The sequence below is a fragment of the Peromyscus maniculatus genome, chromosome 9, assembly GCF_049852395.1.
Source record: "Peromyscus maniculatus bairdii isolate BWxNUB_F1_BW_parent chromosome 9, HU_Pman_BW_mat_3.1, whole genome shotgun sequence".
Classification (NCBI taxonomy): domain Eukaryota; kingdom Metazoa; phylum Chordata; class Mammalia; order Rodentia; family Cricetidae; genus Peromyscus; species Peromyscus maniculatus.
In genome coordinates this window covers 61523689-61645584 of record NC_134860.1, presented here as the reverse complement: position 1 = coordinate 61645584, position 121896 = coordinate 61523689, and the positions used below count along the sequence as shown (strand labels likewise).

The window sequence follows — 121896 nt, the reverse complement described above, 5'->3', positions numbered from 1 at the left end:
GCTGAAGGAACCACTGCTAAATGAGCGGCCAAAGATGTCACCAAACTTGCTACAAACAAATCTGTTAGAGCTTCTAAGTTCTTGAGGCAGTTCATCCTTCTCCAAGTCTGTTCGTCTGTCCAGAGACAAGACGCCCACCAGGATCACCACCACTGGGCTGATGCGTACTGCCAGAGCTGGGTTTACAGGGCACTGGGCAAGTGCTGGCAGCCAGGACAGGCGTGGGTTCTGGAAGCATAGGTCACTAAGGCACAGAAAGATCTCTCCAGTTTTGTGAACGGCTCCATGAAAGTGGTCCCAGTGACCCTGAGTGGTGTCATCTGGGGGACAGGAAGAGAACATAAAGAACAACTAAACAGAGTGACTGCCATCCAAGGTGGCTTGGATCAGCACACCAGTCACTACTGCCCCACTGTCACCATGGACAGAGTGGGACATGTGCCCAAAGTTGAACAGTTTTGAAGTGCATCAATGCACACTCCAGGTAGCCAGATATCTCTGCCGTGAACTGGGAGATGATCAGCATCACTTTCTCCAGCCTCATCCAGCTGTCTGGCTCATCGTGCCTGGGGAACTTGGACTTTGGGTACCAGAGCCAATCTTTCTACTTAATAGTTTGAAGTAGTTATCAAGGAGTTGTCTGAACCCCCCACTCAGGTGACTTACATGGAGTTTCTGCTGTTTTGTGTGTGTGTGTGTGTGTGTGTGTGTGTGTGTGTGTGTGTGTGTGTGTGTCTTCAGGACATTTATGTGTCTGGGTGCTAAGTATTAGAGCTCAGGTCTTCAGAGGAACTTGTGGCATAAGAAACTTCCAACAGAGTTCTGAGTTGCTGGAGAGAGGCAATCAGGTGGACAGCAGACCAAAAGGTCTGCATCCATCCATCCTTTCAAGGTGGACGCCCACTTCTACACACACACACACACACACACACACACACACACACACACACACACACACACCTTGTAAATTTTTAATCTCGACAGATTACTTCAGCTGGAGATTTCACACTTGGTCCATGGAGAAAAGCATCAAGATGTGGGTTATTCCAACAAACTGTAAAATCTGACAGTCAAAGATGCCGAGGAAACCAGTAAACCTATTGGCTTTGCCAAATGGATGGAATGCCCATACAAATATATTCCTTGTTTCCCCAGCAGAGGGCACCTTATGATTGCCTAACTGTGATGGGTGGCAGACCGGCAGTCTGAAAGCCATTTGTTGGCAGATTTGTTTCCTCAGACCTTCTCTGCTGTTGTTTGAGCAAGAAACATGAGGAGGTGGGAAGCCAGAGTGAAGAGCCGGGGAAGAAGCCAGGAGACTCCAGCTCATCGCTGGCTCCACACTGGCTGACTGCTGACAGGCCAGTGGTATTATTGGTTCTCAATCCGGTAATGACTATGAGTTATGCCCCAACTGCCACTTTAGAGCCCGCTCTGGTGCTGACAGCATCCATTGCCATGATGGCTATGTCCCAGAAAACCGGTGGAATCAATGGAAGGCCATGGTTTTACATGCTGTAACTCCAAGCCCCAGAGAGACTCACTGTCTTCTAGAAATAAAAGTAGTCATCATCTTTTAAACAGAAACGTCGTTTGCTTAAAAGAAATCCATTTGTGTCCCCTAGATGCCCTGGCACCTTTTTATGGTGGTGGCCTCAGCTTCTTCTCTGGGAGACCAGCGGGTGAGGAGATCAGGGTAGTTGTGATCAGGGAGGCCAGAGTACAGGAGGAGATACTGTGAGTGCCACTGGGCCCCCTGAAGAGCAGGGTGGGAGGAGACAACATGCTGTGGGCTGGGGTAAAGGGATGGGTAGTGGCTGAGGGCATTTCTGACTGAAGCTGGGGTGTGGCCTCATAGGGACAGCAGGAGATAGAGAAGCCTCTCTAATTGGTGGAGCCTGTAGGCCTGGGGGTCTCCTGCTACAGCGGGGTCTGCTATCTACTCCACCCCCCCCTTGAGCCTCAAACTCAGAAGTGTGATTTCTAGGCCCTGTTCTTAGGATTGACCAGACCGTTGTTTACAGGAGGGTGGGGAGGTGAGGAGGTAGGAAAGCCTAGTTCATGGTCTGAGATTTGGGGCCAATTTGTATCATCAGAAGGCTCCCGCCCCCCTGCCTTTTGCGTTTTCTTGCTCCTGTCCTTTGCCCCCCCTCCCCCACATTATGTCCCTTCTCACCTCTCCCTATCTTGTGTTTTCTGGGGCTTAGCTCTGAGTAGAAGGGCAGGAACTGTGCCTTTTCCTGGGAGACCGACAGTCATGCAGGCACCTCCTGCTGTGGCCAAACAGAATGCCCCTGAGCCATCTCCCAGAACAGTGCTGGCTCCTGTACCATCTCCCAGAAGAACACAGCCTTGGCTCCCATCCCATCAAGCACAGCCAAGGACCACAGCAGGCACAGCACCATGTCTGCAGACAAAGGCTGGCTGCATGCTTGTTTGATTTTGTGTCTTTCAGCCAAACGGTTTGTGTGCCCTCCCGATTCAGGTACCAAGTAATGAGCAGCTGTGCGGATGCCATGCACATTTAAATTTTGTGGAAGAAGTTAACACCAGCTGGAGTTGCGATCTTTCTTCCCACACTCAACCACATTGTCCTGCTGCCTGCCAGGGGCTGACATGGCACATCCTCTCACTAAAGAGTCTTTGTGGCTGCAGCGGATGGAAGATTCTGGGTCTGATCCCAGGCTGAGGGCCCATCTGTAACCACTTGGATGCTCATGGCTGTGGCTTGGTTACCTATGTACTTCATCAACCCTCTGAGGTCATGTTTGGCCCTAAGTCTTGTTTTGGCCAAATACGTGTGAAAAGTGGACAGCTAAAGGGCCAGCAGTGGGAGCCAGGAAGAAAGGCCAGAGAGGAGAAGCAGACGTACTGCTTTGGGTGATCTGATGTTCTAGTTTCTTTCTGTTGCTCTGATAAAACACCCTGACCACAAGCAATTCCGAGGAGGAAGGGTTCATCTGGCTTATAATTCCGGGTCACAGTCTATCATTTTGTGATACCAAACAGGAAGGGAAGGGAGAGATTGCCTGGAGCCACCGCCAGGACAAGGAAGATATAAGGTACCGATAAGCCATGAGCCACATGGCCAAGTATAGATTAATAAAAATGGGCTAAATATAAGAGTAAGAGCTAGACAATGATAGCCTGAGCTAATGACCAAGCAGTTTAAATAATGTAAGGGTCTGTGTGTTTATTTTATAAGTGGGCTCCAAAACTGGTGGGACTTGGGGGGAGCTGGAGAGAAATTCTCCAGCTACAGAAGCCAAGGCAGGAACTCAAGCAACTGACCACATCGTATCACAGTCAAGAGCAGAGAGGAGAATGTGCCCATGCTATCTGCTTTCCATGTTAACTTCCTACTGTCCATATGGCTAGAGCCGGAATAGCACCTCTCATATTGAGCTTGTCTTCCTACACCAATACACAGTCAAGACTCCCCTCCTATAGACATGGCCATAGACCAACCAGATAAAACAATGACTCAATGAGGTTCTCAGCTGAGTCCAGGTTGAGAGTTACCACTAACCACCACAGTGGTTAGCGCAAATACCTCAGAGTGGGTGGCTCACACAGTAATTTCTGTTGTCATGATTCCGAAAATCAGAAGTCCAAGTGTGAGCAGGGCCCTCCCGAGGCCTCCCTCCTGCGCTTTCAATGGCCATCTTATCTCCATGTCCTCACATGGCCTCCCTCTGTGTGTCCAAATCACCTTTTTAAAAATAAAGACACCGGCTGGGCGGTGGTGGCGCACGCCTTTAATCCCAGCACTCGGGAGGCAGAGCCAGGCGGATCTCTGTGAGTTCGAGGCCAGCCTGGACTACCAAGTGAGTCCCAGGAAAGGCGCAAAGCTACACAGAGAAACCCTGTCTCGAAAAACAAAAAAAAAAAAAAAATAAAGACACCTATACCTATGACTTCATTTTAATCTATTACCCCCATAAAGGCCTCATATCCAGATACATCTAGTCTGAGGTCCTCCATTGCAACATTTGAACTTGGGAGACTGAAGTCCAGTTTGTGACACCTAGCATAAGCCATTGTTTCCCAGTGGCCACAGCAGGCCCAGGACAGACACAAGGTGGAGTCTAGCCATGGCTCCCGAGGAACTAATGGAATGAATCCAGACCCAGCTACCCAGTAGGAGACCCCCAAGCCAATGAGCTTCATCAGCCAGAAAGGCCTGCTTATCACATGCTGTCCCGGTGAGGCCACACCCACGTGAGGGGAGCTCTGGGAATCACTTCTGCTGGCAATCTCCCCTGAATCCCCTGCCCAGTTCTTCTTATGGTTCCAAAAGCCCTCAATTCTCCCATCCCCTACCCTTCCCCTTCCTAGAAGTCCCGGAGTAGCTTCCATTTTCCCAGCCAAGGGCTTGATCCCATCTAGGCCCTGTAAGGAGAAGTGGATGTGGCCCAGGCAGCGTGGGACCTTCTGTCTAACACATGGCTTCTTGAGAGGCTGAGCCTCCAGAGTCTTGCTGCCATCCTGATAGAAACCACTTGTGGGCATGTGGGATGACCACTTCCGGTGCCTTTATAATCCTCGGAGGCTTCCCTTCCTCCAGGATCTCCGTGTAGGCTGGGCTCTGTGGTTGTTTGCCTTGTGCTTAGGAACAGGGTATTTAAACAATAGCCATATCTGTAGCCCTCTATCTGAGCAGCTCCCATGAGATAGGGCCTGGGGACCAGGTCTGTCTGCACAGCCATTTTCCTCAGGGTCGTGCAGCTCAGCCTTTCCCTCCCAGCCAGCACAACCACAGACAACAGGGTTCTGAGGTGGAGAAAGAACAAGAGGGGAATCCTCTGTATTCACCAAGAAGCAGGAAAGAGCTGTAGAGTCATCAGTCCACATTCCCCTGTATCCAGATGGCCAGTGAGACTCAGGATCTGGGGTGTGGAGGCTGCAGGTTGGGCTGGCCACAAAGCCCCCAGAGCACACGCAGGCAGTTGGCCCAGCATAATGCAGCCGCCGCTGGGCTTCTGAGCAAAGGGCTACATCACTTCCGAGAGATCACATTCATGTCCCTGAGTCTGGTCAGTACCTGCGAGCATCTCTGTTCCTCCACTGCCCTGTGTAGTTCAGCTGGCTTGATCTCCAAAATCCACATCAGGGATTACGCCCAACCTCCCACATGTGACCTTCCACAGGACTGCTCTGTCCAGGTCGCCATCTTCTCATTGCTCTTCTGAGCTTCATTTCTGCGCCTCATCCCTTCTACTTTCTTGTGTGGGCATGTACATGTATGCAGGTGTGCATGTGTGTATGCATGTCCAGGGTGGAGGCCTCTGCATAGTTCCCAAGGTGCCACCCGCCTTGCTTTTTGAGACTGGGACCTAGACCTTGCCAATTAGGCTAGGCTAGCTGGCCAGTGAGCCCCAGGGCTGGACCTGTCTCTGCCTCCCCAGTGCTGGAGTGATAGGCACATACTACCATGCCTGCCTTTTTTAGTTGGGTCCTGGGGGGGTTAGACTCAGGTTCTCACTCTTGCAAAGCAGGCACTTGATTGACTAAGCCATTCCCACCCCTTGACTCTGCTTTCTATCAGTCAAGTACCTTCTTAGACTTTGATAAGGCTTACCTCGGATCTTCTGTCACTCAAAAACCTCAAAACACTTCCTATATAACCCAAACTTGGACTCCTGAGGCCCAAGAGGCTGGTGAGAGCTGCCTCAGCTCCTGTAGCCCACTAGGCAACCTGGCCTCACTATCCCATATCTCTCCGAGAACACATCCTTCCTTCAGTCTGTGACCTTGCCTCTCTGTCGCCAGCCTTTTGCCCTGCTCTGGTCACGGCCATTACTCCATTGTAACACCAACTGCTCTGGGAATCATACACGTGGAGATTTTACCAGTTAGAGCTGTCTCTCCACACAGGACACACGGCCTCGTGTGTGTGTGTGTGTGTGTGTGTGTGTGTGTGTGTGTGTGTGTGTGTGTGTGACACACGGACTTACATGTACATGTGAAGGCTAAAGGTCAACAGCTGGTGTCTTCCACCTTATTTATTGAAGCAGGGTCCCTCACTGAACCTGGAGTTTACAGATTCAGTAGACTAGCCAGCAAATTTATTGCAATTTCCTTTTTTTTTTCTTCCTTTTTTGTTTGTTTATTTTTTTCGAGACAGGGTGTCTCTGTGTAGCTTTGGTGCCTGTCCTGGATCAAGCTCTGCCCTTATATTTACTGTAGTCATTTAAAGCCCATGTCAGCTTTCTTTGTGTTGAAGAAGTAGACATGCATCCTGGGCACTGGGGTGAAAGAGTCTATGATTTCTCTGTGTCCTTTGAGTCACATGGCCATTATGGTGGTAGATTTTTCTTTTTTCTTTCTTTCTTTTTTTTTAAATTTGAGGTAGGGTCTCACTCTGTAGCACTAGCTGCTCTGGAATTCACTAAATAGACCCCACTGGCCTCAAACTTATGGAGATATACCTGACTCTGCCTCCTGGGCTCTGGGATTAAATGCATGTACCAACATGCCCAACTTTAGGAATAGATGTCTGAGTACTTCCCTGTACTCCCTCATAGCCACAGGTTACATTATCTGTTCTCAACCTTTGGGGGTGGAGGCAAAGGATCCTTTCACAAGGGTTGCCCAAGACCATCGGAAAACACAGATATTTATGTTATGATTCATATAGTAGCAAAATCACAGTTATGAAGTAGCAACAAAGATAATTTTATAGTTGGGGGGTCACCACAACACGAGGAACTGTATTAAAGGGTCGGAGCATTAGGAAGGTTGAGAACCACTGGGCTGCATGCTATATGTGTTTTTTGAGAGAGCCTAGTCACACCCGCTCAATCTTCTGGAGTTGCCGATAGGTGTTTCACATAATGGAATTCCTGACCCACCTTGACCTCTGATATGGCCTTCCTAAGGTTACGAAGTCAGGACTATTTCAAGACCCTCCCTACCCTGGTACCCTTGACCCTCTGGGGCATGTGAAAGAGCAGATCTGAGGAACCACACAGCCAGAATCTAAGTCTCCAGAGTGTGCTTTCAGGGACATCTCCATAGCTCTCCTGTATACTGATTTCAGGTTTAAGAGTGAGGGGCTGAAATGTTCTGAAGCTCAAGCCTTCCCCAGAGCACAATGATAACATCACCTAGTAGAATCAGCTTGGACAGACTACCACAGGAAGGAAAGGATTGCTTCTCGTATGGCTTTGGTCAAATGCAGGCATGATGGCTACATGAACTGTGCTCACATGGCCTGTAGGATGAAGTCCATGGTGACCCTCCAAGTGGCCCTTCTTGGAGGAACGTCCTAGAGAATCTTTTTCTCCCTCCTACATCTTCATCTAATTGTTTAAATAATCCATCCATCCATCCATCCATCCATCCATCCATCCATCCATCTATCCATCCATCCATCCAATTATGGCCCTGGTCTTGTATATGTTGTAACTGTGACAAACAAAAAGGAAAAAAATGTCTCTATTTGGATATCTTCTTTTGAAATATTTTTATTTCACTTTTTTTCTAACAGTAATATAGAAACAAATAATCATAAAAATAAAATTGTAAATTGTCCATTGATTATGTAATAGCACTTGGTATTGCTACAGGGGTAGATCTTGGATGAGGCCAGGTTATGGCCAGGCCTGTCCAGGTCCTCTAGGCTCTGTGATTGCTACTGAGCCCACAGAGGCATTGGACATGACCTTGTGGCAGCACAGTGGATATTTCGTGTCTCATGGGCTGGGGGGGGGGCGCGGGGGGGGCGGGGGGGGCGGGGGAGAGACTCCGGGGGGGACATGGAGATGGTTAATGATGAAATAGCAAACAGGACTGTGTACATATGGTCAGCCAGGGGACTGGCTGTGGAAGGCTACTAATGTCACCACTGACCTACAGACATCTCTGCATGGATCCTACAAGCAGAATGAACAGTTCATGGTTTGTGCTCACCATGAGAGACAGGGAGCTAACAGATACTAGCTGCACATAAGAAAACAAAGTGGCTCCCCTCTACTTTTGTGACACCCCCCAACCCCCACCTTCCCTCTTCATCCCCAGATGGGATGAACTTGGGATGAACTTGAGATGAACAACTTAAGCTGAAGCATCTACCCTATTCAGATCCATGCCTGGGGCACAGTTTCCTCAGAGAACAGAAGTAGGAAGAAGATGGTAGGGTTAGCTGAACACAAACTGCTCCGTCACATATTTTGTTACTGTCCACATCCAATTCGATCCCTCTGCTTTGCTTTAAGCTAAGGGTGTCAGTTTCTGTAATGACTGGTGGTGTCTTTTCCCTTTTTATGTTTTTGAGACATGGTCTCATGGAGCCTAGGCTGGCCTGGAGAACTTACTGTGTATCATAGGCTAGTCTTGAACACCTGATCCTCCTCCTCCAACTCCTGAGCACTGGGATTAAAGACGTGCACTCCCGTGACTGGCTAACGATTAATTTCTTCCAACCAGTTTGGCATTATTTTTAGGACATGGGATGGGCCTTCTTTCGTGTGTTTTCTGTGACATGGTATGTGAGTGTCAGCCGGCAGGTGACTGGAGGCGAGAGGTGATGAGGCCTCTTGGGACTTGGCAGTGTTTTGTGTAGTCTCTAAGGGAGGGACTGGGGTCAAGGCCTCTGGACTTCAAGGCTTTTAAGAAATATTGGCTACCTTGTTCTACGTTTTCAAAAAGAAACACAAACTGCCTGGCTCTTTGAAATCACAAGGAAGAGACCATTCAGTTATATGCTCCCATTCCAGCCTCTCCCTGGGTGTGTTGTGGCATGTGTGGACCTAACCCATGGGGATTACCAGGAGGAAGAAACATTATATACAGAGAACAGTCAGCATAGAGTTCGGGACTATGACAGATGGTAAGGGCCAAGGGTCCACCATCTGGGCTTCATGCTCCTCCCTCCCAATACTTTGGATTGCAAAGTGGGGAGAATGGGTGGAGCCTGAACGGGAAGGAGAGAGAGTTGGCAACTTATGGGTTTGGCAGAACATCAGGCCATCTTTTGGAGTTCAAGTTCATTGACAGGAGATCTGTCTAGGCCTGATTCACAGTAATTTCTCACCTTAATTATTCCATAGCCACTAAACAGCCAGGTGACTTGAGGGAAGCCAGTCTCTTTCCTGGCCTCACTTAGCCCTCTCTGCTAATGAGCAGACCTCACTAGACACACCCAATGCCTGAGAAACTTGTGTTAACAGGATTACACGTGGCCCGATATGCTGTACCAGGTCTTTCCTGGACCGATCCGCTTAATATTCTGCTGATCTCAAGCCTGCTGCTAGGGGAAAAAAACCTCTCAAAACTGAACCCCAAATTCTTCTTGGCTTACTCAACCGGTTCTCCACATGGACAAGAACCAGACGGGTATTAACGAGTTAGCAACGCATCAGGTAACGGTCATGGTCAATTAAAATTCATTGTTTAGGTCAGGCATGGTCTTGAGAGGCTCAGTATGGGCTTCTGGACTCCCTGGGGTCTTTGGTGCTGAGGAGAAGGTGATGTGGTGACACCATCAGGTCCCACCAGAAAGGTCTCTGTCCTGCCTCCTGCAGCAGGATTCACTTGGGGGGACATCTGCTTCCTGTCTGCCTGGTTTGGTCACCAGTGGCCTGTGGGTACTCTCCTGGGGTTGTCAGGGGCAGCAAAATAACTGAAGTGGTTGTAACCGGAGCTAGGGGGACACCAGGGCATCTGGGTTCCTCTACCAAAGCTATACAAGGTACATGTGTCACGGAGCAGGCTGGACATAGCATGGTCTTGTAGCATCAAGGATGAAGTTCCAAGTAGGAGGGCAGAGTTCCTTCCCAGGGATGCTGGTGGCCATCAACAAGAAACCTGCGTTCCCATGTGTCACCGTGCTATTCCTTTGGGTTTTCCTGTCCTAGCACATCCCTACCCAGGTTGCTGAGTCACCTCCTTTGGGGCAATTAGAGCTAGGATGGAGAGGGTGTTGACGCTACGTGAGGGGTGAGTGTGTGCCTTACACATCTAATCTTCCCAGCTTCCCTAGAGCTGAGCTTTCTGTAAGAACAAGCTTTGTGGGTGGGGAGGTCCCCTTTGGGATCCAACATCATAGCACCAGTGAATCTAGGACACAGGAAAGGAGGCCACTGAGGGGGGCAGGCCACAGGAATCCTGCTGAGACCCTGTCTTCCATAGCGCCTGCAGACTCTCTGAGTATTGAACATGAAGACCCAAGGATGCAAAGCTGAGGCCCTGCCACGCTACCACCCAGTCCTGAGACCTTCCATTTCCCAGCATGGCCTCAGGGAGACCCACTTTGGGTAACTTGGTCTGAGCTGCCTCTCTCTTGCCCTTAGCTCTGGTCCCCCCACCCCCCACCCCTTCCATCCCAAGGCTTCTCAGCAGAGAGAGAACCTTCTGGAGTTGATGTTCATCTTGGTGACGCCGATGAGCTTGAGTGGTGTGGAAAGGCTGAAAGAGGATGCCAGAGGGGAGTCACAGAAGAGGTCAGACAGCTCATCTCGCTCCTCCAGCTCATAGGCGGCATCATTGAGCATCCTCCTGTGCAGGCGGCAGGTCTGCTCAATCTTCAGCTTGTTGATATCTCCACGAAGGCGCATGAGCTGCCTGGCCAGCTGCTGGTCCTGGAGCCGCATCTCTGCCTGGAGAGGAAAGGCCAGACATGTGTCAGCAGGGGTGTGGAGGCTGCAGTTCTGTGAGCTCTGCTGAGGAGACTCATTAGTAGGACTCCTGACTGGTGTCATGGATCACTGACAGGTCCATCTGGCAGCAGGCGTACTTTCTGGGTCAGAGAGGTGAAAGGACACTATGGTGTCATGGGAAGGTGTCATTGCCCGCTTTGTGCCAGGATAACAACTATGCCTAAATCCTTCTCCATGCCAGTCCTCGCTTAAATTCACCCCCAGTTCATTCCTGTTCTTTGGTGTTCAAGTGGATGTTCGGGCGGAATGAGATTGCAAAGAGTAACAGGCACCAAATTCGGCGGCACAGCTCCTGGGTGGGGCGAAGGGCTGTGATGGGCAGGACAGTGAGAGCTTTCTACTGGGACAGTCCCGATTAGGTCACATGTGTGGGGGCTGGCATAACGTGCTTTGTTATTTGTCAGTTCTTACATTTTACACTGTATTTTCATCACATCCACCTACTACTACCATCCGCTTATTTTCCCAAGTGCCCTCCCATTCTAACTTTCAAATTCATGTCCTCCTTTAAAAAAAAAAAAGTGTAAGTAATAACTCAGAGTCCACTTAGTGCTACCCACATGCACATGGGTGTGGGTCATCTACGGGGGCGTAGGGCCCTACCAGTGGTCATGTGACCGCCCCCCCTCATTCTGCAGCCTGCTAGTTTTTCTTTCATCGGACATCTTGCAATGACTTATTGATATATATCTTAATAAATAAAGGTTCCTAAGAGCCGATCATAAAAAGCAAGCTGACATTTACTATGAACCAGAGTTAATCCTCATGGTAGCCTGCAGAGTAAGATTCTTACTATGCCACAAGTCACAGATGGGGAAGTTGAAGTCAGCTGTCAAAAGGCCTTCAGTGATAAAGCTGGGGTAGGGGCTCAGACTGTGGGTAACCAGGAGACTGACAACTCAGTCAGTTCTGCCTCTTAGGTAGAGTGGAGGGGCCTAAGGTACAGAGCTGACCAAAGCTGGGAGACCCTCCAGAGGGGTTCTGATGTGTTTTTTGTACCTCTGTTTCCTGTTAGGAAAGGGGTGTACTGAGAACTCTCAGCAACACTTTACAAAATCCATCTGCACCCCAAACCCTGCGGCACCTCCCAGCCTCCCCGAGGGACCTGCGCCTAAGTTCCATATTTCACTGGAGGGTCCTGGAACTCCAAGGCTTTAAGGTGTGTCTCAGCTTCACTGCTGTGGCTTGGCAGAGATGGAATGCAGCTGTGATCTCACTGGGCTTTGCGGGCAGTGGTGTCCCATTAGCAAAGCTTTGTCACTAAGACAGGCCACCAGCTGTTCCTGCTGGACCTGAGACCCAGTTCCATCCTGCCATTGACTTTGCTTACGACTCCAAGTGTTTCAGTACGTCTTCCGTCCTCAGACTGAGTTCCGTGGCCTACCAGGTGCTTGGACCCAAATGAGCCCTGAGATTCAGGAAGGACCCGCCCTGTGGCTATGCAAATGAATGCAAATTTCTCGCTTTCTCCATGGGGTTTGGAATACCTACCCACTGCCATGAAGAAAATTAGTGACTTCACTAGTGAGCATTCAGTGTTCTCTCTCCCTCCCTCTTACACACACACACACACACACACACACACACACACACACACACACACGCACACACACACTACATACATAAACAATAAATCTTCTTTCTTAAATGTGGAGGACCCACACAGAATTTGAAAAAAAAAAAATAGAATCTATACAACATAAAATGTATCCTCTTGATCATTTTGAAGCACACAGTCCAGTAGTGTCAAAGACATGCATTGCTGTACAGACATGGCCACCACCCAACGCCAGAATTTCCCCATATTTCTCAACTAAAAGAGGTGCTCATTAAAAAAAAAAAAAAAAATCCCCATCCCCTTCCTCCAGCCCCTGACAACCCCAGTCCACTGCCCTTCATCTCTATGAACTAGATGGCTCTAGAAACCCCCCCCCAGCCCCCCAGCCCCACCCCGTGAGGAGGATCCTACAGTGTTTGTGCTTATGTAGCTGGCTTATTTCATGCCTCATCATGCTCTCCAGGTTCACAGGTTTTTAAAATTAAATTTCCTTAGCCATGTCTAAAGGTCACAGGTCACTGTGGGTAACATGAATGACAAGATCTGTACCCCCACCCCTGGCTCCCTGGCTCTTCCCCACTCCAGGCCAGAGGCATCACATTTATCTGTCTTACAGACAAGGAAACTAACTCAGGCCCAGCCCTCCTGGGAATGGTGGCACTCAGATCCCTCTGGGTCAAGCAGTGGCCTTCCCGGGGCCTGGAGGCGATGACGGACTTCTGGGGGAGACCCTGTTGCAAGCCCCCACCCCACCCCCGCCCTCAGCGCTAGCTGAACAAGTCACTAATGCGGAAATCCTACCTACCCTTCTCCAAGAAGGGGCTGAGGAGGGCTCCAGACCAGACAAGAAGCTGTGCCTAGTAACCCTAGGGCAGTAGCTAACAGTGGCCAAATACTTCCCTTCCAGCCAGGAAGGGACCCACAGGAGCACCTAGGCTGGTGCACTGGTCCTAAGACTCAGCCTAGGGGACTCAACATCAATCAAATACTGTCCTCCAAAGCTCAGTGTAGGATGTCCTTATTTTCCACCCCACATCCCCAGGGCGGCCTGCCCTCCCTCTGGGGAGGCAGGCACAGGCTGGAGTTAGAGCCGTGGTTCGTTTGTTCCAGAGATCCCACAATCAGGGCACAGCCCCTGGTGAAAGAGGATTGGGTGGGGGGGATGCCATTGGTGAGGGGTTAGGGGGCTGGTAGGGAGAGGGTCTCCAGAGGCCTGGGGGAGTGGAGATAGCCTTTCTGAGAGGACCACCCCTGTCCTTCAGACTCCTCTGCGGCCTGTGGACACTGGTGGTTTTGAGACAAATGAGAAGCCTCTTAGGAGACTCGGCCTGTTTCTTCAGGTAGAAGGTGAACTCCCAAGGGCAGGATTAGCTAACTAAACAGTAATTACAGGGCTCGGCAAGAGCAGAGATTTCCCGACTTCCCAGCTCGCTGTGGGGTGAAGAGAGGCGATGGAGACAAGGAGGGATGAAAGGTTGGGAGAAGAGTCCGCTGAGAGCCTCCAGAACAGAAAGCTCTCAGGTGAATGCGTCTCTGCTTACTGGGGAGAGATCACCACACCAAGTACTTTCCTGAGGAGAAAAGAGAAGCTCGGGCCTGCTCTGGGCTGGGGCAATGAAAATGAAGGCGGTGGACATCCTCGGGATGTCCTGAATAAGTTCAGTGGGTACCATATATGTGACCACGGGTTCCACCCTAAACAACTGGAGGCAAGGACTCCCAGAGACCTGTGCCCCAAGTTCACAGCGGTACACCCCAACTGCAAAATAGATGAGCACAGCCGATCCACGCTCTGGATGTTATCCAGTCTTAGCAAGGAGGAGATTCAGACACATGTCACAGCCTGGATTTGGGGGGCATTATGCTAAGTGACATTAGGGTTTGCCAGGGTGTTGGGGTTGGGAATAAGTGTTTAACAGTTCCTGTGGACACTATCTCAGCCTGAGAGCCTCCATTTGTCTCCGATAGGAGTGGTGTGAGGGCAGGAACTATCTCAGCACGTGTGACGGAAGGGGCAGAATGCATTCCATTTCCACATGGTTGGACAACAGAGACCTAATTCTTGAGGTTTACAAACACTCTTTGTATTCTGCTCTGGTGTTTGTCTAGCTTCACCCAAAGGTCAGCCATTGTTATAATCAGACATGTATAATGTCAGGCATTGTTACAATCAGTATTGTGTTGGAGTCCGCCTAGAACCAGGACAATGCAGGACACTTTAACCTTAGTCTGACCCCTGTGAATGCCGTACTGATGAGGGTGGAAGGACCAGGTGGTATAAGGTAAGGTGTCTTGTTCAATGGAAACTTGAGTTTCTGGGAACCTCTAGAAGGAAAAACTCAAAGGTTCCCAGAAGCCAGCTCTACATTGTGAATGGGTTTCCAGGAGAGTTATGGACTCAGGTAGAAGTGGAAGTATGCGCCATGGAGAAGTTGTTTCTAAGAGAGGAGGCGGCTGGGCCACATAGGTGGGACTGACCTCTCCTGACAGTGGGGAGGCCTTTTGATCTGTAGCCCTGGCCTGGGCTGTGGGTGAGAGAGCTGGCGGGCTCCCTGGCTCCCGTCCCCTGGGCCTGTTCAGTAGGAAGGAGGGAGCTGGTTATATTGCTTGCTCTGTCTGGGCCTAGTCTATTTCCTCTGAGTCGGGCCTGTATTGAGTGGGAAGGCCAGACTAGAGTCCAGGGCTAACAGAGCTTGGGGCCCTTCAAGGCCTCCTGGGGAATTCCTGGCTCTACACAAGTGTGAAGCTCTAAAGATGTGATAAGGTTTTCAACTTTTCATACTTGGAAAGTCCCCAAACTGTTACCTTCTCTATGAGAGGCTGGACTTTCAGAGCTACCAGGGGCTCTGGCTTCCAGCCCCCAAACAGCCCTTTCTAGGTGAACATTCCTGGGCAAGTGTGAACCCCTGGAAGAAAAGGGGAAAGGATGGCTGCCCCCCACCCCCACCCCCATCCCTACTGCTTCAGACAGTGCTGGGGTGTGAAGGAGGGAGGTGTGCCTGGAAGGGGCACATAACAGAGAGAAGCTGGAGAGGTGAAGTGAGGGTGGTGGGGACCTGAGTTGACACTTCTCAAAAGAAGACAATTTGGTAGCAGGCAAATTATGGCAAAGGTGTCCAACATCTCGAATCACTGGGGAAATGCAAATCAGAAGTACAATGAAGCTGGGTGTGAGGGCGTACCCCTGTGATTCTAGCACTTGGGAGGCTGTGCCGGGCAGATCATGAGTTCAAGGCTGACCTGGGCTATGTTATAAGTTCTAGGCTAGCTGGATGCAGATGCAGAGTGAGACCCTGTTTCAAACAATAAACAAACAAACACCCACAGCAAGATACCACCTCACCTCAGTTATCATGGCTACTATCAAAGAGACAGGAAATAGAAATGCTGGTAAAGATATGACAGACACACAGACACACACACACAGACACACACAGACACACACACACACACACACACACACACACACACACACACACACACGCGCACATGCATCACTATAAACAGAACTACTTACCTTGACTACCTGAGAAGTTTTAACGTACTCCCATGTTTATTGAAGGACAGTCTACCACAGTCATTATCTTAAGTGAAATAAGCCACACACAGAAAGACAAATAGCACATGTTCTCACTCATTTGTGAAAGCTGAAAAAAAGTTGAACTCTAGAGGTCACTGGAGGCTGGGACGGTGATGGGGAAATACAGAAAGACTGGGTAGTGGGAAATCCATTCCAATATTCTTTTGGTAGTACTGGGGATTGAACCTAGGGCTTCATGAATGGGAGGCAAGCACTCTAACACTTCACTACGGCCCTAACTCAGTTCTACTAGTCTAATCATACCCAGATAAATAGTCTACAACAATTTAGTATATATTTCAGAATAACTCAAGGAGAATTTGAATGTTCCCACCACAAAAAAGGGATGGTACTTGAAAAAGTGGAAATGTTAATTTTGATTTGACCAACACACAACATATCTAATTATTCTACCATACCCCACAATAGATCCACATATGTTGATTAAATATATATATATGACTATATATATTAAATATCTATGTGACTATATATATAGTCAGAAAGGGATTATCCAGCCTACAGACATGCTTCAGACTGAACCAACTCCTTCGATACTTTTTGTTTGTTTGTTTTGAGACAGGGTTTCTCTGTGTAGCTTTGCACCTTTTCCTGGATCTCGCTCTGTAGCCCAGGCTAGCCTCAAACTCACAGAGATCCGCCTGCCTCTGCCTCCCAAGTGCTGGGATTAAAGGCGTGTGCCACCACCTCCCGGCCCCCTTTGATACTTGAGACCACCATGGCTGGCCTCTGTGTTAGCATAAGACACCTCCTCATGCAGAGTGGAAGAATTAAATTCTTGGAAAGAGGGAAAAACGGAGTTAACTTTGGAGACTAACACAACAAAGGGCCAGGAGTTGAGAGGCTGTGTTGAGGAAGCAGAAGGCACCTTCATGCTCACTGACTGAAGGAGCAGTGGTACAGCGTAGCCATTCGGAGCATGGGCTCTGAGGCTGGGCAGGTCTGGTTTCACACACACACACCCCACCCCCATGCTGATAATCAGTTCCCTCATCTGTAAAGGGGGGGTGCTAATACTATCAGTGGCCCCCACCTTGAAAGGTGGCTGTGAGCATCAAGTGTTGTGATTGGAGTAAACACACACAGTACTGATCCTGGCCTTGGTCCCTCCTCTCTATTCTCCTTTACCAACACCCCCACAGGCAGGTATTTGTCACCTCCATTTTACAGGGAAGGATTAGGTCAACTGCACGTGGGATACAGCAGAACTGGAAGTCTAATCTAATTGCAGATGGGTGCTTTTCCCACCCCCACCCATGACCAGTGACTGGGCCAGCTGCTTTACAGTTGCCTGTGGGTACTCAATAACTTCCCAGACTACTCCAGATTTGCAGCATGGACTTCCGCAGAGACCAGGAGGGATCCATCCTAAACAAACACCCTGGGTGCCCTCCCCTCTCCAAAGCAGGACTCCACCTGCAGGTCCCTAGGTGATATTGTCTTCTCTTGAGAGAGACTCTCTGGAACACAAGACCCCATCCCACCTACCTCAGCTCCACACCCCAGCCACCCAAGGACTCCTCATCTTACTACAGGGGGGATGTGGTGGGATGAGAAAATCCCCTCTTGCCCCCTGTGGCTCTTGGGTTGCCCTGAACTGCTTCTCTGCTGAGCTGTGGTCCACGGACTCCTTTGTTCCCTTCTCAACCCTGCAGTGAAGAAGGGGGACTGTGGGCGGGGCCTTGGGAGGGGGTCAGCTTCGGCCTATTGGCCACAGTCCCTATAGCTCTTAGGTCCCAGAGACGTGTCTGGGGATGGAAGGCCTGAGTTCTCTCCTTCTAGGAGACTCTTTTCTGCAGGGCCAGGCACGAATTCCAATTACAGTGGCAAGACAAAAGAACCCAACACTTTTCTCCCTCTGACCTTTGATTTTTAATAACCCCTTTCTCCTTGATTATATATGGTGTTTCTATTTTAGAAATTTCTGGAAACTACAGAAAAGTAGAAATAACAGCATTACCAAGAAGAGAAGAATATCGTCACCGCTCTGACACCTTTCATCTCCTGAGCCTTTGTCTATAAGTTCTCCTTCAAAATTTATTTATTTATTTTGAGACGTGGTCTTGCTACGCAACCCTGGCTGACCTGGCACTCTCTGTGGAGCTCAAGTTGGATTTAATACAAAAATTGTCATAAACCCTACAAAGTCAGTATCTTCTCAGACAAATAAACTTGGGTGTTTATGAGTAGAAGAGACAAGCCCTGGGCAGACAGATGCCTGGGCTTCTTGTGTGTCAAGGCCCACACCCCCAGTCTCCTGCTGGCTGCCTCTCCATAGCTCATCATCTTCCCCTGAGACACAATGGTCCCAGTGACATGTTCTGGGGCATGGCATGCAACCCTGTGGGGCCTTCTAGGAGCATCCTCTTCTGAAACCATCAGGGTTTTTTGAAGGTGGGCCTTGGAGAGCATGTGGCCCATGACATGAACATGTGACAGCTCTCTGAAAGAAGGAAGAGTCCTGGATCCTGAGTCAGATGGGCGCCATCCTAACAGGCTTAGCCACAGCCTTGGCTGTGTTACTTAAACCCTCTGTCCTAAGACTTCCGGTCTTTCTGAGTCTCTGTCTTCTCCTTTGTAAAATGGGAAGAGCCAATAGCCTCAAGCTTCCGGGAGCACCTCTGGGACCTTAGAGTCCTCTCTCCTGCCATCCATCATCAAGCATCTCCATCCCACACGGTGACTGTGACCTGTCATCTGGCTGGGTATCCAGCAGAAAAGGTAACGGGAGCTGGTGCCATACATGCCAGAGCCATGTGCTTGCCTAGATGTGCCACTGAGAACTCGGGCTGGCGATGAAACTGAGGCCACAGGCACCACCAGAACCTGGGTCTCCAGCTCTGACACACAGGTCCTGCCTGGTTAGTACCCACCAGGTTTCCGATTCTGTTTCTAACAGCTATAAACACCTTCTGCCTGCAGGGATCAGACACCTGCAGGAAACTAACAGACAGAGGAGGTGCTACGGGTTCTCAGGTTCTCACCACAGAGTGCATTGGGGACCAGGGAGGCTTTTACTTTTGTCTGTCCCTGACAGAGCAGATGTTCTGGCTCCTGTTTCTTATCTCCTTATCTGTCAAGGTCACTTCTGAGCAAGACCATAGAAACAAGACAGACTGCTGGTGGCTCATTCCAGGCCCAGGCCTGAAGCTGCTTCCCTGACCAAAAGGAGCTAGCTACTAGGCAACTGGAATTCCACACTCAGCTGGAAGAAGCTGACAGACTCCTGCCGCCCAGGGCCATGGCTTTCCCATGCAGGACTGCCACCACCTCATCCCAGACCGCCCATTAGGCTGTCTTCACTGCAGGCACATAGCTGGGGGCTGTGACCTGGTAACCAGAGCAGTCTAGAATCAGCAAAGGAACAAGATGGTTATTTTCGAGGACCCTGAGAACAGTGAGGTCGGATCTTAGCTTGGGGATGTCAGGTGGCCCCAAATCACCAAGGATAGAAGCTGCTCTGCCTGCCACAGTTGGGTGGTGACATGGTCTCTTGATCTAGTTGGAGCAGAGATGCCAGGACTTAGTTGGATGTCATATGATATTTATGGTGTGAGAATCAATGAATGAGTGGAGACCAGGAAAGGACCAAGGGAGCAAGAAGGGATACCAGATGGGAAATGAGGGAGGTCCCTAAGCTTAAGTTGTCTGCCCTGTTTCTGCAAAGGGGTCAGAGTGCTGGAGCTCAGGCCAGCAGTCCAGGAACCACACTTCTTAGAGATGGCCTCATGACCCTTGAGGGTTGGCTTCCCAAGATCCCTGGTACATTAGCCGAAGGGGAAGCCACTCTGCTTTGGGTTGACAGGGATGTTGGCAGAAACACCCCATATCTTGGGGGTGAAAGCCAGGAAGGAATGTCAGGAGGGGTCCCCCAGCCCCTTCTTTGCTTTGGAAACCTGTCCAGATCCGGAAACTCCTCTCTGCTAGCCCCAGAGGAGGCAGCGAAGGGTAGACAACGCTTCCTGTTCCTGCATAGCCTGCCTTTGAATGAGGGCATGTTGACAACCGTCTCCCTGGCTGTTTTAGCAGCTCCCAGGAGGACCACCAGACAGACAGGAGGCACACTACGGGTTGCCCTCTGCTAGGACCAAAACTTCCATTAAAACCAGGGTCTGGTGGCAGAGGCCTAAAATTGCATCTACTTCTGAAGCTGAGGCAGGGGGGATTTGCAAGTTCAAGGCCTGTCTGGGCTATAGAGTGAGTTCAAGGCCAGCCTGTGCAACTGAGAAAGACCTTACCTCAAAAAGCATATTAGAAGGAGGGCTGGCTGGGGATACATGGAAGGGCACTTGCCTAGCATGGGAAGGAAGGTCTTTAAATTCAATCCCCAGGACTACAGACAAACTTCTGCTGAGTTGGGTGTTCGGCAGTATGGAGGGGGAAAACCCACATACTGACTGGAATTAGAGTCTCCGTCTGTTCCTCAGACACGTAGGGGGAAGGATAAATTTGCACATGAGTCTAACAAATACACAGGGAGGGCAGGGGTGCCCAGGAGCAGAGAAAGTTTGATTCTGAAGTTAAATAAAGACAGCATAATAGAGGTTATGCAAACTACTTCCACTGGGGCCTTAAAAATGAGCGGATTTTAGAGGCACCTTGAGGGTGAACATAAGATACATTAGAAAAGTAGCATGAAGCTTTGTTTTAACTGAGACGGAGAGAAGAAAACATTCTAACCCAGCCACTTCCAGCTAAGTGTTTGACAAGCTGCCTTTGCTGGTGTCTGATTTCTGGCAGGGCAGAATTGGGCACGGGGGTCCTGAGATCAGCGCCGGAGCTGCTGCTAGCCCCTGGGGGGCCATCTCTAAGCAGGTGGGGTTCCTGCCTCATTGGGTGCATGGGGATGCTTAAGTGAGGAGTCCTTCACTAAGACCCCTTTGCTGTCTGAACTTGGCTTTGTGGGACAGTTGAGGCAGGGGCAGGATGTGGAGCTCAAGCTTGGGGGCTCCTGGATCTGCCCTCTGAAGTCTTTTCAGGGTCCCTTGGGCCTCTTTCCACCCTTGGTACTCTAGGTGTGGTATGGCATTTAGTGTCCCTTGGAACATATTGGAAATTCCAAATCACAGAGCCCCATCTCAGACCCACAGAACAGAATATTCATCCTTACAAGAGACTGGGTGGGGGGGGGGGGCTCTGGATGCACACTGGAGGTCGGAGGCCAAATGGTTTTTCAGCATGTTCAGCTGAGCCTTCCCCAATCAGGCCAACTCACCAGACTCACTCCCGCATTTCCCAAAAGTGAAGGGTGAGCCCTGGCTTTGGCACTTCCTAGCTAAGTTCACTGACTCCCAGGAGCTTCAGAGAATTCGTCCACACGATGAGAACAAAGACAACAAGTACCCAGGACCTTTGTAGGATGGAATGGCATGCAGGGATTATTCTCACTCAACCTTGTTTTTCTCTCTGCCTCCAACCCACACACTCTGTTGACTGCCGACACCCGTGTGAACTTGGTTTTAGGAAAACTGCCCGCGGCCAATGGAGGATGTTGTGTTTTGTGGCAGCAGCTAAAACTAGCATTATTAGCACAGTGACCTGATGGCCCAGGGTTCAAATGCCAGCTTTCTTATTCCCAGCTGCATTCCTCTCTGAGTCTTTTTGGTCTTCTTGAAAAGGGGAGTTTGGAAAGGCAAGGTCACATGACAACGAGACGTGAGTAACGCAAGTGACGTACCTGGCATACACTGAGCACTGTGACACATCTGTCATCACCATCACCATGATTACCCACCCCTGGTCATCCAGGAGAACGGAAGATGTTGTGCAGATAGAAGGCATGTTACTAATGCACATATTTCTTGTGCCCACGTCAGACAGCCCTTGGCAACCAAATTAGTCCTGACTATGACTGCCCTGCCCTGGGATCCTACAGTCTGAGTTACCCTAAATGTGGCTGGTCTGCTCCTCTTAGCCAGCACACTCTGGGTGGGGCACCTTGCCATGCTTGTTTTTGATGTCCTGGCAGTGAGACTAAGCATGCCGCACAGATCTCAGACAATGTTCTCAGCTAGGCTGGGTGCTGCTTGAACCAACCTTCAAAGTCTCTAGATGTTCAGCATCATGCCCTAGGTGTTCCTTTCAATGGCCTGAGGTGTGGCTGAGGCTTTGGGGGTCTTTCCAGAGCTCCCCATGGTATTTTTCCATCTAAGGGATGACGGGGGTGTCTAGGAAGTTGAAAGGAAGCCCCTACTGTTTTCCATTCGCTCAGAGGAAACACGGAGTTTCTCTACTCCCCCACTCCAAAGGGAAGCCCACAAGGAATGTGAACTTATTTAGACAGTAAACAACTCTGCTCCTAGAAGCAATAAACTCTCAAATGAACCCCAAACCAACAAATTGCATCCTTGGCTAATGGGAGTATTTTTTGTTCCTCTGTGAAAAATAGATCAAAGCAGGATGGCCTTAGGAAGTCAGGGTGTAGCTTTCAGGGTCTGTCTCTGGCCCTGCATGCTCACCTCTCCGCCTCCTGTGCTCCTGTGAGCACGCTGTGGTCATGAAGCAAGAATCCACAGGTACCCTGTCTTCAGCGAAAGCTAATAGCAAGCATACCCATGCTCGACACTAACAGCATACACAATGGGATAGTGTGTTCTGAGCAGACTCAATGTCAACTAAAGAGGTTCCTAATTAATTAGATGCTCAACCTCCCGAGCTGCTACCACCCTGAACCCCAATGATCTATTTCAGCCCACGAGAAATTCCAGGCTCCAGTGGAGAGATGTCTTGCAGGACTCAACAAAAACAAACGCAGCCAGCCTCTGCTTTCCTATTACCACCGGTTCTTGGAAGGCAGCTGGCCCTGACTGCTGGCTCCCTGGAGTCAGATGGCCCTGCAGGTGATTCAGGGAAGCAGCTAAGCTTAAGGCGAGGCTTTGTTCCAGGTCTGGGTCTGCTAAGAAGCTGCTGTTATAGAGGGACCTAGGGGTTTTTCCTGGGGCAGGATGGGAAAATGCTCCACCTCCTTTCCCAGAATTGTCATGGTGGTGAGAGGTTCCTGATGGGAATCCCTGTGGGCAGTAATAGGATCCAGGTGGGTGCTGTACCCCTCAGTCTTCTGTCTTTGCTCACTCATCCCATCCGGAAAGTCTGACCCACCCTGACTTCTGGGCAGACTCAACATCCTTTGCCAAAGCCTTCACTCAAAGCGTGATCAGTCATGTGCCCCCTTCTGGCAGCTCTTGAACACCCTGAATTATTAAACAGCACTTCCCATGCTGAGTCCCAGTACTTACAACTATGACCCCCAGACTGAGAGTCCTTCCCAAAGTCTCTCACCCAGGGAGACCCACCACCTAGCTAGTGTCAACTCCCAGCTCCGGGAAGGAGGACGCTTGCTCACTGAGTGAGTGGTGGTCCCCAACCTGTAGACAACTGTGGCAGGTGGGGAGAGGGTTTCTTAGAGAAGTCAGTACAGGCAAACTCTGAGAATCCCCTGGCTTTCCAGGAATAAGAGTAGGTGGGAAAAGGGTAGGGGCACCCTAATGTGGGCTCAGATCCTTGCGGGTAACACTTGCTTCCTCCATATCTTTGATTAGGAGATGACTGACTCAGGCCCCCATGTATCCACTGAGAAATGAGATCTACCCTTTGCCTAGTCGGAAGACAGATGTGCAAATAGGAAACAGGCAGAGACGGAAGGACAAACATCATGCAGGAGCACAGACAAGGTCAGACAGAAGGATGGAGATAGGGAACAAGCACAGCAGACTTTCTGCACGGGGCGGCCACTCACCAGTTCCTTTCTGAGCCACGTTATAGCTTCATCGATACTCCGGAAGCCTTCCAGCTTGCCCGTGGTCAGTGGCCTGTCACCCTGGCTGGCACTCCTGGCAGGTGGAAGAAGCTCTCTGGACTCCCTTAGAGGTATCGAAGGCTCTCCACCTCCACATGCTCCCTGCTCCAAGGGGGGCTCTTGCTGGGCAGCTGACCTTGGGAAAGGCCACGTCTGCTCCTCTAGCCTGGCCTGCCATTCCAGGTAGGAGGGTCTTCGGGTCTCTAGCCTCAGTTTCTCAGTGAGGGCCTTCAGGCTGAGGAGGTGGTCATCGGGAGGTGCGGCGGCGGCCCCTGCTGGCCTGTCTTTCTCACCCACTTCTTCCACTTGGATCCGGGGCACAGACATTCTCTAGTCTGCCCTGGTAGCCAGACATGGGAGGTGTTGGAGGCCACTCGGGAGACTTGCTGGGTGGCAAGGTCAAGTCCTGCTCTGCAAAGACCTCATAGAGCGGTGGCCCTGGCTCCTGAAGGCATTGTTGGGACAGTAGTGCGTCTCAAGGCTTGGCAGCACCTGGAGCCAAGCGAGGCTGTCAAGTGTGCCTCTGAGCAGGTGTGGCTCAGGGTCTATGATTTGTCCCATAATCCTGTGGGGGCCATGCTTCACAGAAGGCAGGATCAGACAAGCATCAGCAGGACTCTCTGAGGCAGCCTCCTCCGAGATCTATCTATGCTGGCGAGGTGTGCAGGTCGGAGATGATAGGAATGTCCTCTTTGAGGGTGAAGTGAGCCTGCAGGAAGGAAAAGAATCATATCAGCCCTGGTCTCACTCCCTAAGATAGGAAACTGAGGTCCAGGGACAGGGTTTCTACTTGCCAGTTCTTGGCCAGAAGGGAGGCACTTTCACAGATTCCATGCAGAGCAATTGATAGAACCAGAGCTTTACTGTCTGTAAAATCATTCTACCTCTCTGAGACCACGGAAGTTCTTGCAGCAAGTTTAGAGGCTTGAACCTGAGTCTCCAAGAGGCCAAGCGACTCACCAAGATAGATCACTCAGCAAGAAAGTGGGGGACAAAGCCAGCTGGTCTGAACCTCAGGACATAGGTCTCTCCTCTGGGCAGGTCCTCAGAGCCAGCTGGGATTCTGCACAGACTCAGGACAGGTGTCTCCTGCCCCTTAGCTACCTTCACCCACCACAGCCCCACCTTCCATCCACACTCAGCTTCCGGCTCCAACAACAACACCTGACCTCACCTCTTCAACAACTGACCTCACCTCTAGCCGGCAGCCTGGGCAGGAGAGAAGCTGGCGGCTGGAGCTGGGCTGGGAAACGGAAGGAGACTCATGACTCACTCTTTTGGAAAGATGTTTCTCACGTTTACCTGGAGTGCCCATAGGGCAGCACTACCTTGCGACGGATCCAGCAGTGCTCTGAGCTGACCACCTTGGCTCTAGTGAAAGGTGTAAACCAAGACTCTTAGCCCCGTCACACCAAAGCATAGGTAGAGGAGTAGCTGAGTGAGAAACAGACCCGAGACTCCCAGCCTTAGCATCTCATGTCCAAGGAGATCTGGGCAAGGGCAGATCGGAGTAGGAGGCACATGACTTGAACTTGGGTTTGAAACACATCTCTGCTGAGCTCTAAACATGAACTGAGGTGGAACCGTATCCAAGATAGGGCTCAGATGAAAAGCTATAGGCTCAGCCTCTTGGAGCACACGCTGCCCTTGTGTGGAAATAGAAAGCAGATCATCATCAGGGACCAGTGCGGTGGGCATACTGCCTGTGTAAAGGCAGCGTGACCAGTTTGCGTCCCCATGAAGTCAGGGGTTTTCAAAGATGCAAAGTCAATAAGCATCTCATTGTTTCCCTCCTTTTCCACATTTGCTTCCTGAGAATGCTCCATCATTACACCGTACAGGCTCAGCCTTCTTGCGGTTAGTATAGTACACTTGAGATGTGGCTGTGTTTATCAGTATTTCATTCTGCTTTCTTAGTGAATGGATAGAATACAGTTTGTCTCTCCACCTGTTGAAATGTATGAAACTTTCTGCATTTTAGTGATTATGAATAAAATCAGTATAAGAAATAAAAATATATATGTATATATATATATCTGCTCAAAGAAAAATTCAAGTGCTATCTTATTGTAATGGCAGGAACTGGGTAGACAGAGACGAGGATTTAAGATGGAGACAGTGTGGGAGCAACCTGGCAGGCTGGGCCATTGAGTGGGGAGGGTCCTCCTGGCAAGCCTAAGCTATGGGGAGAGCTGACCAGAGCACCAGGGGCTGCCCTCCCCAGGCTCTGAGCCGACCCTCCCCAGGGCATCACTAGGGAATGAGAATATTCCACTCCACAGATAGCAGAGAAACCCAGTCTCATTTCTTGCCTTCTCTGGGCAGGAAAATGGTACCTTGACTCCTCCCAGTGATTCTAAGCCCACTATGTGGGCCCCGGGGCTCCCTCAGAAGCCACTGAGCTTCCCGAAAGCTCCAAGCATGTAGCTGGAAACCCTTTAGGGACGCTGACCCTAGCGCCAGGCTGTCGGGCTAGCTGAGCTTCAGCCTGGCGTTCTGTAAAGAGGGCTGGCTGATACTACCCACCTCCTCACGTGTGCTCCCTGACTGTTGGCATGCTGGGAGGACACAGCAACTCTTGACATTCTGCCTTTCCAGTTCCTCATGATCGCCTTCTCCAGATCTCTCAACGTGGAAACTTGGGAGTGGCTTCCTGGGGCCTCTCCCAGGCGCCTGCTGTCTGCTTTTTGTGCTGAGGTGCCAGCCTTCGTTCTGAGTACACCTGGGGGCGGCTAAACTCTAGAAAGCGTCCTTCCCCAGACCTGGGAGCTCTATTACACCCAGCAGGGCTTTTTGGTGGAAGTCCAATTTAGACAGGCTGAGGAGCAGCACCCTCTACTCAGCAAGTCCTGGGAAGGGACAACACAGGTGGGAAGCACTTCCTACTCCTACGTGCTTCTCTGTGGTGGATGGCACTCTGCAGGGTCTCCTCTCGGGTGGCACGGTGTGGCTTTGTTTTAATTACTGTTTCTGGATAGACTCAGAGGAGGCCTGAACAAGACAGCTCAGTGAAATGACTCAGCCTAGGGGCGGCCTTTCATCCACTACCTTCACGGTGCCTGTGAGGTACTGGGTATGCTCTGGCCCCCTCCAGCCTCGGCGTCATCCAAACACAAAGCAAGAGAACAGGAACTACAAAGTGGGGAACACAGTGATGGAAAGGTGAGGTGCTTTCATGAGCTGGTTATAGGCAGCTGCCAGTCGAGACCTGGGCACCCAGTTTCTTTCTACCCAGCTCAGAGCTGGAAGGCAGCTGTGAGATCTGTGCTCTGGGTCTGTAGCTTCAAGACCACCTCGAGCCTCTCCCATCCTCTTCTAAGAGGTTGGTACAGCCAGAACTTGCATAATCTGCAGACTGGGCTCAGTGTAAAATGCAAAAAGTTCCTAAGAATGTCAGGATGCTGGCTGCAGAGTATTAATAAAGTGAAGGTCTGTGTTAAACGTACAGGTTACTGAGGGGATCCGAGGCTAAACAAGGTAAAAGCCATTAACACTGTACCTAGCATGTAGGAGGCCTAGATAAGACTACATTTTAAAAGGTGTCGAAGTGGATGGAGCATATTGATAATTCCAGTCCCATTACCCACCACCGCACTGGGCTGTCAGCGGTGGGTCCTTGACCTCTTGGTGACCTGAATCATCTCTGCTCTTTCCCATCTCTCCTTGGAAACCAAAATGACCCCAGAATCTGAAGAGGCCCAGAGAGTTTCTTCCTTCCTCTATAACTGGGTGTAGGAGTTGGCCTGGAATGTTACCCACACAGGCCTGGGGAAATGCCAGGAGAAAGAGTCACCATCGACTGCCCACTTAGTAGGCACTAAGCTGACTTTGTCCTGAGCTGGTGGCAAGGTGCCGAATGGGTGTTTGCAACAGGTGCCATATCCCTGGGGCAGCTTTTTGGGCGGACAGATGGCAGCTGGGCCCTTCTGTCCTTCTTGATATACTAGGCTATACCAGGCTATTCTGACATGCTGGGCCACAGGCTTTTCACCTAACCTAGATTCTCCTGGAGGGGCAAGCACAGAGCACAGCAGAAAGGCAAAAGACATCCTCAGACCTGGGGCCCAGGGCATCAGGAGAAAGAAGACAATCCCAGAGTCCCACCAGGCTCAGGGATGCCCCACATGGCAGACACCCCATTAACAGCCAGGGCAAGCCTTGCAGGTGGGCCAGCCTTCCTGAAGAAATGATGTGTGGGCCTAGGGACCTGCTTTGCATACATGGCTGCTGTTCAAACATGCTCCCTGGCTTCCAGGACAGCACAGGATGCTTCGCCAGCTGTGAGCTAATTCCTAGGCTGCTGGAGGAGGTGGGCAGGTACAGCTCCATCCATCAGCCAACACCTTGTCTCATTATGAGCTAATTTGTTCATCTGGAAGGCCTTCAAGCCCACTTCCCCAAAGGGCTCCTGGGTAGAGGAAGGCTAGGGGTCTGTTGACTAATGCCCTCCCCACTCCTTCCACTGGAACCCATCATTTCCTCTTCAGGAGATACAATCTAACACACACACACACATACACTCCACACCCCCCACCGCCTCTCCTGCCCCCTTAAATCCCATGGCTTTGTACAGCTGTTTCTTCCTCCTCCCTTCTCTACCTCAGTTCTCAAGGATTTGAGGCCTTTCTCCTTGCGGAAGATTTCTTTAATCTTTGCTGGCTGAGTGGTGTGGTCTGGTGAGGACAGTACACGGGAAAACAATGATGTCACCACCCGATGAGCTAAGACTTACTAAGAGTAACCGTAGCTGGAGTCATTCTAGCAACCTAGCCTGTCCTGACCCAGGAATGCACCTATTAATCCAGTCCCCGGTGTACAGATGGGGAGACTGAGGGCCCAGATAGGTGTGGTCACTTGCCTAAGGTCACAGAGCTAGCCAGCAGTGAATTTGGCACTCCAGCCCTCTGTGTCTGAGTCTAGGCATCACATTTATACCAGGCTCTCCTTTTTATAAGACTTACTTGTATTTTATGAGTATGGATGCTTTGTCTGCATGTAGTTCTGGGCACCACATGTGTGCAGTGCCCGAAGAAGCCAGAAGAGGTTGTTGTGTCTCCAGGAAGTGGAGCTACAGACGGCCATTAGCAACCATGCAGGTGCTGGGAGTCGAACTTGGATCTTCTGGAAGAGCAGCCAGTGTTCCTAACCGCTGAGCCATCTCTCCACCCCCTACCAGGGTCTCGTGACGGTCTCCTCTACCACACTGTGATGTTCACAATGTGAACCAGTACTTTGGTCCCGGATCCAGAACTCAGCACAGCGTTGCCCTCTGTAGTCAACCCGGAATGAATGGGCACAGAGCGCAGCCCCCTGTCTCTGCAGCCTGTGCTTGCTCATATGTTTGCCAGTTGAATGGGCTCAGAGGAGCAGAGGCGCCGCTCCTGGGCTTCCTATGGACACCTATCTGTCCTCAGGAGATGCCACACCTACCCCTTCCCTGCCCTGACTGGCAAGTGCCCGAACAAGAGTATGTCTGTACACCTGGGCGCCTGGGTGCAGGTGGACAGGCTCCCCGACCCTTCCCTAGGCAAATCAGGAACAGACTCGGCTGGTGCCATGTCCTGAGACTTTGAACTGAAGCAGAGAGGACCTCCTTGGTGCTCAGCATTGCATGGGGTCATTTCCACTTGGTACCTCTCCTGCCTTCTGTCCTGCAGAAAGACCATTCCACTTTGCTTTGAGGAAGCTGACCCCTCCGTTCCTAGGGCACTGACATTCCCTCCCACTTCAGATACGGTCACATGACTTTAACCGAGTGAATCAGAGCACTACTTACCCAAAGCTGGCTTTATTCCCAGCAGCCTGGGGTTACTAGGGGCCTCTTGCTGTCATAGGGGAAGCATTTACTAGGGTATAACCCCAAGAATGCACAACAGTTTAAGGCCCCCAATTAGACCCTGTTAGGAGGCTGACGGTTGTGGAACACAGTTTAGGGCATGACAGGAAGACTGTTGTCCTCTTGAACTCTTAGTAACTAAAATTACCCACAGAAGACCCATACACAACTGGGGTTATTAAAATTCCATCATGGGAGGAAGGAGTTCATGGGGCCCCACTTTTCCTGAAGCAATATAAGCAGTTAACAGTTGCTAGGGGGAGGCGGGCATCTTCTTCCGTGGTGTAGAAGGAGCCCATGTTCCTACAGGTAACTCCCATTGTTACCTAACTCCATTGGTTCACGACGATAGACTTGGGTACACCATCTCTTTGGTCTGTCATTGGTCCCTCACCTGAGATGAACAGATATTTGTTCAGTTACCCAGGACCTATAACCTAGGCTTTGATGATACAGCCCTTCAGATTCTCCTCTGGGACCTAAGCCACTTCCGGCTAGATTCCCGGCAGTTCTAACTGGCTAAGCGTTAGGGAAAGGAAGTACAAGAAGATGGCAAATGCTTGCTGGTATTTGGCTTTGGTTTGCCTCTATGCCCACAACTGACCCCCTCCTTCGCTGTCCGCAGGGAGCTCCCATGTTGCGTGGAACCAGAAGCAGGCCACGCACCCTCCGTGTTCATTCTCTGGGATCACAGGGCCAGCCCGAGGGCCCCTTCTTCTGCCGAGGCCCTGACTTACTAGATTGAGAATTTGACCTGAGCTTGACCAATGAGAGGCTCAGGCCTGGGCTCTGAATTTGGAGTGTATGAGACCCAGATGAAGAGCCAAGGAGAATTCACATGTGGCCCCCGAGGTGCCGGCCAGTCCCAAGACAGCTGTGAAATGCAGAGGTCTCTCAGCGGATGGTCTCTGCTAAATAACCAGGGGGCTGGCTCTGACTGCTGGTTGGGCCCTGGAGCTGCCCGCTCCCTTCCTTGGCCTTCGGCTCCTCTCACTTCCTATGGTTGCCCGATATCCCTGCCACCAGGTCGCTCTCTGTCGCCTACACGCAGCAGCCCTGGCTAGAGTGAGGGCCGCAGAGCTCATTTGCATGGGCCACAGCTACACCCGACACCCGAGAGCCAAACCATGGCAGGAAATGTGGTGACCCCTAAGACTCTCCTCTCCCACATCTCCATGTGTCTCTTAGAGAGACACGCAGTTGGGAACCAACAGGGTGAGTTACCACCTTCTTGTTAGTAATTTTTACACTCACAGTTGTTTCCTAATTTACAGTCAGCTGCAAACAGCACTTGGTGAGGGCACTGGTGACTGTTGGCCACATGTGGCTTTTGACACTTCTTCTGCTCCCTCTAGCAGAAATGCCACCCAGGGGTCATTGTGAGGAAGAGGACATGCTCTGGGCTTTCCCTGATGCACAGCAGCGGGACGCTCAAGTGGAGCAAACATCTGTATGTCCGCTCAGCCTGGACAGCAGTTTGGAGATGTGCCTCTCTAGGCCACCTCAGCAAGGTGACAAGCCCCATAGCAAGACTTGCCCAGGAGTGGCCCTGCTGTTACAGTTCACATCCTGTAGCTGGTCGACATGGATCTGAGCTTCCTGCAGCCCCACACTAGAAGGGTAATTCTCAATATTAACTCCTGATGTCACCTGGAGACCTTTTCTGCTACCTGAAAGAGGTATAATATCTCTAGTGCTTTGGGTTGATTTTATAGGTTGGAAACAAGGATAAAAACCTGTGTCACATAAAAACCTGTGTCACAAAACCCCAGCCCAGAAACACTGGCAAGGGGCTGTGATCACCACCCAGGAAAAGAGGCACGTTATTTAGCACACAGGAACAGATAGGTGCCCCAGACTCTGCACAAGCAGAACATCAAAGATTATAGTTCCCAGAGGACTTTAACACATTTGAGCCTCAATTGTTCTGAGTTTACAAGGTTCCCCAAGGCTGAAACAGCTGGTTCTTGGGAGCAGGGTCCTGCTGGGGAAAGCTGGGAGGTCTCTATCTTCTGTCAACTTCCCACTGATGGCTACCTTACCCCGACACTCCTCACCCACTGATGCCTACCATACCCCGACACTCCTCACCCACTGATGCCTACCATACCCCGACACTCCTCACCCACTGATGCCTACCATACCCCGACACTCCTCACCCACTGATGCCTACCATACCCCGACACTCCTCACCCACTGATGCCTACCATACCCCGACACTCCTCACCCACTGATGCCTACCATACCCCGACACTCCTCACCCACTGATGCCTACCATACCCCAATACTCCTCACCCACTGATCACTACCATACCCCGACACTCCTCACCCATTGATGCCTACCATACCCCGACACTCCTCACCCACTGATCACTACCATACCCCGACACTCCTCACCCACTGATGGCTACCATACCCCAATACTCCTCACCCACTGATGGCTACCATACCCCAGTGATGCCATGGTATTCATAAACATTACTTAGTGATCAACCTTGGATGATGAACGTGCTGCCCCTCTTCACTACCTCGTGGTCTTGGATGCTGGTACAGATCAGTGCAGAGCTCTCCAGAGAACAGCGCTGGACCATGCCTCAATCCCTATTTCCTATACTGTGAGTTTCCTGTATTGTGAGTTAAGCCCCTCCCCCCAAATTCCTATAATCATTAAGCTATTTCTGTGGATTGGTAGCAATTTAATCACATTATCCCAACACTCATCATCCACTGGTGCCTTCCATACCCTGACACTCCTCACCCACTGATGGCTACCATACCCTAACAGTCCTCACCCACTGATGCCTACCATACCCTGACAGTCCTCACCCACTGATGGCTACCATACCCTAACAGTCCTCACCCACTGATGCCTACCATACCCTGACACTCCTCACCCACTGATGCCTACCATACCCTGACAGTCCTCACCCACTGATGGCTACCATACCCTGATACTCCTCACCCACTGATGGCTACCATACCCTGACAGTCCTCACCCACTGATGGCTACCATACCCTGACAGTCCTCACCCACTGATGGCTACCATACCCCGACACTCCTCACCCACTGATGCCTACCATACCCTGGCACTCCTCACTCACTGATGCCTACCATACCCTGACAGTCCTCACCTACTGATGGCTACCATACCCTGACACTCCTCACCTTAGGCCTACGACCAGGTATACAGATGCCATCTCTTCTCAGTGGCCCCTTTCTTTGTGCCCTTGGACACTTCTCTGGGACTCCACTAGTTGTGAGCCTTTATCTTCCACAGTACATCTTAGATTCTGCCCTAGCAATCACGTTTCTAGGTACTATTTATTAACACTGCCAGGCTTCCAGGCACTCTGCAGAAAGAACATTTTGTGACTGCATGGTGTGATCATCCCATTCTAGGAGTAAACTGAGGCACAGAGATCAGAAAGAACTAGCAGGTCATGGTTTGGTACTGGGTAGTTGTGGAGAGGACAATACCAGCAGGGTAACAAGGCTGAGCTTGGAGCTAAGGGCTGGGCTCTCTCCCTTGTTATAGCTCCACAGGACAGGGCTCATATATCCGCTGGCAGACGACTGTCCTGGATATAGCTAGCTTTGTCCCAGCTCTGTCCCAGCTCTGTGCTATCCAGTGATGCTATCCCCACCTGGAGGACCACCTTGACTGTGACTACAGGCCACCCGTATATGACAAGGAAGGTCAGTCAGATCCTCTAGAGTACACAGCTGGGCAAAGTGAGTTGGGGACTGAGTGACCCATTTAAGGCATAGGCTACCTTGGTGACAGCCCACAGCCTGGGGCTGCTGTGCTGTTTTCTAGGACATACTATCTGGACAGGGCTGGCTCTTTCCTGAGTCCCACCCATACAGAGAACTTTCCCTCAGCAAGTGTTACTTAGTGATTTTAGAGAAGCTTCTGGAACGAAGAACTGGCCACCACCATGGATCAAGCTCCCTTGGGATCTGACTTCTCTTAGCAAGGCAGGTATAAGGAATGTCTTCAACGAGTCTGGCTTTCACACCCCAACATTGTCTGGCTGCCCAATACTCTCCTGCTGCTGCCAGGCCAAGCTTGGTCAGTGGTCAGAGGCCCACGTTGTACACAAGGAAGTCAGTGTTCCTCTGCTGAGTGTGCCTGCATGTCACAGTGGCAAACTCCATCAGAAAGTTGTGACCTAACGACAGTGTCTTTGGCCGCCTAATCAACCTGCTAGGGCAGCCCGCCCTCCCAGCAACCCCTGCTTCCAGCCATAGGCTGTGCTCTGAGGGGGTCTCCAAGGCTGACGAGTGCAGGACAAGGCGTACTCAGGTGACGGCCTGCACGCACCTTCTTGTCTCTTATTCAGGTTTGGGCTCCTTCTCTGAAGACGGAGCTGCCATAGAATCACGGGGTGAATGAGATGAGGAAGTAAAAGGCACTCAGTGGGCGCTACAGTTTTCTCAGGTGGCGGAAGAGTCCTAGGTCTGGGCAGGCAGGCTTATCTGTGCAGGCTTAATCATAAACCCGATGCTTATCTCACATGGGGGGGTGGGGCGCCCCTACCCAACTCACCCAGCCTGGAAGGTGTGGTCTGTAATGTGACCATCGATGCTTGGTAGATGTGCCTCAGCCCTGCGGAGCTGGGGATGAGGGGAGGAGACACAGTCCCCCTCCCACACCCCCCCCCACCCCCAGCTGATGACACAAGCTGGGCACTGCCCAGAGCCCTTTTCCTCCTCCTCTGAGTTGCCATGGTGACTGAAGCAGGAGGGACACCCGCTGATCTGGCCCTCTGCCAGTCATCTTCCCCCCTTCCCAGGCCCATTTTTATTCCAGCTCCTAGTCAGTGTTGTTGGGAGCACCTGAAAGGGGGTGTCCCTGGCTACAGGGGCAGGGAGGGAGCTAACTGTGCTGGTGTGTGTGTGTGTTTGTGTGTGTGTGTGTGTGTGTGTGTGTGTGAATATCTTGATGGATGCATATGTATGATAGTGATAAAATGGTTGTCTTGTTCTTTCTTCTCTCTCTCTCTCTCTCTCTCTCTCTCTCTCTCTCTCTCTCTCTCTCTCTCTCTCTCTGTGTGTGTGTGTGTGTGTGTGTGTGTGTTATGGTGGTTGATAGTTGTCTTACTGGATGTGTGTGCATGGGAGTGAACAAGTTGTTCACCAGTGTTCACCAGGGTAGCTGATGGCATCTGGGTGCTGCCTCGATAGTTCCTTCCTGCAACAAAGCACCATGATAATCCACCCCTTCCTTCTAAAGAGGCTGGAGTGTGTCTCGAGTCTAGGGTCCTCCTCTGCAAACAGGCATTGCTGTGCGGACACTTGAGCTTTTAAGGATGGTTCTGCCACCCCCGCATGCCACCCCTGGACAAGCCACATGACTCTTGGAACTTGTGTGGTGTAGGAACTGACTTCTGCCCATGTAGAAGTAGGGGACTGACCAAGAGGCAGTCCTGATGTTAGGCCTGAGTCCTCCAGTGTGGGAGGACAAGAAGATGGCTCTGTGTCCAGCATAAGTCATGGGAGAGGTGGGGCCCCAGTGGCAGCATGGGTGTATTCTCCCCTTGGGGTCCCACCACTTCTGAGGGAGATGGAAATAAGAACTCTTGGGGGCAGGCTCAGCCTGGGGATGCGGGGAAAGGCATTAGCTCCAAGCCTATATACCTGGAGAGACATGGCCCAAGAGCTGATACTGAGCTGTCAGTGAACACAGTGACATTGGCCTCTGCTTCCTTCCGGGACAGTTTCTCAAGTTAGAGCAGCCAGCGGGAGCCACGGGCAACAGAACCTACTTACCTGTATTCTCTCGAGGACCTTCATGCAGAAAGGCTTTGTTTGCTGTGTCCTGTGCTAATGGTTGCCTCTCCACCCAGGATTCAGTGCTTCTATCTGCATACCTGAAATGAGATCGTCCACAAACATTTTCAAACCACGCCGCCGTTTATAAACTTTTCCTGTGGCCTGGGCTGGAGAAGCCTTCCCAAGTGTTAGACCTCACAGAAACCCCAGACCGGAGATGTCATGAGACTGGCCCTGGGTCACATGGCTCCATTAGAGGCGCTGACTAGACCTGGACTTGAACCTTTGGGCTCTCAACAGAGTCCTGCTTCCATTGTCTCCGAAAGGGGAAGCCTTGTTTTGTCAAACTGAGACACTATGAGGGAAGAATCTATAAAAATACTTATAAAGATCTTCGCAAATGCAAAGTGCTAGGTCAGTGCTGAATAATTAATAGGCCTGGCTCCACAGGCCTCCTGCGAGACGCCTGGGAGTTGGCTTTCTTTGGCCAGGTGGAAAAAGTTGCAGAGAAAACTGCTAAGAAAGATGCGTGCTTCCCTACGGGTCCGGGAGGGGCCATGGCTCCCAGGAGCCATACAGCTCATTTACATCCTCCCTGAATGGAGGGCAGAAAGCCTGGGGCTGCTGCAAGGAGGAGGCGGGTCTATGAGGAGACCCAGACTCCTCATTATGTCCCCTCTGTCGCCCTGGGTTAGGGCTTCTCTGGCAAGTGTGGAGGAAGATTCCTGAGAGGTAGAATAATGGGGTGGAATGGAGCCTTGAGAAATGAAGGGAAGGAAGGGGGCCCTCCTTCCAAGGAGGACCCTTGATAAGTCAGTCTGTCACTGTCCCAGCCACCTGCCCCACGTGACCACAGAACTCTCTCCAAAGACCACAGTGGCTCCAAGGAATCAGACTGTAGCCTCTAGAACAGTTTGTGGCTATAAAAGCACAAGGCAGTTGGGGTGTGTATTCTAGCTACAGGAGCAGCACACGCTTCCCAGGAAACTCAGTTCACAGTTAAGTGAAAACACTTTACAGGGAAGGACATAGTGGCCCACTGGAAAACGTCCCAAGGGGCATTTGTCGGGGGGGGGGGGGGGGGGGGGGACAAGGAAGGCAGTTAGGCCTATTCAAATCCATGATAATAGGCTCCAACTTCAAATAAGCAACTTCAAATAAGTCTGGTTCAAGTGGGAATGTGTTCGATTTGTTTTCTGTTTCAGTCTGCAAGCTTCCAAGGCCCAACCATTTTGCAAGGATTTCTTAAGAGGATTCCTGGTACACAGACAGTTGTGTCTGCTTGAGGACCACACCTCTACTTCTATCTGGCTATGCTGTCCCCAGTGGTGAGGGGGTCTTAGGCTATTTTTTTGTTTGAGTTTGGATGGAACACAGTGAAGGGTACAGTGGGGTCATAGCTGCTCTAAGTCAAGCTGGGACTGTCCAGGGTGGCCTGCAGCTGCCTGCGGGAACATGCTGTGCCCACACTGGGGTATAGAGAGAATCTTTGTCCTGAGTGACTGAAGGCAGAAGAGAAAGTGGGTTGTGTGACCTTGTCCTCTATTGTATCAGCAGAAGATGGGCCACATCAGGAGAGAATCTGGTGCTTCAGAGAGATTCAAGACAGTGAAGGATGGGGCAGACAGAGATGGGGGAGCCCGGCCACCAACTACCTCTGTTATGGTAGATGATCAACCTAACGCCTCAGGCTTTAGGGTCATAAGATGGGTTCATAGGAGAACCAACCTGATCAAATGAGATAAAGTGGGTGTTACTAGACACCTCAAACTGGATCGCCACCCTCTGCCCTTGACGGGGCCTGGCTGGTGTTCTCCTTGGCCTGTCCCCTGGGAAAGCAACTTCCCAAACACTACCACCCAGCAAAGTGTCTGTATGTTCTAAGATGGGCAGAGCACCAACTTAATGTCACCCTTTACGCTTTGCAAATTGCATTTACTCCTCAGCAGCCTTGACCAGATTCTTTGCTCCTTGAGGGTAAGGCCACCTTTGCAAGGATCCTCCGCATGATCCTAAAAGGCTTTGAAGATAAAGAGAGGCTAGGTGTTCTGGGTGGTTTCGCCAGGCTAGCTGGCCCCAAGTGCATTCAAATGGAGACTCCCTCCTTCCACGGCTGGCTGAGTGGGAAATCCCCACCCCTTCCAGAGGCAGCAGCACAGGTGTGCTGTTGTCCTCTGCAGCAGCGCCAGCATCCGGCAATCAGCAGAGCAAACACGTTCTTTTGCTCATCTCTTTGGAAGACAGAGGTATTCCAGAGGGGTGGGCTGATGGATGAATCTGGGGGACAGATGGCCTTGCAAGGTGAAAGCATCTAGAGAGTACTCCAAGGAGGGCTGGTTATGGGTGCCAAGGGGCAGATGGCTGGGATGTCAGAAAGCCTCCAGGACAGGCTCCCAGGATCGGAGGTAAACACATCAAAAGAAGCCTCCATGTGGGCAGAACTTGCTGTCAGACTTGCTTTTACTCAAACTGGCTCACGGGCTTGCAGGCACCTTCGGCCATGTTTTCAGCAGCTGCTACCCAGGCAATCAAGAAGACAGAGGAGGGGCAGCACAGCCATCCCTGAGCCTGGAGCAGCTGCCTCTCTGCCTACTTGGCTTGGTCAGGCTCAGGACTGTCTTGTGTCCCCAGGGTTCTGCACCTGTGCATGCTCAGAGGCTAGGCTTTTGATGTCCCTTCTGACTTGGTAGGAGATAAGGCAAAGCCAGGCTCCCAGGTGTGGTCTCCTGGTCATACAGGTCTTCATCAAGACTTTCTCAAGGTTTCTATGGCCACCTTCCTACCCCAGGTCCTTCCAGCTGCCATTGGTCTGTCCCCAGGCACTGCCCCGAGGCTCTGCTGACTTCTTGGAATGAGGAAAAACAGGCCAGCCTTTAAGAACAGGGACAGTGGCCACTGCATAGGCCACAGCCTGGACTCATGCAAGTCTTGCCCTTCAACCTGGAAAATGAGATTTGACCCAGGTTTGCCCTACAGGTCCCACGTAACACACTCAGGAAGGCAGCTCTGGGGATCCACCACCAACCCACTCCCACATTTGTAGCCCCAGTGAAGAAGGAAGGCTCAGTCTACCACTCTGAGGTGAGAAATGGAAGAACTACCCGTTGGATGGTACTCTGGAAATGCCTCCACGAACGGAGTTACCATAGGCCAGGGGCTTCCTGGAGAGGCTGAGGTGTGAAGAGGGCCTAATGCAGGAGGGCCTTAGAGAACAGGGCCCTTCCCCTGATGCCCATGGGACTCAGGGCTACTATCCACAGAGCTGATCTGGCACGGTGGCATGGTAGAAGGAGACAGGCTGGGGACAGGATAGGAAGGGTGGTGATGTCGTAGTACAACATCCGACCCCTGGTGTCCTCTCTCTCCTTTCCTTTGCTTTCTGCTCAAGAGAGTAGTGGTAGCTGTTACTCGGGAGAGAAATGGTCCTTAAGGGGCAGGATTCCTGACCCAGGTCCCCAGATCCTGTCAACTCAGCCTTTATGGATGCTCAGAGGCTACAGGGGAAGAATTAGCAAGGCTCACCTGCCACTTCCTGTTAAAGTCTAGCTCATTTGCCTATCCTTCTTGTTTCCTAGGAGCTCAGCCAGGCTCATCCTTCTAGGTCTCCTTCATAATGGGTCTGTCTTCCTTCCTCCTCACTGACCCTGACCCAAAGTGCACTTGAATATGATATTCCTGTTGCTTCTTTTTCTTCTCCCCCCCCTCTCTCCCCCCACTCTTTTTTTTTTTTTTTTTGAGATTTGGTCTCGTGTAGTCCAAGCTGGCCTTAAACTTGCTAGGTAGCCAGGATGATCTTGAACTTCCGATCCTCTTGCCTGGAACTTCCAGGTGCTAGGATTACTGGCATGGGCTACCAAGCCCAGTTTATGCAGTGCTCGGTAACAAGTCAGGTCTTTTATGTATGCTGGGGACTTTCTCAGGCCATAAGACAAGCCCCTCGTGACTGTGATTTCATGTGGGTGTGAACAGTTTCTTCCTGTCTCTGGGCCATGGTGGATTCCCTAGCCTCCCGAGGAAATCTTCCTCTACCAGTGTTTCCGGAGGGCAGGGAGTTAGGCACGTGGATGTCTCTGCACCTTCCAAAACCACACAAACTGCTCCAAGTTTCTTAGCCTCTCGGACTCCAAACCCTGCACACGGAGACTCACACTGTCTCCTCAAAGGGTAATTGTAAGGTTCAAATGACCAAGAATGTGATGGGTTCTCAGCAGTGAGATCAGTAGCGGCGCTGGGGAAAGAGGCACTGCCACTTTTTATTGCTTGAAGTACAGCATGTGGCTTTGCCAAGCTCTTGAAAACCACTCTGGCAGGGTCCCCAGATCCGAGGATGAGGACAGACTAACAGGTACCTTAGTTACCTTGGCTTTGCCAGGACTTTGACCAGTGAGTCCCAAGCCTGGTCGAATAGGGGGGAGAGAGAGAGAGAGAGAGAGAGAGAGAGAGAGAGAGAGAGAGAGAGAGAGAGAGAGAGAGAGAGAGAGAAGAGAGAAGAGAGAAGAGAGAAGAGAGAAGAGAGAAGAGAGAAGAGAGAAGAGAGAAGAGAGAAGAAGAGAGAAGAGAGAAGAGAGAAGAGAGAGAGAGAAAGAGAAGGGTAGGAGAGAAGAAAGAGGAGAGAGGAGAGGACTGGAAGAAGGCAGGAGAGGACTCTGGGGTAGGGAAGGGAAGCTACTTTCGGAGCCATATCTACTGAGCACTCCGCACAAGGACCGGTTCTCACCCAGGATTCTCCAGGAATGATAGTCTGATGGTGGTAGGGATGGTGATAGACAGAACCTGCTGTGAGTGTCAGACAGAAACCGGGGACGCCAGCCCAGAGCCAATCCATTTTTCAGATGTTCCCAGGAGGGCTTACCCATAACAGAACTGATGCATACAGAAACCACGTCTGAGAGGACGCTGTCCCCCCTCCCTCGCCCATCTCGGCCCCTTGTTCTTTCCAGCCATCCAGGTATCCATCCAGCTTCATGGCTGACCTGCTCATTCCCAGAGAAACATTTGGGTATGCAGTCCCCTCGAGTCTCCCTGGCTTCACTCTTGGGGTACCTGGGTCACTTCAGAGTAGTTGGGGATTGAACCCTTGAGGCCAGAACTCTCATCTCCCTTAGAAGTGTAGGTGTGGGGTCACCAGCCAAGATGAGTAGACCTGGACCAGAGTCCCAAGGGGTTCCTCCCTCTCAGATTATAGACTCTCAGATCCCCATCGGAAATCAAAGCCCTGGAAGGGTCAACAGAGAGCTAGGGCCCGAGGCATGGAGTCCACACTTGGCTCCTCCACGCCTTCCAAAGAGGCCTGAGACCCCAGGAGCAAATGGGAAGGGACCACGCTGTCTTATGGCGCTGTCTCCACTCCAGGGTTGTGGGATCCAGAGCCCCCACACTGCCTGCCCTGAAGACCTGGGCGCCTGAGCGCCCGGCTAACCCGCACCGCCGCGAACCCACCTCTTGCGCCCCAGCCGCGTCGCCGGAGCTGTTGCGGTCCTTGCAGCCAGCCCGCGCCTGCCCTAGGCGCTCTCGGCTCCCGCCTCCCGAGCTCCGGAACACTGCGAATTCTCCGCACGGTTCTTTTTTGAAGGGACGTTCTTTTGCATTGCGTCAGGGCGGTTGCCTGGCGACCACAGAGCTATTCCGCCGCCAGCCTCTCGGCGCCGCCGCCCGCCTCCCATTCAAGCCGCGGCAGGTTGGCCTCCCGGCACCGCTGGCCCCAGCGTGCCGGGTCCTAAAGACCCCCTATTTTCTCTCCCCATGCAGGGCCCAGCCCAGCCAGGCGCTCTCGGAAAGCCTCAGACGAAATCAAACCCAAACGTTCATTTTTTTCCCATCAAGACCAAAGCCAAAAGAGTTGTGTCCCGTCCTGTCTACACCCTCAACCCCAGCCCCCAAGCATGGCAACGTGGCTTTGCCGCTGTCAGCAGTTCGCTGCGGGAATGGGCAGGGAAAGCCGGCTGGCTGCACTCCACCCAGGAAAGGCTTGGGTTCTGGATCCCAGCAGCAGCCACCAAGCCAGGCCAACTGCCACCAGCCCGAGCCTGTCACACCATCACAGGATTCTAGCTGGGTGGGCATTTGTGGGCAGCTCTGGCTTAGCTCGCAAATGGGGAAACCGAGACTCTGGGATGTTAAAGAGGAAAGAATTGGTAGTGCCCGTGGGTCTGACGGGCGCCTCTTGCCTCATTAACCACCTGTGCCTCGGTCTGTCTCTTGAGTCGTTGGTGTGGTTTTAAGAGGATGAACCTTGCCCTTTCCTGCTGGCTACAGAAGTACTTGAGGTGCCCTTCAATGCCCGACATCCCCCTCCCCATTCACCACTGTGTCTGAGTGGACAGGGTTATGAGTGTGCTGGGTGCCACATCTGCCACATCTGCCATCGGAGTGCTCCTTGTATGTCAGCTAATGTGATGGTGGAGAGGAGGGGCTTTAGGGGATTTGTTTGAGCTCAGTACCTGCTGAGAACCTCATGGAAAGACGTGTCATAGGAGGTCTGTAGCATATTCCAGAGAGTGAGTGTGCACTCGAGCGCGTGTGCCTCTCTCTCTCTCTCTCTCTCTCTCTCTCTCTCTCTCTCTCTCTCTCTCTCTCTCTCTCTCTCTCTCTCTGTGTGTGTGTGTGTGTGTAGAAGACAAAGGATGCTGCACACAGAGACCAGGAAGATAAAAGTCACCGCCCCGGGGGATAAAGATGGGACTAGAAGCCAGTCTTGACTGACCCATCACAAATCACTTGTGTCATACGGGAATGTCACTAGAGGCTCTGCACACCTGTCAGAAGCCAGAAGCCTCTCCTCTGTGACTTGTACATGACCCTGGGGTAGAATTAGGCCCCTCCTACAACAAACAAGCAGGCCCTGCAAGGTTGAAGATAGAGCCTTAACTCCCCCACGGCTACCTTTGAGGATCAACCATTCATACCAGTCATTTGCCTCTATAGTGAGGTAACAGGAGAAACCCCACCCTTTACTTTTGAGGTTTTAAAATTGAAGCACAAAATGCCCCGTCTTGCATCATTCCTGGATTGGCTTTCCACACCTCCAATAAAGACCTATTAATATCCTATAAATACCAGTGCCTGCCTTTGGCTCATGAGGACCACCTTAAATAAAAGACCTTGACCTTCTTAGGCTACTGAGGTGGATGGTGATACTCCTCTCCTCTCCAGAGAGCAATTAGGATGCCAAGCCCTGGGCCAGAGTCTGTCAGCTTCTGCAAGCTGCTCCTGGAAGAGACTTTCCCCACCAATGGCTTTCAAGAGGGAACCAGGAGGTGGTTGTCATTGGTGCATTTTCCTCCTTATCTCTCAGAGAGATCCATTCAGCAACAAGACAGGCTCCCATCCTGTAGGGAGCCCATCAGGTCCACTTAGGGGCCAGTAATCCTAGGCATGGTGCACACAACTTGTTACTAGGGAGATAATTGACCAAACATTCACTTGGTTGCTGGGGTCAGGAAAGGGGCAGATGCCTTCCAGGCCCAGGTAAAGAGGTAAAGAGGTGGATGGGTGTGGGCTAAGGGAGACGTTGGGGAGTGTTGGGGGTGGAAAGAACTGGAGAGAAAGAGAAGGACCTAATTACACACAGAAGTCCAAGTTGACTGAGGTCAGGGCATAGGTGTCGGGGCTGGGCTGTGGCACAGTCCCCAAGACAGTGGGGCTAAGAAAAGAACATCACAGCTTACCTGTTTTAGGAAAGCTGGCTGAGGAGTGAAGCAGGAGGCCTGTGATCAGGTGATTTTCTCTTTGAAGGAGGAAGGAAGCAAAGGACATACAAGGTTCTTTGTATTTCGTTGGTTGAGGATGCCAAGGGGGGTAGCAGAGAAGAAGGACTCAACAGGGCTTCAGGAGTTAGGAGGACCAGGGTCAAGTCTTGGCCCTGCTGGTATTTGGTGTATGGGTCACTGAGGTCCTTTGAGGTGCAGTGACTTTGGGGGTGAATGAAAATGATTCCTTGATGTTGATGCGTGGGTCAGAGGACTCCTAGGATGCACGTGGTAGCTCTACCTTGAGCCTGCTCCAGATCAAGGGGCTGCAGGGCTCAGGAGGTGTCTCACAGTCCCCACCCCCCTTTGGCTCTAACTCTCTGGGTAGCAGGGCCCAGGAAGTTCCTGGGGAAATAGCTGTGTTGGTTGGGGCTGGAGAGATGGCTCAGTCTGTAACGCGCTTGCCTTGTAAGAAGGAGCTCCTGGGTTCACTCTCCAAAACCTGTAAAAAAAAAAAAAAAAAAAAAAAAAACCAACAACAAAAACGTGTGTGGTCACGTGTGCCCACGCACACATGTGTGCAAACACACACGAAATAGTCTTGTTTGGCTATCCCCTTCGTGGCCTCTTCTTTGGTCTATAAAGACTCAGATGGAGGCTGGACAGCCAAATTGGGGGGGTCCTTTGCTCCGTTAAAGTCCCCAGGGCTTCATTTCCTCTGCTCCTCTGAATTCCCTAGTCCACGACTAAACGGACCCTACAAGATGTGAAATCAGAGCCTGGCCTTTGAGGGTCTGCTAAATGTGTATTTGTCAAGGCAGAACGGAAGAACAAACCTTAATTTTGAAGTTTATTAGTTTGATTTATAATGTTCAAATATTTAGACACATGGCGCGTGGGCCTGCTTCATTGCTTTTGCTTTGGGCCTCTCAAATGTCAGAGATGTGGGCATGATTCCAGCCTGGGGTGCCGGTTTGTTTAAGGAACAGATGACAGGGCACCCTGTGCATAAGCCAGGGCTGTCACTGTCCTCCCATCTCCACGGTGGCCTCCGCGAGCTTTTCCTCTCTCCTGTGAACACATGTAAGAAACGGAAATGGAGAAAGTGGTTCCAGGTCTGGTACCGGCAACCGCACAGAGATCTCCCCAGCACGTGTACCATGAGAAAGAGATCAGCAGTCACCGTTACCACCCACCGGTGGTGTCCAGATTCCAGTCTCAACGCTGTCGTTAATCAGATTAGCCCTTTTGCATCTGGAACAATTGATTTCTTTTCTGGCCTCCTCTGACCCTGGTTCTGTGATACTCGGCACCCACTGCCTAGGATCCATCGCCTTGGCAATGGCAGGAGGTGGATGCTGAAAACCCACACAGCAGGATGCTTTTTGGTGGACAGTGCAAATCTGGACCAACAAGAGGCCAAGGAGGTTTGAGGAGAGGAAACAGTGCAGCGAGGCCCACATGAGCATTTGATTTGAGACACTACTGAGCAAGGCGGCAGGTAGGAGCGGGGAAAGCCTGCTTATGGTAGTTACTATCTTCACCTCGGTGACCGAATCTCAACAGAACATCAGGGAGGAAGGATTTATCTGGACTTGTGGTTCAGAGAATTGCAGTCCATCATGATGGAAAAGCATAGCACCCAGAGCGGGCCAGTCTGCTTGTGGTAGCAAAAGCTTACACAGTAACTTCTCTAGTGATGGGGACAAGGAAGTCAAGAGCTTAGACCTGAAATGGAGCTGGGTTATTGTGGCGGGCCATGCGAGGGGACCAACAGGCAGCATTGGAACTCACGGAACATGGCTGGGTGGTTGGCAAAGCCACACCTGAGTGAGCCTTGGAGAGGCAAAGCCCCGAGGACCTCATGCTGTTACTGAGCATACTCTGATGGCCTTCACGGTCACCACATCCCCCATAATCTATGGGTTGTATGAAAACTCTCAGGGGGGTTTAACCCCTCACTGGGCAATTAGTGGTACTTACAATAGTAATGATTGACTTTTTCCAAGCATTGCTTCGGAAGCAGATTAATGATTCAACCACCATCATTAGAAAGAATTTAGACATGTAGGTTGTTAGTAAAGATAGATTAAGATGTTTTTGTTAACGGCTTTGAGTAGAAAATCTTGGGGAACAAATTAAAGTTTAGAAAGGCACATAGTTGAGTGAAGGACTCGTTGAGATCAAGAAACAAGGACAATGATAGCCTGGCTATTGCTGGCTAATGTACTTTTCTTGCTGGGATGGGTTGGTGATCACGGGTGATAACTAATTCCTTGTACCCATTTCTGCCCTCAGCTTCCTGATATAAAAGACTGCTGATGAGTGGGTATGCACTCTGAGAATTTAAAGTAGAGCTGACTGATTGTTTTTCATGTGTAAAAGTTTAGATTTGTGATTCTTTTAAGACTTCTTCTAAGATGACCTTTTGAGATAAATAATGAAGTGATTGATGTAGCTGAAGTTTTCCCCAGTCTTGCCCAGCCCCACGGACCCTACTGCCGCTTATAAAATAATCACTCAGAAGCTTATATTAATTAAAACTGCTTGGCCATTAGCTCAGACTTTCCATTGACTAGCTCTTACATTTAAACTCAGCCCATTTCTGTTAATCTATATGTTGCCACCTTTTCCGTGGCTTTACCTGTGTAGCACTACATGCTGCTCCCTGGACTGCGAGCTGGCGTCTCCTGACTCAGCCTTCTTCTTCCCAGAATTCTCCTTGTTTGTTTATCCTGCCTATACTTCCTGCCTGGCTACTGGCCAATCAGCATTTTATTTATCAACTAATCAGAGCAACAGATTCACAACATACAGAGCAACATCATCCACTTTGTAACTGCAAAATGCAGCCTGCCAGTAAAAGAACTGACTGAGAAAAATACCTTGCTTGCTTCCATTCTGTTAATCTATAACAAGCCGCTTAGGTATGAATGCATGTGGGTTCTTGGGACAACTTGTTTTTCACCCGAAATATACAAAATGTTTAATCAGGTAAGGGATACGGAAAAGATGCTGTTTTTTTTTTTTTACTTGTATTCATTGTAATCATTCACTTAAAAAATAGAATGTAACCACATTGTAATTTTTATACTGCTTGAAAGATTCTACTGAGGTATGTAAGCTGTAAGAGGAAAAACAAAAGAAATGAGAAAAGAAAAACACTGAGAAAGATGGAAAAGGAGAGTTAGATGGAAGACATCAAGATTGGAACCAGCAGGGTAGGAGAACAGAACAGAAAAAGAACAGAGTAGAACAAGCAACAGAAAGAATAAAAAATGAAGAACTAAGCTTTGGCTCTCAGTCTGTCTGTCCAGTAGTTAGCCAGCTCTCTATCTCCTTTTCAGTTTCTCTGTCCTGCTGAAGGCTTGCTATTCATCAGCACCCTAGGTGAGATCCTGACATGTTGGTAATGTGTGTGTGTGTGTGTGTGTGTGTGTGTGTGTGTGTGTGTGTGTGTGTGTGCCTGGTGTTCCACTTTTTTTGTTGGACCTAGAGAGTTAGGTTTTGCCCCCTCATCAGCCCCAGAGAATTAAGTTTTACTCCCTCAGATAGAAAAGTCAAGTTGAGTGATTAGTTCCCCAACTCTGTGGATCCCCCTCAATCTCTGAGCTGCTGGAGGCTGGTCCTTACAGCAGCAATAGGTTATTATTCTCAAACCTGTCCATAGCAGCCTAGCTCCAAAAGCCATCCAAATATCCAACCTCCCCAAACAGTGCCACCATCTGGGGACGAGGGGTTTAAACACATGGTCCCATGCTGGACAATTCACATTCAAACCCAAATATTGCTTGCCCAGTGCCACACTAAACTCACAATCAGATGACCCTACACAAGCAAGAAGACATCTAGAGCCTACGGTAGAGCACTGCCTCTATGCAAGCCAGGCCAGGGAGGCCCAGTGACTTCTCAGCTCCACTGCCTTCCTCACACAGAGCCAGCAGCTGATCAGTGCTGACATATACAGGCCTGATGAACCGACTCCATCACTCAACCCCCAATAATAGATGTGAGGTGGATGAGGGGAGAAATTGTTGCTTGATATGATGGATCAACCTAATCATTCTGTCAGCAAGAAAATCTAGACATACATCAGCAGGGGATTCAGAGCTGGGGGGGAGGCCAGATGGTAAGAGATGTGGAGTATTTGCCCATATTGTCTAGCGAGCAGGAGAGAGCTGGGGGAAGGGTTCTGGGCACCTTCATCTTCACCTGAGTTTTTTGGGGGGAGGGTGTCCTGGTGGTTCTGGTCCTGCCTATGGAGATAGCTACCCTGCTCTGCCTCTGCCTCTTGCAAATGGGCTGCTTTGGGCAAATCCGTCAACCTTTAAGCCTCAGTTTCCATGTCTAAACACCGAGGCTGCCTGTCTCCCATTAATCATGGGGTGTGAGGGTTAGAATCACTGGTTATAAATGCCTAGTGTATTGGTTGGCTGGACACAGGCACACACTAATAGTGTTCCTTATCTTGTCTGCCATGGAGGCCACCTGAGAAGGGGTGTGGCTTTTTCCCAGTTAATGTCTAACAAGCAAATACTCCCTTAGCTGGCAGAGTGGAGAACGTCTTAGCTGCCTTCTTTGTCCAGGCCTGAGTTTGGCCTGTTTGGAATCTGACACCAGAAAGACAGAACAGTATAGAATGGGGTGTCAACAGCCATGCCACAGTGTTGGGGCACAAGATCATGGAGTTCTTCTTGGCTAAGAATGCAGCAGACCATCTAGCAAGGGCCAGCAGCCATTTCACTGACTCACAGTAAGGAATTTGCCTTTGTTTCTGCTTCACAGAGAACTGAAGTCATAAAAGCAGGATCAAGGGAGCCAGACCCACAGGGCTGGGCTTGCTTATCGTACTGGAGACTATAGAGAAACTGAGGAGCACAGAGAGAAGGCACCTTGGTAGGGGCCTTCAAGAGACGCCTCCAGCTAGTGTTTTTCAGTTCAGCACACAGTCAGCCTTCCTTCCAGATGGCCCTTCTGGAAGGGTTCGAGAAAGTGAGGAAGAGGAGGAAGGAAAGGGGGAAGGGTTGGGGAAGACCCCCTTCTACAGTGTCTGTCCTGTAAGATCTCACTGTTCGCCCCCATCCTGACCTCAGTTTCTCCAGCCACTTTTGTGGACATCTCTGCACCCTTTAAACATATGCTCATGGTATGGAAGGGGTTGGATTGTCTTTGAAGCTTTCTAAGAATGAGAAAGCAACCTGTTGGCGGTGCCTCAGTGTGATGGTAAACACTCCGCTCAGCCTCTACTCTCCCCCAAAACAGTTGCCCCAGCCCTGGAGCCCAGCCATGTCAAGTACTCAGGTCTATGAGAGTTCAGAGCCTGAAATATTAGACTAGGCCAAACGCTAACACAAAAACAAGAAACAGGCAGAGGGTGAGATTAAAATACATGTTCTGAGGCTGGAGAGGTGGCTGAGCCACTAAGAGTGTGTACTGCTCTTACAGAGGACCTGTCTTGAGTTCCCACCATTGATGCAGGGAGGCTTATGACCTCTGGGGACTCTGATGCCGTCTTATGGCCTCTGTAGGTATCTGACTCTTGCACACACCACCACCACCACCACACATATACACATACATACACACAACAAAATAACAAAGGTAAAATTCTTCAAAACTCTTGTTTTGAACCTCCTTCTCCAAAAGGCTCCTGGTCCTTATTTGTACATCCCACTCACAACCAGACATGCTCACGTGAATGTATCCATAACCAGCTGTGTGACTGACTGGACTTTACAAATCTGGTCAGATATTCATTCCTATTTGCAGATACTAGAATGCATGCTTTCTCTATTCTACACACATATGTGTACACACACACACACACACACACACACACACACACACACACACACACACACACATTGCTGCCCCTGGAGGACCTGTTTTTCCTATCACCCAGGACAAGTTGATAATGTGTCATACCCCTATGGTCATTCTTCTCTCCTCTGCCTTCTTTGGATAATTCAAGTTCTGTGAGTTTTGGGATGGCTGTGCATTCATTTGTGTTCTGGAATGTTCCTGGGGCCCAGTACAGGGTTGGAATGTAAAAGATGCTGTGTAGGTGAACTGGTGCATGAATAGTATACATCCTTTTTTGTTGTTTAGTTGGTTTTTTTTTGTTTGATTGTTTGTTTGTTTTTCCAGACAGGGTTTCTCTCTGTAGCTTTGGAACCTGTCCTAGAACTCACTTTGTAGACCAGGCTGGCCTTGAACTCACAGAGATCCACCTGGCTCTGCCTCCCGAGTGCTGGGATTAACAGCACATACCACCACTGCCCGGCGAATAGTATGCATTCTTATCACCTGTGTCTATTTTCCTCCATTAAAGAAGGCATGGTGGACTCTCTGCTCCTCTCTATTCCAGAAACATCCACATCTTTTCATGAAGTACCAGCCTCATGCCTGACACATGATGGTGAAGGTCAGGGTGCACAGATTCGGCTGTATTGGGCACCTGGTTATCAGGGCTTCCTTCAACTCTGGAAAAGCGGATATTGTCATCACTTAGCCCTTCATTGACCTCAATCACATAGTCTACATGTTCCAATGTGACTCCACCCAGGGCAAGTTCAACAGCACAGTCAAGGCTGAGAATATGAAGCTTGTCATCAATGGGGAGGCATCCTCACCTTCCAGGAGTGAGATCCCACCAACATCAAAAGGGCTGATGCTGGTGCCAAGTATGTTGTGGAGTCTACTGGTATCTTCACTATGGATAAGGCTGGGGCCCACTTGAAGGGTAGGGACAAAAGGGTCAACACCTCTGCCCCTTCTGCTAATGCTCCCATGTTTGTGATGGGTGTGAACCACAAGAAGTAGGACAGTTCACCTAAGACTGTCAGCAATGTTCCCTGTACCACCAACTGCTTAGTGTCCCTGACCAACGTCATCCATGACAACTTTAGGATTGCAGAGGGACTCATGTCCATAGCCCATGTTATCACCCAGAAGACTGTGGATAGCCCCTCCAGGAAGTTGTGGCACAATGGCCATGAGACTGCCCAGAACATCATCCCTGCACCCACCACCAGCATCCCTGGTGCTGCCAAGGGTGTGGGCAAGGTCATCCCAGAGCTGAACTGGAAGCTCACTGGTGTGGCCTTCCCTGTTCCTACCCCCAGTGTGTCCGCTGTGGATCTGCCATGCTACCTGGAAAAATCTGCCAAGTATGATGACATCAAGAAAGTGGTGAAGCAGGCATTGAGGACCCTCTAAAGGGCATCCTGGGCTACACTGAGGACCTGGTTGTCTCTTGCAACTTTAAATATGACGCCCATTCTTCCGCCTTTGATGCTGGAGCTGGTATTCTTGGCTCTCAATGACAACTTTGTAAAGATCATTTCCTGGTATGACTGAATACGGCTATAGCAACAGGATGGCAGACCTCATGGCCTCTATGGCCTCCACAAAGTAAGAAGTCTTGGACCACCCACCCCAGCATGAATATGAGAGCAAGAAAGAGGCCCTCAGCTGCTGAGGAGTTTGTCTTAGTTAGGGTTTTTCATTGCTGTGAAGAGACACCATGACCACAGCAACTCCTATAGAGAAGACATTTAAGTGGGGAAGCTGGCTCTCAGTTCCAGAGGTTCAGTCCATTATTATCAGGACAAGGAGCATGGCAGCGTGCAGGCAGACATAGTGCTTGAGCTGAGAGTGCTACCTACACCTTGCAGGCAACAGGAAGTTGACTGACTGCCACACTGAGGGAAGCTTGAGCAAAAGAGACCGCAAAACCCATCCCCACCGTGGCACACTTCCTCCAACAAGGCCACACCTCCTAATAGTGCCACTCCCTTTGGGGGCCATTTTTTTTTTCAAACCACCAGAGTCTCTGTCCCAACTCAGCCCCCAACACTAAGCATCCCCCCCCATAGACTTCCGGAAGAAGGGGAGGGGCTTAGGGATCCCTACTCTCTTGACCATCATCAATAAAGTTCACTGCTCCCCACTCCCCAAATAAAAGGCATGGAGGGAGATGGGCTGACCCACTGATGCAAGAATGTTCTGGAAGAGCATTTACTAATGAGGTGGGTAGAGGGTAAACTGGGCTTTTTGTCTTCTCTACTAGGAGTGAAATGGGTGAGAAGAGGGGCCCAGGGAAGCAGTGAGAAGCTTCCTGGGCTATCTTATTCATCTCTCCTGTGGGATGGAAGCTGGATGCCCCCGCCCCTGAACTGACTTATAGCCAACCGGAGACAGATGTCTCCCCTCTCCTTCATGGGCCTTTATGACCTCTCCTCTTTTCTAAGGCTGGAAAGGGAGCTGTGGATTATGTTGCCTCATTTTCAGGAGGTCAGGAAGGGGTAAACTGTGACACAGCCATAGAAGGAACTCAGGCTAGCGAAGTTCCTCCTCATCAGTACTTTCGGCCTCAGCCTGGCCTGGAAGCCACCCATGCACCTCACTGTGCCCTCCACTTCCCAGCATGCAGCAGCCTGGGTCCCCACCTGGGTTGACTTGTCCCTCTCCTGTATTCTTCCCTGGCTTTAAGCTCACTCAGACTCAGGCAAGAGGCTAAGGAGTGTTTCTGCTCTGTGGTTACGACTTGGAAAAATACCTCTCGCTCCCTGTTCCTCCCGGTTTAGGCTGAGGAGTTCTTCGCACCCGGCTCTGGAACCCTGTGAGGTAAACCAGGCTGAGGAAGGAAACACAGGGCCAGTGAATGTACTTCCTGGACCTGACATCATCGCTCATGGGCCAGTGCTTTTGCCTGAGGGAAGGAGACTTGAGGTACTCTCTGGCTCAGGAACCCCACTTGGACCTGGGTCACACGCTCCATGAGCTTGTGTGGGAAACTTCAGCTTTGGGCTGAAGTGTGAGGTGAGGCCAGGGTTCATAGAAAAGATACAGGGGTATGGGAAGGGAGGGACCTCTGAAGACAAAGGGGATTTCCAGATCCATGGAAAGCTGAATGTAGAGCAACCAAGGGCCCAAAACCAGACAGCCTAACTCAGGACATAAAGAAAACTGCACAACGTGCAAACTCTAGGCCCAGTCTGTGTCTCCACGGAGCCTGTTTCCCAAGGCAGGCAAGGGACAAAAGGTGCCTGCCCAGGGAGCTGAAAGGGCTGGGCTGGCCGTCCTTCAGCCCGGGTGAGCAGGCAGCAGAGTGTCTGTGGCTGAGGAGAAGCATTAGGCCCAGGTAGGAAGAATGGCGTGGGATGAGGCTCCCTGCTTCCCTCTGGTCCCTCTCTGAAGGGGACATCCTCAGCCATTCCTCTGTCTGGCACCATGCCGGGAACCCCTAGAGTCCTTTGCCCCTCACCCCTGCTTTGCTAGACCCTTCCAGAACATTCTTTTTTAAAGAAAAGGATCCTTTACCTTACTAGGTCTAACTGGGGGACTCCAGAGTGTAGGTAGGTCCCCCACACACACCCCTAACAACTGTGGCTAACAACTGTGATTGGCACACAACAACTACCCATGCTTGGTTTGTGTCGCTCTGCCGGTTTCAAGCACTCAGATTTTGAACTTGGAACATGTGATTTTCATTTTGATTTTTTTTTTCTGTTTGATGTGGAAAATTTTAAAACATGAAACCAGGTGTCCCTGCTCCAGATGTAATAATCATTCACATTCCCTACCATCCATAGCGAACTGTCATTTGTGTTTTGGTACTTTTTTTCCCCATGTTTTTCCCTAATGAATACAGTTTTTAAAAGCATGCTATGGGCTGGAGAGATGGTTACATGTTTAAGAGCACATATTGTTTTTTTCCAAGAGACCTGAGTTCGATTCCTGGCACTTGCATTGGGCAGCTCACAACTGTCTGTAACTTCAGCTCCAGGGGAGTCTCATGCCTCTGGCCTCTCTGTAGGCACCTGCACTCATATCCACACACTCCACCTCCTCCCCTTACATACACATAATTCAAAATTAGAATAAAGTCTTTGAAAGCTTGATATAGACTGGAGAAATAATTCAACAGTTAAGTGGGTGGACTGCTTTTCCAGAGGACCAGAGTTTGGGTCTGTGTGATTCATAATCACCCATATGCATATGTAACTATAGCTCCAAAGAATTTGAATCCCTCTTCTGGCCTACATGGGCATCTGCATTCATGTGTGTACACAGACATACACAGACACACAGACACACACAGACACACACAGAATTTTCTTAGCAACTCTGTGAGATGTGACTTGAGAGCCGCCTGGAAAAGTACATTGTGGTCATGCTGAGACAACTGAGATTCTTCTTTTGGAAGCCTGTATCCATTCTTTCCCTGAGCACTTTTGTATTTTTTAAATAAATTCCCAAGTTGCTTCTCACTGGCTCTTCCAGAAAGTCTTTTCTGCATTAAAGCCGAAGAGCCAGCTTGGCCCCAGTCCAGGTGCCTAAAACAGGAAGACAATGCCTCTGTGGATGACAGTGTGGCGCTTGGTACCTAAATCCCGGCTGCTGTTGACCACACACAGATGTTATTCCACAATGTGTCTTTCCCTGACATAGGAACTTGCCACTGCTTTGCGCAGATCTGACCTTCCCTTCCTGATGGGCATTCCAGGTGTTCCAGCTTCTCCACGCTGTGGTCTCATCCAGCCTCCCTGCACTTCTCCAATACAACTTCCCTCCCGGTAGGGATGAACCAACCACACATCCTACTGTAGGACCAAGTTGTCCTGATTGTCTGTCTAGAAAGAGATGGTGGAACCCCAATGATACTTTAGTTTCTCTGGTTACCACCAAGGCTCAATGTAGTTGGCTGTTTTTTGCTCTCTTGACTCTTTTGTTCTTTTGCTCTTTGGGGGCCCACCACCCAGCTCCCAGATAAATCACACACAGAGGCTTATTCTTATGTATGAATGCCTGGCCTTGTTTCTAGCCAGCTTTTCTTAACCAATTATCAGTCTATCTTTTGCCTCTGGACTTTAACCTTTCTCTGTTTCTGTTTGCCTTTCTTTACTTCTTACTCCATGGCTTGCTGTCTACCTGGGTGGCTGGCCCCTGGTCTTCCTGTCTTTCTCCTTTTCTTGCTCCTCCTTGATCTCTTCTTCCCAAATGTCTCCTCCTATTTATTCTCTCTTCCTGCCGGCTCCGCTTTTTTCTCTCTCCTGCCTTGCTATTGGCCATTCAGCTCTTCATTAGACCAATCAGGTATTTTAAGCAGGCAAAGTAGCACAGCTTCACAGAATTAAACAAATGCAACATAAAAGAATGCAACACACCTTTGCATCAGTAAAACAAGCATTCCACAGCATAAACAAATGTAACACATCTTAAAATAATATTCCACAACAGCTCAACATAAAAATGTCCCAGTCCCTCAACATCCTTTTCAGAGTCATTTTTCCTTTTTCCACTAATTCAAAATGCCAATGTTTTGTTTTCTGGGTTTTCGTTTTGTTTTGTTTTTGTTTTTTTGAGACAGGGTTTCTCTGTGTAACTTTGGAGCCTTTCCTGGAACTCACTCTTTAGCCCAGGCTGACCTCAGATTCACAGAGATCCACCTGCCTCTGCCTCCTGAGTGCTGGGATTAAAGGTGTGTGCCACCACCACCTGGCTTTAAAATGCCAACATTTAAACTTATTTTAGTATAAGTGTGGATCATTCTACTCAGTTCTATCAGTCTGGCTATTTCTAAGTTAGTCGGTGCCACATTATTTAAACTAACTTCATAACCTATCAACAGCCACACATTTGGCCAAGCATGGTGGCAATTTTGTTTGCTTTTTATGGATGGGAAAACTGAATCCCAGAGTTAAAATGATTTGCCCACAGCCTGCCTCACCAAAGCAGAAAGGGTCTTTACACAGGGCCACACCTTCTCTTGTCTGCTCTTATCTTCTCCACATGCCCTCAGTCCCTGATACCCCACATCATGCAGTTATGCATCATGCAGTTATGATGTGCTAGGGAATGGCCAAGGAGCCTTGTGCCTCAGCCTTGCCATCAGGATTGGAGAGGCTGTGTCTACAGTGTCTCCAGCAAGGAAAACCCTCTGGGCACTTGGAAACACTGGGTGGATGATCATGTTGTCTCAGCCCTAGGAGAACTAGGTCTCGGAAGGTACTGATATGACTTTGTCTTCCAGACGCTTATTTCTCAGGCCCTGTACTCTCTACTCTGGGCTCTAAAAGATCCAGAGCCAGGGCGGGACGGGGCGGGGAGGGGGGGTCCCCTGGGAGAACAGAGAAGTTTTCCAGGAGGCTGTCGCTTGTTGCCCTTCTCTTCCACACTTCTTAATCTTTTCACTCTTATTTCCCCTTTTGACTTGTTCCCTCAGCTTCATCTTTTTTAGAATCGAGTTCTTTGGTGGTTTTGCAGGGAAGTTTGTTAAGGAACAAAGCAACAATGAGACACACGGATGAGAGGCGAAGGTGAAGCATTCCGACGGATCTGAAAGGATCTAGAGCCCAAGCAGGTATCAGTGGGTACCAGTTGCTGCCGGGGCATCCTGGAGTCCTGCCTTTAACGAAGAAGTGGCCTCTTCTTCCCTAGAGAGAACCCACCAATGCCAACTCTTGAAGTCACTGTGCTTGCCCAGCCCAGTCCCTGATCGGGCCCATTCCTTTATGTCCTTAGTGTCCTGTGCAGTGAGCCTGACTCACTACCAGCGTCTACTGATGCTGTGGGAAGACTTCCTGGACATTGAGGTCTGTGAGGGCTGGCAGTGACCACAGCCTGCCAGGGTAGACCCTGCAGCTAGGGTGTCCCCTGGGGTCTCAGGGGGGCTTGCAGTGGCTGAACTGTAAAGGCCTCTGACCTTTGAGTCACTAAGAAAGCTTAGTTTGTGGCAGGCTGCTCAGTTTTCGGGGTTGGAAGCTCCCCACACCACTGCTCTAAAGCCCGTCATTAGTGGGATTGTGGAATGGAGGTCTGGGAAGGATTTTCCAAGAAGCACAGGTTGGAGAGAAAAGAGGAATGGACTGCAGATGGGGAAGCCTGGGATTGGGTCTCTTGCAGCTACTCCCTGGCTTTTAATGTGAAGCAAAAGCGGAGTCCCCTTTTGAACCCTGTAAAATGGGATGATGAGACCCAGATATAATGACTCCTTCAGTCATCCAGCAATCGTGACTGTCGGGGGCTACTACAGGTATGGTGGCAGGAAAGACAGCACCATCCCCTCTCGTGGGTCTTACCCTTTGTTCCAGTGTGTGAAGACAGGCAGCAGCAATGGAATAAGCCGATGAGCAAAGGCTCTTTACAAGTCCCTCAAGGGGCTGTCAAGTACCATCGAGAAAAAAAAAACGGTGGTCACGCGAGAGGAGGAGAGCATGAGAACCGGTCAGAGGTGACTGTCTAGACCACCAGTGCCCTGACCTGCGGGGCTAGCCATGGAGATGGGCAGAAGAGGGCCTACAAATATCCTGCTGGAGAGGGACCCGTGGGATCTGATGCCTAGGGGAAGGGGTGGAGAGAACTCACACTCTTCACATCTTCAGATGCTATGGTTGTCCTTCAGGATATAGGCTGGTTCACCCAAGTGAGGTTGGTGATGGAGCCTGAAGTCTGGAGTATTATATACCCAGGAAAATTCCCTGGGAAGGCTTGAGGTAAGGTAAGGGGACCAAAAATGGATTCGAAGATCTTGACTACTCAGAGTTTCACCTCTGTCCCAGAGCTGGGATTCTGTGCGAGTATAGACAGTTGTCCTGGCCGGGAAGAGCCTCAGCTTGGTGACAGTTGGCAGCTGGAAGTGAGCAGACTGACAGTCCTCTGCAAGAGCCACAGACAGATGGGACCCAGATGAGAGTCACCTCTGACGTACATTGAGGGGACACCATGATAGGGACATTTTAAGGCAAGGAAATGTGCTTCAAGCAGGCTAGGCAGCTCCAAGCTATGAGCCACCAAGAAACCCTAAGGTCTTGTGTGCAAGGACTTGTGATACTTAAAAGAATAATTAATACACATTTTCTGGGTACATTTGAGGACCAGCTACTTAATAGACCTGTTGTCACAAGAACCCCAAGAGCTGGGGTTTGCTGTCTTAATTCTAAAGATGAGGAGATTGAGGTTCAGACAGTTGGAGGACCCAGTGGGACTCTCACAGCTGGCCAGTTTATGAACTGGGACCTCAGCTTTACCCCGCATGCCGCGGAGGCCTGCTGCCTCCCCTGGTGGAGTCAGCAGCCTCCTGTGTTTAGAAACTCCTTTACAGAAATTCCACACAGGCATGGAGTTTTTGCTCCATGGTGCCTGAGGCTTGAGAAGTACTGAAAACCGACTTCATTTAGGAAATGAAATAGAGGTGGGATGATGTCGGCAAGATAGCGGTCTGGGAGTCCCTATCCTTTGTTTATCAACAAAAACAATGATTTCACAACAGCCACAGAGGAAAATAGGTCCTGGAGAGCTCTGCAGTACAGTTAGAAAGCTACAGTCCCTTGGTGGAGCACGTGACTTGAGACTGGCTTGCAAGCAGAGCACAGAGACCATTTTGGATGCATTGTCCCAACCTCAGGCCAGTGTAGCAACTCAATGCCAAGAGCTTTCTCCTTGGCCATGACTTTCTTCTGTGGTTGAAAAAGGAGGTCCTGGGATCCACTGAGGATCCCAAGCACCTTTGCTAAAGTCGAGGTTACTCACAGCTTTTGCCACTGAAGGCCAATGTTAACCCCCAGCTGATCGGGCTACCCAGAACCTACCCCACTTCTGGGACAGAAGGCTATCACATGCAAGGAAACCCCATGATGCTATAAGCGTGTTTCTTAGTAAAACCTTAGCAGCCTAGGAGACTGAAACAGTCAAAGGACCAAGCAAGACCATCAAATACTTCAAACTGAAGGATTATTTATAGGCTTGAATGAAGGAATAGAAATGGAAAAAAAAATATTCCAGGCAAGAGGTAACCAAGAGAAAGCAGTAGCTTTCTAGGTTTCCAGTTTTCACTCATAGCCTCCCAGTTTAGTTTTGGTAATTCACAGCTTCAGAAATCCCCTCTATTATTTATTATTTTTTATAGTACCAGGAGTCAAACCCAGGGCCTGTGCGTGCTTGGAAAATTCTTTAACCACTGAGCTATATCCCCAGCCTACTTATTTTTTGTTTATTATTTACTTGTTGTCATTTCCACTTCTCTGTTGAGAGCACCTGTTTTCTGACTCATCTCAACGTGAGAAGTAACAGTTTACATCTATGAGGCTATCTCCTTTAATCCCCTCAACTATAGGAACTGCTGTGGAGTCTCCTTAGGCCTTCTTCATGGCTTCCCCTTCTTTTGGTTATTTTCTGTTTGGTTTGGTTGGTTTGGTTTTTCTCGTGTCTGGTAACTTTTGTTGAAAACTGCTCACTGCACCACAATGATGCTGGTTTTGTTGGAGTCTCCTGCAGTTATGGCGTTTGGTGGTAGGAGCTTATCTGGACTTGGTTTACAAAATGAGCCCCCAACACGGTGCCCTGCCCCTACCATCTCTGCACAGTGTAGTGTCAGCAGTTCCTTCAGTTTTTCCATGATTAATTTTGATTGTTTTCAATTATTTGTATGTGTGACTGTGTGTATGTGTACATGTGTGCAGGTGCCCGTGGTGGCCAGAAGTCTTGGATCCCCCTGGAGCTGTTGTTAGAGGCAGTTGTGAGCTGCCTGCCGGGCGTGGGTGCTGGGAACTGAACTCAGGTCCTCTGCAGGAGCAGCTAGTACACTTAGCCACTGAGCCGTCTCTCCAGCCCCTTTACTTTAGTTTGTAGTCTGGATTCCCCCAAGGGTCTGGTCACGTTCTGCATTGCAAGATAATCACTTGAACAGAGAGCATGTTCAGACATCTTGAACAAGAGGCCCTCCACACTCCGCTGCCCAAGCTGGGTGCGGTTGGAGAAACAGCTGTGCATCAAGCCCTCCCATGTCCCCTTGATGTCACTTCCAGCTGTACTCTCTTGAGTCTCCCCCCACCCACCACCTCACCCAAGCTTGTGTTAGCAATCCACCGGGTGTATAGAGAGATTGTACTATCTTGACTTCTTCATGGCCATCTTGCCTGAAGGATCTTCCCATTGTGACTGAGTTTCTTTCCACCCTGGACCAAAGCTATAACCTTAACCCAAGAAAGTTGTAGTTTCCCCCACTTCTTGTAACTGTTTATTACAACTGAATAAATAATCTTTAACCCAAAAACTGCAGATTTTCTTCTCCACCCCCCAGACCAAACCTGCTCCCACTACCTGCTACAGCTGCTGGTTTATATTAGCCTTTGGACCAAGCCCACCACAGGTACCAGAAAATCTCTGATTTTCCTCACCCAAGATAGCACACTGCAGGATGGGCAGCACAATAAGGCCACAGACTAGTGGCCATCCTGGTACAACAGAAGCTCTTAATGATGGGTCATTTTCCAGTGATCTGGATGTCTGTTCTTTGTACTTGCTTCATTGACAATTTTATCTGATATTATACTTGTTGCCATTAAAAGGGGACTATCTAATGTCTCACGCCACCACCTTGGAAGTGAATCTTGGGTTAGATTACTGTAACGTTTTTCCACTTGACGATTCTTTTGCTCACATCTTTTGGTTTTAATTAGAGATGAGCTGCTGCTACCAGGAGGTTGGTGTAGAGTCATGGAAAGAGAGCCCTGAGTTTTGCATAAGGCACCTCAAATGCACAAAAATAAATGGGGGAAAGTGATGGAGGGAGGCAGTCAGGCTGAACACAGAGCTGGGTGAGTCAGAGTTGGGTCTGGTCTCAGTCCTGTCCTGAAAAGACCTCTCTGAGGCTCCTTGACTTTCTACAATGTCTGACAACGGATACCCCGTCTAACCTGACATTCTTTACCATCTCTCCCAAGGATCCTCTCCCCACCAGGTTTCTGAGGGGCCCTGTGGCTTTGAGAGCGTGAAAATGGCTGAAGTCGGTTTTCACTTCTGCTCAGATGTCTGAAGCCAGCAGCAACATCATTCCCTTATTCTTTTCTGAGTGGCTGCTGGAGTGTGTGTGTGTGTGTGTGTGTGTGTGTGTGTGTGTGTGTGTGTGTGTGTGATATCTCCAACCTCTATTTGTGGCAGACAGAAGGGTAGCTTTTTCTCAGGCTAAATCAAGGCAAAATAATAATCTACAGCTAGCAAATTGGAATCTTCTAAGCAAGCCCTCCCATCTCTCCCACTCTGTCTCTGGGTAGATGAGTCGGCGGAGGAAGCTGGATCCCTGACTTCCCTTTGTATTGTCCTAGCCTCAGGTTCAAGTGCATAAAAGCTGTCCAAACATTCTCTGCTCAAGGGGGACAGTTCATTTGGTAAAGTGCTTTCTTTGCAGGCAGAAGAAGCCGAGTTCCAGGCCTCAGAACCCACTTTCCAACAAAAGCTGGTGTGTGCTTATGATCCCAGCCAGGGAGAAAGCGGAGACAGGAGGATTCCCGAGGCTCAGTGGCCAGCCATCTTATCCTATTTGTCAAGTTTAAAGCCAATGGAAAAAAATGCCTTGGAAAAAAAAATGACACCTGAGAAATAATTTCTGGGCTGTTCCCTTGCTTTCCACACACATGTGCCTGTTTGTTGTAGCTGAACACTCCAGCTGCTTACTCTGTCCTAACTGCTGTGATAGGAACATTTAGACCTGAATCCAGCTTTTCCCCCGACTCAAACCTTTGGGGACAAGCAACAGCACTTAGAACCCAGAACTCTGAGCCCTGCTGCAAAGGACTTGTGATAGCTCTTTCCTACACTTGCAGTGAACACTGTCTTAGCTCTAAACTCCCAGGAAGGAAGCGCCATACGGAAACAGACTATGGGCTGTAGTACAGAAGCTAGCAGATGGATGACACATTCCATCAAGGCTCCCAGACCATAGAGAGAAAGGCAGATCTGCCCACTGGCTCCCTTAGATGCCTGGATGAGCAGGTGATCAGTGGCCCATGGTGTCTGCTGGGCTAGCCGGTCCTCTTAGCAGTTTTCGTGATCCCGTTTGCCCCTTGACTGATGTGGGGGAGGATATGGCTAACTGTGGTGTTACAGCTCTTCCCCTGTAACCTCACTCTCTCTTCTCTGAGTGTTCATTGCCAAACAGAGTGGTTGGTTATAGAACCTCTGAGGTCAGAATCATGCAGTGGCTGCAGTACTATCCAATATGGAGGATTTGTACTTACGGAGCATCAGCTCCACATACCCTAGTCACACCCATTCTGCCACTGAATGGTCACAACATCCTGTGACCTCACTAATATTAGCATCGTTTAACAGCAAAGCAAAGCCAACGGACTGAGAAGACACTGCCCTACTTCCCACAGGTGGCCCAGACAGAGCCCACTGAAAAATACTTCCTAGAGTTAGTTGGAGGTGTGTTAACCCTGCTGAACCAGCTGAGGGAAAACATCAGCCACAGAGTGAAACCAAAGCCTGTGAGAAAGCTTTGGGGTGATCAGCAGGGCTGAAAGCTGGGTGCTCAGGGAGCCTCCTCAGGAGCACCTGTAGGGCTGAGGAACCAGAAGTCCCCAGAAGACTTAGCTGGAGGGTGGAGCTCACACTGAGCTGCTCCTTAGGGCAGCCGATGGAGGTCTGATCACAGCAGCAGGCACACACACACACACACACACACACACACACACACACACACACACCCCTCTGTGTGCTGCTGGCAGGAAGCCACGAGCAACCAAAGCTGACTGAGATGAGAAGACTCCCTCTGGGGATGGGATTGATTTTTCTTAACTGGGTCCAGAGCTCCTGGTTACTGCTAGAAGGTTCTTCAATCACATGCAGCCAGGAATCTGAAGAGCTATGGTGAGAAGCTGTTGAAGCCCTGAGAGGTAGGTCTGTCAGCTGGGTTCTGGGCAGTTCGTCTCTCTACAGGACGTGAACAGTGCTCTGAGGCCTCTGGGGTGGATGAGTGGGCAGAGACATTGCCTTGGGTGTTACATGTGGAGCTCATGTGCTCTGTGCTGTGGCTGTGGCTAAGACTCCCCACTGTTTGCTCCCTGAGGAGTCTTTGGATTTATGAAAGTTCATCCATCCAGGGGGGATTGATGTCTGAGGCTCCAAGATGGGAAGGGTAGTGAAGGTCCCACAGAGGGTCTGGGCTGTGGGAGAAAATGGATGGGGACATGCTGACCAGCTGTGGGGCTAGCGGAAAGTTCCCCAGCCTCCCAGAAAGGAAGGCAGCTGGAGCACTGAAGAGCCCAGTGAGGTTGGCAGTTACATGTGCACCATCCGGCTTAAGGTCAGTGTCTGGTTATTGCTTTCTCTTACTTTGTTTTTGAGTGGAATTGTCTGGCTTTTCAGGTACTCAGGGGATGATGAAAAGATAGAACTGGTTTCATAATCATCTTTTTGGCCAAGATATGTTTTATTAGAAAAAAAATAAATAGTTGATAGATAACATGCTTTTTTTTTTTTTTGCTTTTGTTTTGTTTTGTTTTGTTTTGTTTTTCGAGACAGAGTTTCTTTGTGTAGCTTTGCGCCTTTCCTAGAACTCGCTTTGTAGACCAGGCTGGCCTCAAACTCACAGAGATCCGCCTGCCTCTGCCTCCCGAGTGCTGGGATTAATGGCATGCGCCACCAACGAAAGGATTTTTCTTTGTTTTTGTTTGATTTTTGGTTTTTCAAGAAGGGTGTCTCTATGTAGCCCTGGCTGTCCTGGAACTCACTTTGTAGACTGTGCTGGTTTTGAGCTCAGAGATCTGCCTACCTCTGCCTCCTGAGTGCTGGGATTAAAAGCCCATGCCACTACATCAGGCTTTCTTGAAAGGATTTTTTAAAGTATCTTGGACTTGGGCTAGGTTGCTAGCTCAATCAGTAAAGAGCTTGCTTTGGAAGTGTAAAGACAACCTGATTCCCTGACATACATGGAAAAAACCTGGGCATGGTGGCACACACTTGTAATCTCAGTCCTGGGAAGGTGGAGACAGAGGGATCCCTGAGGATCATTGGTCAGGCAGGCTCTCCTACTCTACAATCTTTTCCCCAGTGAGAGATTCTATCTGAACAAACAAACAAGCAAACCAAAAAGCCTGCAAGGTGGATAGCCCCTGAGGAACAACACCCATACACGTGCCCACACATACACACAATTTAAAAAACTTTCAAAGCGTCTCTATTCGCTTTGTGATCGGTCATTGTAGTCATCCTCATTGGCCCACACCAGCACACAGCCAGTGTTACCACGAGCTCGAACTGTGTGTGTGTGGGGGATTCTCTTGACATGCCTGACCTTCGGGGGCACTGGGTCTAGAGTACGAGAGACAGAAACAGCCGCTGGACAGGGTAACTTTACAGACGGCCACTTAGCTGAGTTACCAAGATCACCCACACCAGGGAGAAGACATGTTGTTGCTGTGAGCTTCTGCCACCATGCACTGCCTTCCCCAACGCTGCCAAGACCACAGAGGTCCAGACTGAGGGGCGTTCTCCAACGTATTAACCTTCAAGACCGACAGGGTCCCCAAATCAAGCGGAGCTGGTAAAGTTACAGATCAGTGTCCCTGGTACCACTCCACTGGCATTAGTATCTTAGTTCTGGCGACTGCCATTTTCCCACAACCCTTGAATTTTTCCAAAATAAAAAGTTCAAAAAAAATAAATAAATAAATAAAAATTCATACTCATCTCGCCTCAAAGCAGAAGTGGTCACATGATGAGCACTCCTGGGGAAACTTGTCTTTGAGCCTTCTGGAACCCAGGAGGCCTTTGCCGCTCACTCCGATCCTCCATCGACTTCAGGGCCACATTGTGGTTCCTGCTCCGCACTGTATTTTTCTTCTATTTTTTGTTGGATTTACGTTTCGGGGCTCTCCCTTGTGTCAGGGGCTGTGGGCTGACATCAGCCTGCCCGTCTCTGCAGCGCTCACTGTCTGGTGTGGACTCAGCCTCCCAAGCTCAACTGTTCTTCAAGAAGAAGGCGAGGGGGTACCCAGGCCTGCCTAGGGTGCCTCTCACCCAAATGGAGCCAGCCATCCTTTGGGCTCCACTATCCCTCAGGAGTCCACGGCTGGCCTAGCAACTTCGGTCTGTGCTTGAAAATGCTTCCCTCTGAGGGTGTGGTGGGTGGGATGGAGGATGGGGACCAGAGGCTGATACCGGCACTCAGTGGCCTGCTGTAAGGTTCAGGTGTGTGGAGAGGAGCTGTAGGACCGGGCTGCCAGCTTTTCCTCAGCAGGCCTGCCAGAGCAGACGCACTTTCCTCAAAAGTGATGCCTCTGCCAGATTAGCAACACCTCAGAACCTAGAGAGGAAGAGGAAGACTGATAACGTTTCAGGAAGATGATGCTTAGATGTGAATCACAGCCCTGAGATGAAAATCAAAACAGAGAGCAGCGGTTATGACCTAGACTCAGGACGTTTCCCACCAGCATGGTTTATGTTTTGCTGAGCTGTGCTGTGCTGTGCTATGTTATCCTGGAGTCCCCTCCTATCTTCTCATGAAGAACCTCTTCTCTTCTCTCCTCTCCTCTCCTCTCCTCTCCTCCCCTCCCCTCCCCTCCCCTTCCCTCCCCTTCCCTTCCCTCCCCTTCCCTTCTCTTTTCTTCTCTTCTCCTCTTTTCTCTTTTCTCCCTAACTTGAGATTGAACCTAAGGTCACAAGCTTGCTAGAAAAGTGTTGTGCCACTGAGATAACCCAGCCCCCCCTTTTTCCTCCCCTTTCATTCTTTCATTCTGAGACAGAGTTTCACTGGGTTCCAGGCTGTCCTTTATCTCGCTCTGTAGCTCAGACAGACATGGAACTTTCAGTACTCCATCCTCCACCTCCCGAGTGGCTAGGGTCCGAGGCCTGAGCTACCAGGCTTGAGGACCATTTTTGGGTGAAAGAAGCAACAATGAAATACTGAGTGTGAGGGAAGGTTAGGATATGAGGAGGAAAGCTGGGGGAGGAAGGGCCAAGCTCCAATTGTCACTGTTGACCATGGTGAACTCCAGGATGGCCTCCATGGCCTGAGCTATGGGCTCTGAAGCAGCACATTCAGGGAAAGGGGCATCCCTAAATTCTGGGACATTCTGCTTCCCTTGAGGTGGTGTGGGACAGAGGTCTGAAGGGGACATGGCTCTGGAACCTGCCAGCTGAGGGACAGTGAGCCAGTGGCCTGATTGCTCTGTGTTCTGCTTCCTCGCCATGCCAATCAATCCACAGCTTCTCCGAGCAGAGATCCAGGTGCTAGACAGAGCCACAAGATGGAACACAGGTTCTACTGCAGAACAGTCTCCCACAAGGCGACAGTGGGTCTCCCAGCCCTCCTTCACCAAAAGGACGCTAATTCCCTAATCCTACAGCAAGGAGTTCTTGGGAGACCTTGTCATCTCCACCCTGTTGGCCTCTGTACACCTGACACCTGGGATGTTGCCCCAGGACCAATAGCAGAAAAACACGACACATCTGGCCTGCACAACAAATGTAGGGGATGCTTATGTCCACAAATCCGCTGTGCTATCCACATGGGCTTTAGATGTCCTGACTTCCCAGGTCAAATCACTTCTGACCTTCAAGACCAGGGCTCCTGACGTGTTTACTGGAGCCACTGAGTGCTCTGAGCCTGTGGCCATTGACTAGAGGCTGCCAACAAATGGTGAAGGAAAAGGCCTTCAAGGAAAGAGGAGAGAGGCCTCTAGGAGCTGGTGTCATCTACAGTACAGTGCGCACACTCTTGCGTAGAGAGCCCTAGGGTTTGCACCGTCTTCCCTTAGGCAGCAAGGTTTGGGCTGCTGACACGATCTGGGAATGGATGACTTCCGCTTAATTCCTGTGGGCAGGGTGCAGCTCTGCCCCTTGTCCCTGGGTCGGAGGGAGACTTTTCCTAGCTCTGTCGTGCACTAGTCATGTTGTCGAAGACCTCCTCTGCAAAGGTCTTTGTTCACCATGCCAGGGAGGCAGGAGGCAGGATGGGTTTCTGGCATGGCATGGCTCTGCTGGAAGGGAGAAGACGTCGTTTACCTCTGAGATGGGCAGAGACACTTGCTCTCTGGAGCCTAGGCCTGGCAATCCCATTCCTATGTGCAGGCTTGGAATGGGGGCCTGATGGGATGAAGGAGATGGGCAGACTGGAGGAGGGATAACTGATAAGATGCTCTGAGCTGGAGGATAGATAGAAGATTTTTAAAAGGTGAAAGCAGTTAGACATAGCAGTACATGTCTTTAACACCAGCGCTCAGGAGGCAGAGGAAGGCAGAGCTCCATGAGCTCTTGTCTGGTCTAAATAATGAATTCCATGCCAGCCAAGGATATATAGTAAGGCTCTATCTCAAAAGAGATAAAGATAGAGAGATTAGATAGGTGGATATAGATAGATAGATAGATAGATAGATAGATAGATAGATAGATAGATAGATAGATAGATCTGTGGCATTTAGCTGGGTGCTGTGAGGGTGTTGAGGTACAGATGGGTGCTGATGGATATTGTTGAGTGCAGGGCCTGTTACTGTCATTGGGAAGGGCAGATGTGGTTGCCAGGGTTGCCGGTAAAGGCACCACCTCACTTCAGGTGGGATTTCTAGAGGAAATCAGCGTTCTAAAGAAGGCATGTTCAGCCTGTTGCCAGCTACGAATACAGCCCCAGTGCAAGATCATGAATGTAATTAAAGCTTTATGAAGTGAGGTTTGCGATTTATTTATTTATTTTGTAACTTCATTGCTCAGTTCTGGAGCATGAATTTTGTAGGTGACCAAATCGTGTTCCAATGTCAGAAGCTGGGCAAAGGTTTAAGGTAAGGGGACTCTGAAGGCGAGAGGCCCAGTGGCCCCACTGGAATACAAGGCTCAGATGAGAGGCAGCTGAGTACTTGCAAGTTGGGCTCTTTCTAGAAGCTGGCCTGAGAGGCGGGAGGAGGGAGTTTCAAAGTCCATGTTGATGTAGAGCAGAGCCACAGCCTAGGATCACCAAACAAAGGGTGCTGATGGTATGGACAGGACAAGATGGTGACCTGGGGTTAAGAGGGGAGGAAAAGCCAGAAGCTGATAGAGTGCTGGAGGTGGACGGTGCCCCGCCGGGCTCATTTGTCTCTGAGACTGTACTTCTAGACTGGAGCCTTGGCCCCGTGCCTTGGCTGGGCGCCATCCTCTTTCTGATTTTCTGTGATTTTTCATATGGGGGTGGGGGGGGAGGTTAAGCTACCTCTCAGACCCCTCATCAGACCTTGATGGCTCTGTAGATACAGCATGCCCTCAGGTCACACAGTGAAGAGTGGTTAGGACTCAGGCACCTAGAAATCTACCCGGAAGCTCTACCAGACAGCCCTGCGTTGGCAGCAGGAACCTGCCCAGGGGCCCAGAGCTGGGTAGGAGCAGGACTGAGATGCGCAAGCTCAGGCGCCTGTCCTTGGGATTGGTCTGAACAAACACTAGTCAGAACCTTAGCACCCAAGCAAGGCTAGCGGGTGAGGGTGGGGGGATGGGAGTTGGGGAGGAGGGGGGTAGATGGTTATGGAGGTGAAGACTGAGATCAGGCTGCAGTATGACCTATACACAGACTGAGAGGTCAGGGGCGGGGATGTGATGAGCTCTAAACTATGCTCCTGGAAGACACAGGCCGGTACCTACAACCTCTGGCTGAGGCCGTTTCTACCCCCAGGAGACTCTGGCGCCTGCTTGCCTAGGGACATGCTCCTGCTAAGCCTGTTTCTATGCCCCGTGGGCTGTTAGTGTGGTAACCGTCCCTTGTTCCTCTAGGGAAGATCTTTCCCACACGGTTGGTCCCTCCCTACCATCCTGCTGCCTTTGGGGTGACGTTCTCCTCACATCCCTCTGCCTCTTTGGCTCTCAACTCTGCAACTGTCTGTCACCCCTCAGCTGTTACACGGTGGGTTAGTCAGAGATCGAGACCCTGAGTCGAGCCTGTGGAGCTCAGGAGTGAGAGTGGTCATGAAAGGCAGCCTTGCATGTCAATCATTCATCCCCACAGTCCAATGAGTGGACTGTGGAACCGTCCCCACAGCCCTTCAGAAGGCTTTGATCCAGCAGCTAAAGGAAACCAGGTCATTTGTGTGTCCAGACTGGAAAGAGCACTGTGGTCAGGGAGCAGGAGGGGCCCCTTAGGTTCTTGCTCACTTCCCCTAGCCTCATGAAAGGCAGGCCATGAAAGACTCTCTAGGGAGCCCGGCTGGAGGAGTTCATCAGGGCTCTGCGGGCAGACCTGTAGGCAGTTCACTTGGATCTGACCTTGACCCCTCATCAGTGTTTGGAGCCTCTCCATGTTGGAACTGTCTCTTTCCCTCAGATTCGGCCGTAGGAACCTATCCACGGTCTTCTCGGTAGCTGCGTGGGAGTAGCTGACTTCATGCTCTCATGGGAGTACCATGAGGATCGCAGATGCCAGGCGGAAGCTGAGCCAGGCCAGGGTCTTGGCAGCCGAGGGACTGTACTGTTTCTCACCACTAATTGGTCACCACAGACAAGCCATTTACATCTGACTCCAAACGTCAGTCTGTTTGTGAACGATATGAATGTGAACATCAGTCTCTAATGGCATGCACAAACAAGACGACATGTCTGTTCCACAAACCCCATGAATTTAAACATAGAGCCCCCTCCCCCACTACACACACACACACACACACACACACACACACACACACACACACACACACACACACCCTTGTTTACAGAAGCCGATCTCTTCTGAGGATAGAAACGAGGAGGGTCTGAAGGGAACCAGGACAGATGCTGGAAACTCTGATGGTGTCTTTCCTGCTCTTTCTAATGCCAGACTTGGGGTTTGTGGTCGTCTGAGTCTGGGGGTTCTGCTAGCTCTGCCCTGGTCCTACACCCCCCAAAGTCAGTCACAAGGGAAGCCACAGAACAAGTGGGCTGCTGAGACCAGGGAGGGAGATCCACTGGGAGGGTAGGCTAATTTAATACAGATGTATCATTTGTCTCCTGACTTCAAATCTGTAAAAATTATGTAACCCCAAAGGTAATGCTGAAAACAGACATGAACTCTGATCCGGCTGGCTTTGCTTACGCTGGTCCTAAGACCTGCTCACTTTGGTTTATCCTGGGCATAGTTTATCACGGATGGGTGGGACATTACTTTGGTTCTGCTTTTTCCTTCTCTTTCTGTCCTAACGTAAGCATCTTCCCATGACTCTATGGCACAATGGTCATCCCCAAGACTGCATAAATACTGGACTTTTAGTTTGCTTTTATTTATTTTTTTTAATGATTTCATAGAGAGCTGTGCTTCAAAAAAAAAAAATAGCACACAGGCAAAGCTATTCTGAGCTGCATCATGTAACCGAAGGCTGTCTTTTTCTAATCCCTCCAAGGAATGGCAATTAATTGGGAACACAAGATGCTTATTTGGGGGGCAGAATAGGGTTGGCATCGAGGCACATTATAAGTGATGACGATGGTGGCTGAGAGTTTTATCCTCTGTCATCTGGCTCCCTGACAACCATAGTTGCTGGCCAGTGCTGTGATGTGGTCTTTGGCCGGAGAACAGACTTTCCTGCCTGGGAAATGAAGTGACTCATAAGGAAACAATCCCCTGAGCTTTGGGCTAGTTTGTTCTTAATCAGAAGTCTGCGAATCTGTTGTAGACTGCCAGGAAAAGGGATCCTGAAAGTGGGTGCCAAATTAATTCAGCATACAAAAACTCCCCCCCCATCTTTCTCTCTCTGTGGGGTGGGGTGTGTGTGTGCCATGTGTGTGCCCTTGGAGGCCAGAAGAGGGCATCAGACCAGAGCTGGAGTTCCAGAAAGTTATGAGCTGCCATATGGATGCTGGGAACTGAACTCAAGTTCTCTCCAAGAGCAGCAAGTAGTCATAACCACTAAGCCATCTTTCCTGTCCCTAAATTTCTATTTTTTTGTTGTTGTTGCTTTTGTTTTTCGAGACAGGTTTTCTCTTTGTAGCCCTGGCTGTCCTGGAACTCACCCTGTAGACCAGGCTGGCCTCGAATTCAGTTATCTGCCTGCCTCTGCCTCCCGAGTGCTGGGACTAAAGGTGTTCCCCACCACAACCAGCTCTAAATTTCTATTTTTAAAAAATGTTTTTATATTCTAATTTTAATAGTAGTAAAAGTAGTCTCTCTTACTATATTTCAAAAATAAAAAGCAGCTACTTTTTAGAACTGGCATGTTTATGGTAAGCATATTTTCTGGGGACAATATTTTCAATTTCATCATAGTCATTAAGGAGACTGTGAAACCCGAAATACTTTTTGGAGACAGTCTCAAGCAGCTCAGGCTGGCTAAAACTTGCTATGAGGTTAAGGATGACCTTGAACTCCTGATCCTCTAGCTCCTGGGTGCTGGGGTTACAGGTATATACCACCATACCTAGTTTATGAGATGCTGAGGATCAAACCCAGGGCTTTGTGTATGCTGGTAGGGCTTTCAGGTCTGCCACCTGAACTACACCCACAGCTCCATGTGTAGGGTTCCTAGTCAAAGGAAACATTTTGGTGTTTTTAGACCAGGTGGATTCCACCAACTTCATTCTCATTTCCCTCCCGAGAGTCAGAACAGCTTGCCGGTGCTTGTCGATGATTGTTCTTCCCACTGCCAGTGAGCTGTATGCAGCCACCTTATTAACTATGGCTGAAAGGACCTTTTGAAATGCAAGAGAGCAAATGCTCTCAACCGCCTGTGGAAGATGTCAGCCTGCTAGTCTGTTGGCTCCCTGAAGACAGTTAAGGTCCTTCCAAATAATTGTTTTTATTAACAATGAACTCTCCTGTCCTACTCCGTGGCTGAGTGACCTTTTTTGTTTGCAACCACGAAGAGATGAGAACCCTCACGTCCAGTGACTTCTTAACGATGTCTTTGTACCTTTGTAAGTTGAAGTGTACATTCTGTGAGGCAGTAGGGCGTTTGAGAGGTGAAGAAGTGTCCATTTTTTATGCTTTGGTTTTCCTGGATTGACCAATCGATTGATTGATTCGCTCATCCGTTCAAAAAAGAGAAAGATGTGCTGTGTGAACTGTGTTCCCAGCACGAAGGGGTCTGAGAGGCAAAGGTGAGAACAGAAACCAGTTGTCTCTTGGACTCAATGGGAGGCTGGTTCTTTGCCTTATCTTAGGATGCACGAGTCCAAATCTACCTTTAAGGTCTTTGGGGCAACATAATATGATTGTTTTTTAAAAACATCACTTAAGCAACAAAGACTAGGCCAAGATTCTCTTGAATTCTACAAACTTGACAAAATATTTCCTCTTGCCATTTTATCCTCATGCCCCACCCTTCTCTTCCACACAGTGTCTCCGGTGTGTGCTCTGGGGCTCTCTGGTGTTGAGTCTTGGTAGAGCATACCCAGGTTCCAGCCTCATCTTCAGTGTGTCCCTCATTGTTTAGGAGGAGGCTGATGATCACACTGTCATTAGTCCAGGAATGGGACCCCTAAACTTTAGAGGTACAGGGTTGTTTTACCCCATGTGTCTGCAGGTCTGAGCAAAGGTCTAGGTTCTCCCTAGGCCCTACTGCTCCTCAGCACCTCCATAAACCTGCAGTAGACTCATGGGACTGCTAACTATGGGGTTGGTGCTACTTGGGGGTCATCTGGCAAAGTCATTGTTATGCTGATAAAGAGACAAAGTCCCAAGGTGAAGTGGCTCATACCAGGTAACCTGGGGAGGTCGCACCATCCCGCAGAGCCTTCAGAATGGTAAGAAGGACCAGTTTAGTGTGTTTGAGGCACCCACGGGGAAGAATTGTTCAATCCCATGCCATTTAAGTGCAGTCTATCAGCAAACCTCGAATCCTGGACTCCGTGTGGGAACTGTGGAGGAGAATGTGGTCAGCAGAGCAGCTTGCTTCCTGGCCTCAGTGGGTTTTGGGATCCACTGCAATAGGAGAAGTCTGCCTTGGAAAGACTCCAGCTCACTGCCCTGCCTTTAGTGAGGAAAATATCGAGGATTTTTCTGAGTCACAGCAAGTCTAGCATTGTGGTATGTTGAACAAGAGGAAGGACATACTGAGAATCACACTTTCCGATACAAGGACCATTTTACTCCAGCATCCATCTTGGGCAACAACTTAAGGAGCACCTCCTCTGTTTTATAAACGAATGGGGTCTGTGCAAGCTCTCAGGCTCTCTGTCCCTCATCACCTTGACCATGTGCCATCCATGGCTGAGTCAGGTGGCCACTCCAGCTCACTGAAACACACATCCAAAACAAAACCAGAGCCACAATCTGTCCTTGAGATAACCATGGAAAGCTCAGCTGTCTGCTCATGAAAGAGGAACTCATGTCCCTCTGTAACTGTACAATCATAACCTAAGAACGCTGAACATAGAATATGGAGGCCTGAGGTCCGGGAGTGATCGCCCTGGAATGATGATAGGCTCTGTTTGTCCCCTCTCACCTCCCATCCAGTTAAACTACCTCTGGCAGACCTGGCCAGTCTGTCTAGTCTGTTTTCTTGGTTGTAAAGTGGGGCAGTGAGGCTAGGGGCTGCCTGGGGCAGAGTGAAGTTTGTGTACAGTAGAGACGCAGTGTCATAGGTGGGTAACTTGATCCCTTTGGGAAGGCCTGATTGGAGGACGTGAGAAGGAGCAGAGAAACCAGGTGGACCCTGCCGGTGTCTCAGGGAGGGAGAAGACAGTTCAGATCAAGTAAAATATCAGGGATGGAGGCCACAAGACATGTCCAATTATGTCACTACGTTGATGATGGCAACGATAGAAATTAATTATGCATGAATATGGGAAGGAACATGGAGTGGCTGTCTAAAATGGGAAGATCTGGGCCTAGCCGGGTGGTGAGTAGGTCAAAAGCTTAGTTCTGTCCATTTTCAGTCTGAGCCATCTTCTAGAGTTCTCAGAGGTGGGTTGAGGAGAGAGCCCGGATAGTAAAGTGCTTGTTGACCAAGCACGATGACCTGGGTTTGGTCCCCAGAACCCATGTTCTAAAAGCCAAGCATGGTGCTGCATTCTTGTCATGCCAGCACCGGGGAGGCAGAGACAGGCAAATCCCGACAGCCTGCCAAGCTGAATCAATGAACCTCAGGCCAGTGAGAAATCCTGTCTCAAAAAAAAAAAAAACCAAAGTGGACAGTTCCTGAGGAATGACACTCAGGTGGACCTCTGGCTTCCACAGACATGCATGCATGTACACCCACATACACATGAACACACACACACACACACACACACACACACACACACACACACACACGACCCAGAATCAATAGTCTGATGGTTGACACTGTTGATGGTTGTCTCTGAGTTCTATGACCCATCTTCTGGTCCTTTCTCCCTCACGAGTGTGGTGGTCTTCCAGACTCCTCACATACCCTGGTAGTTCAGACCCTGTAATCTTTCAAGAATGATTTTCTATTCTCAGATGCACAGCTTTGGGCAGCCTCCAGGATGTAAGGGATGACCACTTGTGCCATGACCAACAGGGACCATACTTCTGAAGACCAGCCTTCCTAGCCAAACTGGGAGGCCCTGCCAGCCCCAGTCCTGCCGTGGGGACTTCCGGCCCCATTGCATACAGATAGGCCTATTACACAACCCCCCCCCCCCAATCAGTTGGACTTGAGTCAAGGGTCCCCTGTCAGAGAAGGGAGTGACCCTGCGAAGCCAAGAAGCACATTTCCCATAATAGCAAGAGCACCCGCTCTCAGGAGCAGGTCATGGCTTCAGGAGTCATCAGAGGATGGTTTGGACTGGGCTGGCCCTATGACCTAACCCCCACATGGAGGAATGAAGCACTCGATGGTTCACTTGGTAGATGTGGAAACTGAAGCTGGGTGGAGGGAGTACTCAGGCAATAAGTATCACTTCATGAATCAGGCATAGAACTGGGCCCCTGGGTCCCAAGTGGGCTCAGTGCCCAGCCTTCAGTCTCATACGGGCACTAGCCCCCTTTATCCACCAGGCACAGATTCTTAAGCTCAGGCTCCTGCAGGGACCAGATGTTGGCACAATTGCAATTCAGACATGGCTTGCATACGAGCTCATGCTGCCCAGAAGGACATTTACCTTCATGAGTTTCCACAATGTGGTTGGGGTTTCAGATGCTTGCTGGAGATGGGACTCTGATTCTGAACACAGATCCTAATCTTCTTCCGAAAGGCTGAGGTGGCTCTTCCCGCTGCAGATAGCGCGCCCTTCCAACGAAGGTCATCACACATTGCAGATGTGATGTAGTGAGAAGTCGGTGGCATCTCACTGTTTCCATCTATGCCTCCCTCCATATGTGCTGACAACAAGCATGTCCCAGCCACAGTCTCTTGCTTCTCCTCCTGCCTAGGACCCCTGCTTTCTGTTCTCACTCCCAGTCTTCCCCACACAGCAGCTCCAGTGATCTTTGTAAACGGTACATTGGCTCTTAAAGGCATGCAGTGGGTTATCCTGGTATTAGCCATGAAATGCCAGCTCTTCCTAGACTCACGTCCATTTCCTCTGTGGTCCCTGCATCATTGCACTCCAGTGCAGTTACTTTTTACTTTTGGATGATGCTGAAGCCATACTTAGGCTTTGCCTCCCCCCCCCCATCCAGCCCCCCGCCGCCCCAACCCAGCAATACTTCCTTGTCATTCATGCCCAAGCATGATGACTTTCACCCAACCCTGGAAGAGGTTTTATCTGAACAGTCCAGCCCTTCTGGTATGGTTGATGGACTTTCTCCACAGCACTCGCCTCTGCTGGGAATTCCTGCTCAGTGATTTGTTTGTTTGCTACTGTCTTCTCTTGGCTCTCCTCCCATGTCATTCTAACATGAACTCTCCATGGCCCCAGTACTGGCCAGCATCCTGCCTCTGGAAAGTATTTGTTGAGGGATGATGGGATCCTCTTGGGGGAGGAATCAGACCATCTCTGGGATTGTCCTGGGTAGTAGAGACCATGCTGCCATCACAGGAGGCAGCTGACACCGTCATAGCCTTTCTAGGAAGCAACTTGGTGGCTTGGGCCAGGGATCCCGAAACAGTTTCCAGGAACCAGTCCAAACTGGTTTGCCTTCTGAGAACCTAGAAAGCCTGAAGTGCAGGGAGACACAGTACCCAGCTCACATGCGTGGGTGGATGAAGGTAAGCTCGCACATGCAAATACTCATATACACGTGTAGCAAGGAGAGCTGTAAAAGCGTGTTCAAGTCTGCAAGGTGAGAAAGAAGCTTACGATAAAATAGTGAGTGATGAAAAAGCACAGTCTCTCAGGTGAAGTGTCAGCCAGTGCTCCCTCCCACAGACGCTGTGTCAGACTCCGCTCCACTAGCTAGTCTTCTGTGAGATGCTGTGAACTGCTAATCATTGTCGCCTCCACTTTACCAGACAGCGAAGGAGACTCAAGAGACGAGGACACTGGCAAATGGGCTTTAGTTTGCAAACCTTGCAAACTATAACGTCAGGACGTGGGCAGTACTTCTCCTTCCACAGACTGCATGTAATCGTATTCCACTTAAAAACATGCACATTCCCCAAAGAAGAATAAGCAAAATTCAGATAATCAAGAGGCTACCTCTGGATATTAAAATCATGGGGATGCTTTTCTGTATACGTTCCTGTGCTAGCACTCATCTTTGTAATACGTTCATATTGTTTCATATGAAATTTTGTGTTGTGTATAAGAAATCAGCTGTCAAGCCAGGTGTGAGGAGGTCATGCCTGTAATCCCAGCACTCGGAAAGCTGAGGCAGAAGGATCATGAGTTTGAAACCAATGTGTTCTACATAGTAAGTGCCCATCTCAAAATGAGAGACAGGGAGAGCTTCTATATAAACTTACCCTGTTGATTTAGAAGGGAATATTTCTTTTTATATATTACTAATGTCTATGTGTGTACATGTGTACACACACACACACACACACACACCAGGATCCACCCCTCCACCCCACAATGAAAAGAGAAGCCCACTAATCTGTGCCATCAACAAATCAAAAGGAGAAAGGATTGCTGACGGCCCTGAGAGAGCCTGTGAGACATGTAAGACAGGGTCTGTGAGACATCCTGCACAGGGTTCTTGTGACTCGGAGAAAGGGTAGGTTAGGGAGATAGATGGCTCATTGAGTAAAGGCACTTTTACATCAAGCGTGACCATCAGAGTTCAATCCCTGGACCCCACATGGTGGAAGAAGAGAATGGACACCCACAGATCATCCCTGATCTCCACACATGTGCTGGTGTGTGTGTGTGTGTGTGTGTGTGTGTGTGTGTGTGTGTGTGTGTGTGTGTGCGCATGGCATACACACATAAATAAATACAATTCAAACTTGGCCACTTCTTCAAAAAGAATGTATGACCATAAATGTAATGCTAATGTAATTAATACAGAACTTTTTCTCAAAATTACTCTTAAATTATTTTTGAAAAACAAATTAGAAAGAATAAAGAATGAAGTCCTGGCAAGATTAGGAGTTATGTGCTGGGCGGTGGTGGTGCATGCTTTTAATCCCAGCACTCAGGAGGCAGAGGCATGAGGGTCTCTGTGAGTTCGAGTCCAGCCTGGTCTACAGAGCGAGATCCGGAAAAGGCACCAAAATTGCACAAAGAAACCCTGTCTTGAAAAACCAAAAAAAAAAAAAAAAAAAAAAAAGGAGTTATGCAGTTTCTATGCAGTGGTTAGTTTCTATGTGTGGCTCCGTGTAGGGAACATGAGTCCTCCAGGAACAGACCTGAGAATATATGATAGGATTTGGGTCATGAGAAAGATGGGGATATTTAAATTTTTATTATATAATACTTGACTTTCCAATTCAATAACCATCCTTATTTAGTTTCCTATTCTCTCCTCTAACAGTTTTAAAGTCTGCCTTTGGTTGTTAAATCTTTCATCAACTTAGATTTGATATTAGGACACAGCTGTGAGGGGAGGGAACAGTTTCACATTTTGACGGAAAAATCAGATGTCACAGCATCAGCCACTGAGTGGCCTTCTTTCTGGTGATCTACGGTGTCTGTCTGGTGTCTGGTGTGCTTCCATATGTGTGGTGAGTGGTGCTTGTGATGTGTGTGTCTGTGTGTGTGTGTGTGTGTGTGTGTGTGTGTGTGTGTGTGTCTATGTGTTCCTTTGCCATCTCCCAGTCACTGCAGTTTTTACTGAGACATCTTTGCCATCTTATTCTTTTCCTTTGTTGATTTTTTTTCTATTCTTAAGCATTTTTCTCATCCACCAAGTTTTAGAAACATCTTGTGAAGTTTCTGTTGGACTATTGACAGAAAACCCGTTTGACTTTTGAAGGCTGTGGGGCGAAGGTTCACCTCTGTGCCATAGTCACGATAATTAAAACCTCTGTGGCCTGTGAGATGGTCCAGCAGGCAAAGGTGTTTGCAGTACAAACCCAGCAGCCTGAATCCAGGGCCCACATAGTAAAAGGAGAACCAGCCCCACCAAGCTGTCCTCAGATCCCCGAGCGCGCGCTTCTACACACACAATAATAACAAATGAAACGAAAATCTTTTACATGTCCCACTAACCGTGAGCAAGTTTCAACAGTTACACATTTCTGTATAAGACAGATCAATGACCTGAGCAGATACACTACTGAGCCTCTGTGTGCAGGGAACCACAAACAAGGGGGAAAATGCAAAACCTAAGTTGAGAAAAATGTCTGCAACATATGACACAATGATGTGTGGATTAAATATACGTGTGTTACATAAAAATCTCTGCCGTATTATGAGGAAACCAAACCACAGCACTAGAAGCTGTGGTTAATAAATATGACAGATCTTAATAGGTGTAAGCTAAAATTGTCTTATTTATCACTTTTCATTTGACAAGTCAGCAAGGTTGACTTCCCCCTGACCCTTGTTTTTCCATTGACAAGGGAGTAAAAAATAACTTTTTCTTCAACACCGAGGGTGTAAATCAGTCCTACCATAACAGGCTAGAAGCCTAAAAAATGTGCCTCGTTTTGACACAGAATCCCACTTATACAGTCGCAGCTTTAAAAATGCGCAAGGGCAGATGGGATGAGGAATGGGTAAAGGAGCTTGCTGCCAAGCTTGGCCGTCTGAGTTTGATCCGGGAACCCACGTGGTGCAAGGGGAGGACCAGCTCCTACAAGTCGTCCTCTGACCTCCACAGGCGTCCTGTGGTGTGTGTGACACACACACACACACACACACACACACACACACACACACACACAATCAGTCAATAAATGTAATTGCAATTCTTCTAAATTCACAAACAACTCAATATACACTTTACAAGTCTGTAGGTTATCATTATAATATATAATTATATGTAATATGTGATATTATATAATATATAATTATAATTTATAAGTTATAATTACTGAACATTGAAAATAAGTTATTTGGCTAATACTGGTTATATAAATTAATAGTAAATAATGTAGAATGGCAGTTAATAATCTGTCAAAACTACATTTACTTACTTATAAATCATATTTTATTCAATTACCTAACTTAATTATTTAGTAAATATAAATAAATTATATTTACTTATAAGTATAATTCACAATGTAGTGTTCATGGACATAATTAAATTATTAAACAGGATAAGTGGTCTGGATATTTTAAGTATGCTGTATATGTAACAGCCCTGGTAATGTGAATAGTAACTATTTATAATGGTTTTCCGTTGGTGTAGATATTTTTGTTTACTGTGGTTTCAGTTTTAGTTTGTTTGGTTTTTGGTGTTTTGGTTTTTATCTTTTTTTTTTTTTTTTTTTTTTTTTGAGACAAGGTTTCATGTAGCTCAGGTTGGCCTTATGCTCCTAATGGAACAGAGGACGACTTTGAACTTCTGATCGTCCTGACTTCATCTCCCAACTGGCAGCGTCATGAGCCTGAACCACTGGCTTTGTGTGGTGCTGGCGGTGGACTCAGGTCTTTGTACATGCTCGGTGGGAACGACCAACAGAGCCACATCCACAGACTGCTGCTGGGGTTTTAGGGGATTTTCCTTTTTGAATGTGTGTAATCCCCAGATGTTCAGATTTTCTGCATATATTACCAGTTTAACAAAAAAAGTGAAACTGGAAGGTAAAGAATACTTTTTAATAAACAAACTCGGGAAGGACAGAGGGAGAGAAGCATTCCTGCAGGGGAGACAAGCCCCCACGCTGCTGTGAGGGGCCAGCTGGTGACTTGTCGGAGGACACTCTATGCTTACGCCCATGAGATTCCACTCACAGGAATTTAACCTCAACAAAAATTAGTGCAAAGGTTTAGTTAGAATTATGACTGCGATCCAGGACGTTTTCACACGTGTTTGGGGGTGCAAAAGGCACTGGAAGTATACTGGTAACAGAAGGGACGGAAGATATGAAGCTCTGATGGGTGAAGCTCTAATGGGTGGCTTCATAGACCCACGAGCAATAAGGGAGGCAAGGCAGATAGCGGCGGATAGGACGGCTGTGATGTGCTCTTTCAAAAGCAGGTCGCAAAACAGGATGTAGATAATGATCCCATTTTTGCTTTTTAAAAATAAAATGGTCTTGGAAAATTACATACCAGAGTGTTCACAATGGCTGTCTCTGGATGATGGTGTTGGGGATAATTTCTATCTCCCATGTTATTTTCTGAATTTCCTGCGGTAAAAACAAAACCACTGCGTAAAAGAGAAAGGACATTGATTTGATTTGTAATAGGTCTCATTCTGCAAGAGTGGATGAAACTGGCCGGGGCCAGGGTGTCACCTCCCTCCTGTCCCTCTGCCGTTCTCAGAGGGGGTTCAGGACACACACTCTGGTTTTCTTTCTTTCTTTCTCTCTTTCTTTCTTTCTTTCTTTCTTTTTCTTTTTTTTTTTTTTTTGAGTGATTGTCTTTGTTTTTCTTTGTTTTGCTTCTCTCTGTAAAAGGAGTTTAGGCAGGTTAATTTAGCAGCCCTGGCAGAGGCCTGAACCCTTCCAATGTTAGCAGTTAGATTTGACTCCACAGATTTCTATATATTTTCTTTAACATCTTCAGATATGTACAGACCGCCCTCTTATTTCCTCTTACACATCTCGATTGTGTAATAAACACCACCTGGGAATTCCCTCGGCCTAACAGTAATACATCCTGGATGTTTTACCTTTCTAGTTCATATCTCTCTTACTTGTCAACCTTTACCCATACATTTGTTACTTTGCTACATGTTGTGATTGTATATGTTATTCGTAAATACACTTTTTAAAAGAAAAAAAAACATTTTGGACAGCTCCAAAAGATGTCAGCTGAAAACTAAAAATTTGCCTCCTAGCCACTGCTTAGGGCTCCGTCCCAGAAGCGAATGACAACAAATGCGTCTTTAAACCTGCTTTTGCTGCAGTTAGAACTGCGGTGAGGCTGCGGAGACTGCTTGTTCCATAAAGTGTAGAACAAGCACAGAGCACCTGCGTTCAGTCCCCAGAACCACGTAAATCAGTTCGGGGCAGCGACAAACGCTTTAATCCCAGGCCTGGGTCCCTGGGGCTTGCTGGCCAGTCAACCTCGCCTGGTTGGAGAGTGTACGCAGACCACCCAAAGCGGAGAGCTCCTGAGGAGTGACAGCTAGCGTAAACCCTCTGGCCTCTGTACACACGGACACACACAGAATAAACAAACCAGTGTGAATTCCAACCCCTGAGTGGTGGCTTTCCACAAAGGCATGGAAAGTCCCTGCCCTGCTGCCTCTTTTCTTGCCGGGCATCGCCCAAGCTCTCCCCTCCCCAGCTCTTCCATTCTCATCCGTTACCCTTTACACCCAGTGATTGATTTTATGGTTCACAGTAGCACATTTAAATGCTGATACCTTCAGTTATCCACTTCCAACCATATCTGTCTCTGCTTGGAGCTGCACAGTCTATTTCTCGCTATGCTGTTATTATATGTTATAATGTTTGTAATATAATTTATTCCATTAATACATACAATATATGTAAAATATTAAGTCTTATAACACTTATATTCTGTTCTGTGCTCTTATTAGCTTTACTGTGCCTCGTCAATAAGTTACTACTAAAAAAAATTAGCTGAAAAACAACCATTACAATAATACAACTAGACAATGTTTTTATGCTATCAAGTAGACTAGTCACACACACACACACACATACACACACACACACACACACACACACACACACACACACACGCACACACATGCGCGCGCGCGCACACACACACACACACACACACACACACACACACGCACGTGCACTTTATGGTACAGTATCAGTAACACTTGCCATCCGATGGACCACTGCCCAAGTGATGAGCTCTGATGGAGCATCTTTTGCTTCCCTTTCTGTATTCAGAGATTCACTCTACTGCCAGTGTCTCTCCTATCTCACACTGGCTTGGTCCTGAACACGGCACTCCCAGTTTTTCTTGCTACATCCTTGGCAGATTTCTCTCCCTGTGAATGCACATGTGTATAAGGAAAACTTCCCTGGCTTTTTGGTGTGATTTGGGATGTCTCAGTGGAGATACATGAGCACACTTCAGTGTACAGTTGTGACTTGGTGAAAAATAAACTCACTTGGTCAGGCATGTGAGCTCACATCTGTAATCCTAGGATTTAGAAGGCTGAGGCAGGAGAGTTGCTACCTAGGCCAGCCTGGGATAAAATAAAACAAAAGTGTAAAGATGAACACACTGTGCAATGTTCGCCACATAAACACTTCCATCACCCCCAGAAGTTTCCCTTCACTCTTTTCTATCTAGTCCCTTTACCATCACCTCTCTGGGCAATCATGAATCTCCCATACCCAGTACTTTGTACAAGGGATAGGGTTGGGGGAAATACTTGTTTTGTTTTGTCTCACAGCACAATGCTCTTAATGCTCACTCGGGTTGTTGGAGATGTCAGTGGCTCATTAGGTCCGTAATTTTTATCCATTTATAGCTAATGGATATATATATTTTTTGCTTTTATTGAAAGCTAACTTGAACACTGATGCTACGGCCATACATGTGCAGAGCTCTCTGTATTCATTGTCTTTAGTCTCTCTTTGGTAACTGGAAGTCCACATTTTTATTTTGTGGATCATGCTGTCAGTGTTCCATCTAAAAAGACATTACAAGACAGATGTGGTAGCGCAGAACTTGGCAATCTTGTCAATCCCAGAACTTGGGAAGCAGAGGCAAGATAGTCAGGAGTTCTCGGCCTGACTGGGTCTCATGAGAGCCTGTCTCATTATGAATAAGATAAACAAATAAATAGATAATACCCGTGGGAGGTAAATGTGAGAACATGATACACATGTATTGAAGATGTCACAGTGAAACTCATTTTTTTGTACACTAAAATTTCTTTCTTTCTTTCTTTCTTTCTTTCTTTCTTTCTTTCTTTCTTTCTTTCTTTCTTTCTTTCTTTCTTTCTTTCTTTCTCTCTTTCTCTCTTTCTCTCTTTCTTTTTTTTTGTTTTTGTTTTTTGAGACAGGGTTTCTCTGTGTAGTTTTGGTGCCTGACCTGGAACTCACTCTGTAGCCCAGGCTGGCCTCAAACTCATAAAGATCCACCTGACTCTGCCTCCCGAGTGCTGGGATTAAAGATGTGTGCCACCATCACTTGGCTTAAAATTTCTAACTAAAAAAAAAACAAAAAAAACAAACAAACAAACCAAAAAAAAAACAAAAAAAAAACAACTTGCTTTTAAAAAGACATTAATAAGCCAGAATAGATGACTCAGTGGGTAAAGGTGCTTGCTGATGACCTGAGCTCTGTCCCTGGGACCTACATAGTGGAAGGAGAGAGCTGACTCTCACAGGTTGTCCTCTGACCTTTACACACACACACACACACACACACACACACACACATTCATATATACACACATGCACATTGACACACACAGGCACATGTGTGTGCATTCATACACACATACACACAGATGTGCACATGTACACATAAGTACATATGTATATACATAGGTACATGCACACACACATACAGGCAACACAAATAATAAATGTAATTTAAAAAAAATGTTAAAGACAATACCAAACACAAGGTCGCCTGATTTCTCCCATGTTGTCCTCTATAAGTTTTATAGTTTTGCATTTTATAAATAGTTTCATGCTCTGGTTTAAGTTATTTTTGTGAGCAATGTTCCCTGTCTATGTGCAGTAAGTTTTTTCCCTTTGTCGTGTAGTGTTCAATGCTCCCACCCATCTATTAAAAAGACTAGCCTTTGGTCTGGTGAATTGCCTTGGTCATTGTCAAGGAGCAGTGGACTTTACCTGTACGAAGGTATTCCTAGGCTTTCTGTGGTGTGCACAGGCCCACATGTCCATTCTCTCATATTACCACTCTGTGTCTTGAGAGAAAGGCTCACACTCAGATAGGATGGACCCTCAACTTTGTTCTTTTCCTGTAGAGTAATGTTGGCTCTTCCGGTCCTGTCTCTCCAGAGAAATCTGAGAATCGTCTTGTTAACAACCACAAAGTAACTTGCTGGCTGGGATCCTTGAGCACTTCATCTGTGCTCAAGAAACCATAGTTGGATATTGACCCTTGGTAGTCATGAACCGACTAGAGCTCCAGGCCTTGGATCTGCTGCCAGAGATGTGTGGATTCCTTCATATACACTCAGTACATAGTTCATTAGATTTAGACCCACATATAGATATTTTGGTGTTAATGTAGAGAGTGCTCTTCTTTAATTTCCATTTCAACTGTTCATTGTAAGTACATAAGAAAATATGTATGTATTAGATTCAGAATTTTTTAGAATTTTGCATTTATTTATTTATGTTTACTGACATTTATTTAGTGTATGTGTGCACGCACAAGTGCACACATGTGCACACACACTCACAGGTACCTCAGCACTCATGTGGGGGTCAGAGGACATTTGCAGGAGTCGGTTCTCTCCTTCTGCCATGTTCTGAGGACTGAATCAGTCTATCAGCTTGGTAAGTGCTTCCATCCTCTGAGTCATCTCTCCAGAGCTTAAGATTTTTGATTATTCTTTGGGATTTCTTTATGCAGAGAACCAAGCTGTCCATGAATAAAGACAATCTTCCTTTCGTCCTTTCTGACCTTGGGCTGTTTGTTTTCCTTTCCTGTCTGATTGCTAGGACTCTCAGAATGATGTGGAGTCAGAGTGCTGAGCAGAGACATCCTTGCTGCCTGTCTGCTCTTCTAGATTAGCTTATGCTTTATTTCTTTTTTATTTATGTTTCAGACTACCAATTCAAACTCCATCTGTACCATCCACATCTATCTTATTTTTCAGTCATTTATTTTCTGTTTGCAAGGCTGTCCTTTTCATGGTTATTTCAGAGAAAGGTGAGCAGCTGAGAAGGCGTGAGAGGAGAAGCATGAGGAAAAACATCTTGTAAACTAGAAAGCACCTCAGGTACGAGCTAGTACCGAAAGGGAAATTGTTTCCCCGTCAACACACTATGCAAGAAACATAGCGCCATGTAAGAGGTATTTGTATGGAGGACAGAAAAGAAGCATTTCACTTTATAGACAAGAGGATTAGCATCGTTTATGGCAAACTCAAAGAAGGTTGCAGGGCTACGGGTCGCTATTACAATGTGTACTCCAGAAGCAAAGGCAAATCAAAGCATCTATGTGAAGTATCATCAGTCCATCACTGACCTTAAAATGCAGATCCTGGAGCCCCACCCCACCTTTGAGGCAGAACTGTTAGGGTGGGGCTGGGATCAGCTGCTTACAAAACCATGTTTCAGAATCCTTCGCCATACAAAGAATGGACTCCATTAAGAAGTAATGCGTTTGAGATTTAGTGTTTCATTGAATTGTTAAAAGTTACAAAAAACTAAACAGTGAAGAGTAGATTACAACCCTTGTGCCATTAATGCAAGATATGAGGGTAGCTGCATTGTTGACAGGAGAGCAGATCACTAACATGTTTCCGTGATCGCTAATGGGGGATTTTTAAAATACAGATTTGCATGTGATTTCCCTCCAAGAAGAATTTCTATTCATATAAAGGAGTTTTATTCATGCATGTAATCATGCAATGTTGGGCTTCTCCAAGGCTTCAGAGTGACACCTGGATGATGCACGGCTTGTATTCCGAGCAGCTTCACAAGAAGGTCAGCTTCCCTCCTGAAGCTCTGCTCGGAACCCTCAAACTCTTTATCATCAAAAAATCTTCTCGAACAGATTTACCGCATTTGGGGGTGGGAGAATTTCCACACACAGCAGAAATTATTTGAGTTTTATAAAGTTGAAATGGCAACAGGAGTGCCCCTTCCTCACCCTGCCTTAGTCCTCACTCTTAGCTTGTCCCTTGACACAGGTGCCCAGGGGTCCTCACTCAGCCAGATACTACAAAGCCACACGTGGCTATCAAACCCATTGCTTGTGTTGGGAAAATAAATGACTTAGGAGCTAAGTAGGATCAGGCATGCTGTCTTAGTTAGGGTTTCTATTGCTGTGATGAAACACTGTGACCAAAAAGCAAGTTCGGAAGGAAAGGGTTTCTTCTGCTTATGCTTCCCCATCATTGTTTGCCATCGAAGGAAGTCAGGACAAGAACTAAAGCAGGGCAGGATCCTGCTGCAGAGACCACAGAGGAGTGCTGCTTACTGGCTTGCTCCCCAAGGCTTGCTCAGCCTCCTTTCTTATAAATCCCAGGACCATCCGCCTAGAGGTGGTACCACCCACAATGGGCTGAGCTCTTGCCTATTCAATCACTAATTAAGAAAATGCCTTCCAGGCTTGCCTGATCTCATGGAGGCATTTTCTCAATTTAGGTTCCTTCCTTTCAGATGACTTTAGCTTGTGTCAAGTTGACATAAAATTAACCAGTACACATGGTCAATCTCTTGATGGGAGATGACTTGGGACTATCAGAAGTGTTCAGCTATCTAAAAAAATGCTTGTTTGTTTGTCTGTGGCCCGCCTGCATGTACGTCTGTGCACCAGATCCCTGGGACTAAAGTTACAGGTTGTTGTGAACTGTCATTTTGGTACTGAAAATTGAACCAGAGTCCTCTAGAAGGTGCAGTCAGTGCTCTTAACTGTTGAGCGATCTCTCCAAGCCCAAATTACCTGTCTTTAAAAAGTATTGCACACAACTTGGACTGTGTTCCCTTAAATAATTCTGATACACACTCTATAATCCAGCTAATGGAAAATCTTCATTTTCTGCCTCAAATGTCCTCGGGAAAATACCTGCCTGTGGTAGATTTATGATTGGCAGTCTTTCTGGGTTTCCCATTTTCTGGCCGTATCTTCTCTCAACTCTCAACTAACAAATAAATGTGAAGCCCATGATGAAATCGGAATACTAGCTTTTGTAACTATCAACAAAAAAATCAGCTGAAATGTTGGTGAGACCATTGTTGATGGATATATGGGGACAGACTACCTGAACTACATTGTGTACCTCCTATACAATGTACATCACCCTTAGGGAGCATCCCTACCAGGAAAAGATGTATCTGAATCAAATGGAGCCTGTGGCTTTTGCTCTATGTATAAGAAAGAGGAAGAAGCCAGGCAGCGGTGGTGGCGCATGCCTTTAATCCCAGCACTGGAGAGGCAGAGCCAGGTGGATCTCTGTGAGTTCCAGGCCAGCCTGGTCTACAGAGCGAGATCCAGGACAGGCACCAAAATTACACAGAGAAACCCTGTCTCTAAAAAAAAAAAAAAAACCAAAAAAGAAAGAAAGAGAGAGAGAGAGAGAGAGAGAGAGAGAGAGAGAGAGAGAGAGGAAGGAAGGAAGGAAGGAAGGAAGGAAGGAAGGAAGGAAGGAAGGAAGGAAGGAAGGAAGGAAGAAAGAAAGAAAGAAAGAAAGAAAGAAAGAAAGAAAGAAAGAAAGAAAGAAAGAAAGAAAGAAAGAAAGAAAGAAAGAAAGACAGACGAGGGAGAGAGAGAAAGAGAGAGGCAAGTATGCTATGAACCATAACACAGAAGCAAAGTCAAAAATATAGAACGTTCTATAGGACTTGTATTTTACAAATCAAGGACATGGAACTAGTCAAAGTTGAGGCAGGAGAACAGTAATCACAAGTTGTGTGTGACTGTGCTGGACGCTCAAGGGCAAACCAAGCAAGAAGCCAGCATGAGATAAGGATTGGATGAGGGCTGGACTAGCTCTGTGCCTTCTGCTGGGTGCAGCACAGCACTTTGTTAGCAGGGGTGGAATGTTTGGGACAAAATGAACAAAAGATTACAGATTCCTGAGAGCCAGGGCTGGGGCTGCTTCAAGTTCAGGTGTGGAGGGAACGATGCTGAGTTGTGACTGAAGGCTGAGTTTGCTGTTCCCTGACGGCATGATGGCAGACAGATTTCTGCTGTCCCTAACTGCCATCTGCAGAAAGGAACTAGTAACACTTACCTCTCATGGTTACTGAAGACACTGCAACCATTGGCTGTTTGTGATTCTAGCATAACAGTGCGGTGCCTATTAGACATTTAGATGAATTAGGCACTGTTCTAAGATGCACTAATAATGAGTAATACTAATTCAGGCCTTATAGAAATATAGGAAATATTTTAGAAATTCGGGGCATAGAAACAATCATTACTCCAATTAACACACTGAAATCCTAAGCAACTTACGGAAGGACAAACAATTACACTCTGTTCTTGCTTACTGTACTGTGTGACCCCCGCCCCCCATCAGTGCACTGTGGGTGGAGTGTTAGGATAACTGTGAAGAGCACCTAATACCAGACAGCCCCTGCCACTCAAAAATAGGAATTGGAGTCAGACGGACCTGAAGCCGTATACCCTAAAAATGACTTCACTCATGATATTAGTTTCAACCAGGTGTCCCCTCTTTCTAGAATAACAAGCATGGGTTTCTGGATTAGTGATGCCAGTGCAGGTACAATAAATGGCTCAATGCTTTGCTGAGTCCAAGGGGCTCTCACTGGCCACCATCTTTCAGGCCACTACCAAACCTGCAGATTTCTTATACCAAGCTTTGGCCCCCAGAGAAAAGACAGAGAACCCCAATACATCCCAGGACCACCTTGGAAATTGCAAAGCCCTGGGGAGGGAAAGAATCGTGATGCCCACAGACCTCTCACTAGCTCATGTGCTAGCTCTGGAAACAGGCTATCATCTGTGTTAATTCAAAATATAAGAGAAACAAAAACAGAACAAAATGTTTATTTAGTGTCCCGTTTCTTCCTTGTTTCTAACTTGTCTTCATCTTGCGGGGGGGCCACTTGGCAATGCTTGTTAGTTATGTGTAAGCTGTTGGCCTTTCATTTTACACCTACGTGTCTGCTCTTTACGCATCAACTTGCCCAGACATCTTCTGCGCACTAAGCCTACACCAGAGCACGTCAGGGAGCGACTGAACGGTCACAACCGCCTTTGAACTGCTTAGCCAACAGCTCGCGGAGTCAGGGCAGCTGCTTTTGCCCAGGCAGCACACAATTGTTCGCCTCCAGTTCACACAATTGTTTCCATATTTTGGTGTACGTTGCCCTTATTTTACGCAAATGTCCATAGCCAACTGTCACAGGAAGGCATGATTAAAATACATTTGTGACCAGCTGGAAATGGATTGCAGAGACAAGCCAAATGGACAAGATGGAATTGAGAATTTCATGCTTGGGTTTAATTCTGCACAAAGAGAGCTCTTGGACCCCATCCCAGATGAGAGGTCAATTATTCAACGTTCTCAGCCACGTTTGAGGATACCTTCTTCAGAAAGCTTTGTCTGTGGTACCAGGAATGGACTCACACCTTCCCATCGACAAGGAGATAGACTCAGGGAAGTGAAATGATTTGCTCATGCTCATAAAGCCAGTGGGCAGGCTGTTCTGAGCTCTGGTCACCCAAGCCCTGGCCACCGTTGCTAGAACGATGGGGAGAAAGAAGTGTCCTTGAAAGCTTTGTAGGCAGGTGGTATCCCTTGCAGGGAAGAAGTGGGGATCTGAACTTGAACTGTCCTGGCAGGGTCAGCTGTCCACCTGCTTCCTGTGTGAGCTGGACACAGCCCTGGAGCTGCTGCTCTGCCACCTTCCACGCCATCTTAAAGCCTCCTGGGCTCTCCTGCTTCAGATGCAAGGACTATCGTAGCCAAGCCACTGATGCAATCACAAACATCAAAACTGGAGGTGTCCAGTGCTTTTCAACCATGACACACACACACCAGGTGTCAGTCGAGGCCTTCTGTCTCTGATTTTAACTGTTGCCTTCACCACATCCCGTTTGGCTGAGGTTGGGTTTTGGGCTTTGAGCACCTCCCCAGGGGCAAACAGGGACCTCCCGGCTCTTGTGAGAGTCTGCATGGGGGTCAAGTATGTTTCCAAGCAACAAAAGTCTCCTGTTTTCTTTTGGGTAACCCACAAATCGCACAAGTGTGCACACCCATTCACTCACTCACACAGGCAAACTCACACCCTTTTCCCATCTTTTCTTGGAAGGGAGGTTGTTGTCTTCTGGATGAAGCCAAGCCTCCTGAAACACCAGGGTTACATGTGTGTTCTGTCTGCCCTGGTGGACTTCTGCACTTCCTGTCTCCAATCACCCTGAAACTGCAGGGTTAGCCCAAGCCCAGTCACAAAAAAAAAAAGTTGTCACACAACTACACCTCCTAAATGACTAGTGTGTAGTTGGTCTTCACTGAGAAGCTGTGCGTTCCCTAAAGCCCTGGAAAGTCAGTTGGTCATGGAATGTAAGTACTAGGTCATGAGCTGGACTTCCTGTTGGGGTCTTTAAATATTCAATTTTGCTGGTTAAGGGGACATGTTTTTCCAGAAAGTTCAAATTTGGTGGCTGACTAGATTGAGGAAAACAACAATGTGGTCATCTGAACAGGGACAGAAGATGTCCAAGTGTAGAGAAGGTTCTAGAACCTGCTGCTCACTGACTTGTCATTGAGCCTGGAGATGGGGAGCACAGGAAAGACTTGAGTCCCAGCCACTTGGTGCCTCATCTATTCAGGAACTATTCTTTCCCAGTCCCTAAGTACTGCTGTTGTTAGGCAAATTGTTAAGAGGGTCTCATAACTTTTCTTCTTGTTCAAGAGTATTCACTTACTATTGAAGTGCTCATGGAATATAGGAAATTACATGAGAGAAAATAAAAGTCCTATGAAGTCCTGCTGTCTGAAGTAAATGATATTAACATTCTAGAAATATCTTTGGGACAGTGTTTTGCATTAACACCCACATGTACACAGTCTTAAAATTTTCTGTTTTTTTCCTTCACATCTTTATTTTGTTCTTTTTTAAAAAACAAAAATAACTGCATCCTTACCCCATCAATAATCAAAATAACAAGGAAAACATTATGTATTAATTTTGCTGCCTGAATTTGGGTCTTTCCCACATCTGCTAAGATTCTTCACCAAAGAACAAACTTGACCATGATCTCACCTCTACACAAAATTTCCAATGTTACTGGGCAACTATGATTGACCTTCAATGCCCACCATGCTACCTGTCAGTTTGTCCTCTGTATATGGCATCTTACCCAAAAATTCTAGCTGCGGAGTGCCCTATTAGACACAATCAAATAAAATCTCACCATCAACAGAGGAGCCCGTGGGCCCAGGGAGGAAGGGGGACTTCCCAGTGACATAGTGGCCCACTGGCAAAATAAGACTAAAACCCAGACCACCAGACATGGGGCCAGCCTTCTACAGGATCAAGATCGCTCCTCTGCCCAGGCTCCTGTCCGTGAGAAACTAGAACCCAGGCCAGGTGATGTCTGTGTCCTGAACACAGTCATTTTCCCTTTCTGGGTCACTGAGAAGAAGATGGATACCAGCTTAGCTCTTTCAGCCTCTTCTCCCACGCTCTGATGTGGAGAGCTGCGCTGTCATGTATTCCTAACCAGAAGGAGGCTGGGTGCAGGGACCCAGGGTTTGTGATCTCTTGTCACTGTCTGCCGCGTACTCTCCTACAGGATGGGGCTGCTGAGCAGCAAGAGGCAGATCAGCGAGAAAGGCAAGGGCTGGAGCCCCGTGAAGGTCCACGCCCAGAGCAAGGCTCCCCCACCCCTGCCACCCCTGGTAAGTCATCAGCCCCCTCCAGGAAAGAGTCTAAGGCACAGGCACCCCCTAAACCAGCCCCTTTAATGTCTAGATGGCTGTTTCATTTCACTTTCTGCTTGGTCCCAAATCTATTAGTTTGGTGACAATTGTAATCTTGCCTGGACCCATGCCCTGCCCTGTCTGTGGGCATTACCAAGATTCCAGCAGAGACCTGACAGGAGCAGAGACTGCTGGTTCCCTTTCATAGATGAGCCCTGGCCTCTCTTCTGGCTGTGTCCAAGTGTCACTGTGTCCGAGTGCACACAGTTTATTGACTGAATGAACACAGTGAGATGTTTATTGAGCGAACGAATGAATGAGTATATGGGCAAATTCAAACTGAGACAGGTCAAGTTGTTTCCCCGAAGTGACATACTAACCAGTAGAAACCTAGAACCTAATTTTTAAAAGCTGTGCAATGGATACTAACTTTAGGAAGATGATGATTCCTTACTATCACACTTGCAGAGATATAGAATCGTCTCTCCCGAGCCCCTTAGCTACATTCTCTGTTGCCGTAATAAAACACTGTAACTGAAGCAACTCAAGGAAGAGTTTATTTGGGATTCAGTTCCAGGGTGATAGGAGTCCATGGGTCCAGCACAGTGTTTGTGAGATTTAACCACACTGGTGCATGGTAGATATAGCTCATTGTTTCATCGTTCTGTCATGGATTGTAAACGCTATTCCCATGATGAAAAAATGCTTTATGTGTGACTACTATTGTACTGGGCATATCCTCATACTGTGTCCTGGTACAAGTGAACAGAAGTCAACCCTTGGGATAGACACCAGTGAATATTGATTGAGTTTTTGGGAAACACAATTTTAAGATATTTTTCTTTGCCAATAAATACCTGTCTGCAATGTCTTCTTTAATGGTAGAGCCAGGATTTTAACGAAGGTGGCAGTGTTTTTTTTCCTTTGAAGCTGGGTTAACTCCATACATGGTCAAGGCAAGGATGGCAGGTGGCCTGGGTGACTGGTGCTCCAAGGAGTTGACGGTGTATACAGAATTTATCTAAGTATCCCCATATGGTGGCCACTGTCCTTCCTTGGAGTGGGTCCCCACAGGTTACTTAGCCAACTGGATCTCCAGTTTGCCAACTGGATCTCTAGTTCCTCAGTCTACCTTTGCTGCGCACTGCTCACTAACTCTGTATTTCTGCCCGAGATTGTCTTCAACCACCTCGCCCCTCCGTCTCCGAACCAGCAACCAGATCAAGGTAGGAATGGGGCACTGGGGCATCTCTCCAGGCCACATCTTGTGTTGCCAGAGCAGTTGGGGCGAGCCCTATAGGGCTGTAAAGGAGCAGGGGAGGCTGGGAGCTTAAGAACCTCTTTGTGAGCCGCAAAGGAGACCAAGGAAAGAGTTATTTACGGGAGTGCATCTGCACTGTCGAGACCTGGCTGGCAGACTCTAGCCCCCAGACTCAAAGGGCAGCAGGACTGCTCTGTCCTTCCCTCTCAGCACAAGGCCTGGTCCACATGGAGGACAACGTCTTGCCTGCCTCTTCCCATCTATGTCCAGTCTCCACCGGAAACCTTCTAGTCACACGTGCTTCCTTCCTCCTTCATCCCAGACTCCACCCTATGGTGGTCACATAATGAATGAGCCTCCTCTTGGGCCAGGACTCAGGCTTCGAGGGCTCCCTGGATGGGGCTTCATTCAGAACTGGCCTCCACAGCATCCCCGTCACCCATCCACACCAGCCATCCCTTCACTCACTCACAGAGGACGTGGAGCTTGCAGCATGCAAACTGCTGTGTTCCGGGACAGGGGAAGATGTCACAGTGGGTAACACACCTCTCCTGTCCTGAGAGAGGCCAGCTTGTTACCTTTATGAGCAAAGTGCTGAAACTGGTGTCCCTTCCCTGGCTAAGGTCACCATCTTTCCCATCAGACAGGTGATCCCTCACTTTCTAACAGGGAGTGGTGTCTCCTCTTCAGAATGGAAGCTTAGGGGAAGAAAGTAACTGAGCCTTTGGCACAAATCTGAGTCTCAACACTGCCAGGGACCCCTGTCATTCATGCCAAACCTCCTCCCACCAAGGGAAGGTCCCAGCCTCAGGCCATCCCACTCATCCATGACAATGCTAGGTCATCTGCAAGCTACAAGTCTCCAAGAGATTCTGCCAGGTGTTCAGGGGTCCCTGGTGCCAAACCGTGATCATCTGAAAGGTAGTCCTCCATGCTCCCGAGCCTACTGCTGCCTCAGGGCCTCCAGCATGTCAACAGTCCTCCAGGAGAGGCACAGAGCCAGGAAGGATAAGTGCCGAGGGGCACTGGGAAGCTCTGGGCACAAATGCCATGGAGAGAGCAGGAATAGAGTGGTTACATGACCTCTGGGATAGAGGCTGGGAAAGGATGCTGAGGGGATGCGTCAGAGGCAGGCTGGACGCAGGATCCCGGACTTGGGCTTAAAGCCCTCTGAGGGCTGGCAATGGCTGCCTCCATGTAGCCACCCTCCCAAATCTTTGCCCAGGCCTGAGGTCTGAAAGGAAGATGAGCCAGACATTGAGAGCCAGCCTACTCCTAGATTGGACATGGATGGGTCTAGGTGTCACTTCCTGAGAATTCCCCCTTTCTTGTCCACAGAGTAGCCTCACATGGCTTCCCTGCCACTAATCCTCTTGGGAGCTGGAAGATGGCTTGCACCACACCGTCCCCCAGACCTCCACCTCTGTTGTGGGTCACAGTGGTAGCCATCTTTCCCTTGTTCTTTTCAGAGGAGCATTTTGTGGTGGCCCTGTTTGACTACGCGGCCGTGAATGACAGGGACCTGCAGGTGCTGAAGGGGGAGAAACTCCAGGTCTTGAAGAGGTAAATTTCTAGAATACCCCCCCCCCCCCGTCAGCACAGGACCCCCCCATTGTCCGCCTCCCTCATTCACCCACCACACCCCCGGGGCGCCCCTTGAGGGTCTTCCACATCGCCACACCCGCCTCCTGTTTCCCAGTATTCTCTGTAGCTGGAGCCATTGTCCTCCCCTCCAGGTCTTTCTGGCCGGGTTGTTTCCACTTCCAGCCTTCTGCTCTGCTGTTAAAATCTAACATGAAGCCCCTCTGGACCCCACATAGGAACTCCATGTTGGCTTATTTCCTGTGTTCTTTCTCAGGACACCCTCCAATGTCAATGTCTGCCCGCGTTCTCCCTCTCCCTCCCTCCGCCCTTCAAGCCTATGTCACGGAACCTCGAGGTCTGATTGGTTCCTAAAGTTCTGCAGTGGGTTTGAGCTGAACCCATAAGTGCCCTGACCTTTGACCCTACATGGGTTTCCAGGTCCTCCCTTGTCAGCAGCCCTCCTGGTTTTGTTTTAGTCCCAACTCATTCCATAATTTTGGACATTTCCACCCATTAAGATGGGGGCTGCTTAATAAACGACATGGTCCTCAGGCCAGTCACACTGTCCAGGCAATGTGTCCTCCCTTCCTGCTCTGCTCCAGGACCTCTCCTGCCTGTCACATGCTCGGCACAGTGGATGGGCCACTCACACAGCACCTCCTTATCACCAGACTATCCGTCCGTCTCTGCCATCCTGTCTCCTACCAGAGTGGGATCTGGTTTTTTTGGGGGGTGTGCCGGGAGCAGCCCAAAACACCTTGGGGGAGCCTCTGTCATGTTTCTGTCCCCCCTTCTTCCCACTAGCGCTGGAGACTGGTGGTTGGCCAGGTCACTCATCACGGGAAGAGAAGGCTATGTGCCCAGCAACTTTGTGGCCCCAGTGGAAACTCTGGAAGTAGAAAAGTAGGTGGATAAATTGCCTCAAGCCAGAGGTGGCAGGGCTGCCCCAGCCACTCTGAGTACGGCAGGGCCAGGACGTGACTTAATGGTGGCTGTTGGCGAGGGGCTGGGAGTCATAGGTTCTGGATGTCTTCTAACGCTCTGAGGGATGCCGAGGAAGTCTGTCTTCCCGTCTGAAAGAAGAGCCACCTGCTTCCCGGCTTCTCTGGATGAGGCTATCCTGTCTGGTCCCCTCCAGAATCCACAGCAAGGCTCTGTGTCCTCCACCCCCTCTAGGGACCGTCCCCAGAGGGCCTCTTCAGCATTCTCATCACCAACTTCCAAGGTCCACCCAGGCCACTCACCTACTCCCCCACATGGTGCAGAGACAGGGGCACGCACCATCTCACGGTGGTGACACTTGCCTCCTTCCCTTCCCTTCCCACACCCTGTGTCGGCCCTGGGTCTTTCTCCAGAACCATGTTGTATTAGTTATGTCTTTTGTCACTATTAAAACACACACACACACACACACACACACACACACACACACACACACACACAGAGTTTAAGGGAGGATTTATTTTGGCTCATGGTTTTAAGAGAGTACAGTCCATCGTGGTAGGAAACATAGTAGAGTTCATGGTGGTAGGAATGTACAGCTGGGGGGCCTCTCACATCTCACTGGGCCAGGAATTCGCCAGAGCTCCAGCAGGGAAGCTGAGCTGGCTTGTCACCTCAAGTGCCACCCCCGTGGCCTCCAATTAGACCTCATGTCTTAAAGGTTCCACAACCTTCCAAAACGGCACCACTAGCTGGAACCACATACTCAAACATACGAGCCTGGAGGGAGCATTTTACATCCGACCGCAAGTGACAAAAGCCTCACACTGAAGACAGGGGACTTGGAAGGAATCCAGGCCCAGAAAAGCCCCTGGCAGTACCGTTATTCACTCAGATGGCAGGAAAATGTCAACCTCATGACTACATCTGGTGCGGGGGGAGGGTAGTGGATCAGGTGTGATTTTTGCAGTCTGACACTAATAGACATCACCTAACCCATGTTTTCACTTCATTCAGGGAAAACATGAGCCTGGAGGATGATGGGAGATGGGATGGAATAGGGTTGCAGGGACTTATGGGCATCTAACTGAACGAGATGTGAGGAACACCTCAGGATTGACTTGGGGGGGAGTTGTCACCAACTCTGAGGCTCACTCACTCTAGCTGTTTTCCAGATGGTTCTTCAGGACCATCAGCCGGAAGGATGCCGAGAGGCAGCTGCTGGCTCCCATGAACAAGGCTGGCGCCTTCCTCATCAGAGAGAGTGAGAGCAATAAAGGTGAGTCCGGGAACCTCACCGTCCCACTTGCTGTGCGTGGTCCTGGGGAGGCCCCACTGAGGCCTCAGTCTAGAGTGGGAGGGATTCCCCATGGCTTCTGTCCTGTGTCCCTGCCTGGGAGCTGGCTTTGAGGCTGTCCACACCCGCTGTTCTCCTGGCCTCAAGACTGATACCGCTGGGACCTGGATGGCAGGGGGAATGGAAAGCCCTATGCTGTGGTGGTCAGACTAGCGAAGTGAGGCAGATGGGGGCTGAGAAAGGAAAGGTACCATAAAGCTCTCAGTCCCTGGCCACATTTTGGAATTAAAGAGTCAAGAAGCTCAGAGAATCTTTAAAAAGCATCTTGGGCAGAGGCTGGCAGGTCTCGGGAGGCTGGGAAGTGGCCTGTGTCCAGCTGTAGATGGGCCAATGCCTGGTGAATTAGAAGCTGCCAGGTGTGGTAGTGCACGCCTGTAATCCCAGCGCGTGGGAAGCAGAGGCAGGTGAATCTTTGTGAGTTTGAGGCCAGCCTGGTCTACAAAACAAGTTCCAGGATAGCCAGGGCTGATACACAGAGAAACCCAGTCTTGAAAAACCAAGCAAACAACAACAAAATCAGAGCCAACACTCAAGACTCAGGGATTCAAATCTGTCTGGGACTGAGTCAGTTGCTGCCTCCAGCCTCGGGTCACTGTTCTTCTTCCCTCCCTTCTCCTGACATTTTCTAAATAATATTCTCCCCCATCGCTCTCTTTGTTTATTTATTATTTTTTGAGAGAGTCTTGCTATGTAGTCTAGGCTGACCTTAACCTTGTATTGCTCCTCTTGCCTCTGCTGGGAGCTGGGATCACAAGCCTGTGCCGCCACATCCAATTGACACTCCTTTCTAATGGCTTTGGTTTTGATTTGTTTTTGTGGTTCTCGGAATCAAACCCAGGACCTCAAACACTAGTCAAGTCCTCTACCCCAGCTCTGAACCCTCTACCCCTGAACTCCACCCCAGCTCCTTAATATCCTTTTTATTATAAAGTAGGAAGCATGTACAATGCATTCAAAACACCATGAGTGGATATAAATTATACAGAGCAATAGGTAGACCCCTGTGTAACCACAGCCAGAAGGCAGAAGATTCTAGAAGAAGAAGAAGAGCCCCTCACTCCTCCACTGGCTCTTCCCTGAGAGGTGATTGGTTGGTCGAGAGGCCTCTCCTCTTTTCTTGGGTTAACTTTCACTCCCTTCTAGCCTCCCACAGTGCTGTGTCTATTGTGGCTTTTCATTCAACACCGTGCGATTCTCCATGTGTACACGCATGCTCCTCATAATTTCGAAGCAGCATCCCACCCTCCATTGCAAAGCCATAGCCTTTATTTGCAAGCCAAGCAAGAAGCTGCCACAGATGCCCCATGTGACCCTTGGGATGCCCCTCAGCTTCTCAAGCAGCTGGTTATTGCTTTCTATGTGAGGATCCACTAACATCCTAGCTGAAAGGTAGATGGACCACTCAGTGTTAAGGGATCTGTGAAGAAAGGGTTTAGTAGGGGTGAGTAGGAGTTGAGAGAGGGTGGTGGTGAATGAAAATGACTGTGACTCATTATACAGGGTCAAAACTAGCCGGGTGGCAGTGGCGCACGCCTTTAATCCCAGCACTTGGGAGGCAGAGGCAGGCAGATCTCTGTGAGTTCGAGGCCAGCCTGGGCTACAGAGCGAGATCCAGGACAGGCACCAAAACTACACAGAGAAACCCTGTCTTGAAAAACAAAACAACAACAACAACAAAAAAAAAAACCTGTCAAAAGAATTTTTAAAAGTACATTTTTTCTTACAAAACAAACAAACAAACAAACAAAACAAAACAAAACAAAAAAACGGTGAGGCTATAGAGAAGACTCAGTGGTTAAGAGCACTTGCTGCTCTTCCAGAGGAGCAAGGTTCAATTCCCAACACCCACATGGTAGTTTACAAATGTCTATCACTCCAATCCAGGGAATTTGACAACTTCTTCTGGCCTCTGGGCCCTGCACACACACGGTACACATAAATGCAAGCAAAAAAAAAAAAAAACTCACTTATACACATACAATAAAAACAAGTGTTTAAATACCCATACCATGTGGTGGTGCACACCTTGAATCCCAGCACTTGGGAAGCAGAGGCAGGTGGATCTTTGTGAGTTCGAGGCCAGCCTGGTATAGAGTGAGTTCCAGGACAGCCAGGGCAACACAGAGAAACCCTGCTTTGGAAAAAAACAAAAACAAATCCATACTTCTCCATATGCCCCAGGCAGCCCAGAGACTTCCCAAAGGCAGGAGGTCCCATGGACATGGAGCTGACGGTATTGGGGTGCTCTTTAAGAATACTCAGTTGCCATAAGGTAGGCAGGACCTTGGAGGGCTTCAAGCTTCAGGAGCTGTATCTAGTGAAGGAAAGAAAGAGATGCTTTGGCGTAGAGCCAGGAAACTACACAGGTGCAGCATCCTGGCGAGAAAAGCTCTTGACCTCATTGTGCTGGCGTGAGGATGATCAACTCCACAGTGCCCGCTCTGGGTCCTTAGAGACCCAGGCACGCCGGCAAGGAGCAGGGTGGGGTGGGGAGGTCTGCAGTATCCAATCTAGGGTCCAGGGGCGAGGGCTGTGGCACCCTCAAGGTGTGTTGGACAGGAGCGCAGCCTCTTGGCGTTCTTTCGCAACGAGGTTGTGAGGGTCACATTGGCCAAGAAAGACACAAGCAGGGAAGAGGCTTGAGATAGGAAAACACCCAAAACAATTAGCACCGCACAGGATCAACGTCCTCATGCGGAGAGGTGTCCAGGCCTGACCCCTTGTGGCAGAGGGTGGGACTGCTCCTCCAGGGCATGTCTACAGGGAGGGTGGAGTGCCCCCTCACCCCAAAGCCTGCTGCTACCTCTCCAGGTGGCCTCCATTCAATGTCCCCGTCTCGCAAATAAAGAGTTTGAAAATTCTGTGGTGGCCACAGGGCTGGGCAGAGGCATTTTATAAAGGCTCAAGGAAAGGCGTTTCTTAGCTGAAAATTCTTCCTTCCTGTGTACTAACCCCTCTGCCACCTGCTTCCTTGTCCGTATGAAAATGTCAACACAGGCTGTAAAACACAGTGTGAATTTGGAAAGACCTCTGGGGAACAGCTTGCTCTGCTTCTGGGAAGGGCATGGAACTGGAGGCCCCGACTGGCCATTTCTCTGGGGAAGTCATCAGGCCTCAAGTCAAAGATGTTAAAGCTCCAAGTCCCCCGGCGACCCTCCATTTCTCAGTATCTCAGGCACCCCGATAGAGGACCCATGTGTAGCTGAGAAACGGTCCTGTCTGTCCCAGAGTTCCTGATTCCCCGGCAGTGTGGGGACTTGAGGGAAAGTCTGGGTCAGTTAGCCAATGGGAGAGTAGAGAGTTAAGACAAAAGGAAAGGGAATTTGTGTTGAAATGGCTGAGAGCAGAATACCGAATTGGGGGTACCTTTTTCAGATCACAGGAACCCTGTCCTGGATTTACATTCCTGCCTCACTTCTCATGTGTCTATTAACCCTCCAGGTGCCTTCTCCCTGTCTGTGAAGGATGTCACCACCCAGGGTGAGATGGTCAAGCACTATAAGATCCGCTCACTGGACGACGGTGGCTATTACATCTCCCCACGGATCACCTTCCCCACCCTCCAGGCCCTGGTGGAGCATTATTCCAGTAAGAGGTGTCGGGGCACGAGGGTCCCAGAGAACTCTTGGGTTCTCTATTGTACGATCACAAAATGTATGAATCAACTGAGGTGGTGGCGGCAGCGGCGGGGGAGGGGGGGGCGGTGTCTGCCAAGCCGGATTTAAGGAATTGCCAAGTCTCAGTTTAATGATTTAAGATCAGTGGCCTAATGCTTGACATGGGGCTACTTGGGAAGCAGCAAGGACCTGCAGTCTCAGAGGAGAGTGCAGGCTCCAGACATCATGTCCTGCCTGCCACAGTGGGAGGGAGGAGACAAGGGACACGGTTGGGGACAGTGTGGTTCCTAAGGGAAGTCTGCTCTGGTGGCCTCCAGATTCTCTTTTCTTCCCTGACACAGAGAAGGGAGATGGTTTGTGCCAGAGACTGACCCTGCCCTGTGTGAGCCCAGCCCCGAAGAACCCCTGGGCGCAGGATGAGTGGGAAATCCCCCGGCAGTCTCTTAAGCTGGTCCGGAAACTTGGGTCTGGGCAGTTTGGAGAAGTCTGGATGGGTGAGTTGTGGGCATCCCAGGTTCCCTCACTCTACTCGGTGTTCTGAGCCTGAAGTGGACACGGAGGCAGACAGTTCCATATGGGCAGCACGCCCCCTTCCCTGAGATGCCTGTGAGGGACAGAGGCATAGCTATGTAGCTTTACAGATGAGCTAATAAGACTCAGATGCCAAGGAACCCGCATTGTTGCTCTCTTTTCCTTGTAGTAGGAGAGACTCGAATCCAGCTCTCCCTAATTTTAAACCAGTTACTCTCATTTTCAACTGGATGCTAGCTTTGTGGCTGACTTATGTATACTTGACCATTTTATTAGGTCCTCAGAAGCCATCCATCAGGCATTGGGAGGCAAGAGCCAGGAGGCAGGAGCTCTGGGGTCTGTGCAAACAGAAGCCACACTTGCTGGTGTGTGACTGTGGGAGCTCAGACCCCAGTGCCTACACCATTCCATCATAGCGGCTGCTGCTGCTGCTGCTGCTGCTGCTGCTGCTGCTGCTGCTGCTGCTGCTGCTGCTGCTGCTGCTGCTGTGTATTTACAACACTTTCCAAGCATAACATAAGGCCCTTTGCCTTATTCTGCTCCACGACTTCTAAGTCCCATTCTGATGCCTCCCAGAGTCTCACACCCAGAACTGAGGCACCTCTAGCTGGAGCTATAGACCTGGTCCTCACAAGGCTCAAAACCCTGGGAAGGGCAAGCCCCAGCTACTGCCTATACCCTTCAGTGGATGTCGTCCTATTTCCCCCAGACTGCATGAATCCCACCACAGCCTGAGGCTCCATCATGGGTCTGTAGAGACAGGCTGGCATCTTACACAAGACATGCTCTCTTATCATCCATTCCTCTTAGGAACAGCATGTTCCAGCTTGGACCTTGGGCCCACATAGAGTAGGGCTTGAATCTGTGGTGAAGGGTTTCCTCCCATGCCTGAGTGGCTCCTCCATTCCCTTGCCCTGTCAGGTTATTACAAAAACAATTTGAAGGTGGCCGTCAAGACCCTGAAGGAGGGAACCATGTCTCCGGAAGCTTTCCTGGGCGAGGCCAACATGATGAAAACCCTGCAGCATGAGAGGCTGGTCCGTCTCTACGCCGTGGTCACCAGAGAGCCCATCTACATTGTCACGGAGTACATGGCCAGAGGTGGGGCCCTTCCTCTCTCTACAGGACAAGGCTGAGAGGGCAGAAACGAGAGTGAAGCATGGTGGTGGGTTGGCCTGACCTGGGGGTTCCTATGGGGGATCTGTAAGCTTTATCGTATGAGGCGGGGAGCTGAGAAACAAGGGAGAAGCATCTTCACAGAGCTTTGTTCTCAGCTTGGGAAGCGCAGCCTTCCAGAGCATGGAGTTTGCTTCTGGAGTATGTTTTCTACTCCCAGAGCATGCCCTGTGTTTCCAGAACCTCATTTTTGTTTCTGCAGCACACACATCATACTTTGATCCCCACTGTGATGGACAGAGCCTTGCAAAGTAGAAAGAGCCATAGGCTGGGCATCCAAAGGTGGAACCCAGTTCCACCTCTTCCCAGTTATGGGAACGTTGCCAAGCCTGTGAACATTTCACAGGAACGGGTGTCAGGGGAAATGGGGCCCAGCAGCCTCTGTATGAGGTCAGGCGGCCTCTGCAGTGTCTCCACAGGGGACAGTTGACCAGAGATCAGACCTGGCTCTACCTTCTGCCTAAGGGACCTCGCCCTTCGTATGGCCCTGATGTTACCTTGCTTCCTGCAGGTCCTCAATGTGACCATGCTAATTATAATAATTGTCACCACGGGAGCTGGCATCACAGACTGTGCTGGGTGCCTGCCTCCTGGCACCTATCTGGCAGTGGAGTAGTCTCGTTTTATTTGTTTGTTTGTTTGTTTGTTTGTTTGTTTGTTTTTACAAGCTCCAGCTCTCCCTCCTGGTGTCTTCTTGTTCATGCTTCCCTCAAGGGAAGTTTCCATCAAGGAGGGAAATGGACCTAGGAAGACACGTGGGAACATCATGCTTGGAAAGAACACTAACCTCAGGCCCAGAACTGGCATTTAACTCCAGCTCTGCTGACCTAAGAGACCGCAGACAGGTCCCTGAACTTGGCTGAGAACTAACGTTTGGAAGTCTAGGGGCTAGTTCCCATGAAGTATGAGGCTCCTCAGACATAGGCAGACCCTCCACCGACCAGGACCACAGAGCCGGGGTCTAGCCACTTTGCACTCACTGTCTCTCTTTTCCTAGGATGCTTGCTGGATTTTCTGAAGACCGATGAAGGTAGCAGATTGTCCCTTCCAAGGCTGATTGACATGTCAGCCCAGGTTGGTGAACTATGAGGCAGAGGAATCCTGGAGTGATGATACCCCCTCTGTGCTTTGTGACTATACTGAATCCCCTGGTGAGAGGCTGTGTTGGTCAGATGTGAGCTGGGCTGTGAAGGACAGAAAGCCTGAAGTTCTAAATGTATAAGCACCTAGAGGTGGACAGATGAGAGGCTCTGCCCACTGATGTCTTCTGCTGGGCACAGACTCTTAGCATGGAATGACACCTTACGATGTCAGATGACTGCTGTCTTTACCACCCACCCCTGCCTCTTCTTAGCCAGCAAGAAGGGGATGGGGATAAAATTCCACCTTCTTCACTCTAAGGACATTCCCGTTACATTTGCTCTTACATGTCCTCCCCACTCCACTTGCCTCAATGACCCACTTGGCTGCGAGGGAGTCTGGGAAATGTAGTTCCGACTCTGGGCAGCCATGATGGGATATTAGGAAGGTAGAGATGGCATCCGGTGTTGGAAAGCCAGGGTGTAGGCAAGAGTTCTGTTTAGTAGGTAGGCAGTCATGCTTTGCTATGACTTTGTTCTTCAACGCATCCATCCTGTCCCAGAACTCCCAAGTCTTGATGCAGCCCTGGAACTGGCCCTAGCCTCATTGGCAGGCATGATCCATGTATAGTACAAGGGACATAACATTCTAGAAACACCTCCTACACACACACACACACACACACACACACACACACACACACACACACGCATGTATGCACGCACTCACGCACATCTACCATCAGGGAATTCCAGACCTCATCTGGACTGACCTTTGGTTCCCTCTGAGTCCATGGATAGAAGTCTCCAGCTTCTGTGAGGAGAGAGCAGAATCAAGATGGGGAGGTGTCTTTCTCCCCTGGGGATTCTAGCTGAGGGGTCTAACTGGCAGGAAGACACATCTGGTGGCTCTGAGTGCAGCTGTTAAAACTGGAACTCTCAGCAAGAAAGCTGTGGTCTGTGGTCAGCCCGTGAGACATGCTGTCAACACATACAGAGCTATGAAGGGGAGCCTTGTTGCCCACACTTTACCCCACATGCCCGCTTGCCCACTGTGACTTCCTACGCTGTCCCGTATTATCTGCAGCTGGCATCAAGCTCAGGAACTGAGGTCACAGAGTCTTTTTCCACTGGGGTAGCAGAGACCTACTGAGGCGGCTGGTAGGGTGGGTGCAGAAAGCTAACCCTGGCCACTGGCTTTGAGGCAGGCACTTGCTGGTCAGGAGCCTTTCCTTATCTCGGGTCAGGTCATTCCTTTTCCTTATCTCTCTCTGCCCATTCTCTTTTAACCCCACTGCATAAAGACCCTCCCACAAGGGAAGGTTGTGAGAGTATGTACCTGAGTTCCTAGGCAAGTAGGATCCGTTCAGAGGCCGGCAGCCTGCAGGAACAGAAGAGAACTGAGGTCACTTTATCCATCTATCAGTGAGTGACCAAAGCCTTAATGACCTGGCTCAGGTGCTCGGGACAGACAAGACTCCTCTTCTACGAGAACCTCTGTTCCCCTAGATTCCACTCTCACCTTAGGGCAGGTGCAGGTTCAGGGACTCAGTCATAGTCAGCGCCTTCAACGTTGACCCTAACTCTGTGTGCTAGAGATGGCTTCTCAAGTCCCAGGTCAGAACTGTGACCTCCCCGATACCCAGGAAGTGACACAGCCTGTTGGAAGTTAGTGATTCCAAGGCGTCGTTGGCTCTTCTGAGAGAAGTGTCCACTGAGGGAGCAACCCTGTGCTTCCCTGCTATCCCTGTACACCCTGTCCATCCCTTCTTCTCCCTCCCTCAGCCCCAGCCTTCTTTTGCTTTCCCTGGTCAGCAGAACCTGGGAGACAGTTGCCTGGAAAGGGAGGACAGGGTGTGGATGTCAGCCTAGGGTGTTTGACAGCAGCTTCTCTGCTGCCCTGGGCTCTGCGCTGGTCTCATGGGGAGGGGTGGATGCTTTCTCTGCGCCCCCCCTCCCCACCCAGCCTTGTTCCTCATCACCTGGCAGGGGATGTGAGGCTGGCGGGCTCCATTCTTGCTGCCTTTCACCGTGTGACCTGTCCCCTCAGATCGCAGAAGGGATGGCTTACATTGAACGCATGAATTCCATCCACCGTGACCTGCGGGCAGCCAACATCCTGGTGTCTGAGAGCCTGGGCTGCAAAATCGCTGACTTCGGCTTGGCCAGGATCATCGACAGTGAATACACTGCCCAAGAGGGTGAGCAGACTCTCCCCCCACCCACAGGGAGGCCTTTGCACTTCTCAGTTCCCTGAAGCCCCCTTGAACGTCTCCTTGGTGTTGGAGATGGGTAGGGAGACCACGGGCCTGTGTTTGCCATGTCACTGGGCTCTTTCCCGGCTAGTGCAGTGCTTCCTTTCCCTGGATGGAGGGAGGCTGGGCAGAGAAGCATCTCATGCAAAGGAGCACCTTGGGACCCTTTGTTCCTAACGGCCTTGGAATGCTGAACTATCTCCCTCCCCGACCTGGAGACTCCCGAGCACATGAATCTAGTAAAGGAACTGAGGAGCCCTTGTCTCACCTGCTGATCCCCAGACTAAGTTGAGAAAATACTTTTCCCATCCAGTTCCTATCAACCTCCTGTGGAAGGAGGGGGTCATGGAGCACACCCTGGAAGACGTGGCCCTAACTAAAACATAATCATCCCACTCTCGCACCCGAGTGAGGGTTGCCATGGAGCTCTGCTCTGTTAATACAAGGGAGGAGAATTGACTTTGCAGGAAGACTTCAGTGCACTGAGCAAGCAAGCATTGTAGGTTGGACGCACCCTAAGTGGTAGAGTCAGGAGGATAGCCAAGGCCTGGGGATCCATACCTCTCCTCAGGGGACTTCAGGCTGGCTCCTGAGACTGAGAAAACAGGGCTAAGCCTATGGGATGAGGGTGGAGAGTTGGCGGTCCCTAGGGCTAATGTGCTTTCCTGGCAGGGGCCAAGTTCCCCATCAAGTGGACTGCCCCAGAGGCCATCCATTTCGGGGTGTTCACCATCAAGGCTGATGTATGGTCCTTCGGAGTCCTGCTGATGGAGATCATCACATATGGACGTGTTCCCTACCCAGGTAGGTACTGCCCCCTGGACTTCTCACCATCCTCCTGGAACATCCTCAGGGTGGCTCCCCAGGCTCGGTACCTATAGGTACCATGCACTGGTCAGGGCAGGGTCTCATCACAGGGACCACACACTGGTCAGAGCAGGGTCCCATCACAGGGACCACACACTGGTCAGAGCAGGGTCCCATCACAGGGACCACATACTGGTCAGGGCAGGGTCCCATCACAGGGACCACACACTGGTCAGGGCAGGGTCCCATCACAGGGACCACACACTGGTCAGGGCAGGGTCCCATCACAGGGACCACACACTGGTCAGAGCAGGGTCCCATCACAGGGACCACACACTGGTCAGAGCAGGGTCCCATCATAGGTACCACATACTGGTCAGGGCAGGGTCCCATCACAGGTACCACATACTGGTCAGGGCAGGGTCCTGTCACAGGGACTAAGGCCCAGACCTGCATTTTGACTGTGGGCTTCCGTCTCCTTGCTAGCATTGCTCAGGGCCACAGGGCTTCATCCTTCCTCCCAAAGAGCTCATATGGATCCCCAGGAGCAAGCACAGTGAATGCTATAAGACAGCTTGTAGGTTGAGGACAAGATTTTCAGCTTAACATCACCCTTCAGGGTGGGATCTCCAAAGTTCTGTCCTGAGGTGAGGACCTGGACTCCTGCCCAAGTCAGGAGAGCCCAGGCAGCAGCTATGGGTGGTTGTTTTCCACAGCATCCCCCTCCAGCGAATACTTCCATAGCGAATGCACATCCAGGAGAAGCTGCCTATGATTGCTGAAAACCCCATAGTTCCAGTTCCTTCCCAGCTCTTCTCCAAACAGTGTAAAGTAAAAGGCATCCTTAAATATGTCACCAAGGCTGGGGAGATGGCTCAGGGGTGTGTGTGTGTGTGTGTGTGTGTGTGTGTGTGTGTGTGTGTGTGTGTGTGTGTGTGTGTGTGAAGTGCTTGATAGGCAAGCATAGAGGACCTGATCCTGGTTCCCCAGAACCCAGGGGTAACTCTGGGCACAGCAGAGCAGGTCTGTAATCCTGGCACTCCTACAGTGAGATGGGGGAGAGAGTGGAGAGACCCCAGAAACTCAAAGGCCACCTAGCCTGGAGTATGCAATGGCAAATAACATAGAGAGACTCTATCTCAAACATGAATTAAGGCAACGAAAGACACTGGATGTTATCCTCTGCCCTTTGCCCTTTGCCCTCTGCCCTCTGCCCATTGTTCTACTCTCACTCTCACACACACAGATTAGAAAAAAAAAATAGATGGCCCCAGAACCAGATGTAATGGCTCAAGCTTATGATCCCAGCACTTAGGAGGCTGGGACAGACAGATCTTGAGTTCAAGGTTAGCCTGGGCTATACAAGAAAACCCTGTTTAAAAAAACAAAACGGTATGACCCGACACCTATGTGACCTTCCAGGGTTAGACTGGCCATAGTGTGTCAGAGCCTGCTGTCTCCCATCTAGTGCTGGTCTACCACCCCCAGGGCCCGTCACGACACTCCTGGGGCACCACCTGCCCTGATGCACCCTGTCCACCCTCCTGCAGGAATGAGCAACCCCGAGGTCATCCGAAGCCTAGAGCATGGCTATCGCATGCCGTGCCCGGAGGCGTGTCCACCAGAGTTGTACCGTGACATCATCACTGAGTGCTGGCGGAGCCGGCCAGAGGAGCGACCCACCTTTGAGTTTCTGCAGTCGGTGCTGGAAGACTTCTACACTGCCACGGAGGGCCAGTATGAGCTGCAGCCCTAGCCACCCGTGGGCTCTGCGGGGCTCCCTCCCGAGCCTCCTGCTGGACGCTTACTTCGGGTTAACATGCTCACACCTGGCTCTTCCTCCAGCCCAGACAGGTTGTGGAATGACATACCTACTTCTCCGTTGAGGGAACCAGGGGACAAAGGTGGCTTCACGGTAGGGCACGGGCTCTCGAGGCAGAGCCTCGGTCCACCCTTCACTGACTGTGTGCCCTTGGGCAAGATACCGAGCTGCTCTGTGTCTCCTGCTCCTCGCATGTAAAACAAGGAAGGGTTGTATTAGAACTTACCTCCAATTGTGTTCGGACCTGGGAGGGTGCTGAGAGCGGAGTCTGAACTGTTGGTGATGGGCAGTGTGTAAGGCAGTCCTTACCTAGAAGGGGACTCATGGCAGGTGACCAGAGCCCCTACTCCTCTGACCTCCAGAGCCTCAATAGCAAGGGTCTCCCTGTCTGCTGCTGCAGAACCACAGGCCAGTCCTCCAGGTAGCCCTGGCCTGGCTGTGCCCCCGCACTTTGGGACTTTTCTTTAATAAACTCCTGAGAGTTTCACCTTTCTCCAGGTCTTTAATGATAACGCAATCAGATGCGACACACAAGGTGTGTGTAGAAGGTGGGGAGCACCCTGAGTGCCACCCCACCATCCAACACCCAGCAAAGGACACTGGGTACAACTGGCAATGTCTTTCCTGGCCAGCAGGTGGCGATCTCACCCCACAAACCTCGTGTCTGGACCTCCTGGGCTCCAAGGAAGCCAGCTCTGGGTTACCCCAGAACATGGACAGAAAACCATGAGATGAGGTGGGGATTTCCCCAAGTGTGGCGACACTCTCTCCCCTGTTTTTCTGTCTCCCATGCATCCTGATTTGTTTATATAGGGTCCGTGGGGGGGGGGGAGACAATTTAAGTGTATAGAAAAATAAGCAGAAAGAGTCCAGTTTCCATAAACCATAAACCCTCGGTCCTTTTAGTTATTAACATCTTGCGATAGTGAGCATGCTTGCTCCTCCTGGGGGGCCGATATTGACACACTTTACATCGGGGTTCACACGCTATACTCTGTGTTCCACAGAAGCTTAAGAGCACTGATCCATCAAGCCCAAATTATACAGAATAGTCTTCCTGACCTAGGGATCTCCGGGTACCTCTGCCCTAAGCCTCCCTGCATGCTGAGGTTACAGGCACCCATAGTGATGTTTGGCATTTTACATGGTCACTAGGGATTCAGACTCAAGTCCTCATGTGTGCAGAGCAAAGTGTTCTCATTAAGCCCTCTCCACCCCCTGTGGCTTCATATTTAAATATGTCCAGGGGGCATATTTATAATGGACATATATAAATATGTCCAGATCTGGGCAGCTGATCTGAGTGGGCTCTTGGGACATACTATTTTCCAAGAGTTCTGGCTCCATGTGAACGCTCCGTGCCTCTTCCCAGTTCTGGGGTAGAGGTGGCGTCAAAGGCCGGCTCACTGTGGCAAAGGAGAGGCCCTCGCCCTTCATCCTGGGCCAGGTGAGGCAGGAGCCCATTACAGACCAGGAAGAGTTGTCTCCACAAGGGGGCGCACTTTCCCCGCATTGCAAAAGACTGTTCTCTCACGTGTTCTTGTTCACAAATTTATACAGAACAAAGAGCCTTCCACATCCCAACCAGAAGGTGATACAGGAGAGTGGGGGCAGGGTATGTAAAGAGAGCGGGAGAAGCAGAGAAAATAAGACTAGGGAAAACATCAGTTGCGGGGAGGACTCCTCTTGCTAACGGGAGGGGAGGTGGCCGTGGAGGGCTGTGTTCTCCCAACCATGTGGTGGCCATGGAGATACTGGCAAGGGGTCTGTCCCTGAGACATCTGGCCATATAATGGTTGTCCCCTTGCCCAGAGCTCTGATGAAGGATACAGACTGAGCCTGGGAAGCCCAGGACCATTATGACCTGAGATAAGTGTCTGTTTTCCCAGAACCGGGGCACACCAACCTACAGAATGAGAGACAGTGGATGTCTGGGATAAGATAAAGTCCAAGCACTTTCTCTCACAGGGTATGTGGTACAGTGCGTCACACCTCTGAGCCTCAGTTTCCCCATCTGTGAAATGGGAACACCCCAGGTGTGCTGTGCGGTTTTGTGGTGGCAGTTCACCTGTGCACAGCACTCATTTCAGAGCCTGTCTTAGAGGAAGTTGTAGGAATGCCTGCTCGTATTATAGTCACTGAGCAGCCTGGGAGCTCTGATTGGCAGGTCCCCCAGGGTGACTGCATACCATCACTTTCTGGGATCCCCTTCTTGGGCATGCAACCCCCTTCAGGGCTTCACCCTCTGCCACTGAACTTCGCCGGCTTCCTTGCACATTTATCCAGAGCCAGGAGGGGATGGGTGGCACTTTCCAGGGGTGTGACTGAGTAAGTGACCCGGTTCCTCCTTCCTCCAAGCCTGCAGTTCCCTGGGTGTCAATGGTGGGGACATACCTTTGATGAAGGGCTGTTTGAAGAACTCAGGAACACTCTGAAGATACAGTGGGGCTCACCGGGGCTCCTGTGACCCAGTGGCTGCACCCAGGCATTCATTGCTCACTGTTCTGCCAACTGCAAATCCAAGGTCAGAATGGGTCAGAATCCCACTCCTTTATGAGGCTGAGTACTATTCCGGTTAGCAGACATAACACTTTATCTTCCTCCCCTTTTCTGCTGGTAGACATGTTGTGATAACCCAACTGTGAACACGTGTGTCCTCTGGACCCATTGCTGGAGTACATGGCCACTTGAGAGGCTTGATTCTGAGAGACCAATATACTGTCACATCATTTTTCTTCATCCTCTATGTCCCAGGTTCCAGTTCTTCCACATCTTTGTGGCACTTGTGGCTTTCTGTTCTTTTGGTTTGTTTTCAAAGGACTTGTGCTAATGGGCGGGGCCGGGGGGGCGGTCCCACATTACTTGTAATAATCCAAGTTGTCTTGGTTTGGGACCCTGGAAGCCTCAGTCCAGAGGTGTATTGCTGTTGTAGAGTTGTATCACACACTGCTGGTAGTCTCCCGGTGCCTGGGGCCTCTGCCCTCTGCTGTCCCACTGGACACCAGTCTCCAGGCATGGGAGTGCTGTGGGCCTGGCTGGGAGGTCCAACTGTGCAAGTCCTGACTAGACCTCTTCAGACCCTGCTTGATGGGCTGGCCCCACACTGTCCTGGGATCCATTCATGAACCTCCAGATGTCTCTCACCAGATGTCCCCAGGTAGACCTGATGCACACATGCTCACATCCCCACTCAGATCTGTCACTATCAGTCAAGATGCGTGTGTTGTTCTGAGGCTTTGTCTCGAAGGGCTAAAGAGACAGAGAGACACAGTGCAGAAGGCAGAGCAGGAAACCAGAGGGACACCCAGACCTCCCACAGGTTCATGGGCATAGGCCACAACCCAGCTGAGTCTGGAGCACCACTAAAGAAAGGCTCATGCCCCACACCGTGTAGAATCTTCACACCATGCAAACGGGACCTTTATAAGTAACACTGAGTACGAAGTGCCCGTTTCTGAAACCCCGGGAGGTCCTCGTGCCACAGATGAGGAAGCAGGCAGGCACAGGGAGCCTAAGTTAACTTACCACACAGCTGGTGAGAGGCAACCATCTTTGGAGAGAGAACGTGGCGGTGCCAGGGTTAGGACGCCCACGGTATGCTGGATCAAGAGAGAAGCTGAGTTTCCTCCGATTCAATGCAACCCTTGTAGGTCTTCTGTGGTTGCCTTGTAGAAGATAACGGAACACAGTCAGAGATGCTTTCTGGAAACTTCTTGTCTATTCCAGCATGAGCTCGTGCCTCTCACAGATGGTAAACTGAGGCCAAATGAGTGTTTTCCAAGGATCTGAGGTGGCATGGTGAGATCTGCTCAGCTAGTTACCTCAGCTTCTTGGCCACAGATGGTGGCTTGCTCTGGCATCTTCAGACAGTGGAAATACGTGATGAAATATACTCTTATGAACTCTCCCAACCAGACTGGCCGCTCTCTGAGAGGTCCTGTTCCCTAGCCAGCCGCGAGACACTTCTGTGAGAGCACAGGATAGTGTCCTTAGAGCAATCATCCTACAAAGGAGCTGCATTTGGGCCAGCACAGCACTGCCGTCTGTAGGGCCTTCCTGTGCTGTCTGTCTGGCCTTCGACGTCTTCACTTATCCAGACAGCATACAGAAAGACATCCAGACTATGATTCACCACTGTACCCCCAGGAAGTGGGGTCGGGACCTTGACTCTCAGCACCAGTCGAATGCCTAGCACCATAGGACTCAGCCATAGGCACCGAGGATAACATTCGTGTGACAAATGGGGAGCAAGGGGTATACCCCAGGACTAATGAGGTCTCGGGAAATATTTTTACAGAGGTTAAGCAAACTCCAGGTCAGCAAGGGAACTGAGGGGTCATGGAAAATGACAGGAAGCAAGGAGGAGAGAGAGGCCAGCACTGCTGAGGCCTCTAGCCTGGCGGGCTCTGCGGCTGGATGGTGTCCCAGCTGTCCCTGGCCTGAAGAGTCCCTCTTCACGAGGTCACCATCCCAGGCTCCGTACAGTCACAGCTCCGCCTGACATCACCGGAGAGTGTCCAGCACACTGTTGAGTTAAACTTGCGGGCGCACACGGCACGTATCTGGCTGTCGTGGAAGGTGGCGACTTTATTACTTTCTGAGGTCACACTTAACCCTGAAGGGAAGCATCCAGGAACAAGACAGGGTCCCTCCCAAGGAGGGCTTCTGTCTTCACCCCTCCGTGAAGCAAGGATGCTGTGCTCCCAAACAAGGATGCTAAGACAGTTCCCAGGCCCACAGTGCCACCTGTGTGTCACGGTGTCTCAGGTCCCTTCTCAGCCCTCAGGTGTAGGCTGCCGTCCCCTCTCACTCTGTGATGAACAAACCAAGATCTGAAGGTGAGGTTCCTGCCAGTCTTCCTGGCTGGGACCCCGATGGGTGGGCTGAGCCTCTCCCCGACTCTGCAGAGCCTTCTTCAGCTAGTGTCCTGGGAGAAGAGGAAGCAGATAACACAGAAAGAACCTGGGTAGGCGACGGCCTCAGAACTCCCAGGGCCTGAGCTCAGCCCTCATCTTACTGGGGCTCCCTCCCTTGCCGTGCGTGGGTCAAGCCATGGAAGAACCAGCGATGAAGGAGTCACCCCTTGGCTCTGCCTCAGCTGGGCTCTGGGACCCTGGACAGTTACTTCTCTTCTCCATCTCAAGGAGAATCTGTGTGATGTTCGGGAAGCTCCGGGCCCAGGGTTCTGTATACAGCAGGACATCATCAATATATACACATTCCCTTCCTTTGGACACACTTGAAAGTGGAAAACCAGGCCATGAAACACCTTCCCTGGAGTCACCTGGGGGTCTAGCCTGCCAGATTCTAGCTCCCCCAAGCCCCCAACCTGCTCTCCCTCATGTCCACCCTGCACCTTGGCCCCTGGACCACCAGGTCTGTGTGGGCAGCACAGGCTGATGGAGGCTGACGGGAGCTAGTCTCGGGGCTGGAGGAAGATTCCTGAGGACTGATGAGGTGGAGAGAATGCTGCCCAGCAGCTGACAGGGAGTGGGGGGAGGTAGGAGAGCCAGGGGAGTGCGTTATCTCAGACTGCTGCCTTCTGGAAGGGCCAGGGTACCATCTAGGGCCATCTCTGCTGAAGCCCTTGCCAGTACCAAGGTCAGTCTGCTCTCGTGGTTAAAATTAGCCTCCTGGTCATTGCCCTGGACTGTAAATGGCCTTTTCCCATGAACCTCTAGGGCCTGGTCTCTCAGAGATCCAGCTGGGCTCTGTGCCCTCTACTCTCCAGAGAGCAGGAGACGGCATATAAGACCGTTCTGGAGGTGAGGATGGCAAGGCACAGGCACGTGTGGGTGTGTGCATGGGCTGCATGCTGCACACAAAACACCCAGCCAACCCCGAGACCCCAGACAGGGGGTGACTGTGGAATCCTGTAAGCCTATTAGCATCCTTCCTTCATGATGCTGTCTCTCACCCACCTCCCAGGTTTCCACGTGACAGCTGATGAGGTTCCTCAGCACATTGCTGGCCCCAGTGCTGCACAGGAACCCCACCCTACCCCCCCCCACTCCCACATACCATGCAGTCCTTGGATGTGTATGAATAAGTAAGTCGGGAGCAGCAGAAGGTGTCATCGGCCAGGCTCTGCCCTCGGGTGAGCTGCGCAGTATCTGTCTCTCACTGCGTCCCAGCCTATGGCACAGGAAGGGCTCCATTGCGTTTGCGCTATATGGTTGAACGGTGGGGGAGCCAACATTCTATTCTATTTCCACAGCCCATAGATAGTGACACATGGAATCTGAATAGCCCATTGGAGCAGGGCTCAGTCCAGGCTGGATGGGAAGAGCTGAGACAGAGACGAATCTCACTGCTCACAAATCTGGGCAGACAAGTCCAGGCTCCAGCCTGCTTGCCATGTGGCCCTCTACAAGGCAGTCCCAAGTTCAGCTTCCCTCTGGCAAATGCATTCTCTAAGCAGAGGCCAAAGAGGGGCTGAGTGTGACAGTGCCTCTCTGGGGACCAAGGCATGGCGCCCTGAGAGGTGGCTGTTTGGATTTTGCAGGTTGAGTTTTACCAGGGGAAACTCAGAGTTAAACAGCCTGGAGCAGATTGCCCTGGCCGTGAGTCCTGCTGGAGACTCTCCGAGTGACCTCTGATCAAAGTTAAAGTATGTGTCATCGGGGAAGAAAATATTTGCAGTGCCTGTGTAACAAAGGATTACTGCAAAGAAAACCCAAGAGTGGGGGACTGGCGGGGGGCTTCCTGTTCCTAAACACCCTGGAGACAAGAAGTGATAAGAGCGGAGCGGTGCCTGGGAGAGCCCCTGACAGCCTGGAAACGGAAAAAGTGCTCCGTGCACCAGCATGCGGGGCAAGGCAGGCTAAACACCGGTGCATCACCTTCTGCCATGAGACAGCAAGGTGGCTTTCATGCCACCATTACACACCGCAAAAGATGTAGGAAACTGCCACTGTCATACGGTTGACGGGAGTGCTCTGTGATCAGGCTCAGAAGCCTGTGAACATGTGCACTTCGCGCGCAAGCACACACACACACACACACACACACACACACACACACACACACACACACACATTTGTGGGGTTGTTGCACGTCTGGAAAACTACCCCCCAGCACAGCATTTCTCCAAAGAGAAAACAAGCAGGACTTGCCTACAGTGCTCTAGTGTTCAGACATGGAAAGGCAACAGGGCTGTTAAATGACTGCTTTCTCATGAATGGGCTCTTCAACATGTGGAGACAGGAAGACGTGGACCACAGGATGGGAAGCAGAAGTCGTACCTGCTCTGATGATACACACAAACTGTATCTTTGTTAGCCACAGGCTTATGTGAGGACCACATGATACCCACCCGAGAGACTCTCCTGACCTCTGGGAAGCGGGTGGGTGGTTACCCCGGGAGAGAGAGTACTGTCTGCTTCCTCCCTCCTGCCTCCCAAAGTTCTTTACCGTACGGATGCACAAATGGGTTTGGAGAAGGGAAAGGCCAGGCCCGTGGGCAATGATGGATGGATCTGTGCAATCTCGCCTGGTGGCAGAGAATGGATGATGTGACCCCCACAGGGGGTTGGGTCCTGCCCTGGAGCTCAATACCAGGCCTTGTGTACCAACCTGGCTCCACCCCACACCAGCCCATTTCCATTGCGTTCGCCCTTTCTGGGTTATCAGCTCTTTCATTCCTCCAGGAAGGGGGGATCTAGTGGGAGGCCCAAGAAGCTCCGCCACCAGCCCCAGGCGAAAGGGGTGTGGTGGCTGAGGTCAGTGTCCTTGTGTGTGGAGGGACCTGTTTGAAGGCGCCCACCAGACCTCGTACATCTCAAAGACACTTGTCTTTTTTTTTTTTGCTTTCCTTTCCTATGCACCAGCCATTACCATCCATGAATGAGGCACGAACACTGATAGAGTCCTATTGGGTGAATCCCAGAGTTCCTCTTTCACAGACGAAGAAATGCTCAGAGATAGCAAGGGACTGAGTGACCAGAAAACATGTGGCAGCGTCAGGACCCAGGCTGCTGTGGCTGTGTACACATGGGCAGACCAGGACTTCTGCTCACGAAACAGAAGGTCCCAGTGGACCCCAACAATGCCAGCCCTGGGTCTCCTCTTGTGCCTCTCATCGGTGACCTACTCTGTCTTCCTTTCCTTGGAAGTGAAGTTGGTCTCAGGAAGTGGAACTCACACAACTGTCATTAACAAGCCAATCAACTGCAAATATGTCTCCTGAGTTTGAGGCAGTGAGAGGAGCAGAGAGCACTTTACTGGCATCGATGCTCTGGCAGGGCCTCCTGGTACCCAGGTTTCTCTGAACTAAGCCAGGCCACCTGCCAGTCTCATTGTCCCAACCGAAAGACAAGTGAAGTAAAAGCCCCCATGGGAATAAGGAAAGTGTCCTGTGTGTTCCAGCTAGCTCACAGGACCCCAGGAATTCTCATACCTAGAACGGAGATCATAGTGTAGGGAACTGAGCATCTCTAGCCCTTCATCACCACCATCACTACCATTATCTCCACTATTACCATCATTATCACCTTCATCACCACCATCATCACCCTCAGTACCATCACCATTATCACCACCATCACCATTATCTCCACTATGGCCATCATTATCACCCTCATCACCATCACCACCATTATCACCCTCATCACCATCACCTTCATCATCATCTTCTCGTCATCAGCTAATCTTTGCACCTCCGCTTCCTCGTTTTAAAATGGAAAGGACTGCATCATCATTCATGTCCCTTCCAGCTCTATAATTCTGACAAGCCAAGGCAGGGTTTCTTAGATGCTTAGTGTTCTTGGGGAAATAGAATGTGCCAAGCTGGTGTAAAAGAGTCAGCAGCCTGAAAAGGTTTTCACTCTGCGGTGAGAATTTACAAAGCTTCCAGAGACCTGCCTAAGATGTCCAGGAGCTGCCTGCTCCTTGAAAACCAGCCCCTGGCCATGCTGCTAGCCCTTCTCCAGGCACTTTATCTCTTGGAAAGCAGGAGAACAGCCCTACTTTTAAGATCTTCAGTTTGACAGCATAGTCTAGAATGTGAGTTCAGGTTCTACCCAACCCTAACTCCAAGGGCTGGTGTGATTTCTAGGAGGAGGACCCTGTGGGGCAGCCTCTCAGAGAAGTGTGCAGGGGTTGAGGATCTGGAAAAAAAATCCAGGGAGGAAACGGAAAGAGTCCAAACAGCATGATTCTCTGTCTGCAGACGGCACCTGAGTCTTGGAGATTTAGTTTGTCCCCACTTGGCTTTGAAATCACAGCTCCCTCTGGGTTCTGCTGCCATCTCTGCAGAGAAGATGCTGTCCCGGACCTCAGCATAGACACTTAGAGCCTCAGTGCTGGAGGACTGCAAGGTCCCCTGGTCACATCCGTAGACATTCAAGCTCTGGGTTTTCTAGCTGTCATCCAAACACTTTTGAGCCCTGGTTTTTAGTTTGCAGACTATTTTACTCCTCCCACTTCCTGAGGCAGGGACTACCTCTTAGAAAGCTCCTACTCTATGTTCCTCACTGTGGGAGACGATGATGGAGGTTTGGAAGGGCTAATTAGGGAAATCTACCATTCATTCTCTTGGATGCCAGTGATGATGGCTATATCTTTTCTAGATCAGTTCCCAAGCAGTTGATAATACAGGGATCTCAGCCAGTGCCCAAGAAGAGTCAGAGGGTAAGGTGGGCATGCTATTGAGGAGGGGCATATCACAGGTGTGGATGGGTTATGGGAAGTGAGGTACCATGAAGGGGTGGATTTATTTGGAGGCCATGATTGTGGAAGGGTGGGTGTGTCATGGGAGAGAAAAATACGTCATGAAGAGGTCAGGGTATGCATGGCATAAGGAACAGGTATAAAGGTGGGTGACAAGGATCTATCTTAGAGGGATAGGGCTGGAGCAGAGGGCAGCCATCTCCTTAACCCAGGGTCCCCCAACAACAAATCTGACCATGTTTATGAAGCCTATAGTCATAATCTTCAGGCAGGCTGCTAGAAGGATAGAACAGACCAAGAAAATGGATAGAGAGAGGCCACAGTCCACACAGCTATGGTCATCAGTGGCTGTGGGTGCCTGCTGGGTCTCCTCTGGCACTGGGGTTGGGGAGAAAAGCTGGAATGAATTGTCAGCTTCCAGCCAGGGATCTTCCGAGCAACTCTGCCTAGGCTGAACATAGCCCCCTTTCCACCTCACCCCAGCTCTACCTAGCAGCCACTGGCTGAGGGCCTGTCTGAAACTGGAGACCTTACACATGTCATTCTGACCTACACCCCCTTGAGAGGGCTCTGAAGAGGAAACCAAGGCAGGGAGTGAGTGTATTAAACTGCCAGGCTGACATGACTTTGATTTCCGGTTTTGTATCTTTTCCTCTCCAGCTCAGTAGGTAAGGTGGAGTGACAGCCTGGAGGTCCTGCTCCCCCAACACCACTGCTGGGGGGATCATTCTGCCAAGAGCTGAGTCAGCTGGGTGGGGAGGGACTGAGGTCAGTGTGATATGAGGGTTCCAGTTGGGATTTTCCATCAGCTTCTCTTAGGTTCCTATGATGCTCTCAAAGATTGGGCTAGACCATATGGAACCGCCATGGGTATTGGTAAAAGGAACTGAAGGATTTGGGGGTGTGGCTCAGTGGAAAAGCATTGATCTTGCATGTCTGTGGTCCTGGGCTTGATCTCCAGCTTTGACTGTGCTAATAACTGAGTGGTTTAATCTAACTTGATTGAGACAAAGAGCCCAGAAGCCTGTGCTAGACTCTTCTCTATAGTCTGAGACATCAACGCAAAGGCCAGACATAAGCACTTTGGCAGGGGCTGCAGGAGATGACCTTGGTCACCTTAATGATGCTGTGACTTTCTTTCTGGAGTTTCATTGCAGCTGAGACCAATCTTCCTGAAACAATGGCTCTGTCTTTAGTGGCTGTCACCCACCGGAGGCTGGATGAGTGCTCGCATGCCAGCTGTGTCCCTTTTTCTAGAGAGCAGGTCTGTGAAGAGTTGGAGGCACCCTGTCCACCAACCCCAAGGATGCTCAGCCTCCCCACTTCTCTCTGAAAGTTCCTGTGTTAGCCAAGGGTTCTTGGTCAAAGCTTGGGTATAAAGTCCTAACAGAAATTCCTATGGGCTTTGTCAGGGGCCAGTGGAGGGAGGTGTGAGCTCCAGAGGTAGACACACCTGCCTGGAAATCCTGCTTCTGCCGCTTCCTGGAGGTTGGTGACTTCAGGCAGGTGACTCACCCTGACTGTGCTGTGCCTCGGTTCCCTTAGCTGTCCAATGTGGATCCTAACAGTGCCTCCTCTAGGGCAATGGGATGGTGTATAGAAGGGCTTAGGAGATGTGAGTTAGGGTCTATTAGAGCATGAAAGCATCAGGTGTGTGTTTTGCACCTACCATGGGGCCAGCACTGGCCCAAGGCTTGAGGAATATTCTTGCTGTTTCTTTCTTTGCTCTCTGGCCCCCCTGTGCTGGCTGCACCATGGGTGGTCCCCAGCCACTGCAGGACTGTCTCCCTGTGATAGCTCTGGGTCATATAGGTCAACTGGGGCTGGCAGCTGTCCACTCTCCCTGCTGTTGGGAGGGGTGGTGCTGGAGGCTCAGGTCTCTCATCTCACAGGAGACTGTGTAAACATTAAGCATCCACAGCTATTTGCATGGACCGGGAAGCACTCAGCTGGGAGCCTCAGGCCTGTCTGCAATATCCTAGCATGGAGGTGCTGCCCCAGGAACCAGCTCTGCTAGGAAACAAGCATACCCACAGGAACTGGGGGTGGGGGGTGGGTGTGCATTAGAGATGTTGTTCAATGCTTCCTCTCCCAAACCCTGTCCCCATAAGCTTTTCTGCTTACTCATGGCATTTCCCATATTCCCTATGGACTCCACAGGACCACTGTGGGCCTTCACCTCTTATTCTGCCAGCAGAGAATCATACCTCCTTCCTGCCTAGCTTGAGTAACTGTGGGCATTAGGAAGCACAGTGTCCATCATAGGGCCGTGGAATGTGGACACTGAATTCTGCCTCTCCAGATGTCCTTTTACAAGATGGTAAGAGATGGACCAGAGAGGCAGCTTTTAGAGCTGGGGAAGAGAATATGGAAGCTGACAGGTCATTTCAGGTTGGGCTAACCCAGTCCCATTCTTACATCTTGGGGTGTGTGTGTGTGTGTGTGTGTGTGTGTGTGTGTGTGTGTGTGTGTGTGCATGTGCATGCTCTCTTGCACTTGTATACATGTGCATGTGGAGACCTAAGGTTGATGTCAGGAGCCATCCTGGGCTGCTTTCTACCCTGTTCAATAAGGTGGGAACCTCTCAGTCAAGCCCTGAGCTCCCTGATGCAGCTGCTTCTGCTAGCTAGAGAGCTCTGGGGAATCCTCTGCCTCTGCTTCTGAGGCTGGCGTTGCAGGTGGGCTACCATGCCCACCTGACATCACTTGGGTTTCTGGGAATCTGAACTACAGTCCTAGCACTCGAATGCTGACAACTTGAAAAAGTCCTTTGGCACCTCAGCCCTTGGGGCTGTTATAACAAAGTCCCACGGATTGGCTTCCATGCAACCAAGGCTTATCACACCAAACAGTGGATGTCAGGATGCCAGTAAGCTGGAGTCTGTCCAGGGTCCTCTTCTGGGCATATTCTGTGTCCTCACATGTTGGGAAGAGGACTAGAGTGCTCTCTAGGCCCCTTTTATAAGGGCATTAACCCCATTCATGAGGGCTCCATACTCAAGGCCTAATTGCTTCCCGAAGACCCCCACATTAGTTCAATATGAATGGAGGGCCCATAGACATTCTGTCCACCATGATGAGACTCTGGACAAGACCCACCTGTGGTGATGGCCAATATTGGCCAAAAGGACCTGAGACAGGAACTCGCTGCTCTGGGTGCCTGTGCCCTGCTCTGAGTGTGGTGAGGAGTAAACCACATCCTCTGCAGCAGCTGAAGGATCAAAACATGCCTTGTAATCTCCTGACTCAGTTCTTTTTTGGAGGGTTTTGAGGGTGGAGAGTAGTGGTGGTTACTGTTTTCATTGATAGTAAAGGTTCCCCCGTTTAGCCTGAAGTCAGACTCACCGGGGGCCGTCTCCAGACTCATAGAAGGCATGGTACCCAGCCTAGGATCATCTGAGACCAGTGATGAGGGGAAGGGAGGGTGGTGCTGTGGAGAAGCATAATTCACTCTAACAGCTCACACTAACAGCTTCCCGGCCTTCTCTTCCTCTGCTGAGTGAGTGGCCTGCACGCCACCCTACCCTCCTCCCAGAGTCCTGGGCAGTGACATGCGTAGACACGGAACGTAGAATTGTGGCTGGGACTGGAGGAGGGGGAGATGCAGGGTAAGGGTCTACGGGGTGCCCAGCTTCAGTTTGGAAGGTGAAAGAGTTCTAGGAGTAGATGATGGATGGACTCAGTGAGTGCGCTCTTGGCACCTGGCTGACCACTTTAAAACCGTTCAGATGGGAACTTTGATATTGAGTGTATTTTGTCACAATAAAATAAAATGTAAACAAAATTAAGGTAAGTTCCTAACCTGGAAAGCAAACTCCTCGAAAAGGGTTTGTGCATCTTCCTTTCCCCAGGAACAAACTCGGGAGGCCCTCCGTGTCTGCATTCTTAAAGTCCAATGAAGAATTCTTCCCCCAAGCAATGTATGAAGGAGACAGATGGGGACACCCAGGGCTGGGGCTGAGGGCCACGAATAAAGGTACTGGATGGGAGTCAGGGCTAAAACTGGGCTCAGTCACCTCAGAGCTGCTATCAGGCCAGACAGAGAACTGTTGTAGAATATTAAAGATGTGTTGCATTTGTTTATGCTGTGGAACATTTGTTTTAGTGATGCAAAGATGTGTTGCATTCTTTTATGCTGCATTTGTCTAACACTGTGGAGCTCTGTCACTTTGCCCGTCTAAAACACCAGATTGTTAAAGAGTCGCATGGCCAATAGCAAGGCAGGAGAAAGGATGGTTAGGGCTGGCAGGCAGAGAGAATAGATAGGAGAAATCTGGGAAGAGAGATCAAGGAGTGAGAAAAGAAGGGGCCAACACACAGCCACACAGCCAGACACAGCATAAGAAGGAAAGAAAAGATATACAGAAATAGAGAAAGGTAAAAGCCCAGAGGCAAAAGGTAGATAATTTAAGAAAAGCTGGATAGAAACAAGCCAAGCTAAGGCGGGCATTTATAAGAAAGAATAAGACTCCGTGTGTATGTATTTGGGAGCTGGGTGGCAGGCCCCCCAAAGAACAAAAGAGTAAAGAGGAAAAAAAGAAAAAGAAAAGAAAAAAAGCAACTACACAGAACACATTGAGACTCTCTGTGTCCTCTTCTGAAGGCCAGAGATAACGTCTCTGACCACATCTTAGAATCCATGATCTCTGTGAGGCCCCGGGAAGTGAGGATGGCCCCACTGGGCATGTGTGTGGGCCAGCATACTTGAACCACTCTCTATGGTTGTATTTCTAAGAATAAAGCAGGTTCAAGATGGCTGAATCTCACTGAAAGCCAGGGAGTTTGACCGCAAAAGGACAGAGGAAAAAATACTGACAAACAGTGGCAAAACTCACAAGTTATGCACATAACCAAGAAGGGAGGAGGCCCCTGACTAAGAGGACGGCCTCACCAAACGTGGAGACTTGGCAAAGGGCCCCATTGTCTGGCATTCTGACGTCTCATTGAATGCCCAGTGAGTTTCCACTCAGCTCCAAGGTGATGGATAATGGGTTCTCCAAGGGCACGATGGCAATATAAAGCTAGGCATAGTATAATGGTGTACTTCTGTAAACTCAGTTCTGGGGAGGCAGAGGCAGGAGGATAGGGTTTGAGGCAAGCCTGGGATATGTTGGGAAACTGTCTGTCCAGAAGAGAGGGAGAAGACTATAAATGTATTACATAATATCACAGCTATTAAGCAAATGATAAAAGCTGTAATACTAAATCTTTGGTGGCATCAT

At 49.8% G+C, this 121896-nt stretch overlaps 2 protein-coding genes and 1 pseudogene across 4 annotated transcripts; 2 read left to right on the top strand and 1 right to left on the bottom strand.

The window, feature by feature from the left end:
• Nucleotides 1–9372: 9372 nt before the first annotated feature.
• Fam167a (family with sequence similarity 167 member A) lies at nucleotides 9373–41239 on the bottom strand. Of its 3 annotated transcripts, XM_006995981.4 has the most exons (4): nucleotides 40667–41239; nucleotides 35225–35325; nucleotides 23556–24324; nucleotides 9373–10601 (listed from the first exon to the last, which is right to left on the bottom strand). In XM_006995981.4, the coding sequence occupies exons 3-4, from the start codon at nucleotides 23940–23942 to the stop codon at nucleotides 10338–10340; spliced, it is 651 nt and encodes a 216-aa protein (XP_006996043.1). In that variant the 5' UTR covers nucleotides 23943–24324; nucleotides 35225–35325; nucleotides 40667–41239; the 3' UTR covers nucleotides 9373–10337. The 3 variants fall into 3 exon arrangements, with proteins under 3 accessions (XP_006996043.1, XP_076401293.1, XP_076401292.1); XM_076545178.1 differs by lacking the exons at nucleotides 35225–35325; nucleotides 40667–41239 and adding an exon at nucleotides 34002–34023; XM_076545177.1 differs by lacking the exons at nucleotides 35225–35325; nucleotides 40667–41239 and adding an exon at nucleotides 33777–33914.
• Nucleotides 41240–49039: 7800 nt separating this feature from the next.
• LOC102921924 (glyceraldehyde-3-phosphate dehydrogenase pseudogene) lies at nucleotides 49040–52537 on the top strand (annotated as a pseudogene).
• An 8921-nt stretch (nucleotides 52538–61458) lies between these two features.
• On the top strand, nucleotides 61459–107492 carry Blk (BLK proto-oncogene, Src family tyrosine kinase). The gene is made up of 13 exons (XM_042284247.2): nucleotides 61459–61595; nucleotides 90448–90553; nucleotides 91749–91800; nucleotides 93305–93398; nucleotides 94224–94322; nucleotides 95537–95640; nucleotides 99160–99306; nucleotides 99677–99829; nucleotides 100788–100967; nucleotides 102040–102116; nucleotides 104172–104322; nucleotides 105049–105180; nucleotides 106734–107492. The coding sequence occupies exons 2-13, from the start codon at nucleotides 90449–90451 to the stop codon at nucleotides 106937–106939; spliced, it is 1500 nt and encodes a 499-aa protein (XP_042140181.2). The 5' UTR covers nucleotides 61459–61595; nucleotide 90448; the 3' UTR covers nucleotides 106940–107492.
• Nucleotides 107493–121896: the final 14404 nt, after the last annotated feature.

Excerpts from the sequence above, each read along its gene's own strand:
- Fam167a (XM_006995981.4), bottom strand. The coding sequence starts at position 23,942 with ATGTCTGTGCCCCGGATCCAAGTGGAAGAAGTGGGTGAGAAAGACAGG. Across the intron at positions 10,602-23,555 it reads CGTGGCTCAGAAAGGAACTG|GCAGAGATGCGGCTCCAGGA; the intron begins GTGAGTGGCCGC and ends TTTCCTCTCCAG.
- Blk (XM_042284247.2), top strand. The coding sequence starts at position 90,449 with ATGGGGCTGCTGAGCAGCAAGAGGCAGATCAGCGAGAAAGGCAAGGGC. Across the intron at positions 95,641-99,159 it reads AGAGAGTGAGAGCAATAAAG|GTGCCTTCTCCCTGTCTGTG; the intron begins GTGAGTCCGGGA and ends TTAACCCTCCAG. Across the intron at positions 104,323-105,048 it reads TGAATACACTGCCCAAGAGG|GGGCCAAGTTCCCCATCAAG; the intron begins GTGAGCAGACTC and ends CTTTCCTGGCAG.